Source organism: Poecilia mexicana, unplaced genomic scaffold (genome assembly GCF_051168715.1).
Source record: "Poecilia mexicana isolate PSO_F unplaced genomic scaffold, ASM5116871v1 scaffold_18, whole genome shotgun sequence".
Taxonomy (NCBI): Eukaryota; Metazoa; Chordata; class Actinopteri; order Cyprinodontiformes; family Poeciliidae; genus Poecilia; species Poecilia mexicana.
Genome location: NW_028263387.1, coordinates 6,001,058 through 6,140,441, shown reverse-complemented (window position 1 = coordinate 6,140,441; position 139,384 = coordinate 6,001,058). Strand labels below are relative to the sequence as shown.

Below are 139,384 nucleotides of genomic sequence, written 5' to 3'. Positions count from 1 at the left end.
AGGGGGTGCAGTGGAGTCAAATTGCAATTAAACTCTATTGGGCTCTTTAGAGGTTCACAAGTGTCACTCATAAAAAGTGTGGTGCAAATCGGATGATGCGTGTGTGAATAAGAGACGATCGTATGCATATGGCGAGGGACAGCCATTTGGCCACGCCCCCACGGGTCAGTAGAGTACATCATCAATGAGTTCATCATCAATAAGTTCATCATCATTTCATTTTATGTCAGTCAGGACAGGATGAAACCCATAAGAATTAGAGAGAAAAAGTAAGACATACAGTAGTAAAAACAGGTGACTTCCTGTCGGAAGTGGGCGGGGCTAATGTTATGTCATCAATCGACCACCTAACTGTCATTATTGCTGGTCTATAATGACACATAGAAAGTCTGATGCATCTGTGACCAGGCATTAGGAAGTTATTTCACATTCATGTTTCATGCTGTATATTCAAAGTTTGGGACTTAGCCACGCCCCCACGGGTCAGTAGAGTTCATCACGGCAGAGTTCATCATCATTTCATTTCATGTCAGTCTGCACAGGATGAAACCCATAAGAATTAGAGAGAAAAAGTAAGACATACAGTAGAAAAAACAGGTCACTTCCTGTCGGAAGTGGGCGGGGCAAGGGTGATGTCATCAATCGACCACATAACTGTGATGAGGGCTTATCTATAATGAGACATAGAAAGTCTGATGCAGCTCTGACCTTGCATTTGGAAGTTATTTCACATTCATGTTTCATGCTGTATAGTCAAAGTTTGGGACTTAGCCACGCCCCCACGGGTCAGTAGAGTTCATCACGGCAGAGTTCATCATCATTTCATTTCATGTCAGCCTGCACAGGATGATACCCATAAGAATTATAGAGAAAAAGTAAGACATACAGTAGAAAAAACAGGTGACTTCCTGTCGGAAGTGGGCGGGGTTAAGGTGATGTCATCAACTGACCATCTCAATGTGATGAGGGGTGGTCTGTAGTCAGATATAGGAAGTCTGATGCAGCTGTGACCTTCTATGTGGAAGTTATTGCATCTTGATGTTTCATGGCGAATAGTCAAAGTTTGGGACTTAGCCACGCCCACATGCTTTGACATAGAAAAATTCCTACGATAACTTTTCATCTTTAATGTCTCAAGTCTCTGCTGACTGAGTTTGAAGTCTCTATCTCAAAAGCTGCAGGAGGAGATAGATCAGATGCGATGTCTATGAAAAAGAGGAAATGGCTGATTTTGATCCAAAATGGCCGACTTCCTGTTGGGTTTGCACCATGGCTCCAAGAGACTTTTTTGTAGGTCCTGATATGATACACATGTGTACCAAGTTTCATAATTCTAGGTTAAAGCATGGCTTGGGGCTGATCATTTAAAAATTTCTAGGGGGCGCTGTAGAGAAATTAGGCCACGCCCATCAACGACTGTTATGGATTCCTGTTCGGGGATGGATAAGGATGCATCCTAGTGAGTTTGGTGCAGCTGGGCTGAACGATGTGGAATCTAGAGCCAAACGTATGGCGGCGGCGTTACCTCTGCTTCGCCGCGGTCCCACGGCCACGCCCTCTACAGAAGACTCTTGGCGCTTTAAAGCAAGTGAGACTAACATGTTATCTGTCATCCAACACAGAATCATGTTGATTAGGTGCAGTGAGCCAGAAAGGCAGCTTTCCATGGAAAAAAAAGCACTTCCTGTTCTGAGGGGGCGGGGCTTAGATGACGTCAGACTATGACAACATAGGATCGTAGGGGACCCTACCAGGATCACTCATGTCAAGTTTGGTGCAGCTGGCCTCAAAATTGTGGAATCCACAGCCAAACGTAAGGACACGGCGTTTAGGGTCACTTCGCCACGCCGCCACGCCCACCTGCTGGATTCAAATGAGTTTGGCTTGGAATCCTCAACACACCAACATGTTTTCTGTCTGTGGACACAGTTTCACCTCGATTAGGTCAAAGGGGTCAGATAGCGACCGTTCAGCGTAAAAAATGACACTTCCTGTTCTCAGGGGGCGTGGCCTAAGTGACGTCATCATTTGACCGTTGGGTATTGTAGAGCATCCCATGATGATCAATCACTGAAAGTTTGGTGCTTCTATGAGTTTTTTTCAAAGAGTTATAACAGTTTGATGTTTCATGGCGAATCGGTGACCTTTGACCCCCGGAAAGACCCCTTCAGCAAGCCCGAAAACGCAAACCTACGATAACTTTGGATCGGCCATGCCTTTTGAACGATCTGACCGAGTTTCAAGCCGATCGATCGAAATCCCTAGGTCAAGTTTGATCAAATGCGAACCCTGTAAACGCCCAAAATCGGGTCAAAATCTGAACTTTAATCCAAAATGGCCGACAATCTGTGATACTTGCACTATGACATTAATTGTAAATTCAGAGTGTTTTGGGGAGCTGTACAAGTGTACCAAGTTTCAAGTCTCTACGATAAAGTAAGTGAATAGGAAAGGGTCTTTTGAAAGTTGCTAGGTGGCGCCCTTGAGCCGTTTCTTTTGCGATTTTTTCAACGACCATAAAATACGAAATTTTTCACCGGGCTCTATGCCCCCGCCACGTTTGGTGAGTTTTTGAATATGATAAAGCCCCCAAAAAGCCCCCTAAAAAGGGTGGCAGAATCGTAATAATAATTAAAGCTCCGCGGAGCCTCAAGCGGCCCTCGCAGCCAAGCGCCGCTCAAGCCTATAGCCACCGCGGATGTTCCAGCACCGCCTCCCCTCAGCCCCCGCCTCCCCTCAGCACCACCTCCCCCCAGCCACTGCCTCCCCTCAGCACCATGTCACCCCAGCCACCGCCTACCCCCAGCCACCGCCTTGCTCTCACGGAGCTGCCAAACCCGCCCTGAAGATAGTCACCCTTTCATGTTCGACATTGCTCCCAGTCAATGCACAAAAATCTGGTGTAGATCAGCTGATATCGCAAGGAGACACAGGTGTTTGATTAACCTGGGTGCGCAGTAGAGTCAAATTGCAATTAAACTCTATTGGGCTCCTTAGAGGTTCACAAGTGTCACTCATAAAAAGTCTGGAGCAAATGGGATGATGCGTTTGTCAATAAGAGACGATCGTATGCATATGGCGAGGGACAGCCATTTTTGCCACACCCACAAGGGTCAGATGCCATTGACAGAGTTCATCTTCATGGCATTTTATGTCAGTCTGCACAGGATGAAACCCATATGACTTAGAGAGTAAAAGTCAGACATACAGTAGAAAAAACAGGTGACTTCCTGTCGGAAGTGGGCGGGGCTAAGGTGATGTCATCAATCGACCACCTAACTGTGATGAGGACTGGTCTATAATGAGACATAGAAAGTCTGATGCAGCTGTGACCTGGCATTAGGAAGTTATTTCACATTCATGTTTCATGGTGAATAGTCAAAGTTTGGGACTAAGCCACGCTTAGTCCCAAACTTAGCAGTAGGCATTTACAGAGTTCATCATCATCTCATTTTATGTCAGCCTGCACAGGGTTGGAATCCATGACACACCAACATTACTTAGAGAGTAAAAGTCAGACATACAGTAGAAAATAGAGGTGACTTCCTGTCGGAAGTGGGCGGGGCAAGGGTGATGTCATCAATCGACCACATAACTGTGATGAGGGCTTATCTATAATGAGACATAGAAAGTCTGATGAAGCTGTGACCTGGCATTTGGAAGTTATTTCACATTCATGTTTCATGGTGTATAGTCAAAGTTTGGGACTTAGCCACGCCCCCACGGGTCAGTAGAGTTCATCATGGGAGAGTTCATCATCATGTCATTTCATGTCAGCCTGCACAGGATGAAACCCATAAGAATTAGAGAGTAAAAGTAAGACATACAATTGAAGAAAGAGGTTACTTCCTGTCGGAAGTGGGCGGGGCTAGGGTGATGTCATCAATCGACCACCTAACTATGATGAAGGCTGGTCTATAATGAGACATAGAAAGTGTGATGCAGCTGTGACCTGGCATTTGGAAGTTATTTCACATTCATGTTTCATGCTGTATAGTCAAAGTTTGGGACTTAGCCACGCCCACATGCTTTGACATAGAAAAATTCCTACGATAACTTTTCATCTTTAATGTCTCAAGTCACTGCTGACTGAGTTTGAAGTCTCTATCTCAAAAGCTGCAGGAGGAGATAGATCAGATGCGATGTCTATGAAAAAGAGGAAATGGCTGATTTTGATCCAAAATGGCCGACTTCCTGTTGGGTTTGCACCATGGCTCCAAGAGACTTTTTTGTAGGTCCTGACATCATACACATGTGTACCAAGTTTCATAATTCTAGGTTAAAGCATGGCTTGGGGCTGATCATTTAAAAATTTCTAGGGGGCGCTGTAGAGAAATTAGGCCACGCCCATCAACGACTGTTATGGATTCCTGTTCGGGGATGGATAAGGATGCATCCTAGTGAGTTTGGTGCAGCTGGGCTGAACGATGTGGAATCTAGAGCCAAACGTATGGCGGCGGCGTTACCTCTGCTTCGCCGCGGTCCCACGGCCACGCCCTCTACAGAAGACTCTTGGCGCTTTAAAGCAAGTGACACTAACATGTTATCTGTCATCCAACACAGAATCATGTTGATTAGGTGCAGTGAGCCAGAAAGGCAGCTTTCCATGGAAAAAAAAGCACTTCCTGTTCTGAGGGGGCGGGGCTTAGATGACGTCAGACTATGACAACATAGGATCGTAGGGGACCCTACCAGGATCACTCATGTCAAGTTTGGTGCAGCTGGCCTCAAAATTGTGGAATCCACAGCCAAACGTAAGGACACGGCGTTTAGGGTCACTTCGCCACGCCGCCACGCCCACCTGCTGGATTCAAATGAGCTTGGCTTGGAATCCTCAACACACCAACATGTTTTCTGTCTGTGGACACAGTTTCACCTCGATTAGGTCAAAGGGGTCAGATAGCGACCGTTCAGCGTAAAAAATGACACTTCCTGTTCTCAGGGGGCGTGGCCTAAGTGACGTCATCATTTGACCGTTGGGTATTGTAGAGCATCCCATGATGATCAATCACTGAAAGTTTGGTGCTTCTATGAGTTTTTTTCAAAGAGTTATAACAGTTTGATGTTTCATGGCGAATCGGTGACCTTTGACCCCCGGAAAGACCCCTTCAGCAAGCCCGAAAACGCAAACCTACGATAACTTTGGATCGGCCATGCCTTATGAACGATCTGACCGAGTTTGAAGCCGATCGATCGAAATCCCTAGGACAAGTTCGATCAAATGCGAACCCTGCAAACGCCCAAAATCGGGTCAAAATCGGAACTTTAATCCAAAATGGCCGACAATCTGTGATACTTGCACTATGACATTAATTGTAAATTCTGAGTGTCTTGGGGAGCTCTACAAGTGTACCAAATTTCAAGTCTCTACTATAAAGTAAGTGAATAGGAAAGGGTCTTTCGAAAGTTGCTAGGTGGCGCCCTTGAGCCGTTTCTTGTGCGATTTTTGCAGGTACCTTAAAATACGTAAATTTTACACGGGCTCTATGCCCCCGCCAAGTTTGGTGAGTTTTTGAATATGATAAAGCCCCCAAAAAGCCAATTCATTTGGCTGAAGAACTATAATAATAAGAAACAGCAAGGTTTCAATAGGCTCTCGCAGCGCTTAGCTGCTCGGGCCTAATTAAAGCTCCGCGGAGCCTCAAGCGGCCCTCGCAGCCAAGCGCCGCTCAGGCCTAGCCACCGCGGATGTTCCAGCACCGCCTCCCCTCAGCACCACCTCCCCCAGCCACCGCCTCCCCTCAGCACCACCTGCCCCCAGCCACTGCCTCCCCTCAGCACCACCTGCCCCCACCCCACAGCCACCGCCTCCCCCCAGCCACCGCCTCACTCTCACGGAGCTGCCGAACCCACCCTTAAGATAGTCACTCTATCATGTTAGACATTGCTCCCAGAAAATGCACAAAAATCTGGTGCAGATCGGCTGATATCGCAATTAGACACAGCTGTTTGATTAACCTGGGTGCGCAGGAGAGTCAAGTAATATTATAATGCTATTGGGCTCTTTAGAGCTTCACCAGAGTTGATCACATAAAGTCTAGTGCAAATTAGATGAAGCATGTTAGATTTGTAGATGATTGTAGACATGGCAAGCATTGTTACTCGCTATGTAGCCACTCCCACATGGTTCCACCAGCAGCCAACATTCACAGAGGGCTTCACATGTCATTTTCTATCAGTTGGCACAGGATTTAATCCATTTGAATCAGAGTAAAAGTAAGACATGCAGCAGAGAAAAACAGGTGACTTCCTGTTGGAGGGGGGCGTGGTTTAGGTGAGGTCATCAATTGACCATGAGAATGCGATCATGGCTGGTCTATAATGAGACATGGAAAGTCTGATTCAGCTCTGAGCTGTCCTGGAGAAGTTATTGCATTCTAATGTTTCATGGCACAAAGCCAAAGTTGGACGCTTAGCCACGCCCACGTGGTTAGATGTACAAGAATTCTTTTGATCACTTTTCAGCTTTCATGTCTCACCTCTCTGCTCAGTGAGTTTTAAGTCTGCATCTCCAAAGCTGTATGAGTATTTTGACCTGATGCCATGTGTATGAAAAACAGGAAATTGCGGCTTTGATCCAAAATGGCCGACTTCCTCTTGGCTTTGGAGCCTGGTACCAGGAGACTTTTTTGTACATCCTGACAAGATACACATGTGTACCAAGTTTCATAATTCTGAGATAAAGCATGGCTTGGGGCTGATCATGTATTTGGTGAGTAGTGTCATTTCACAAAGCCAAAGTTTGACGCTTAGCCACGCCCACATGCTTTGATCTACGGGAATTCTGTTGATAACTTCTGACCTGTCATGTCTCACCTCTCTGCTCAGTGAGTTTGAAGTCTGTATCTCAAAAGGTGTGGGATTAGTTAAATCAGATGTGACGTCTATGAAAAACAGGAAATGGCGGCTTTGATCCAAAATGGCCGACTTCCTGTTGGGTTTGGACCATGGCTCCAAGAGACTTTTTTGTACATCCTGACAAGATACACATGTGCACGAAGTTTCATAATTCTAGGTTAAAGCATGGCTAGGGGCTGATCATTTTTGGTGAGTAGTTACATTTCACAAAGTCAAAGTTTAACGCTTAGCCACGCCCACATGCTTTGATCTACGAGAATTCTTTTGATAACTTTTGACCTTTAATGTCTCAAGTCTCTGCTGAGTGAGTTTGAAGTCTGTATCTCAAAAGGTGTGGGACTAGTTCAATCAGATGTGGCGTCTATGAAATAGAGGAAATTGCGGCTTTGATCCAAAATGGCCGACTTCCTGTTGGTTTTGGACCATGGCTCCAAGAGACTTTTTTGTACATCCCGACGAGGTACACATGTGTACCAAGTTTCATAATTCTAGGTTAAAGCATGGCTTGGGGCTGATCATTTAAAACATGCTAGGGGGCGCTGTTGAGACATTAGGCCACGCCCACCAAATATTGCGCTGGATTCCTGTCCGGGGTTGGACAAAGATCCATCCTAGTGAGTTTGGTGCAGCTAGACCCAAAATTGTGGAATTCAGAGCCCAAAGTATGGGCACTTTCTGACAGGTCACTTCGCCACGCTGCCACGCCCACCTGCTACAACCTAGCTGGATGGGGTTGGAATCCAATACACACCCACATGTCTACTGTCTCTGGACACAGTTTCATGTTGATTAGGTCAAAGGGGTCAGATAGCCACCAATCACAGTAAAACATGACACTTCCTGTTCTAAGGGGGCGTGGCTTATGGAATCTCAAAATTTCACTATACCATCTTGTAGAGCACTGAAAGATGATCAAACACAGAAAGTTTGGTGCCTCTCTGACTTTTTGTGTAGGAGATATAAAAGTTTTATTTTTCTTGGTGAGTCGGTGAACTTTGACCCCTGGTATCACCCCTTCAGGAAGGTCGAAAACGCAAACATTTGATAACTTTGGATCGGGCATGCCTTATGAACCAACAGACCAAGTTTGAAGCCGATCCATCAAAATCCCTAGGACTAGTTCGATCAAATGCGAACCCTGTAAACGACCAAAATGGGCTCAAATTCACAAGTTCAATCCAAAATGGCCGACTTCCTGTAATACTTGCACTATGACATTAATTGTAAATTCTGAGCATCTTGGGGAGTTCTACAAGTGTACCAAATTTCATGTCTCTACGATAAACTAAGTGAATAGGAAAGGGTCTTTTGAAAAATTCTAGGGGGCGCCGTTGAGCCATTTTTTTTGCGATTTTTGCGAGGACCTTAAAATACGTAAATTTTTCACAGGATCTATGGATCTGCCAATTTTGGTGAGTTTTCACATATGTTAAAGCCCCCAAAAAGCCAATTCATTTGACGGGAGAAAAATAAAAATAAAAAAAATTAAAGCTCCGCGGAGCCTCAAGCGGCCCTCGCAGCCAAGCGCCGCTCAAGCCTATAGCCACCGCGGATGTTCCAGCACCGCCTCCCGCCGGCCACCGCCGACGCTCGCGCGCCGTCCTCCATGCGATCCGCTTCGATGTCTTCGGCAGCGTTCACTGGCCATGCACCCAAAATCTGGAGCAGATTGGGCCATGTGGCAAGGAGATACAGCTGTTTGATTAACCTAGGGGGCGCAGTGGAGTCAAATTGCAATTAAACTGTATTGGGCTCCTCAGAGGTTCACAAGTTTCACTCATAAAAAGTTTGGTGCAAATAGGATGATGCGTTTGTGAATAAGAGACGATCGTATGCATATGGCGAGGGACAGCCATTTTGCCACTCCCCCACGGGTCTGTAGGCATTGACAGAGTTCATCATCATGTCATGTTATGTCAGTCTGCACAGGGTTGGAATCCATGACACACCAACATGTTTTAGAGTGTAAAAGTACGACATACAGTATAAAAAACAGGTGACTTCCTGTCGGAAGTGGGCGGGGCTAAGGTGATGTCATCAATCGACCACCTAACTGTGATGAGGGCTGGTCTATAATGAGACATAGAAAGTCTGATGCATCTGTGACCTGGCATTAGGAAGTAATTTCACATTCATGTTTCATGATGTATATTCAAAGTTTGGGACTTAGCCACGCCCCCACGGGTCAGTAGAGTTCATCACGGCAGAGTTCATCATCATTTCATTTCATGTCAGTCTGCACAGGATGAAACCCATAAGAATTAGAGAGAAAAAGTAAGACATACAGTAGAAAAAACAGGTCACTTCCTGTCGGAAGTGTGCGGGGCAAGGGTGATGTCATCAATCGACCACATAACTGTGATGAGGGCTTATCTATAATGAGACATAGAAAGTCTGATGCAGCTCTGACCTGGCATTTGGAAGTTATTTCACATTCATGTTTCATGGTGTATAGTCAAAGTTTGGGACTTAGCCACGCCCCCACGGGTCAGTCGAGTTCATCATGGGAGAGTTCATCATCATATCATGTCATGTCAGCCTACACCGGATGAAACCCATATGACTTAGAGCGTAAAAGTAAGACATACAATAGAAAAAACAGGTGACTTCCTGTCGGAAGTGGGCGGGGTTAAGGTGATGTCATCAACTGACCATCTCAATGTGATGAGGGGTGGTCTGTAGTCAGATATAGGAAGTTTGATGCAGCTGTGACCTTCTATGTGGAAGTTATTGCATCTTGATGTTTCATGGCGAATAGTCAAAGTTTGGGACTTAGCCACGCCCACATGCTTTGACATAGAAAAATTCCTACGATAACTTTTCATCTTTAATGTCTCAAGTCTCTGCTGACTGAGTTTGAAGTCTGTATCTCAAAAGCTGCAGGAGGAGATAGATCAGATGCGATGTCTATGAAAAAGAGGAAATGGCTGATTTTGATCCAAAATGGCCGACTTCCTGTTGGGTTTGCACCATGGCTCCAAGAGACTTTTTTGTAGGTCCTGACATGATACACATGTGTACCAAGTTTCATAATTCTAGGTTAAAGCATGGCTTGGGGCTGATCATTTAAAAATTTCTAGGGGGCGCTGTAGAGAAATTAGGCCACGCCCATCAACGACTGTTATGTATTCCTGTTCGGGGATGGATAAGGATGCATCCTAGTGAGTTTGGTGCAGCTGGGCTGAACGATGTGGAATCTAGAGCCAAACGTATGGCGGCGGCGTTACCTCTGCTTCGCCGCGGTCCCACGGCCACGCCCTCTACAGAAGACTCTTGGCGCTTTAAAGCAAGTGAGACTAACATGTTATCTGTCATCCAACACAGAATCATGTTGATTAGGTGCAGTGAGCCAGAAAGGCAGCTTTCCATGGAAAAAAAAGCACTTCCTGTTCTGAGGGGGCGGGGCTTAGATGACGTCAGACTATGACAACATAGGATCGTAGGGGACCCTACCAGGATCACTCATGTCAAGTTTGGTGCAGCTGGCCTCAAAATTGTGGAATCCACAGCCAAACGTAAGGACACGGCGTTTAGGGTCACTTCGCCACGCCGCCACGCCCACCTGCTGGATTCAAATGAGCTTGGCTTGGAATCCTCAACACACCAACATGTTTTCTGTCTGTGGACACAGTTTCACCTCGATTAGGTCAAAGGGGTCAGATAGCGACCGTTCAGCGTAAAAAATGACACTTCCTGTTCTCAGGGGGCGTGGCCTAAGTGACGTCATCATTTGACCGTTGGGTATTGTAGAGCATCCCATGATGATCAATCACTGAAAGTTTGGTGCTTCTATGAGTTTTTTTCAAAGAGTTATAACAGTTTGATGTTTCATGGCGAATCGGTGACCTTTGACCCCCGGAAAGACCCCTTCAGCAAGCCCGAAAACGCAAACCTACGATAACTTTGGATCGGCCATGCCTTATGAACGATCTGACCGAGTTTGAAGCCGATCGATCGAAATCCCTAGGACAAGTTCGATCAAATGCGAACCCTGCAAACGCCCAAAATCGGGTCAAAATCGGAATTTTAATCCAAAATGGCCGACAATCTGTGATACTTGCACTATGACATTAATTGTAAATTCTGAGTGTTTTGGGGAGCTGTACAAGTGTACCAAGTTTCAAGTCTCTACGATAAAGTAAGTGAATAGGAAAGGGTCCTTTGAAAGTTGCTAGGTGGCGCCCTTGAGCCGTTTCTTTAGCGATTTTTCTGGGGACCTTAAAATACGTAAATTTTACACGGGCTCTATGCCCCCGCCACGTTTGGTGAGTTTTTGAGTATGATAAAGCCCCCAAAAAGCCAATTCATTTGGCTGAAGAACTATAATAATAAGAAACAGCAAGGTTTCAATAGGCTCTCGCAGCGCTTAGCTGCTCGGGCCTAATTAAAGCTCCGCGGAGCCTCAAGCGGCCCTCGCAGCCAAGCGCCGCTCAAGCCTAGCCACCGCGGATGTTCCAGCACCGCCTCCCCCCAGCCACCGCCTCCCCTCAGCACCACCTCCCCCCAGCCACTGCCTCCCCTCAGCACCATGTCACCCCAGCCACCGCCTACCCCCAGCCACTTCCTTGCTCTCACGGAGCTGCCAAACCCGCCCTGAAGATAGTCACCCTGTCATGTTCGACATTGCTCCCAGACAATGCACAAAAATCTGGTGTAGATCAGCTAATATCGCAAGGAGACACAGGTGTTTGATTAACCTTGGTGCGCAGTGGAGTCAAATCGCAATTAAACTCTATTGGGCTCCTTAGAGGTTCACAAGTGTCACTCATACAATGTCTGGTGCAAATCGGATGATGCGTTTGTGAATACGAGACGAACGTATGCATATTACGAGGGACAGCCATTTTGCCACGCCCCCACGGGTCAGTAGAGTACATCATCAATGAGTTCATCATCAATAAGTTCATCATCATTTCATTTTATGTCAGTCAGGACAGGATGAAACCCATAAGAATTAGAGAGAAAAAGTAAGACATACAGTAGAAAAAACAGGTGACTTCCTGTCGGAAGTGGGCGGGGCTAATGTTATGTCATCAATCGACCACCTAACTGTCATGATGGCTGGTCTATAATGACACATAGAAAGTCTGATGCAGCTGTGACCTGGCATTAGGAAGTAATTTCACATTCATGTTTCATGATGTATATTCAAAGTTTGGGACTTAGCCACGCCCCCACGGGTCAGTAGAGTTCATCACGGCAGAGTTCATCATCATTTCATTTCATGTCAGCCTGCACAGGATGAAACCCATAAGAATTAGAGAGTAAAAGTAAGACATACAATTGAAGAAAGAGGTTAGTTCCTGTCGGAAGTGGGCGGGGCTAGGGTGATGTCATCAATCGACCACCTAACTATGATGAAGGCTGGTCTATAATGAGACATAGGAAGTCTGATGCAGCTGTGACCTTCTATGTGGAAGTTATTGCATCTTGATGTTTCATGGCGAATAGTCAAAGTTTGGGACTTAGCCACGCCCACATGCTTTGACATAGAAAAATTCCTACGATAACTTTTCATCTTTAATGTCTCAAGTCTCTGCTGACTGAGTTTGAAGTCTCTATCTCAAAAGCTGCAGGAGGAGATAGATCAGATGCGATGTCTATGAAAAAGAGGAAATGGCTGATTTTGATCCAAAATGGCCGACTTCCTGTTGGGTTTGCACCATGGCTCCAAGAGACTTTTTTGTAGGTCCTGATATGATACACATGTGTACCAAGTTTCATAATTCTAGGTTAAAGCATGGCTTGGGGCTGATCATTTAAAAATTTCTAGGGGGCGCTGTAGAGAAATTAGGCCACGCCCATCAACGACTGTTATGGATTCCTGTTCGGGGATGGATAAGGATGCATCCTAGTGAGTTTGGTGCAGCTGGGCTGAACGATGTGGAATCTAGAGCCAAACGTATGGCGGCGGCGTTACCTCTGCTTCGCCGCGGTCCCACGGCCACGCCCTCTACAGAAGACTCTTGGCGCTTTAAAGCAAGTGAGACTAACATGTTATCTGTCATCCAACACAGAATCATGTTGATTAGGTGCAGTGAGCCAGAAAGGCAGCTTTCCATGGAAAAAAAAGCACTTCCTGTTCTGAGGGGGCGGGGCTTAGATGACGTCAGACTATGACAACATAGGATCGTAGGGGACCCTACCAGGATCACTCATGTCAAGTTTGGTGCAGCTGGCCTCAAAATTGTGGAATCCACAGCCAAACGTAAGGACACGGCGTTTAGGGTCACTTCGCCACGCCGCCACGCCCACCTGCTGGATTCAAATGAGCTTGGCTTGGAATCCTCAACACACCAACATGTTTTCTGTCTGTGGACACAGTTTCACCTCGATTAGGTCAAAGGGGTCAGATAGCGACCGTTCAGCGTAAAAAATGACACTTCCTGTTCTCAGGGGGCGTGGCCTAAGTGACGTCATCATTTGACCGTTGGGTATTGTAGAGCATCCCATGATGATCAATCACTGAAAGTTTGGTGCTTCTATGAGTTTTTTTCAAAGAGTTATAACAGTTTGATGTTTCATGGCGAATCGGTGACCTTTGACCCCCGGAAAGACCCCTTCAGCAAGCCCGAAAACGCAAACCTACGATAACTTTGGATCGGCCATGCCTTTTGAACGATCTGACCGAGTTTCAAGCCGATCGATCGAAATCCCTAGGTCAAGTTCGATCAAATGCGAACCCTGTAAACGCCCAAAATCGGGTCAAAATCGGAACTTTAATCCAAAATGGCCGACAATCTGTGATACTTGCACTATGACATTAATTGTAAATTCAGAGTGTTTTGGGGAGCTGTACAAGTGTACCAAGTTTCAAGTCTCTACGATAAAGTAAGTGAATAGGAAAGGGTCTTTTGAAAGTTGCTAGGTGGCGCCCTTGAGCCGTTTCTTTTGCGATTTTTTCAACGACCATAAAATACGAAATTTTTCACCGGGCTCTATGCCCCCGCCACGTTTGGTGAGTTTTTGAATATGATAAAGCCCCCAAAAAGCCCCCTAAAAAGGGTGGCAGAATCGTAATAATAATTAAAGCTCCGCGGAGCCTCAAGCGGCCCTCGCAGCCAAGCGCCGCTCAAGCCTAGCCACCGCGGATGTTCCAGCACCGCCTCCCCCCAGCCACCGCCTCCCCTCAGCACCACCTCCCCCCAGCCACTGCCTCCCCTCAGCACCATGTCACCCCAGCCACCGCCTACCCCCAGCCACTTCCTTGCTCTCACGGAGCTGCCAAACCCGCCCTGAAGATAGTCACCCTGTCATGTTCGACATTGCTCCCAGACAATGCACAAAAATCTGGTGTAGATCAGCTAATATCGCAAGGAGACACAGGTGTTTGATTAACCTTGGTGCGCAGTGGAGTCAAATCGCAATTAAACTCTATTGGGCTCCTTAGAGGTTCACAAGTGTCACTCATACAATGTCTGGTGCAAATCGGATGATGCGTTTGTGAATACGAGACGAACGTATGCATATTACGAGGGACAGCCATTTTGCCACGCCCCCACGGGTCAGTAGAGTACATCATCAATGAGTTCATCATCAATAAGTTCATCATCATTTCATTTTATGTCAGTCAGGACAGGATGAAACCCATAAGAATTAGAGAGAAAAAGTAAGACATACAGTAGAAAAAACAGGTGACTTCCTGTCGGAAGTGGGCGGGGCTAATGTTATGTCATCAATCGACCACCTAACTGTCATGATGGCTGGTCCATAATGACACATAGAAAGTCTGATGCAGCTGTGACCTGGCATTAGGAAGTAATTTCACATTCATGTTTCATGATGTATATTCAAAGTTTGGGACTTAGCCACGCCCCCACGGGTCAGTAGAGTTCATCACGGCAGAGTTCATCATCATTTCATTTCATGTCAGCCTGCACAGGATGAAACCCATAAGAATTAGAGAGTAAAAGTAAGACATACAATTGAAGAAAGAGGTTAGTTCCTGTCGGAAGTGGGCGGGGCTAGGGTGATGTCATCAATCGACCACCTAACTATGATGAAGGCTGGTCTATAATGAGACATAGGAAGTCTGATGCAGCTGTGACCTTCTATGTGGAAGTTATTGCATCTTGATGTTTCATGGCGAATAGTCAAAGTTTGGGACTTAGCCACGCCCACATGCTTTGACATAGAAAAATTCCTACGATAACTTTTCATCTTTAATGTCTCAAGTCTCTGCTGACTGAGTTTGAAGTCTCTATCTCAAAAGCTGCAGGAGGAGATAGATCAGATGCGATGTCTATGAAAAAGAGGAAATGGCTGATTTTGATCCAAAATGGCCGACTTCCTGTTGGGTTTGCACCATGGCTCCAAGAGACTTTTTTGTAGGTCCTGACATGATACACATGTGTACCAAGTTTCATAATTCTAGGTTAAAGCATGGCTTGGGGCTGATCATTTAAAAATTTCTAGGGGGCGCTGTAGAGAAATTAGGCCACGCCCATCAACGACTGTTATGGATTCCTGTTCGGGGATGGATAAGGATGCATCCTAGTGAGTTTGGTGCAGCTGGGCTGAACCATGTGGAATCTAGAGCCAAACGTATGGCGGCGGCGTTACCTCTGCTTCGCCGCGGTCCCACGGCCACGCCCTCTACAGAAGACTCTTGGCGCTTTAAAGCAAGTGAGACTAACATGTTATCTGTCATCCAACACAGAATCATGTTGATTAGGTGCAGTGAGCCAGAAAGGCAGCTTTCCATGGAAAAAAAAGCACTTCCTGTTCTGAGGGGGCGGGGCTTAGATGACGTCAGACTATGACAACATAGGATCGTAGGGGACCCTACCAGGATCACTCATGTCAAGTTTGGTGCAGCTGGCCTCAAAATTGTGGAATCCACAGCCAAACGTAAGGACACGGCGTTTAGGGTCACTTCGCCAGGCCGCCACGCCCACCTGCTGGATTCAAATGAGCTTGGCTTGGAATCCTCAACACACCAACATGTTTTCTGTCTGTGGACACAGTTTCACCTCGATTAGGTCAAAGGGGTCAGATAGCGACCGTTCAGCGTAAAAAATGACACTTCCTGTTCTCAGGGGGCGTGGCCTAAGTGACGTCATCATTTGACCGTTGGGTATTGTAGAGCATCCCATGATGATCAATCACTGAAAGTTTGGTGCTTCTATGAGTTTTTTTCAAAGAGTTATAACAGTTTGATGTTTCATGGCGAATCGGTGACCTTTGACCCCCGGAAAGACCCCTTCAGCAAGCCCGAAAACGCAAACCTACGATAACTTTGGATCGGCCATGCCTTATGAACGATCTGACCGAGTTTCAAGCCGATCGATCGAAATCCCTAGGACAAGTTCGATCAAATGCGAACCCTGTGAACGGCCAAAATCGGGTCAAAATCGGAACTTCAATCCAAAATGGCCGACAATCTGTGATACTTGCACTATGACATTAATTGTAAATTCAGAGTGTTTTGGGGAGCTCTACAAGTGTACCAAATTTCAAGTCTCTACGATAAAGTAAGTGAATAGGAAAGGGTCTTTTGAAAGTTGCTAGGTGGCGCCCTTGAGCCGTTTCTTTTGCGATTTTTCCGAGGACCTTAAAATACGTAAATTTTCACCGGACTCTATGCCCCCGCCAAGTTTGGTGAGTTTTTGAATATGATAAAGCCCCCAAAAAGCCAATTCATTTGGCACAAGAACTATAATAATAATTAAAGCTCCGCGGAGCCTCAAGCGGCCCTCGCAGCCAAGCGCCGCTCAAGCCTATAGCCACCGCGGATGTTCCAGCACCGCCTCCCGCCGGCCACCGCCGACGCTCGCACGCCGTCCTCCATGCGATCCGCTTCGATGTCTTCGGCAGCGTTCACTGGCCATGCACCCAAAATCTGGAGCAGATTGGGCCATGTGGCAAGGAGATACAGCTGTTTGATTAACCTAGGGGGCGCAGTGGAGTCAAATTGCAATTAAACTGTATTGGGCTCCTCAGAGGTTCACAAGTTTCACTCATAAAAAGTCTGGTGCAAATAGGATGATTCGTTTGTGAATAAGAGACGATCGTATGCATATGGCGAGGGACAGCCATTTTGCCACTCCCCCACGGGTCTGTAGGCATTGACAGAGTTCATCATCATCTAATGTTATGTCAGTGTGCACAGGGTTGGAATCCATGACACACCAACATGTTTTAGAGTGTAAAAGTAAGACATACAGTATAAAAAACAGGTGACTTCCTGTCGGAAGTGGGCGGGGCTAAGGTGATGTCATCAATCGACCACCTAACTGTGATGAGGGGTGGTCTGTAGTCAGATATAGGAAGTCTGATGCAGCTGTGACCTTCTATGTGGAAGTTATTGCATCTTGATGTTTCATGGCGAATAGTCAAAGTTTGGGACTTAGCCACGCCCACATGCTTTGACATAGAAAAATTCCTACGATAACTTTTCATCTTTAATGTCTCAAGTCTCTGCTGACTGAGTTTGAAGTCTCTATCTCAAAAGCTGCAGGAGGAGATAGATCAGATGCGATGTCTATGAAAAAGAGGAAATGGCTGATTTTGATCCAAAATGGCCGACTTCCTGTTGGGTTTGCACCATGGCTCCAAGAGACTTTTTTGTAGGTCCTGACATGATACACATGTGTACCAAGTTTCATAATTGTAGGTTAAAGCATGGCTTGGGGCTGATCATTTAAAAATTTCTAGGGGGCGCTGTAGAGAAATTAGGCCACGCCCATCAACGACTGTTATGGATTCCTGTTCGGGGATGGATAAGGATGCATCCTAGTGAGTTTGGTGCAGCTGGGCTGAACGATGTGGAATCTAGAGCCAAACGTATGGCGGCGGCGTTACCTCTGCTTCGCCGCGGTCCCACGGCCACGCCCTCTACAGAAGACTGTTGGCGCTTTAAAGCAAGTGAGACTAACATGTTATCTGTCATCCAACACAGAATCATGTTGATTAGGTGCAGTGAGCCAGAAAGGCAGCTTTCCATGGAAAAAAAAGCACTTCCTGTTCTGAGGGGGCGGGGCTTAGATGACGTCAGACTATGACAACATAGGATCGTAGGGGACCCTACCAGGATCACTCATGTCAAGTTTGGTGCAGCTGGCCTCAAAATTGTGGAATCCACAGCCAAACGTAAGGACACGGCGTTTAGGGTCACTTCGCCACGCCGCCACGCCCACCTGCTGGATTCAAATGAGCTTGGCTTGGAATCCTCAACACACCAACATGTTTTCTGTCTGTGGACACAGTTTCACCTCGATTAGGTCAAAGGGGTCAGATAGCGACCGTTCAGCGTAAAAAATGACACTTCCTGTTCTCAGGGGGCGTGGCCTAAGTGACGTCATCATTTGACCGTTGGGTATTGTAGAGCATCCCATGATGATCAATCACTGAAAGTTTGGTGCTTCTATGAGTTTTTTTCAAAGAGTTATAACAGTTTGATGTTTCATGGCGAATCGGTGACCTTTGACCCCCGGAAAGACCCCTTCAGCAAGCCCGAAAACGCAAACCTACGATAACTTTGGATCGGCCATGCCTTTTGAACGATCTGACCGAGTTTCAAGCCGATCGATCGAAATCCCTAGGACAAGTTCGATCAAATGCGAACCCTGTAAACGCCCAAAATCGGGTCAAAATCGGAACTTTAATCCAAAATGGCCGACAATCTGTGATACTTGCACTATGACATTAATTGTAAATTCAGAGTGTTTTGGGGAGCTCTACAAGTGTACCAAGTTTCAAGTCTCTACGATAAAGTAAGTGAATAGGAAAGGGTCTTTTGAAAGTTGCTAGGTGGCGCCCTTGAGCCGTTTCTTTTGCGATTTTTGCAACCACCATAAAATACAAAATTTTTCACCGGGCTCTATGCCCCCGCCACGTTTGGTGAGTTTTTGAATATGATAAAGCCCCCAAAAAGCCCCCCAAAGAAGGTGGCAGAAAAATAATAATAATAAACAGCAAGGTTTCAATAGGCTCTCGCAGCGATAGCTGCTCGGGCCTAATTAAAGCTCCGCGGAGCCTCAAGCGGCCCTCGCAGCTAGCGCTGCTCCGGCCTATAGCCACCGCGGGGGTACCAGCACCGCCACCCGCCCGCCACCGCCGACGCTCGCGCGCCCTCATCCACGCTATCCGCTTTTACGGCTTCGGCAGAGCTCCCTGGCGATGAACCAAAAATCTGGAGCACATCGCGCCATGTAGAGAGGAGATACAGCTGTTTGATTAACCTAGGGGGCGCAGTGGAGTCAAATCACAATTAAACTCTATTGGGCTCCTTAGAGGTTCAAAAGTGTCACTCATACAATGTCTGGTGCAAATTGAATGATGCGTTTGTGAATACGAGACGAACGTATGCATATTACGAGGGACAGCCATTTTGCCACGCCCCCACTGGTCAGTAGAGTACATCATCAATGAGTTCATCATCAATAAGTTCATCATCATTTCATTTTATGTCAGTCTGCACAGGATTAAACCCATATGAATTAGACTGTAAGACATACATTTGAAAAAACATGTTACTTCCTTTCGGAAGTGGGCGGGGCAAAGGTGACGTCATCAATCGACCACCTAACTGTGATGAGGGCTTATCTATAATGAGACATAGAAAGTCTGATGCAGCTGTGACCTGGCATTTGGAAGTTATTTCACATTCATGTTTCATGGTGTATAGTCAAAGTTTGGGACTTAGCCACGCCCCCACGGGTCAGTCGAGTTCATCATGGGAGAGTTCATCATCATGTCATTTCATGTCAGCCTGCACAGGATGAAACCCATATGATTTAGAGAGTAAAAGTAAGACATACAATAGAAAAAACAGGTGACTTCCTGTCGGAAGTGGGCGGGGTTAAGGTGATGTCATCAACTGACCATCTCAATGTGATGAGGGGTGGTCTGTAGTCAGATATAGGAAGTCTGATGCAGCTGTGACCTTCTATGTGGAAGTTATTGCATCTTGATGTTTCATGGCGAATAGTCAAAGTTTGGGACTTAGCCACGCCCACATGCTTTGACATAGAAAAATTCCTACGATAACTTTTCATCTTTAATGTCTCAAGTCTCTGCTGACTGAGTTTGAAGTCTCTATCTCAAAAGCTGCAGGAGGAGATAGATCAGATGCGATGTCTATGAAAAAGAGGAAATGGCTGATTTTGATCCAAAATGGCCGACTTCCTGTTGGGTTTGCACCATGGCTCCAAGAGACTTTTTTGTAGGTCCTGACATGATACACATGTGTACCAAGTTTCATAATTCTAGGTTAAAGCATGGCTTGGGGCTGATCATTTAAAAATTTCTAGGGGGCGCTGTAGAGAAATTAGGCCACGCCCATCAACGACTGTTATGGATTCCTGTTCGGGGATGGATAAGGATGCATCCTAGTGAGTTTGGTGCAGCTGGGCTGAACGATGTGGAATCTAGAGCCAAACGTATGTCGGCGGCGTTACCTCTGCTTCGCCGCGGTCCCACGGCCACGCCCTCTACAGAAGACTCTTGGCGCTTTAAAGCAAGTGAGACTAACATGTTATCTGTCATCCAACACAGAATCATGTTGATTAGGTGCAGTGAGCCAGAAAGGCAGCTTTCCATGGAAAAAAAAGCACTTCCTGTTCTGAGGGGGCGGGGCTTAGATGACGTCAGACTATGACAACATAGGATCGTAGGGGACCCTACCAGGATCACTCATGTCAAGTTTGGTGCAGCTGGCCTCAAAATTGTGGAATTCACAGCCAAACGTAAGGACACGGCGTTTAGGGTCACTTCGCCACGCCGCCACGCCCACCTGCTGGATTCAAATGAGCTTGGCTTGGAATCCTCAACACACCAACATGTTTTCTGTCTGTGGACACAGTTTCACCTCGATTAGGTCAAAGGGGTCAGATAGCGACCGTTCAGCGTAAAAAATGACACTTCCTGTTCTCAGGGGGCGTGGCCTAAGTGACGTCATCATTTGACCGTTGGGTATTGTAGAGCATCCCATGATGATCAATCACTGAAAGTTTGGTGCTTCTATGAGTTTTTTTCAAAGAGTTATAACAGTTTGATGTTTCATGGCGAATCGGTGACCTTTGACCCCCGGAAAGACCCCTTCAGCAAGCCCGAAAACGCAAACCTACGATAACTTTGGATCGGCCATGCCTTTTGAACGATCTGACCGATTTTCAAGCCGATCGATCGAAATCCCTAGGAGGAGTTAGATCAAATGCGAACCCTGTAAACGGCCAAAATCGGGTCAAAATCGGAGGTTCAATCCAAAATGGCCGACATTCTGTGATACTTGCACTATGACATTAATTGTAAATTCAGAGTGTCTTGGGGAGCTCTACAAGTGTACCAAGTTTCAAGTCTGTACGATAAAGTAAGTGAATAGGAAAGGGTCTTTTGAAAGTTGCTAGGTGGCGCCCTTGAGCCGTTTCTTATAGGAAGTCTGATGCAGCTGTGACCTTCTATGTGGAAGTTATTGCATCTTGATGTTTCATGGCGAATAGTCAAAGTTTGGGACTTAGCCACGCCCACATGCTTTGACATAGAAAAATTCCTACGATAACTTTTCATCTTTAATGTCTCAAGTCTCTGCTGACTGAGTTTGAAGTCTCTATCTCAAAAGCTGCAGGAGGAGATAGATCAGATGCGATGTCTATGAAAAAGAGGAAATGGCTGATTTTGATCCAAAATGGCCGACTTCCTGTTGGGTTTGCACCATGGCTCCAAGAGACTTTTTTGTAGGTCCTGACATGATACACATGTGTACCAAGTTTCATAATTCTAGGTTAAAGCATGGCTTGGGGCTGATCATTTAAAAATTTCTAGGGGGCGCTGTAGAGAAATTAGGCCACGCCCATCAACGACTGTTATGGATTCCTGTTCGGGGATGGATAAGGATGCATCCTAGTGAGTTTGGTGCAGCTGGGCTGAACGATGTGGAATCTAGAGCCAAACGTATGTCGGCGGCGTTACCTCTGCTTCACCGCGGTCCCACGGCCACGCCCTCTACAGAAGACTCTTGGCGCTTTAAAGCAAGTGAGACTAACATGTTATCTGTCATCCAACACAGAATCATGTTGATTAGGTGCAGTGAGCCAGAAAGGCAGCTTTCCATGGAAAAAAAAGCACTTCCTGTTCTGAGGGGGCGGGGCTTAGATGACGTCAGACTATGACAACATAGGATCGTAGGGGACCCTACCAGGATCACTCATGTCAAGTTTGGTGCAGCTGGCCTCAAAATTGTGGAATTCACAGCCAAACGTAAGGACACGGCGTTTAGGGTCACTTCGCCACGCCGCCACGCCCACCTGCTGGATTCAAATGAGCTTGGCTTGGAATCCTCAACACACCAACATGTTTTCTGTCTGTGGACACAGTTTCACCTCGATTAGGTCAAAGGGGTCAGATAGCGACCGTTCAGCGTAAAAAATGACACTTCCTGTTCTCAGGGGGCGTGGCCTAAGTGACGTCATCATTTGACCGTTGGGTATTGTAGAGCATCCCATGATGATCAATCACTGAAAGTTTGGTGCTTCTATGAGTTTTTTTCAAAGAGTTATAACAGTTTGATGTTTCATGGCGAATCGGTGACCTTTGACCCCCGGAAAGACCCCTTCAGCAAGCCCGAAAACGCAAACCTACGATAACTTTGGATCGGCCATGCCTTTTGAACGATCTGACCGATTTTCAAGCCGATCGATCGAAATCCCTAGGAGGAGTTAGATCAAATGCGAACCCTGTAAACGGCCAAAATCGGGTCAAAATCGGAGGTTCAATCCAAAATGGCCGACATTCTGTGATACTTGCACTATGACATTAATTGTAAATTCAGAGTGTCTTGGGGAGCTCTACAAGTGTACCAAGTTTCAAGTCTGTACGATAAAGTAAGTGAATAGGAAAGGGTCTTTTGAAAGTTGCTAGGTGGCGCCCTTGAGCCGTTTCTGTTGCGATTTTTCCGGGGACCTTAAAATACGTAATTTTCACGCAGACCTGATGCGTCCGCCAAGTTTGGTGAGTTTTTGAATATGATAAAGCCCCCTAAAAGCCAATTTATTTGGCGGAAGCATAATAATAATAATAATTAAAGCTCCGCGGAGCCTCAAGCGGCCCTCGCAGCCAAGCGCCGCTCAAGCCTATAGCCACCGCGGATGTTCCAGCACCGCCACCCGCCGGCCACCGCCGACGCTCGCGCGCCGTCCTCCACGCGATCCGCTTTGATGCCTTCGGCAGCGTTCCCTGGCCATGCACCTAAAATCTGGAGCAGATTGGGCCATGTGGCAAGGAGATACAGCTCTTTGATTAACCTAGGGGGCGCAGTGGAGTCAAATTGCAATTAAACTGTATTGGCCTCCTCAGAGGTTCACAAGTGTCACTCATAAAAAGTCTGGTGCAAATAGGATGATGCGTTTGTGAATAAGAGACGATCGTATGCATATGGCGAGGGACAGCCATTTTGCCACTCCCCCACGGGTCTGTAGGCATTGACAGAGTTCATCATCATCTCATTTTATGTCAGTCTGCACAGGGTTGGAATCCATGACACACCAACATGTTTTAGAGTGTAAAAGTAAGACATACAGTAGAAAAAAAAATGACTTCCTGTCGGAAGTGGGCGGGGCTAAGGTGATGTCATCAATCGACCACCTAACTGTGATGAGGTCAGGTCTATAATGAGACATAGAAAGTCTGATGCAGCTGTGACCTGGCATTTGGAAATTATTTGACATTCATGATTTATGGCGAATAGTAAAAGTTTGGGACGATCCATATAGCGAGGGACAGCCATTTTTCCATGCCCCCACAGGTCAGTAGGCATTGACAGAGTTCATCTTCATGTCATTGTATGTCAGTCTGCAAAGGCTGAAACCCATATGAATTAGAGAGTAAAAGTCAGACATACAGTAGAAAAAACAGGTGACTTCCTGTCGGAAGTGGGCGGGGCTAAGGTGATGTCATCAATCGACCACCTAACTATGATGAAGGCTGGTCTATAATGAGACATAGAAAGTCTGATGCAGCTGTGACCTGTCATTTGGAAGTTATTTCACATTCATGTTTCATGCTGTATAGTCAAAGTTTGGGACTTAGCCACGCCCACATGCTTTGACATAGAAAAATTCCTACGATAACTTTTCATCTTTAATGTCTCAAGTCTCTGCTGACTGAGTTTGAAGTCTCTATCTCAAAAGCTGCAGGAGGAGATAGATCAGATGCGATGTCTATGAAAAAGAGGAAATGGCTGATTTTGATCCAAAATGGCCGACTTCCTGTTGGGTTTGCACCATGGCTCCAAGAGACTTTTTTGTAGGTCCTGACATGATACACATGTGTACCAAGTTTCATAATTCTAGGTTAAAGCATGGCTTGGGGCTGATCATTTAAAAATTTCTAGGGGGCGCTGTAGAGAAATTAGGCCACGCCCATCAACGACTGTTATGGATTCCTGTTCGGGGATGGATAAGGATGCATCCTAGTGAGTTTGGTGCAGCTGGGCTGAACGATGTGGAATCTAGAGCCAAACGTATGGCGGCGGCGTTACCTCTGCTTCGCCGCGGTCCCACGGCCACGCCCTCTACAGAAGACTCTTGGCGCTTTAAAGCAAGTGAGACTAACATGTTATCTGTCATCCAACACAGAATCATGTTGATTAGGTGCAGTGAGCCAGAAAGGCAGCTTTCCATGGAAAAAAAAGCACTTCCTGTTCTGAGGGGGCGGGGCTTAGATGACGTCAGACTATGACAACATAGGATCGTAGGGGACCCTACCAGGATCACTCATGTCAAGTTTGGTGCAGCTGGCCTCAAAATTGTGGAATCCACAGCCAAACGTAAGGACACGGCGTTTAGGGTCACTTCGCCACGCCGCCACGCCCACCTGCTGGATTCAAATGAGCTTGGCTTGGAATCCTCAACACACCAACATGTTTTCTGTCTGTGGACACAGTTTCACCTCGATTAGGTCAAAGGGGTCAGATAGCGACCGTTCAGCGTAAAAAATGACACTTCCTGTTCTCAGGGGGCGTGGCCTAAGTGACGTCATCATTTGACCGTTGGGTATTGTAGAGCATCCCATGATGATCAATCACTGAAAGTTTGGTGCTTCTATGAGTTTTTTTCAAAGAGTTATAACAGTTTGATGTTTCATGGCGAATCGGTGACCTTTGACCCCCGGAAAGACCCCTTCAGCAAGCCCGAAAACGCAAACCTACGATAACTTTGGATCGGCCATGCCTTTTGAACGATCTGACCGAGTTTCAAGCCGATCGATCGAAATCCCTAGGACAAGTTCGATCAAATGCGAACCCTGCAAACGCCCAAAATCGGGTCAAAATCGGAACTTCAATCCAAAATGGCCGACAATCTGTGATACTTGCACTATGACATTAATTGTAAATTCAGAGTGTCTTGGGGAGCTCTACAAGTGTACCAAGTTTCAAGTCTCTACGATAAAGTAAGTGAATAGGAAAGGGTCCTTTGAAAGTTGCTAGGTGGCGCCCTTGAGCCGTTTCTTTAGCGATTTTTGCAACCACCATAAAATACGAAATTTTTCACCGGGCTCTATGCCCCCGCCACGTTTGGTGAGTTTTTGAATATGATAAAGCCCCCAAAAAGCCCCCCAAAGTGGGTGGCAGAATAATAATAATTAAAGCTCCGCGGAGCCTCAAGCGGCCCTCGCAGCCAAGCGCCGCTCAAGCCTATAGCCACCGCGGATGTTCCAGCACCGCCTCCCGCCGGCCACCGCCGACGCTCGCGCGCCGTCCTCCATGCGATCCGCTTCGATGTCTTCGGCAGCGTTCACTGGCCATGCACCCAAAATCTGGAGCAGATTGGGCCATGTGGCAAGGAGATACAGCTGTTTGATTAACCTAGGGGGAGCAGTGGAGTCAAATTGCAATTAAACTGTATTGGGCTCCTCAGAGGTTCACAAGTTTCACTCATAAAAAGTCTGGTGCAAATAGGATGATGCGTTTGTGAATAAGAGACGATCGTATGCATATGGCGAGGGACAGCCATTTTGCCACTCCCCCACGGGTCTGTAGGCATTGACAGAGTTCATCATCATGTCATGTTATGTCAGTCTGCACAGGGTTGGAATCCATGACACACCAACATGTTTTAGAGTGTAAAAGTAAGACATACAGTATAAAAAACAGGTGACTTCCTGTCGGAAGTGGGCGGGGCTAATGTTATGTCATCAATCGACCACCTAACTGTCATGATGGCTGGTCTATAATGACACATAGAAAGTCTGATGCATCTGTGACCTGGCATTCGGAAGTAATTTCACATTCATGTTTCATGATGTATATTCAAAGTTTGGGACTTAGCCACGCCCCCACGGGTCAGTAGAGTTCATCATGGGAGAGTTCATCATCATATCATGTCATGTCAGCCTACACCGGATGAAACCCATATGACTTAGAGAGTAAAAGTAAGACATACAATAGAAAAAACAGGTGACTTCCTGTCGGAAGTGGGCGGGGTTAAGGTGATGTCATCAACTGACCATCTCAATTTGATGAGGGGTGGTCTGTAGTCAGATATAGGAAGTCTGATGCAGCTGTGACCTTCTATGTGGAAGTTATTGCATCTTGATGTTTCATGGCGAATAGTCAAAGTTTGGGACTTAACCACGCCCACATGCTTTGACATAGAAAAATTCCTACGATAACTTTTCATCTTTAATGTCTCAAGTCTCTGCTGACTGAGTTTGAAGTCTCTATCTCAAAAGCTGCAGGAGGAGATAGATCAGATGCGATGTCTATGAAAAAGAGGAAATGGCTGATTTTGATCCAAAATGGCCGACTTCCTGTTGGGTTTGCACCATGGCTCCAAGAGACTTTTTTGTAGGTCCTGACATGATACACATGTGTACCAAGTTTCATAATTCTAGGTTAAAGCATGGCTTGGGGCTGATCATTTAAAAATTTCTAGGGGGCGCTGTAGAGAAATTAGGCCACGCCCATCAACGACTGTTATGGATTCCTGTTCGGGGACGAATAAGGATGCATCCTAGTGAGTTTGGTGCAGCTGGGCTGAACGATGTGGAATCTAGAGCCAAACGTATGGCGGCGGCGTTACCTCTGCTTCGCCGCGGTCCCACGGCCACGCCCTCTACAGAAGACTCTTGGCGCTTTAAAGCAAGTGAGACTAACATGTTATCTGTCATCCAACACAGAATCATGTTGATTAGGTGCAGCGAGCCAGAAAGGCAGCTTTCCATGGAAAAAAAAGCACTTCCTGTTCTGAGGGGGCGGGGCTTAGATGACGTCAGACTATGACAACATAGGATCGTAGGGGACCCTACCAGGATCACTCATGTCAAGTTTGGTGCAGCTGGCCTCAAAATTGTGGAATCCACAGCCAAACGTAAGGACACGGCGTTTAGGGTCACTTCGCCACGCCGCCACGCCCACCTGCTGGATTCAAATGAGCTTGGCTTGGAATCCTCAACACACCAACATGTTTTCTGTCTGTGGACACAGTTTCACCTCGATTAGGTCAAAGGGGTCAGATAGCGACCGTTCAGCGTAAAAAATGACACTTCCTGTTCTCAGGGGGCGTGGCCTAAGTGACGTCATCATTTGACCGTTGGGTATTGTAGAGCATCCCATGATGATCAATCACTGAAAGTTTGGTGCTTCTATGAGTTTTTTTCAAAGAGTTATAACAGTTTGATGTTTCATGGCGAATCGGTGACCTTTGACCCCCGGAAAGACCCCTTCAGCAAGCCCGAAAACGCAAACCTACGATAACTTTGGATCGGCCATGCCTTATGAACGATCTGACCGAGTTTGAAGCCGATCGATCGAAATCCCTAGGACAAGTTCGATCAAATGCGAACCCTGTAAACGGCCAAAATCGGGTCAAAATCGGAACTTCAATCCAAAATGGCCGACAATCTGTGATACTTGCACTATGACATTAATTGTAAATTCAGAGTGTCTTGGGGAGCTCTACAAGTGTACCAAGTTTCAAGTCTGTACGATAAAGTAAGTGAATAGGAAAGGGTCTTTTGAAAGTTGCTAGGTGGCGCCCTTGAGCCGTTTCTTGTGCGATTTTTGCAGGGACCTTAAAATACGTAAATTTTACACGGGCTCTATGCCCCCGCCAAGTTTGGTGAGTTTTTGAATATGATAAAGCCCCCAAAAAGCCAATTCATTTGGCTGAAGAACTATAATAATAAGAAACAGCAAGGTTTCAATAGGCTCTCGCAGCGCTTAGCTGCTCGGGCCTAATAAGAAACAGTACGAACAGTACGAAAACAATAGGCTCTCGCAGCGCTTAGCTGCTCGGGCCTAATAAGAAACAGTACAGGAACAATAGGCTCTCGCAGCGCTTAGCTGCTCGGGCCTAATAAGAAACAGCAAGGTTTCAATAGGCTCTCGCAGCGCTTAGCTGCTCGGGCCTAACAAGCGCCGCTCAAGCCTATAGCCACCGTGGATGTTCCAGCACCGCCTCCCGCCGGCCACCGCCGACGCTCGCGCGCCGTCCTCCATGCGATCCGCTTCGATGTCTTCGGCAGCGTTCACTGGCCATGCACCCAAAATCTGGAGCAGATTGGGCCATGTGGCAAGGAGATACAGCTCTTTGATTAACCTAGGGGGCGCAGTGGAGTCAAATTGCAATTAAACTGTATTGGCCTCCTCAGAGGTTCACAAGTGTCACTCATAAAAAGTCTGGTGCAAATAGGATGATGCGTTTGTGAATAAGAGACGATCGTATGCATATGGCGAGGGACAGCCATTTTGCCACTCCCCCACGGGTCTGTAGGCATTGACAGAGTTCATCATCATCTCATTTTATGTCAGTCTGCACAGGGTTGGAATCCATGACACACCAACATGTTTTAGAGTGTAAAAGTAAGACATACAGTAGAAAAAAAAATGACTTCCTGTCGGAAGTGGGCGGGGCTAAGGTGATGTCATCAATCGACCACCTAACTGTGATGAGGTCAGGTCTATAATGAGACATAGAAAGTCTGATGCAGCTGTGACCTGGCATTTGGAAATTATTTGACATTCATGATTTATGGCGAATAGTAAAAGTTTGGGACGATCCATATAGCGAGGGACAGCCATTTTTCCATGCCCCCACAGGTCAGTAGGCATTGACAGAGTTCATCTTCATGTCATTGTATGTCAGTCTGCAAAGGCTGAAACCCATATGAATTAGAGAGTAAAAGTCAGACATACAGTAGAAAAAACAGGTGACTTCCTGTCGGAAGTGGGCGGGGCTAAGGTGATGTCATCAATCGACCACCTAACTATGATGAAGGCTGGTCTATAATGAGACATAGAAAGTCTGATGCAGCTGTGACCTGTCATTTGGAAGTTATTTCACATTCATGTTTCATGCTGTATAGTCAAAGTTTGGGACTTAGCCACGCCCACATGCTTTGACATAGAAAAATTCCTACGATAACTTTTCATCTTTAATGTCTCAAGTCTCTGCTGACTGAGTTTGAAGTCTCTATCTCAAAAGCTGCAGGAGGAGATAGATCAGATGCGATGTCTATGAAAAAGAGGAAATGGCTGATTTTGATCCAAAATGGCCGACTTCCTGTTGGGTTTGCACCATGGCTCCAAGAGACTTTTTTGTAGGTCCTGACATGATACACATGTGTACCAAGTTTCATAATTCTAGGTTAAAGCATGGCTTGGGGCTGATCATTTAAAAATTTCTAGGGGGCGCTGTAGAGAAATTAGGCCACGCCCATCAACGACTGTTATGGATTCCTGTTCGGGGATGGATAAGGATGCATCCTAGTGAGTTTGGTGCAGCTGGGCTGAACGATGTGGAATCTAGAGCCAAACGTATGGCGGCGGCGTTACCTCTGCTTCGCCGCGGTCCCACGGCCACGCCCTCTACAGAAGACTCTTGGCGCTTTAAAGCAAGTGAGACTAACATGTTATCTGTCATCCAACACAGAATCATGTTGATTAGGTGCAGTGAGCCAGAAAGGCAGCTTTCCATGGAAAAAAAAGCACTTCCTGTTCTGAGGGGGCGGGGCTTAGATGACGTCAGACTATGACAACATAGGATCGTAGGGGACCCTACCAGGATCACTCATGTCAAGTTTGGTGCAGCTGGCCTCAAAATTGTGGAATCCACAGCCAAACGTAAGGACACGGCGTTTAGGGTCACTTCGCCACGCCGCCACGCCCACCTGCTGGATTCAAATGAGCTTGGCTTGGAATCCTCAACACACCAACATGTTTTCTGTCTGTGGACACAGTTTCACCTCGATTAGGTCAAAGGGGTCAGATAGCGACCGTTCAGCGTAAAAAATGACACTTCCTGTTCTCAGGGGGCGTGGCCTAAGTGACGTCATCATTTGACCGTTGGGTATTGTAGAGCATCCCATGATGATCAATCACTGAAAGTTTGGTGCTTCTATGAGTTTTTTTCAAAGAGTTATAACAGTTTGATGTTTCATGGCGAATCGGTGACCTTTGACCCCCGGAAAGACCCCTTCAGCAAGCCCGAAAACGCAAACCTACGATAACTTTGGATCGGCCATGCCTTTTGAACGATCTGACCGAGTTTCAAGCCGATCGATCGAAATCCCTAGGACAAGTTCGATCAAATGCGAACCCTGCAAACGCCCAAAATCGGGTCAAAATCGGAACTTCAATCCAAAATGGCCGACAATCTGTGATACTTGCACTATGACATTAATTGTAAATTCAGAGTGTCTTGGGGAGCTCTACAAGTGTACCAAGTTTCAAGTCTCTACGATAAAGTAAGTGAATAGGAAAGGGTCCTTTGAAAGTTGCTAGGTGGCGCCCTTGAGCCGTTTCTTTAGCGATTTTTGCAACCACCATAAAATACGAAATTTTTCACCGGGCTCTATGCCCCCGCCACGTTTGGTGAGTTTTTGAATATGATAAAGCCCCCAAAAAGCCCCCCAAAGTGGGTGGCAGAATAATAATAATAAGAAACAGTACGAAAACAATAGGCTCTCGCAGCGCTTAGCTGCTCGGGCCTAATTAACAGCACGATTACAATAGGCCTTCGCAGCGCTTAGCTGCTCGGGCCTAATTAAAGCTCCGCGGAGCCTCAAGCGGCCCTCGCAGCCAAGCGCCGCTCAAGCCTATAGCCACCGCGGATGTTCCAGCACCGCCTCCCGCCGGCCACCGCCGACGCTCGCGCGCCGTCCTCCACGCGATCCGCTTCGATGTCTTCGGCAGCGTTCACTGGCCATGCACCCAAAATCTGGAGCAGATTGGGCCATGTGGCAAGGAGATACAGCTGTTTGATTAACCTAGGGGGCGCAGTGGAGTCAAATTGCAATTAAACTGTATTGGGCTCCTCAGAGGTTCACAAGTTTCACTCATAAAAAGTCTGGTGCAAATAGGATGATGCGTTTGTGAATAAGAGACGATCGTATGCATATGGCGAGGGACAGCCATTTTGCCAGTCCCCCACGGGTCTGTAGGCATTGACAGAGTTCATCATCATCTCATGTTATGTCAGTGTGCACAGGGTTGGAATCCATGACACACCAACATGGTTTAGAGTGTAAAAGTAAGACATACAGTATAAAAAACAGGTGACTTCCTGTCGGAAGTGGGCGGGGCTAAGGTGATGTCATCAATCGACCACCTAACTGTGATGAGGGCTGGTCTATAATGAGACATAGAAAGTCTGATGCAGCTGTGACCTGGCATTTGGAAGTTATTTCACATTCATGTTTCATGGTGTATAGTCAAAGTTTGGGACTTAGCCACGCCCCCACGGGTCAGTCGAGTTCATCATGGGAGAGTTCATCATTATATCATGTCATGTCAGCCTACACCGGATGAAACCCATATGACTTAGAGAGTAAAAGTAAGACATACAATAGAAAAAACAGGTGACTTCCTGTCGGAAGTGGGCGGGGTTAAGGTGATGTCATCAACTGACCATCTCAATGTGATGAGGGGTGGTCTGTAGTCAGATATAGGAAGTCTGATGCAGCTGTGACCTTCTATGTGGAAGTTATTGCATCTTGATGTTTCATGGCGAATAGTCAAAGTTTGGGACTTAGCCACGCCCACATGCTTTGACATAGAAAAATTCCTACGATAACTTTTCATCTTTAATGTCTCAAGTGTCTGCTGACTGAGTTTGAAGTCTCTATCTCAAAAGCTGCAGGAGGAGATAGATCAGATGCGATGTCTATGAAAAAGAGGAAATGGCTGATTTTGATCCAAAATGGCCGACTTCCTGTTGGGTTTGCACCATGGCTCCAAGAGACTTTTTTGTAGGTCCTGACATGATACACATGTGTACCAAGTTTCATAATTCTAGGTTAAAGCATGGCTTGGGGCTGATCATTTAAAAATTTCTAGGGGGCGCTGTAGAGAAATTAGGCCACGCCCATCAACGACTGTTATGGATTCCTGTTCGGGGATGGATAAGGATGCATCCTAGTGAGTTTGGTGCAGCTGGGCTGAACGATGTGGAATCTAGAGCCAAACGTATGGCGGCGGCGTTACCTCTGCTTCGCCGCGGTCCCACGGCCACGCCCTCTACAGAAGACTCTTGGCGCTTTAAAGCAAGTGAGACTAACATGTTATCTGTCATCCAACACAGAATCATGTTGATTAGGTGCAGTGAGCCAGAAAGGCAGCTTTCCATGGAAAAAAAAGCACTTCCTGTTCTGAGGGGGCGGGGCTTAGATGACGTCAGACTATGACAACATAGGATCGTAGGGGACCCTACCAGGATCACTCATGTCAAGTTTGGTGCAGCTGGCCTCAAAATTGTGGAATCCACAGCCAAACGTAAGGACACGGCGTTTAGGGTCACTTCGCCACGCCGCCACGCCCACCTGCTGGATTCAAATGAGCTTGGCTTGGAATCCTCAACACACCAACATGTTTTCTGTCTGTGGACACAGTTTCACCTCGATTAGGTCAAAGGGGTCAGATAGTGACCGTTCAGCGTAAAAAATGACACTTCCTGTTCTCAGGGGGCGTGGCCTAAGTGACGTCATCATTTGACCGTTGGGTATTGTAGAGCATCCCATGATGATCAATCACTGAAAGTTTGGTGCTTCTATGAGTTTTTTTCAAAGAGTTATAACAGTTTGATGTTTCATGGCGAATCGGTGACCTTTGACCCCCGGAAAGACCCCTTCAGCAAGCCCGAAAACGCAAACCTACGATAACTTTGGATCGGCCATGCCTTATGAACGATCTGACCGAGTTTCAAGCCGATCGATCGAAATCCCTAGGACAAGTTCGATCAAATGCGAACCCTGCAAACGCCCAAAATCGGGTCAAAATCGGAACTTTAATCCAAAATGGCCGACATTCTGTGATACTTGCACTATGACATTAATTGTAAATTCTGAGTGTCTTGGGGAGCTCTACAAGTGTACCAAATTTCAAGTCTCTACTATAAAGTAAGTGAATAGGAAAGGGTCTTTCGAAAGTTGCTAGGTGGCGCCCTTGAGCCGTTTCTTGTGCGATTTTTGCAGGTACCTTAAAATACGTAAATTTTACACGGGCTCTATGCCCCCGCCAAGTTTGGTGAGTTTTTGAATATGATAAAGCCCCCAAAAAGCCAATTCATTTGGCTGAAGAACTATAATAATAAGAAACAGCAAGGTTTCAATAGGCTCTCGCAGCGCTTAGCTGCTCGGGCCTAATAAACAGTACAGTTTCAATAGGCTCTCGCAGCGCTTAGCTGCTCGGGCCTAATAAGAAACAGTACAGGAACAATAGGCTCTCGCAGCGCTTAGCTGCTCGGGCCTAATAAGAAACAGTACAGGAACAATAGGCTCTCGCAGCGCTTAGCTGCTCGGGCCTAAAAACACAAAAGTATCACTGCAAAGAAAACTTTAGTCATTTTAGAGCACAGTAGCTATTAGTCTACATAGATAGATATTAAATCATTACATTTAAGGAACATAAGATATACAATGTTACAGAAACTATTGTCCAACTGAGAAGAATGGTGTTTTATATTCTGATTGATGCTAAATACAAGCAATTCTCAATTTTATCAATGTTCTTATATCCTTCAAAATGACTATGAAAGTTATCGTTGGAGAAAAGGCTAACTGCATGAACATTTATTGGTTTACCAAAATTTAAACAACGGAAATGCTGTTTTTAAGCTTCTTCTGGAGTCAAAATTGTTTTAGCAATTTCCAAACACACTTTTGTGTTTTAACATGTTTGGTCGTTTTCACAGATTTTTGCTGCTTTTTTTCCCATTACTTCAAAAACTATATTTACCTTTTTCACGTTGGAGCTTTTTGTTCATTACTCTTGCAGTCTTTTTTATCTTTTTGACTTTTTCAGGTGTGAGCCGTCTTCCACGGGACATTTCATACCGACCTTGTGTCATTTCGTAAATATATTTTGGCTGCTTTGGTAGTTGATAATTAAAAAAAAGTTTATTATAATAATCATGATAAAAAATGGGGTTATGTGACTGCAATAATTAATTTGGTTTGATATTTCTTGAGTCAACCAGTCCATACGGTATCAAACCCAATATCTTGCAAATAGGAAGTCTACATTTACAAATTAAATGGTCAAAAAAATACCATATCAGTTTAGTGATGCAGTTATATATTTTAGCTAACATAACTCCATTTTTCATGTCTTGCCTGTGTAGTTTTATGTACTTTTTTCATTTTATTTGGTTGCACTGAAATATTTGGAGGTGCGATCATCAAAATCATGTAAAAAAAACAATTCTAAATAAAAATAAAACAACCTCAAATTAAGAGGAAATCAATAAAACTACATAATCACCATTCTTAAGTCTGTTTTAAGAACTTGATCCCTTGCCACTTTGTTCCATTACTGTGCATGAATATGACCCTGAAGAAATTAAAAGCCATCTAACTCTAGAAACCTCAATATCACAGCAGGTCTGGTGCCCCATTCAAAGGCTGGTTGCTTTCGCTGAAAATGACCCTGCCTCTCCGCCGTGCAGGAATGGCCGCCACTGGGAACCTGTCTGAAGAGCAGGTCCACTGCTCCATCTGTCTGGACGTCTTCACCAACCCCGTGTCCATCCCCTGTGGGCACAACTTCTGCCAGACCTGCATCCTGGGATACTGGAAAACCAGCCCTCTGTATCAGTGTCCTATGTGCAAGAAGTCCTTCCACAAAAGGCCCGATATCAGCGTGAACACGGTGCTGAGGGAGATTGCAGAGCAGTTCAAGCAGATAAGAGTCAAGACCACTGACGTGAAGGGAAGTGGGGAAGACAGCACAGGTAAAACCAAGAAGTGGACAATGGAGAAGAAGGTGAAGGAGGACGAGGAGAGGCTTCTGGAGAAAGGTCAGATGCAGAACCTTATGGAGGAACTGAAACAAAAGCAAGAAGAGAAGAAAAAGAAGCAGGAAGTGAAGGAGAGTCAAGGCGAGGAGCTACCGCCATTAATCCCTCCAGTTTTGCCATCCAAAACCTCTCCTCCGCCGTCACCTCGAGACTCAGCTCAAGCTCTACCACGAGAAACATCACCTCCACCTTCACCTGAACCAACTTCCCCTGCACTTCCTCAAACTTCCCCAATATCCCTGACCCCTCCTCTACTGTGGGAGGAAGTCCTGTGCGATGTTTGTTTGGGGGAGGGCCGCCCCAAAGCCGTCAAATCCTGCCTCGTGTGCCTGACCTCTTACTGCGACGAGCACCTCAAGTCTCACTCTACCAGGTTCACCAAGCACAAGCTGATGGAACCGGTGGCCAACATGGAGGACAGGATGTGTCCCAAGCACGAGCGGCTGCTAGAGCTCTTCTGCAAGAAAGACCAGACCTGTGTGTGTGTCCTCTGCACAGAGACAGACCACAGGGCACATTACACCGTCCCAGTGGAGAGAGAATGGACTGAGAAGAAGGTGAGAAATGGCGACTGACACCCAAAAATATGTCTATGTGTCTATAGTCTGTACCTGCTTATCAGTCTATCACAAGCCTACACAAAGACACACAGGCAACAACTATGCAAACACACACGCACATACACTCATTGCTAACGATTATGTTTTTAGACTGTGGTAGGAAGCTGGAAGAACCTACTCATGCATGGGGAGAAGAAGCCTAAAGACCCTGTAGGCTGGGGTTAAAACCTACCATCGTCTTCCTGCAAGGTTACAATACATCAATCAAGTTTACACACAGTCAGTTGGGAAAACTAGTAAACATTACATTTCGCCAAGTGTCGTCATTACACATCAAAATGTTAACCGGTCTTTCACTCTGACCCTAGTTCTGGAGTAGTGTCTTTTTTTCTAAAACCTAACTTCTAAGATCCTTTTAGCCCTTCATTTTAGGTGCCCGCTGCTCTACAGCAGGGTACCAAACCAGACTGTTTATGATCATTTATACTCCATTGTATCAAAATTCTCCTGTGTGCTAAGGGGTCCCAAGTTGGAGAACTATTGGTAACAATACAGATAATGTTGCCATCTATCAATCTGAGAGAGATTATAGGGCCACTACCAAACTATTAAGTAGGTTACATTGGAGACATGAAATCCAGACCTTGAGAGCTACCATCCTGCAACTTTCAGATACATCCCTGCTCCAACATACCTCAATCAAACAGCTGAATTGCCTCAACAGCATTCACTCAAATCTGATAACGAGTCATTGACTTGATACAGGTTTGTTAGAGAAAAGGTGCACCTAATGGTGGTAGGGTGGTACATCTCAAGGACTGGACTTAAACAGGTAAAGTATTAGAAATAGCATTAATTCTACATCTGCCATCTACGTTTGTGGGAACTTGTGTCATGCAGGCGCTGCTGAAAAAGACAGAGATAGACGTCCAGCAGATGATCCAAGACAGAGTGAAGAAGGTGGAGGAGATCAAGCACTCTGTGGAGCTCAACAAGGCGAGTCACAGCAAAAGACATTCAACTGAACTCTTGTTAGCTTCAATCAAAGCTAAAGAGGTGTCTGACAGTATGATGCAATAGCCATCATACTGCCTATTATCATCATAATCATCATACTGCGTATTTAGTGTTTTCCAAATCTATACTGTTTCAATGATTTTATAGTTCATAGTGTGTTTTTACAAATATGCACACAACACTCTTTCATTGTTTGTGTTTGATTTGCACCTTAAGGTCAGCGCTCAGAGAGAGATTGAGGAGAGCATGCAGGTCTTCTCTGAGCTGGTGCGCTCCATCCAGAAGGCTCAGGCCGAGCTGGTTCTGGTCATCGAGGAGAAGCAGAGGCAGACGGAGAGGCGGGCCGAGGGCCTCATCGCCGAGCTGGAGCAGGAAATCTCGGAGCTCAAGACGCGACACACGGATTTGGAAAATGTGAACAGGACTGACCACATTCACTTCTTGAAGGCAAGGAACAGTTTACTGAAATGCAATTTTATTGTTTGTCATTCCTTCTGTTGTTATTGTGATTGTCCTGTAAAGGTCAATGCTGTCACATCCATTATAGCAAAAGAGGTAAACAACCTGCCTGGCCTTTTACGCTCAAAACAAATCAAGCCGCAATAGAATCTGTGATGTAACCCACGGTGGTGTGTGTCAGATATGCTCTCCTCTCTAGTCTTATCATATCACGGCCACAACAGATCAGATAAGCTCTTATGACATGTTGACCGGGAATCTGAATGAACAGGAAAGGTGAGCAGGTGAGCTGTCAGAATAAGTAGGCTGCAAGGCAAGTTAGTTAATCAGATGTTTTGCTGTGTATGTCCCACCCATTACAGCAAAATCCACAATTCCTCTAATTAATTCCAATTTGGTGGGAAACAATACAACATTCTGGGGTTTGTTTTAGCCATAATCAAACATTTTCCTTTAGAAAACTGTTAGAAAACCACTCTAAACCACCTGGGAGTGTAAAAATTTGATAAGTCTTAGTTCAGATTCAGAACAAACCAAATCATCATTGACCAAGTAAATTATATGGCTATTGTCTCTCACAATGTTTGTTTTTATGCCATATGAGGGATCATACATCATTTTCACCGCACCAGAGCAGGGTACCAAACCAGACTGTTTATGATCATTTATAAACCAGAAGGTTGGTTAATTAATGTCTTTGTGACTGATTCTTGTCTGTAGTAGCATATAATGCACTCCCATGCATTACTAGGGGGAGTTATGGAGTTCCTCAGGGCTCAGAATTTGGCGCAATTCTATTTAATCAATACAATCTTCCTTTTGGGCTAGGAGGAAATATATGTACTTTCAACACTTTGCTGATGACACTCATCTGTTCTAATAAATTAAGTCTGTAAATAGACAGAAGTTTCAAGATTGCCTTTAAGATCTCAGGTAAGAACTGAAATAAAGGTACAGAAAACAAATTGCAGAACTTTTGACAATCACACAGTTTTGAAAAATGATGGTGGTCCATAACGCTGCGCTTTGTTCTTTGTGTGCCTTGATTATTTAAAATTATTTAAAGACTTTGTCAAAATGAAGTGAAAAACACAATGAAATTTTTTTTTAAATATCTTAAATGTACATCAATTCATATTGGAAATGCTAATGCTTATATATGATGTCATTTTTCTGCAGAGTTTTCCAGCCTTAAGTGCGACCCCATCTGTTAAAGACTGGTCTGAAACCAGTGTTCCCACAGACACATGTGTTGGGATGATCAGGAGATCTGTGTCTAAACTGGAGAAGACATTAAGTGAAATGATTGACAAGCTGTCCGCAAATGGTAGGAAGTCTTACATTCTCCTTTAAACGAGTTTAGAAGAAAAGTAAAATCAAGACTGTGTTTAGCTAACAAAATTTTTTTTTGACTCTTACAGAGATTAAGAAAATTCTGAAATATTCAGGTAATTAGTAACTCTTTTTTCTATTGTTTAATATTTGTTATTTTGCATCTGGAACTACGGCATATTAGGGTCATTGTAGATAGAAAGTAAATTTCTGCCAAAAAATCCCCAAAATATTATAGTAAATAAACCTGGAAATTTCTGAGCTTAAATTGAAAATTTTCAATTTGAAATTTTACAATGGTTGAAAATGTTGACTTTTGAAAGTCAGAGATTTCTGAGTTTTTTCTACAACATTTCTGTGATTAATCTCAAAATTTGAGTGCTTTGGCAGAAATGTACTCTGTTCTGTAGTTGAGTCCTGTTTTGTGCCTGCAGTGGACATCACACTGGACCCAGACACAGCCAATCCATGGCTCCAGCTCTCTCAGGACAGGCACCAGGTGAGGCACCTGGGGGCCTGGCAGGAACTCCCAGACCACCCTGACCGCTTTGACACCGTGGTCATCGTACTAGGCAGAGATGGCTTCACTTCAGGCAGACACTACTGGGAGGTGCAGGTGGGAGACAAGGATGACTGGTACCTAGGCGTGGCCAAGTCTTCGGTCAAAAGAAAAGGTAGGATCTCGGTGAGCACAGCCCAGGGTTATTGGGCTCTGGCCATGAAGAAAGGCCAGGGCTATCGGGTTTCAACGTCGCCACCACTGCTGCTTTCACTCGACCAGAAGCCAAAGAAAGTAGGTGTGTACGTGGACTATGAGGAAGGACAAATCTCTTTTTACGACGTGAGAACACGGATCCATATTTACACTTTTGAGGATGCCTTCACAGAGAGGATCCTGCCGTTTTTTTACCTGTACTGCAGCGACAAAGCCTCCGACACAATGGCCATCTGTCCGGTGCAGGAGAAAAGCCTCATCTAGTAAAACTCAGGACAGACTTCATTATGTAAATGAAAATCCTGGTATAGACTGGATTTCTGACGCACACCTAATTTTACTAAAACTACAGTTTCATGTATAAATGCTGGGTGTAATACAAAGGGTTGGACATAAACGGTCAATTGGGGTGTATTGTGTAATGTGTTACGACAAACGTGACACACTGGTATGTCTCGTGTTTATGGCGAGAGGTGACATTTTTCTGTCTCCCAATCATCCCACTGTGTTGTGTGACGTGACTAGATCCAACCTAACTATGACATAACATTGTTCTATGGACTTAAAACTGAAGGGAGCCCAGGAATGGTGTGGTACGAGTCGCTTGTACGCACAGGCTCAAGTTGTATCACTCAAAGGAAATGATGCAAAAGTTACTTTCTAAAAGGCTTGTCAATTAATCAAAAGCTTGTTTGCAAGAGTTTATCGTGCTGTGCAAAATATTTGTGTACAAAGTTTGAAGAACACACACACATTTGCCACAACTTTATGTTATTACGTTGTTTTCAGAAACTGCTTAAGGAAAATAAAATTTTGAAAAATATATCTACCAGTCACTTTTTTAGATACACATGATCAGTTGTTTAACAGAACATGTCAAACCAGCCAATCACACAGATTTTGGGCATCTACATAGGGTGAAGAAATTGGACTCAAATCAAACTTTCAAACTTTGGCGCAGTTGTTGTTGCCAGACAGGTTGGTAGGAGTGTTTCAGAAACTACTGACATACTAGGACTGTTACTAAAACTACTTAAATAAAGTGTTTGCAAACAATGGTCTGAAGACAGAGGTTTGATTTCAGCTCCTAATAGAAAAGTGATAGCCTAAATAAGCACTTGCTACAACTAAGGCCGTCTTTGATTAACCTAAAGGCAGATAAGCCCCAGCAGCAGAAAACTACACTTGACGATGCTCCTGTAAGCTAGGAACAAACAGCTGAGGATGTAGTTCACACAGGCTAACCACAATGGGAAAGGAATAGAAAAGAACATTGACTTGCCCATTGACTAAATTTTAAGCTGCAATTTTCAAGTGGTAGTAGTTAACATGAAAGCACAGATTCATTTTATGAAAAGTTCAAACTGCTGATGGTGGAGTAAATGGTGTGGTGGCTGTTTTCTCAGCACACTCTGGTTCCATTAGTACCAGGTGAACATTTTTGAAGGGTAGCAGGATAATGGCTCATGTCATAAAACTCAAATCATCTCTGGTTTAGTGAACAGGATGAGGAGTTACTGATCCCTAATGACCCAATTCATTAGGGATTCGTATTATGGATGTACAGCCAACAGGTCTGCATCAATGATATGATCATGTAATTTTGGACTGAAACTCATTATTTCTAACTAGTGCAAAACCAAACTCCCCCTCCCCCTTTAAGTGGAAGGCGGCGGGTTTTTTCTACTCATGTGTCCTACTCATTCAAGTCAAAAGGTTTGCTGTGAAATGCAGGCATGTTACTACATGACACAGCTTGATGAACTGGATCTGGGGTTTAACACTTTCAATTTTCTGGTCAAAACATTTGCTTTAGCAGGAAGGAGATTAATTCCCAATCAGTATGGAGTTCCATAGAACCATTTGGAAAAAAAACAACAAAAAAAAACAGCTCAAATCAGCTAAATAAATTCTACATGCTGGAGTTTGTGAAGTGAAACTTACGTGTTCTGAGGTGATGCACTGATGTTACTAATGTCTGGCACAAACCATGGAAAAGCTTGAGTCAAACCTTATAATTGGTGTCAAATGAACGGGAAATAAGATGTACGTTCCAGATGATGCAATGATAGAATTTTATTTTTTACATGATCCCAGGCCTTGTGCTAAGCTAACAGGTGTCTGGAGATTATATTTTGTGAATTTTACCGTTTTTCCATTTGAATTCGATTCAGTTATTGCATGTGTACCATTAAAAGTAAAGTTCTGTCTTGACTTGTTTGGTCAACTTTAAAATCTGTAGGATAGATGTAAAACAATAAATGCTCTCCAGAATATTATCAGATTATTTTATTTGTATCTCAGGACTTAAGAAAAAAAAGGCAGCTTTAAGTTTTGTTTTGGAGAAATGACGACCTGGCCACACCCACTAAGTGCCAGAAGCTGGATCTGCTTCTCCGTTTCTTGCGGATCCATTTCCTTGGAAGAGGTGAAACCTGAAGGTATTCTATCATTGAACCTTACAAACTGCACATAAGATACTGTTAAAACTTGTGGAATTTATTGCAAAAGCGATACTCGGGTGAGTTACTACTCGATCAATTGATGAATTTCAGTTGCTTTTACGTAATTACCGACTGTGTTACAAAGCACTATAATTTGTTACTGGATTCATGTGGGTATGACTCACTGGGTGTGACAGAGTTGCTGTTTTTTCCCCCCCATCTCTGGGCACATTAGATTACAAACATGAAAATAATTTTTGGCATTCTTTCAGTTCTGGTATTGTTGCTGTGCTTAGGGGTGCCAGTCTGAATCTATAGAAGCCTACAATATTTCAAAGAAAGCTGTTTGAAGATGCAACTTATCTGTCACTGCTGATATTCACAGATGATAGTGGCCCTAAAATACTATGTAAGGTAATATTTTTAATTACCATTACTTTTATCAACTACATTCTAAATCATTTTATAAAATTTGTGAAAATTTAAAATCCCTAAATCTAGTACAGTCCTCGTTAATTTAGCCTCTTCCACACAATTTCAACCGATTTTCCTTCCAGTGTTTGAACAAAAAGCTCTCTGCATGACTCAACCCTCTTGTGTTGTAGACCTTGGTCAAACAAATTCAGTTTTTTTCCACCATCAGTTGTTAAACTGTATGATTCTACTTGATAACAGTAATCTTTACTACTGGCAACAATGCCAGACTTGACTTATGAAGAAGGAAGGACAGCGAAGGTGTCAATGGATAAAGAAAATATGCCAGATTTGCAGGTTGTGGACTTTGTGCCAATAAGAAGCATTTCAGTTGTATTTGGATTAGGTTTGAGGAGATTATGAGAGAACCCACTTTTAATATCTGGTAACCAGTCAAGAAGAGAAGAAGGGAAGTACATATGGACGGCAGGTAGAATTGGGTGTCATCTGTATAGCAGCGGAAATTGATACTATATTTTCTGAAAATACTGCCTAAAGTGTCAAGGTCCCCAGTCAGTCCCAACCTGATTTGGGATGGTTGGACTGGAAAGACTGGAGGACAGCATTTGTGAACAAGGTCCAAGTCCAAGGTAGGATAAGAACCAGGACAAAGCAGTGCTGTTTACACCAATCAATGAAATCATTTTATAATAAGAATAAGAATAAGAATAAAGAGAATCTGGTGAGATACTGTGTCAAAAGCTGCAGTTAGGTCAAAGAAGATGAGCATGGTTAGAAGCATGGTAAGGTCAGTGGGGACTAAGCCAGGTTTCTTAAGCATTGCCATTTTGGACAGTGCAGGAACAGAACCAAAGGTGAGACAAGAATGAATTATGTCAGTAATAAGAGGTAAGAGTGAGGCAAGACTTATTACCATTTGTTAAATATTAATATTAGAAGCTTTGACTTATAGATTGTTACTTTTTTAAGATTGGGTTAGCAGTCTTACAGGTAGTTTTTGCAACAGATGATAAAGTTTCTGACAAAGTGAACTACTAAAAAACTTTTTTGTTCTTTAACAGAGATTACACAATGTCAACACACAGCATCCTCACTTCACTACCAGAGGAACATTTCCGCTGTTCGCTCTGTCTGGACCTCTTCACTGAACCCGTCACCACACCATGCGGTCATAACTTCTGCAGGACCTGCCTCAGCCAACGATGGAGCGACGGCGACTGTTACCAGTGTCCAAAGTGTAACAAAAGATTCCCCGTGAAGCCAGAGTTCTCCACAAATGAAGTCATGGCGGAAATGTCGGTCCAATTAAAGAGACGGAAAATCGAGGCACTCGAAAGCGAAAACGCACCGTGGCAGGTCAAGTGCGACGTGTGTGCGGATTTGAGGCTCAAGGCGTCTAAGTCGTGCCTGGTGTGTCTGGCGTCGTACTGTGATGGACACCTGGAGCCTCACCGGAGGGTTCCCGCCCTGATGAGACACAAGCTGGTGGAGCCGCTGGAGAACCTGGAGGAGAGGGTTTGTGAGAAGCACGCCAGGATCCTGGAGTTTTTCTGCAGACGGGAACAAGTGTTTGTCTGTCTGCTGTGCTGTGAAGCAGAACATAGAGACCACGAGACGGTACCTGTTGAAGAGGAGGGGGCTCTGCAGAAAGTGAGACTTGGTCACATGGTGCACAGCTGTCCAAGTGTAAAAAGGAAATATCTGACTTAACCACATCTGCTTTCTTGTGATTGCTCATTTTAGGAAACCATTGATTCCCAACAAACAAAAATCAAACTCATGATTGATGAAAGAATGGAAAAGATAGAGGAATTTCAAAAAACCTCAGAAATGAGCAAAGTGAGTTTCTGCAAAAAAAAAAAAAAAAAATATATATATATATATAAGTATAGTAACAATAAATTTATCTTTATATAATAGGTAAAAGAAGACAACATAATTGAATGCGGTGAGAAGCTGTTCAGTAATCTGATGAGCAGAGTGAAAGAGATTCAAAGCACACTACTATCAAACATTGAGAGAGAATTGAGAAAATCCAAGGAAAATATTGAGGTGATGATTCAGGAGCTTGAAGAGGAGGTTGCAGCTCTGGAGATGAAACACTCTCAACTAGAGGAACTTTCACAAAATGAAGACAACCTTAGACTTCTACAGGTTAGTCAGTCAACAAAGTCCTACATCTTACAACTGACAATTCTTAAAGAATGTTTTTTATAGCCATAGTAATGCAGTTGATATCACTGTTACCTTGCTGAATGAAGGTCCTGGAATATAAATCTGACCTGCGGGTTTTCAATTTGGAGTTAGCATTTTGGAGTTCTTGTGCATACAAGGGCTCTCATCAGGTATTTTCTCCCAAAATTTGCAAACATGACTGTTAGGTTTGTTGGTCTCTCTAAAGTTTCCTTAATTGCGTGGTTGTTTGTCTTGTGTGTCTCTGTGTTGCCCTACGATGGACTGGCAACACGTCCAGGGTGTACCCTGCCTCTTACTCAATGACCACTGGAGATGGACAGTGTTCGCTGTGACCCTATAGTATAATTAGGTACAGACAGTTGATAGATTTGCTAAATCACTTTTGAATATTTCTTAGATTATTTGTTCAGTTCCAGATTACAATCCTTTTGGTTCATTTCAGTTTACTTATCTATACGACACCAAATGTCGTCTCAAGTCCCCACAAGAACACAGGTTGAAATCAATTCCATTGATCCAGCTTAGTAAATCAATTTTTCATTACTAGAAAACACCCATACAGCCAAATCCAATAAAAGAACGTAGTACAGTCTAATCCTCAATATAATACAAAATAAATACTATATAGAAGGGCTTACTGACATTCTGTGAATTCTTTATGTACAAATATCAAACACGCTCGTAGGTTTGACCAAACCGGAAGTTTTTTTCAAGTAGAGCCTTCCACAATGACTTAAGATGGTCATTCACTAACTATGGGCAACCAAAAGTCAGCAAGAGGCTCTTCTCCAAAAATGTGGAAGATGTGGTCATAAGACCTTGACATGTTTACTGGGCTTGAGAAAACATCACCACAAGTGTCAACAAAGTTATTTGTTTCAAACTTAGCTCCATTTTATTGCATCTTTCAATTACTCATGCCATGCATACTTTGTTTGGACATATGCATCTTTTCAGACATTGCAGACTCTGAACACCATGTCGAAAACCAAGGACTGGTCCAAGACCAAGGTTTACCCAGATCTGTATATTCACACAACGAGGACAGCCGTGGAATATCTTGTCAATGGTTTTCAAATAACACTAAGGACACTGACAAACATCGGTAAAATATATGCTGTGTACATTTAAGTTATTCTTTTCATTAGAAATAAGTTTTCGTAAACAGCTTTTTTGTTTTATCACTTTGTAGAATTGACCAAAATGAGAGAATACAAAGGTTAGATCATTTTCTTGTTATATTTACTCTTCAATGTAATGTTCAAAGTGATGATAAGTATTTGTTAATGAAGTCTGTCTTTTTTGTAGAATCAGTAACCTTTGATGAATCCACTGCTGGGGCTGGCCTTGTAATAACGGATTCTGGGAAACGTCTCAAGTACTCAAAAACCGCAAGGCCACCAACACCATCTTCCAAATCACAAAGGTTTTGTCTACCCATGGTTTTTGGTACGAATGGCTTCATCTCCGGTCGGCACTACTGGGAGGTTGAAGTGGGCCTGAGAAACGACTGGGATATCGGTGTAGCCCTGGAAACGGTTGATAGATCACAAAGTACTGTGAACAAAGACAGAGGATTCTATTTTTTAGGAAAGTCTGGTTTTGATTATGAAGTTCGCGACACAGCCTGTGAAGTTCTCCACCTCAGTCCCAGGCCAAGGCATGTGGGGGTGTATTTAGACTACGAGGCAGGTAGAGTGTCATTCTTTGACGTGACCCAGAAGTTGCATATTTATTCTTTCCTACAGGAGCATTTCACAGGGAAACTTTTCCCATATTTCTATCTGCACAGCGGCACAAAGAGGTCAGAGCCTTTGCTCCTACTTTCCATCCTTGATCCAGAACACTACCTTCGTCTCATTCGCTCTCTTGACCAAGCTAAAAAACCAGCTGAATAGAATCGATTGTAAGGTCAAACTCCAACTAGATCCATGAAATCCAGATGTCCTACAGAGTAAAATGACCACTGGTAAATACTGAAAGATTTTTACCTACAACCGTTCTCACTGTTTGGTTTCAGGGAAGGCATGTTAATGTAAAGTGTTGTATAGCTGGGGATTAGGTCATTTCGTATCAAACACGTTTGTAACTTCCTTGACAGTAAATATGTAATGAAACAAAAGGTTTTTCTAGGCCTAAGTAACGGTTGGTGGGAATTTAAAGATTTTACTGCCTGAGGAATGAAACTCGAGAACATTCAGAACTACAGAACGAGAACTTCTGCTCAGTCTTCAAGGCCACATTCACTTCAAGCAATAACCCTTGGCTGGATGTTGGCAAATCAAGCTAAAAATTTCGTTTTTTTTTTGTTTTGTTTTTTACCTGAAGCAAAAATCAACTTTGTACCAATGATCCTGCTACTTTGGAATGTGTTTGCCAATTTACATTATAAAGAGTAAACTAGATTTTTCTCTTGAATGTCTATAACATTAAGCATTCTTTGTAACAGTATCCTTTTAGCCTTTCATGTTTTGGGTTCTGGTCAGTTTTGTTTGTTTCGTATCCAAATTTTTTTTTTAGGTCTGGTACAGGATTTTTCATGAAAGATTTCAGACAGACTTGGATTGAGTTGCTATGGCGGGCCAGATTTGGCCTTCGGGCCTCAAGTTTAACACTTGTGTCTTAGAGGAAAGTAACCAGCCTGGCCTTTTTATGCAAAAACAAATTAACCTGCAATAAAATACAAGATGTTCCACACAGTGTACGTTAGATATCATCTCTTCCGCAATCCCATCACATCAAAGTTGCTAAATGGTGACCAGAAATCTGTCGAAGAAAGAAAGCTGTGAAAATCCTCAACCAAAAAGTGTATCAGTTAACTTGCTTTGCTCTACAATTGAAAATAGAGTGAAATTAACAATTCATCATATTGTACTACATCAAATTGGTAAAAAGACTACATTATATTTGTCTTATTGCGCATTTTTCTCTGCCACACGTTTTCCTTCCACCCAACTTTCTATTAAAACACTTGGATACAGCACCATGAAAGCAGTAAGCATTTTGCATTTTTTTTTTTACAATAAACATTTGTGGCTTACCTTTTCAATGAGTTTGTAGCATCTTTCATAACATAGCATTTCTGTATTAATCTATTTTTTGTACACAATATTCCAGTCTCCTTAAAACAGAATTTTGGGTACTCTGGCTTCTTCCAAAAGTCAAACAATGTACATGTACAAGATGTGAAGCCGATCTAAATAAAGCGGTGTCATTACAACACCTGTATCTCTCCTACTCATTCTAATACCAATGCCTGCTGGGAAATGAAGGCCTGCTTCATACAGTCCAGCCTGATAAGCTGGTTCTGGAAATGAACAATCTCAGCTCTTGGCTACAATAGGAAAGATAATGATATCTACACCAATGTAACTCAGAGGACAATGTTGCTAAGAATGCCAACAGTAACATAAAAAAAAACAACAAAAAAAAACGGAGCTTAAGTTATTCAAGCTAATGCTAAAAGCAGGCTTTAGGCTAACTGATCGTTCTGCATGTTTCCAGACCTTATCCAGTTTATTTTTAAGAGTCCTGGAAGAATTAGACTATTTTCCTTGTGGATGTTATTTATTTCTTGCATGTTTAGAATGAAATGTGCCATTTACTTGGATTTGCTTGTCAAAATTATGAAAGAGAACAACTAAAAACAAAACATATGCCAAAAATGCCCAGATAGCTCTTCTATTTTTTGAATTCAGAAATCAATAGTCTTAAGTTTCGTTTCAGTGAACTGATGTGACCAGGCCACACCCACTGTGCACCAGAAGTTGGCTCTGCGGCTCACTTTTTGGTAGATCTGCTTCCTTGGCAGAGATGAGCTCTAAAGTGTTTGTAGCTCCTTATTTGTAGCTTTCAAACTGCGTGGAAGAGTCTGTTGACACCCCTGGATTTTCACATTTACAGCTGAACTACATAGCTGAGGTGAGTTGTTATTCTAAATCAGTCATTTCATCTGCAGTGGCATTATTTCAGATGACAATAATCATTTTAATGTGCCAACACATTCATGTGAAGGTGACTCACTGGGCGTGTCTGGCATGGTGCTGTAGTTTGCCGTTTGGTAAAGTGACTGCAAACAACCACCCATCTCTCTCTTGGATCTATTCTTCTAAATAAAACCCACACTCAGCTTAAAACCCAATAAAATGTCGCTGGTTTCAGTTACAACCCTGGTAGTAACGACTATGCTTTATGAGAAATTAATGATGATTTTGCAAATTAAATGGAAATGTTTATTCATCAAATTTTCCTTCCAGACTTGTAATTTTTTTTTCTCATCATGATTTTGGAAACAAACCTTTTTTGTTCACATTTCCACACTATGAAGAATATTAAAATGAATCAATCCTCATTTTTCTGTGCCTTTTAAACTTAAAATCAGAAATAAAAGTGTGTGTGCGTGTGTGTGTGTTTTTTTTAAAATGATGTGTAGTAGATACTCAAGTTGTCTTTTCATCAGTGTGTATTTAACATTTGCGGCTCTAAATGCGTTTTATTTATCTGGACTGAAGGCAAAAACGTCTCTTGGGTTTGTAAATGCTGCAGATCCTTGCTATAGATATCAGCCACATCAGAAAAAGAGGTAATATTAGTCAGGCCTGTTCTGGTTTATTTATAAAAGTGATTCAGAGCCACCAGTTGTACAGCTGAAAAGCTTAAATCAAGATGCAGGCTTTTTTTTCTATTAATTTTTTTATCAAATTTTCTAGAGAGTGTAACATCAACACATGCCATTAATCCACTCCCCGCTTTAGGTTCCATCATTCACACAGCCCTGTTTAGTCTGCTTTAATTAAACTTCAGTTTGTTTGTCTAGAAAGTCCGGTTTGTTTAGGGAGGTGTAGATGGTAATTAGACTCCAATTTGGAACCAAAGAACCAAACTCTGGTGCGGTTCAAATGCATATGGGAATGCCATGAGGATCAGAGACCGCTCCAAAAGCAGGAAGTGGATTTCTATGTAAACAGAACCATAACAAATGCACAAGTCTAGTCATAGCAGGAGAAACGGCTGGTGTGTTTTTTTCACCAAAGACAAAATAGAAATCCTACAACTGTTAAATCTGATGCCACTCTACTGTTTTTTACTTAAGGAAGGAAGTTTCGCTCAGTGTCTTCAACAGAGGTTTTCGTGTTGTTTCCTTCAGTGGTTCTTGGTGCAGCGCCACCACAAGAGAGGAGCTGAACAGGTATACCAAAGGGTTTGGGTGGTTCGACATAGAGCAGAATTGAACGCGAACTGCACCACCTGAAAATGCAACATATGTTGGTATCAATTGAACAGAGTCTACCAGACTATCGAGTTTGAAAACAACCTAGGAAAACCTGTTAGTACAGGAAAAGTCATTAGTTTGAGATATTCTACAGCTCTTTTTTATTTCCTTCTACAAAGATGTCAACACACAGCATCCTCACTTCACTACCAGAGGAACATTTCCGCTGTTCGCTCTGTCTGGACCTCTTCACAGAACCCGTCACCACACCATGCGGTCATAACTTCTGCAGGACCTGCCTCAGCCAACGATGGAGCGACGGCGACTGTTACCAGTGTCCAAAGTGTAACAAAAGATTCCCCGTGAAGCCAGAGTTCTCCACAAATGAAGTCATGGCGGAAATGTCGGTCCAATTAAAGAGACGGAAAATCGAGGCACTCGAAAGCGAAAACGCACCGTGGCAGGTCAAGTGCGACGTGTGTGCAGATTTGAGGCTCAAGGCGTCCAAGTCGTGCCTGGTGTGTCTGGCGTCGTACTGCGACGGACACCTGGAGCCTCACCGGAGGGTTCCCGCCCTGATGAGACACAAGCTGGTGGAGCCGCTGGAGAACCTGGAGGAGAGGGTTTGTGAGAAGCACACCAGGATCCTGGAGTTTTTCTGCAGACGGGAACAAGCGCTTGTCTGTCTGCTGTGCTGTGAAGCAGAACATAGAGACCACGAGACGGTACCTGTTGAAGAGGAGGGGGCTCTGCAGAAAGTGAGACCTCAATCATTTGTACTTACAGTGCTTTGCAGATTTTTGTTGTCACTCCAAGATATGTCAGATCATTTTAACATCAAAGATAATTTGAGTACTTTAAAAAGTCTTGAAACAAGTTTAACCACTGAACATTTAATAGATGAAGTATTAGGGCCATACTAAGAAAATAAAAAAATAAAAATGAGAACTAATATGAGAATAAAATCGCTCAAGAATAAAGTTGAAAAATTATGAGATTGCAGCTGTAATAATACAGGAAAAATGTTGGACTAATACAAAATTAATGTTACAAAAATAGTTACACAGGAAAAACGTCAAAGAAGTACAAGAATAGTCGTGCAAGAATAAAGTTGAAATGATGAAAAAAAAAATTAGAACTAAGGAAAAAGTTGACATATTACACAAATAAAGATGAAATAATACAATAAAATTTAAATAATATGGGAAAAATTAATAAATATGAGAATCATGTCAAAATAATGAAAATAAAGTTATACAAGAAAAAAGTCAAAAATGAGAAGGAAGTCACAATGAGAAAAAAGTCACATCCAAGAATAAAGTTGTATGAGAAGAAATTCGAAATACGATAATAAAGTCAAAATAATGTAAAACAAAGTCATAGTATTACATGAAAAAAGTCAACATATTGAAAACGAAGACATATTTCAATAATAAAGTCAAAGTAATGCAACAAAGCTGTAGTGTTATGACTATTTTCTTATGTCAACTATTTTCATATGACTTTACTCTTGTAACTACATGACTATTCTCGTATGAGTTTATTCTGGGAATATTAGGACTTCTTGTAATTTTATGACTTTATTCTCATAATTAGAAAAGGTGACAAAAAAGAAAAAAGACAAGAACTCTGTAAGGGAGTAAAAACGCTCTCAGTGCTCAGGACTAGGCTTTACTGACAGCCATTAACTTTCTTTTAGGAAAACCTTGAATCCAAACGAGCAAAAATCAAACTCATGATCGAAGAAAGAACAAAAAAGATAGAGGAATTTACCTTGTCATCAGAAATGAGAAAAGTGAGTATCTTCATTATATTTATATTTACAGGATGGCTTAAAGTGACACTACATTTAACAATATTTGTGTATTTCGGATAGGTGAAAGCAGACAAACAAACGGAGGACGGTGAGAAGCTGTTCAGTAACCTGATGGGCAGAGTGCAAGAGATTCAAAGCAAACTGCAGTCAAACATTGAGAAAAAATTGAGAAAATCCAAGGAAAAAGTCCAGTTGATGATTGAGGAGCTAGAAGAGGAGGTGGCAGCTCTGCAGAGGAAACACTTGCAACTAGAGGAACTGTTACAAAGTGAAGACCACTTTCAACTTCTACAGGTTAGCCAGTCAACTAAGCTTCACATCATGTTGAAACAGGAACCTGGTCACGTTCTTTAAAAAAGCTTCACAGAATCAGTCGTGTCTCAACATTTTCAATATGTAAAGGCCTGCATGTGCCTTTACACATGCAGGCTTTGTGACACGACACATGAAGTTTAATTTAATCTAGAAAGTTGAAAAATTTTCAACTTTTGTCACTGTTGTCGCTGCTGCATCCTGTGTGTGTCGAGTCCATTACCCCTGAGGGGGGCAGGTGCAAAAAAGCTAGCTAGCTAGCTTGCTCACTATATACGGGAATATACTAGATTAAATTAAACTTCATGATAAAATCTAAGACCATTGATGAAACTTAAGGCCGACTTACATTTATTTTTAAGAATTTAAGACATTTTGATGCCTTAATTTTAGAAACATTAATTTAAGACTTTTTAAGGTTGGACGGACACCCATATTGGTTAAAAATGTAATATGCTTCATTCAAACTGTTTTAAAAAAAAAAAAAAAAAAAACATTGTACTCCTCTCACTGACTGAAAATGAGAATTGTACATGTTAGCTGGTAAACGTAAGTCTGATGACAAGCTAAAAACCAAAGAAACATTTGATCTACCTGCTCTAATGTTAGATTTGATAAAAACTCATCAGTTTCACTGAAGTCTGGAAATTGTGCAGAAATGCCAAAAAGCATAAACCGCCTGTTACTCTGTTCAGTCTTTGCAGACTCTGAACACCATGTCTGAAATGAAGGACTGGTCCAAGACCAAGGTCTACCCAGACGTCTGCATCCAAACTGTGAGGAGAGCCATGGATCACCTTATGACCAGTTTTCAAACCGAACTCAAAACGCTGACAACCATGGGTAATTATTCATATATTCATAAATTTCTCTTGGTAATGATTGACCCTGGCAATAACAATGTTCTTGTTATTTTCCTTTTATAGAACTGACCAGAATAAGACAATACAAAGGTCAGAATCTGTTTTCTGGTGGTTTTATTTACTTAAACCCATCTTCAAAAGATACTAACCCTTCCTGAACTTTGACTTTTTTATTTTTTTTTAGAATCTGTCACTTTTGATGACTCCACTGCCGGCCCTGGTCTTAGAGTATTAGAGTATGGGGAACGTCTAAAGTTCTCCAAAGAAGCCAGGTCACCATCTTATGAGTTAGAAAGGTTTGACTTACCCATGGTTTTTGGGAAGATTGGCTTCACCTCCGGTCGGCACTACTGGGAGGTCCAGGTGGGCCTGAGAAACAACTGGCATGTCGGTGTTGCCCTGGAAATGGTGGACAGATCAGATGAAGTAATCGTGAAAAAAGAAAATGGATTCTTTTCCATGGGAAAGTCTGGCTTTGACTACTATGTTCATTGCTCACCACAGAGAGTTCTTCATCTCAATACCAGGCCAAGGAACATGGGGATTTATCTGGACTACGAGGAAGGCCGGGTGTCCTTCTACGACCTTGATAAGAGATTCCACATTCACTCTTATGTAGGAGAAAGCTTCACAGGGAAGGTTTTCCCTTACTTCTACCTGTGGAGCAAATCAAAGAAATCTGAGGCGTTAGTTACTAATCCCTACTTGTCCTCATTCAGTCTTTCATGATCCAGCTAAAGGCTATCATAAGGTGAAACTAGATCGCTGAAAGCCAAAATATCTTCGTCATTCCTGCTGTTAAATTAACCTTCTAGTCCATTTTCTTTTCGTCCTACAATGATGTAACTTCAGCTGTTGCATTGACTTTTCAGCGGCTCCATCAGACGAGTAAAGGTAGAGTTCAAACATGTTGACAAATGTCCTAAAATGTAAATCTGCACCAATTATCTTTTTCTGCCTTTCTGTAAACTGGGAAAACATTTTATGCACAAATTGTAAATAGATCAACTAATAGCCTTTTCTCTGTTTGATTCTTGTGAACATAGCATCAAGCCTACACCCTGCTGGGAAGAAAACGGTACATTATTTTTTTTTTTATTCTGCTTGGGTCCTCCTACAATGTTAGGTGAACTCTAATGAAATTATGATTTATTCCTTGTAAGATATGTTTATCTAAAGTAGGGCTTCACAATTTTTGGAAAATATTTGATTTCAGCGCCATTAGTCATCAGTTTCAGGACACTTTTCTTTGTGTATCATTGCATTATGACCCCCCCCCCCCCCCCAAGCTATGAAAGGACATACAACTCGTTTGGACATTAGGGGGCAGTAGAGAAAATTTATCTGGCCAAATTATATCCTATTAAATATTGATTCCAAGTAGTCATTTATTATTGACTGGTATTGAGATTATCATTTCTGTACAGCTCTGATCTAAAACATTACATACAGGTAAAACATGTCACTGAATATCAATTATGTTTATAACACTCTTGATAAGAAACGTACAGAGATAAAAGTGCTTCTTTTTTGTTAATAAGATGCTTCTATAAAGACTTAAAAGCTGGTCTACTGACTTATGTCAGTTATGTTGGTGTGGAATTCAATGATTCTCAAACTTTAAGGTCAAATGTCCAAATGTGATTTCCAGATGAGGTCGAAGGTCTTGAACAGTGTGTGCTGTGAAAACACCTTTTATCAAACAATTTATAAGCAAAAGAAAAGTCAGTTTAGAGAGACTACAGTTTTGTGGTTTTAACTCATTTTATCTTTATTACTCTGGGAAAACGTTTACAATATTTTCATTTTGTCATTTTTTATTCATATAAAACTTCATTTTATAAGAAAAATATTTATGAAAACTCCCATCAAAGTGGAGATTTGAGAAAACTCAATTTTTGTGTTTGAGTATCAAGAAGGGAAAACAAAAAAATTGGTGTTCCACGCATCACAGTCTGCGACAAATTATGCGCCAATACATACACATACTTACTTTGACAGGATTCCTAAACGACTTCGTCTTGTATTTCATCAACTTTGTATTCTAATACTCATGTAAAAGTAGCTCAACTTCTCTGTCTGTCCATACTAATCCACACAAATTAAATACCTTCTGGCGCCATGCTTCCTAACAGGAAGTGGTATTGTATGGTGTTTTAGCTTTGCTCTACACTGCCCCACTGGGTTTGGCATATTTAAAACAGCGTTCAGGGTCGGATATGTGTGGGTTTATGTGGGTAAGAACTTTTCTCAAACAAATCCCATGTATAGTATGTTGTTTTTGTTGTTGTTGATGTTTTTTAACAATGTGGTGGAGATATTTGTTTTGATAAAGACCTGACTTTATGTGTACAGGGCTTGAGTCTTTTCCTGTTCAGTATTAGTTTTCCCACATTCATCTTGGCTTTGTGTATTTCTCTGTAGCCCTTACTGTTCATTTTTTTTCCCCTTTTTGTTTAAGCACATTTCTTTAGTACGTCCTCCCTTACGTATTCCCTCACCTGCTCTGCGCTCTGTTAATTGTACTCACTTTCTTTCACTTAATCACTGCTGCAGTCTACTGTTATACTGCTGCTGTCAGCCTGATTCCTGTGTGGTTTCCCTGAGTTCTGTAAGTTTATCAATTCATAGTTAAATTCTAGTGCCACCACGCGCCTACCTCTCCTGCTGGTATTTGGGTCCTCCTCAAAAGCCGCCAAATATGACAAGACGGATACACTGAAGCATTGATGTGGTTTTTATTTTATCCAACCTTGTATTTACTAGCCAAATCATTCCTTACCACAACATCTACTAAAAATGATCCTTGCTAGCTAGAGCTTTAGCGAACAAAATAACCAATTTATCTCCAATTTTGGTAAATGGAAAAAGTAAAAAAAAAAAAGTGGTACTTGTAGACTATGAAGAATATTCTCATAAAGTGACCCTGATAATAAAAAAATTCAAAAATCCTCTTTTAGCAGTGAAAATAATGTTTTCATAAGTACATTAATGAATATTGTATTTTCAGATTTTTACTTCTACTTTTGATTGATCAGATTTTAGATTCCTTGAGACAAAGGAGGGGAAATTCTTAGTTTTAGTGGTCCCAAATTTACTGAAGTCATATTTAGGCATGCTAATATTGAAGGAATTGTTGCTATTTCAGGAATAATCTTCAAAATGGGCAACGGAACAGTAAAGTGTCCCGGGGGCAGACGTGGGAGGAGAACGGGAGAAGTTGGAGACTCAGAGTAAAGACTCTCGCCACCACAACATCAACAAGCACAGAGTTTGTTTCTTTCCCATTGGCGAGTACGTATTAAATAATAAATTGTCTTGCCATACATCTAGAACGTTTTCGACATGACTTTGCTTCTCAGGCTCTGTGATGACGCCGAGACATTTCCCCCAGATGTCGCAATTCCCTGATGATTGTGACGTCGCTGTTACGTGATGACCAAGTCTGTTTATCTCCCGCCGGCGGCACGTGTAGCTCATCTCATCCACAGGAACCAATCACAACATGCATAGATTTTACTTAAAGACGTAGTCATTTTTCCACCGTAACGCTTCAGGCACAGAGTAGTCCTCCTCCCACTGCTGCGGGGCCGGACGGATCCTGTCTGTTCCTCATATTTCAGAGGTTAACAAAATAAATAAATAAATAAATAAATAAATAAATAAATAAATAAATAAATAAATAAATAAATAAAAAAGGGGGGAAAAAAAGAAGAAGACGACGAAAAAAGTAAAAAAACAAAACAAACAACATATAAATCTAGAAGACCTCTCGAGGCCGGCTTGTGAAGAGCAGTTTTATGGACGGGAATATGAGTTTAAGAGCATCCAGGAAATTACAGTTCTAAAACCCCGCCCTCTCTTTTCCCGCACAGAGGTGCGCCTATATCTATACAGGAACAACAAAACAAGAATACAGCAGATAAGAAGCAAACTTAACTCTGCTAAAGCTTCACAAAGGACAAGTTGGCAATACTTTTTAAAGAAGGGTATGTACTTTTAAATTATTATTTTTTTAGATTTCTTTCAGAGGTAAGTAATTATATTGTCAGAGGTAAGTAATTATATACGCTGTTATGACAGGTTTTGTGTTTTTAGTGACTTTTCAGTGGGTATGTTTCATTTTCACTTCTGATTTCTAAATCTATGGCCAGAAAATAGATTTTGCTCTAAATAAATGGCAGCAAGCAAGACAATCAGCATCTCATCTTGATTTATTATTATTATTATGACAGCCTTTTCATTTCTGATTTACTGAATGATGAGTCACATTTTTAATGTCATTAATGCTCTGACCTATCACAGTCAGGGATTAATAGTACTGGCATGAGAACTGATACTTGTGCCAAAATACACAAGTACACCTGCATTATTAGGACTCAACTTGATTACAGTGGGTAAATTAGAATAAAACTGGGATTTATGTAACTGAATATCTTCAATACTTTATTCTGTTTAATTCTGTTGGAATTAAATTCCTCAATATTTATGGTCCTGTTTGTCGTTTAAAGTGTGTTGAGGTAGCATTTGTCTCTTTGTTAATCAGTTGGGTTGAACCGAATTACCTTTGAGCCAAAACGGCGACACAAACGACAAACTGCAGTAAAACGGATCACATGACTCAACTTTGCCAAAGGTCAGCCCTTTGCTGCTGATGGCTTTTTAATAACTCATTTGAAGGTTAATTCAGAAAATGAAGTTTGACTGCATGTTTCCGGTCTCTTAAGTTTTCTTTGATTCTGATGACATGAGTTGATGGGAAATAAACAGAAAGGTAAACACAAAGAGTCGGATAATGATTAGGTTTCTGGATTGTTTTTGTTTTTCCATATCGTCTTGGCAATGCAGGATTGTACAGGCAGATGGATTTGATCAATTTGCAACTGGCAAACCAGAAAACCAATTGAACCGTAAAAGGTATAATCTTTTACAGACTTTAGAAAGGACATACATGGGCAGTATCCCAGAACCCCAATTTCCAGGGGAGGCCCAAAAGATTTGAGGTTTAAAATTTGTCAGACACCTTAGCATTATGTTGACTTTTGAACAAACTTTTATTGACGCCGCATCATCAATCACTCATCTCGCATCAATGCAGGTCAGGGTATCCATTTTCGTCCACTGTAGACATATGAATAAAACTAAACAATTAATTCCCCAGCTTGATGGATTTACAAGCAACCGACAAACAGGAAAACAATTCTGACTTGTAAACGGTATGATTACTTAACAGCTGAGTCAAAACCAAGACACGCAACATTTGTTGTTGTGTAAACCTTCCAGAAATCTCAGGTCTTCTGGTTCTGGTCTCCTCTGCAGCATTCAGCTTGTATGCATCACAAATCTAGAACAAACTTCTGGAAAACAACAAAACAGCCAAAACACTGAGTTCCTTTAAATCAAGGCTTGAAACCCACCTGTTTAGAGTTTCTTTTGATTAGTACTAAAAGCAATATTGACCAAGATACTTTATGTAACATTGCTTGATGATGGTATTTGACAAAATGTAACGTTTATTACTCATTTCATAATTCGTTACTGTATGGCAGGGGTGCCCAAAGTCGGTCCTCGAGGGCCGGCATCCTGCATGTTTTATTTCTCTCCTTGGTGGTAGTAACAACCTCCTCAGCAAGTCAATGTTCTCCTTAGGTCTTCTAATGAGCCATCATTTGATGCAGGTGTGTTAAACCAGGGAGAGAACTAAAACATACAGGATGCCGGCCCTCGAGGACCCACTTTGGACACCCCTGCTGTATGGAGTTTTTATGGTTTAAAGCACTTTGAAATGCCTTGTTGCTGAAATGTGCTACACAAAAAACTTGACTCCACTCCTACAAACTGTACCCAACATCCAGTTAAATGTGAATCCGTTTCGTACAGGTTGCATGCTGAGCCCGAACCTGATGTCAGCACCTGCTGACTGCTGCATCTGCCTGGATGAGTTCACCAGCCCAGCATCCCTCCCCTGCGGACACAGCTTCTGCCTGGAGTGCATAGGAGAGTATTGGAGGATCAGCGAGAGCTGCCAGTGCCCCCTCTGCATGGCGGTCTTCCCCAAACGGCCGCAGCTGAAGACTGAGCGAACTGAAAGCGAAGCCAAACCGCTCAAAGCGGGAGAGGTCCCGTGTGACGTCTGTCCGGCTCGTCGGGCCGCGGTCCGGTCCTGCCTGGTGTGCCTGGCCTCGTACTGCTCCGCTCATCTGGAGCCACATTATCAGAGGGAGGACCTCGGACGCCATCTGCTGGTCAGTGTGGCGAAGAACCTGGAGGACTCTGTGTGTCGGCTACATGGGAGAAAGTTGGAAAAGTTCTGCCGGAGTGACCGAACCTGCATTTGCGCCACCTGTGCCAAGACGGAGCACAGAGGCCACCATGTTGTTTCTATCAACAAGGAAGCTGCTAAGAACAAGGTAAAGAGGGATTTTTGTTTTTGTTGGAACAAAAATGGATTTTCTAACAAATTTTTTGTGAAATTTAACAAAGTTTGAACTATTTTTTTTTCACCTGAAAAATTGAACTAAACGCATTAAACTGAGATAACTAGCACCTCCTGAAGGTTTAGCATCATGTTGGCCAACCAGAAGATTTTCTAAGCTATTTAACCGTCAAGCAGCATAAATTGAAAAACACACACACACAAAAAACACACACACAAAAAACACACACACAAAAAAAACAAAAAACAAAACGGGTGATCCAACTTTTTAAAAAAAATGTTACAGGTAATCAAACGAATACATTTATTTGGTTAACTTAAGTTTATAAAGCAAGCCTGACAAATGTAATTTTTTATTTTTTAAAGTTGGAGTGTTTAAATATGTCAGCAATATTTTTTGTTATGTGAGTTTTGTGGCTTTCTGTGCATATTTTTTTATGATATATTGAAGAACCAATTCAACTTTTAACAAGTCTAATTGGTCTATTGCAAATGGCTCTTTGGTTCTACCACAGATGTTCTTGATAATTTTAAAATATTTGTGCACAAGCAACTATTTTTTTTTAGAATATAGAAAAAAATCCAGGCTTTAGCTGGTTTTTAGGGTTCTTTTGCATGAGATATTATATTAAATTTCCACATCAGAATAAGTATCCATAATATTATTTTCTCTTTATGTTGAAATCTAAGTGGGAATTTTTGTTGTTGTGAACATCATTTCCCACAGACATCACCATTCCATTGAAAGAAAAGAAAATGTATCAGAACTCCTTTTTGTAAAATGTTTTGTTTTTAAACCTAAAAACAAAAAAATGGTGGGATTTTTAAAAGTTGACCACAGCATTTCTAAAGTAGACACATTACAAATGTTGAAGTTGTCTTTTCACAAATGTTTTTACAAGAATTGTGGCTCTAAAAGAGTTTTATTTAGCTGAACAGAGGGCAAAAACAGCAGGAAAACACATGCATCCTATTATAATAGCAAACTGTAACTTCAGAAAAACGGCATCGTCTTTGATAAAATCGTCGTTCTCTCCGCAGACTAAACTGAAGCGCAGACGAATGAAGCTACAGCAAGAGATTCAAGAGAAGCTGAGTGTGGCTGAGGACGCGGAGCGGACCGCAGGCCTCCATGGAGGAGAACTTCCAGCAGAACTTTGGGCACAAACCAGGAAGCTGATCAAACAGCTGGAAGAGGAGATCAGCAGGCTGCAGGAGAGGAACGCGAAGCTGGAGCAGCTCTTACAGACCGAAGACAACCTCCACTTTCTGCAGGTCTGACATGTCGCCACAAGTCAACCCACTGAAAAGGAAAAAAATCTAAACGGTTGTTTGAGTTAATGGATCTTTTTGTTTCTCCACAGCGATTCCTACACTCCTGTTCATGAGTGGAACGACAAGATGCTCGACATCTGTGGACCAAAGCAATAAAATTGTGACATAATAAAAATATATATTTTGTTATATAAACATATGAGCTCTCAGAAATCTGTCTCCTCTTGTAATTTCTATGCACACCTTCACACTCTGACCAGACTTCTGCAGAAGGCCTTCATTAGTTATTTTATTTATTTAATTTGAACATGACAGAAGTATAAACACATGAACAAGGAATGCAAAAAACATATTTTGTATTACAATAATCTCAACAGGCTCAGCACATCATAACTGAGCTAAAATAATATTCTATAATGGGTATGATGTGTGTGAGATTGCCAGAACATACACAAATATTTTATAACCAGGAACTCTATATTTAGATGCTGCTCAATAACGTATACTGGAGTCGTTCTTCCCTTTGCAAAGTGATTATATACTGACTTTCGGTGCATGTTTTGGGTTTTCTCTTACCAACACTAGCAAGTCATCTTATCTAGTTTAGTGGTAGAGTTATCTCTTCTTGACAAAAGTTGTCAAAAAGTTGTGGATTCTTTTTGGACTTTGTTGTGTAACCCCTCCCCCCCCTGAAAAAAGCTATTTCATAGTATACAAATCTCCTTTATTCCTCTTTAAACAATGAAATATTTCCCTAAGGAAAATATTACTCTTCAGAGTTGCACTAAAAAACAAATTCAGTTTTTTCTATTTAGTCATATATTTACGCATAAATTGTGCTCTCCAAATAATCTCTCAATCAAAAGATCGGTATGCTTTTAGTCCTTAGTGGTTAATGTGTCACTTTCCACAACCAAAACTGTACAGCCCTCATGAACTCTTTGGTTTTCTGCGGAATGGGCTTCATAGTAACTGTAAACGTTACTACCTACCACCAGGCAACACCCAGCAACATGTAAATAAAAGACGATGACTCAGTTGTACACCTGCTTTCCGTTTCTAAATGAAGGAGGTGTCTGAATTGATCTATTATATAGAAATGAAACTTAGCACCAGTAGGAAGTCAGAAGGGAACAGGGCGGACACTGCTAACGGGAGCGGCTCAGCAACCTGAAGGTAAACCTCTGCTCTAGGTCTTCTACTTCTGCTTTTGTAAAGTTCTTGTGTTTAATCTTTTCTAACACTTGTTTTTGGAACATTTAGGAGTGTGGTTTATCTTATTTGAGACTTGTATATTGTTAATCTTTTCACGCTCAGGGCATGTAGTTCAAAATGAAATTCTCTTCTGTTTCACAAAGAATCAAGAGAGTTGTAGCATAAAAATCAGCTTTTTTGACTACTTCCTTTTTGTTCAGACTCTCAACAAGACAACTAGCCAAACCACCACACTCAGGGACCACACAGTTTACCTTTGGAATCTTTAAACAAAATAAATAAGTAAAAATAAATAAAAAAACAGAAATGTTTTACTGCTAAACACCATAACAAGGATCTAGCAACATTTTCCCTCCCTGGAAAAAATTGCAAAATCCCAGAAAGGTGAAAGGGTACTGTTTTCTCAATAATTGGGTGGAAGAGATTTGTTTTTTTTCTTTTTAAGAAAGTGAAGGAAAGTTATCTCAACAGGAATTGATACAATGTAGATAAGGTAGAGATAAACGTATGTGTCACCACTGCTTGCAAATCAGCTACTCATCTAGTTGATTTGGGTGAAATAATGGAATATAACTTTTTTTTTTTTTTTTTTTTTTTCAAAATCCAACTAAAAAGCCACAGAAAACCACTGGCACTTTATTTCAGTCAGCACATTAAGTACATGGCAGAAAAGAATTTTCCCACAAAGATATCTTAAAAACATTTTGAAACTGACCTATATGATATTTTGTTTCACAACAAGCAGTGCTTTGTTTAATCAGTGTTTTAGATACAACAAAACATTATGAAGTAACTTTGATGCGCAGTCCTGTGGGCCTCTTTTTTGAAATAAGATAAAGAGGTCTTTAAATAACCAGTTATTTCCAATTCATTATCAATTACATATTTATTCTTATTTTTAATTCGATGTTGCGTACTTGAACCGCATACAGATTTTTCCATTTTACCTAAATTGCAATATTACTCATTTACATTCCATTGTTTCTTACATTTACAAACCAAATTTAAAAAGAGCTGTTAGATACTTGAAACATCCTCCTATCCATTAGAGTCACCTTGGGAGCTCTCCAGCAGTCATGGATTTATATATATATATATATATATATATATATATATATATATATATATATATATAGATAGATAGATAGATAGATAGATAGATAGATAGATAGATAGATAGATAGATAGATAGATAGATAGATAGATAGATAGATAGATAGATAGATAGATAGATAGATAGATAGATATGTATATACACCCAGCCACATGTTGGCCATGCTGGTAAATCTGTGGTAGAACACCTTAAACATTTTGTAAATATTGCATAACCTACCTCAAAATTAGTCAATATATCAAGATTATTATTGGCCAACCTTCACAAACCAGATTTTCTAACCATTGAATGATGGCAAAATACTTCTAATATAATTGTTAGTATGAAAGACATCAGCCAATGCAAGTGTAATACATACTCTACCTTGACTGATCATTACTGATTATTGCAATGCTCTTTACTCTGAGTTACAAAAAAACATTTTAGAGGGTTGCAGACAGTTCTGAATGCAGCTGCTGGTGTTCTGACTAAAACCAAAACATATGCGCACATCCTTTCATTGGCTGCCTTGTTGGCTCGAGTAGACTTCAAGATCTTATCTTATCTCTCTGACCGTTTGCTCTCAGATCACAAGGCACTAGTCTTTTAAAAATCCCTCAAGTGAGAAGAAAAACTGTTGGCTAGCATGCCTTCTCCTTTCGTGCCCCATTTCTGTGCCTCGGGACATCAGGCAGGGAAGCTAGCTTAAAAATCTACTTGTTTAAGCCTGTCATAGTTTTAAACTCTACTTTCTGCCTTACTTTCTTGGTATTTTATCTGTTTTTAATTTGTGCTGGTCTATTTTTGTCTTATTTCCTTGTAACTGTTCATCACTTTGTATGAAAGTGCTTCAAAGTCATTATTAATGGTCCCACTCTATGTTACTGTTTGCAACATTCCAAAAGTAGAAATCCAACATTTTCTAACTGCGTAATCTTGTTTCGGTGTATTTTGGCAGACATGACCGCCACGGCCAAATCCGTCAAAGATGACTGCTTTCTGGAAAGACACCTAAAATGCCCCATCTGCATGGAAACATTTACCGATCCTGTGACCACATCTTGTGGTCACTCCTTCTGCATGAGGTGCTTGGAGCTCAGCATCGCCTCATTTCAAGTTGACTATGCTTGTCCTCTTTGCAAAAAGCATCTGAGGAAAGCTCCTAAGGTGAATAATGTCCTGAGAGACATTGTCCAAGAGGTGAAAAACACACTGAACCAGACGTTTACTGGGGCCGCCGGCGAGGTGCCCTGTGATGCCTGCACGGTGTCCAAGAAGAAGGCTGAAAAGTCCTGCCTTGTGTGTGTGGCTTCATTTTGTTCAACCCACTTGGAGAACCATTATTCAGCTAAAAGGCTGAAAGGCCACAAACTGGTGGAACCTGTGGAGAACCTGGACACTAGGGCCTGCCCCACTCATGGATGCCCGCTCGAGCTTTACTGCAGGAAGCGACAAACATGCGTTTGCGCTCGATGTTTGGATGGAGACCATGGGAAAGTTGTCTCTGCTGAAGAGGAATGGCAAGAGAAAAAGGTATAAACTTCTTGATTCAATTAAAGACATATGAGTGTTGAGTATAAGTTTTATGCAATATGCTGAACAAATACAAATTGTGTAGGTGAACAACAGTTGAGGTCAAAGTTACAGAGGGACATTGTCAAAGTTACAGAGGGACATTTTTCAAGCAATACGGAGAAGATGTTTGGCAAGATTTGCTCTTGTCTTCTACAGGGTCAAATCGAGAACACCAAAGCGCAGTTACAAGAGAGAATCATGACAAGGAAAGCAAAGATTGACGAGATCAATGAAGCTCTGAGGAGTTGTAAGGTACGAGTATAACAAAAGAAGTCAAACTGTAACCACTTGGTTGAAGTCTGAGATGCTGTCACAGAAAAAAAGGAAAAAGAAAAATTGCACACCCCCTGGGCAAATTCTGAAGTTTCAGGCCTGCTGAGCATTTACCCTGATAAATCAACGTAACAAAACTTCTTTACAGTTAATCAGTTGGAAAGTCCATCTATAACCACTGAAATAGTGTGATGACTATAAGCGAAATGCATCTACATGTTGAGCAGCAGAGTTGAGTACTTGGGCTACAACCATGCAAACCCTGAAAAATCTTCTTCTCCAATGCTAATCAACTTTTGTCTGAAATAGCTGGATGGTGTGGGGTGGCATTCACCTCCCTGGAAAAACCCTAAGCATTGGAGACAACCTAAACCACTGGCCATCAAGTATCAATGCTCAGCTTCAGAATTTGGGAGACAGGATGAAGGAATGGCCTGCCTCTTGTCCTGAACATAACTCCATTGAACACCTTTTGAATCTGCTTGGTAGTGGTTTTAATGCCTGTGACAAGTATCGGATCTGATGCTATCCTACAACAGTGTGTGGTCAAACTGGGGATCAGAATAAAGCTCAAGTGCCATGCTGTTGGGGTTGTTAAATTCCCAGTATGTTTTGGTGATTCAAACACCATTCACGCTTCAATAGGATTGGTAAAGAGAATTTGAGACACAACCCACACTCAATTCTCCTACTCAACTTTCTTAAACATGGCCCAATCTAAGAGGGGCCTGAACAGTCTGTGTCCTGTCTCCACAATTTCAAGCATACCGTATTGAGAAGATTGGTGCCTATGTGCTGGAGCAGATTTGCTCAACAAAAGGAATATCTAAAAACGGTATCCTAATTATACCATTAAATCCAGACTGCACTCGGCATCGTCCAGTCTTCAGTCATTTAGTGTGTCAGTGTCGCAAGAAAGATATTCAATCAAATTTTTGTGTAACATCATAAAAACAAGTACATTTTGGGAAAAAAGTAAAATTTTTAAAGCATAATTTTTTTTCATTTTTTAGGATGATGTTGGGAAAGAGTGGTGGGATATTGACGCTCTGTTCACAGCTGTGCTTGACGTTGTGAAGGCAGCTAAGGCAGAGGCGCTAAACCCACTTGAAGACAAGCTGCAGTTATTAAACAAGGAGTCAACAAACCTCAAAGATGAGTTGGAAGATGAAATCAACAAACTCGAGACAACAATCTCAAAGCTAGATGATATATCGGCACTTGAAGATCACATCCTGTTCCTACAGGTCAGAGGTAAATGCAAGCTTTACCTTAAAAGCTTGCATCCGTTTTCAAAATCCTCATCAAAAAAATGCATATAAATGATCATTTCTTCTTGATTGTGTAGAGATGTTATGATCATTAGTTTAACTCTGTTGTTTTTTAACCTGTTTTTCCAGATGTACCCATCTCTTTCAGTTCAGGATGTTATGAAAGACCGGAGGTACATTGAACTTGACACCACTCTGTCTTTTGGCTCCATGAGAGAAACCCCGACAACAATGATTGAAAATATTCAGCAGCAGCTGGAGAAGCTGGCCACCATTGGTAAGACCTGACTTTATAGTGATGAAACCCAAATTGTGGATAGAATGGATCAAAAACAAATGTTCTCTTCACAGAACTTGCGAGATTCACAAAGTTTGAAGGTACATTTCACTTTCTTCTCTCATACTCTGTCTCAAAAACAGTTGTTCTGTTTCTGAAAAATGCTTGTTCCTTCTCCTCCAACTTTGGGTGTCCAGTGGATGTGAGGCTGGACCCAGATACTGCACACCAGCGCCTGGTTGTCTCTGATGATCGCAGCAAAGTGAGAGACGAAGGAGAAAACCAGGAAGTGGCTGATTCTCCGAAGAGATATGATGTGCTTGGCAGCGTCCTGGGACTCAACACCTTGGCAACTGGGAAGTCCTACTGGGAGGTGGAGGTTGGCAGCACAAACGGGTGGGATCTAGGTGTAGCCAGGGGCAGCGCTAACCGCCGGGGACGACCAGCTTTAAACCCAGATAATGGCTACTGGGTTCTGGTACATTTTGAAGAGAGTGATGTACCCAAGCCATTTACAACATATGCAGTCATGACGGCTCCACCTGTTTCACTGTCTTTTAAAGACCAACCAAAGAAGGTTGGGGTGTTTGTGGACTATGAGGAAGGCATTGTGTCCTTCTACGATGTGATGGCCCGGTCTCACATCTACTCGTTCTCCAAGTGCTCATTCCAAGACGAGCTTCATCCGTTTTTCAGTCTGCACATGAAAAATGAGATCAACTTTGAGCCTTTGATTATTTCAAAAATAAACCATACAAAAATTAATTAGGAATGGAAGCAGTTGGTCTTCCATATTTGTTCAGTCAGAGTATTCAGACCTAATTTTGTGTGGAAGATGAAGAGTATTCAATGATTTGATGCATCACAGAAGTACATTTAAAAAGCTTAAAAAACAAGCTAGCACAAATTGTGTTTTTATCTATAGTAACTGTAATTTTACAAGAGAGAGTCGTCATTTGGAAACAATTTAAATCCAGGAAATTAGTTTGAAATGCTTAGTGTGAGTCTGTGTGTGAATGGATGAATGAGGGTTGCAATCTAGGCTCTAGAGCAGTGGTTCTTAACCTGGGTTCGATCAAACCCCAGGGGTTCGGCGGAGCCTCTGCCGTGGAGGTAAAGACACTTATATGAAGTCGTGATGATGCCCCGCTTTGCCATCACTTGCTGCAGAGGATCACGTTACATTGCTTAGCCAATCAGCGCTGCGGAGGAGCACTGATTGAAGGAGTTCCATTCTCAGCATGGATTTGAACTTGTGTCTTTAATTACTTCAGCAAAGCTCACAGTTTTTACCAAATTCTGTAGTCTAAATCAGAAGGGTTCGGTGAATGCGCGTATGAAACCGGGGGGTTCGGTACCTCAAAAAAGGTTAAGAACCACTGCTCTAGAGTCAGGGTATCTTTACTATCCCCAATTGGCAATTAGTTTTACGACATGGTGAGACTTTAAGGGTCAGTGAAACAAGGAAAGAACTATTATAAATGCAATCTTTCACTCTGCTATACTGTTGTTTGTCAGCTTGACAGATATTTGTCTGTATAATCATCATGAATGTTGATTTTCTTCGCTGCAATTTCATACCTTTGTTTACTTGTCATCTTGGTAGACAAAGCAACAAGAAGTTTGGTTATACTATCATTCATAAAACTTCTGAGTTTTTAATTCTTGGTATATTCTTTTCTGAAAGTTTGTGACATAAAAACATGGTTGAAAAAAATAAAAAAACATGTTGTGTTGTACCTGAAATTTTTCATTCAAGATGAAAGAAAAAAAACCCTGTTTTTTTAAAAAGTGCCCATCTGCATGAGACAAATTGCATGAGACATTCTTGAACTGCAGTTGGGGAGACACAAAATTATTCCCAGTACCGCAAATGGTCGCAAGGGCGCACTTCAGCTGAAATATAAGTTTAGAATTTTACTTCTAAGTAGCCTATAATTATTAGTATTATTCAATTCAACACTTTAAATATATTAAATATCAGTCAAAATCAGCAATAATGCCAACACGCCCAGCCATATGCAAATAAATTATGTTGCTGCGTACCAGCCTCCTTCCTTTACATAAAGGAGGTACCTGTTTGTACTTTTGATCAGAAATTAAACTTAACACAGGGAGGAAGTCCACAGAGAAGGACACACACACTCACTAGGTGTTAGTAGGCAAAGGAACCTGAAGGTAAATTTCTGCTCTAAATGCAATATTTTTCATCATAAACTTTTGATTTAAAGCAGAAAATTCTGCATGCTTTTATAACTCGATCTTATAATCAAACAATGGGAGTGACAAACACTCTGATTTTACAGTGTGTCACTTTCACCTGATCTGCTGAACGTTGCTGTATGTAAATGAACGTCACCATAGTTTGGGGCCACATAGAACAGTTCCAGTTAGCTTTACATGGTAACATTTTTGCAATCAGTTGTCTGTTTTCCAGCAATGTAGATATTGGGAGTGTGTTTATTTGTGGTATGCGTTTGTGTGTATTTTTTATTCTTTCAAAAATTAGACCAACACATAACTGAAACAATAAGAGGTCCCATAGAAAACATTCAAACAATAGCTTTTCTCCCCTCCCTTTTTCTCTTTTGGAACAGAAATGAAAGATGAAACTTTACAAACACTCTGAACTCTTTGGGTTTTCCAGTCAAACAGGCTTCATTTACACTGAGCAACAGAGACGACTTCAAAACATAAAACTTCCAGTGAAAAACCTCGGGGCAAATGAAGAGATTTGATCTGTTGCACAACATCCAACACGCCCCCGCCACATGCAAATAAATGATGTGGTTGCTCAGCTGCGTGCCAGCCTCCCTCCTGTGAATAAAGGAGGTGCCTGTGTGTACTTCTGATCAGAAATGAAACTTAACACAAAGAGGAAGTCCACAGGGAAGGACACAAACACTCACTAGGTGTTAGTAGGCAAAGGAACCTGTGAGCAGAGGGAGCGCTCCACAACCTGAAGGTAAATTTCTGCTCTAAATGCAATATTTTTCATCATAAACTTTTGATTTAAAGCAGAAAATTCTGCATGCTTTTGTAACTCAATCTTATGATCAAACAATGGGAGTGACAAACACTCTTTTAAAGTGTGTCACTGTAAAACCATAATGCATGAGAGCTTGAAGTGTGTTAGTTTACACAGTCAATTTCATCAGCTTGTAGGAAGTAATGGCAAATTGTAATACTTTTTTGCAATTTGTTGAAAATTAAGTAATTTGTCTCCTAAACAAAGTAAAAAAAAATGAATTGTGAATTCCAAATATAAAATAGAGTCCAGGAACAGTTCATTTTCTGAATTGTAACACCTGTGCATAACAACATGTCCTCTATGTGCTGACAGACAGTTGAGCATACATCACAAACTAAGTGCACAAAATATCATAAAAAGTTACACAACAGCACAGTCTGTCTATCAGTGACCTTTGAACCTCATTTGTTTACACTTACTGACAGTTCCACAGCTTTTCAGACCGCCGTCTGCTCAGTGCTTTCATGCAGCATGTTGGTAATTATTAATGATTTAAAAATATGAAAGCTTTAATAAAGGAGAAATTCAATGCAGTTTGTATAGTGTGTATACAGAAATGTACAGTCAGGCCTCCATACCTGCTCACACACAAACAGTCCTTCCATACAGCATGTTGGTAATTATTAATGATTAAAAATGAAACATTTAACAAAGGAGACATTAAATGCAGTTGATGTATAATTTGTTTACCGACATATACAGTTAATAAAATTCAATCAAATCTAACTGCATGTATCCCAATTCAATCTTAGTAAACATTAAAGACAAGTCAGTTTATTAATCAAACTGCTGAATAGAATAAAACGAAAAATTAGATTTACACACCAGTTGAATTTTTCTTCATTTTGTCACATTGTAAATTTAATTTTCGATACATTTTCTAACCCTAACCCAGTTTTCCACAGAGCTTTATTGAGGACACTGAAACATCTTGGAAGAAAACTTTCCCTGAACTTGGTGGTGGCAGTGTGATACTGTGGGAATGATTTTCTTCAGCAGCAACACATAAAACAGGACTGGAAGTTCCCTTTCCTGTATTATTATTACCACTCTAAACACACATCCAGAAATGCAATGACATTGTTAAATCCAAATATACTAATGTGTTAAAATGGTCTAGTCAAAGTCCAGAGTTAAACCTTGAGAGTGTGTGGCAAGTCTTAGAAATAAAGAAAAAAAGCTAGTGCATTAGCTGAAGTGTGCCCACCACTGTTGACCAATAAACTGGTTGTTGATGCAGTCTGTGTTGTCATTGTAACAGATTTTAACCGACTCGTTAAAAATGATCTTATGCTTAACCAAGACTTCAAGACCATTTTTATTTTGTGTAAGGTTTGAGAACCACCGTTCCAGACAACACTCAAATTCATTTAAGAAACTGTTACACCAACATACTGCTCTTGTGTCCCTCCTAACTTTAGTAGCTAATCTTTTCTGTAACTATCTCTCCTGAGATATTTTTTCATGAGCAAAAACAAAAGTGTAATTTAAAAACATTTTAAATGTTAGGAAGCTTTAATTTAACTGAGATGTTTTCTTTAACCAGACATGGCCGCCGTCTCTGTCCCAACCAGTGACGCCACGCTGGAGAAGAATCTAACCTGCTCCATCTGCATGGACATATTTACCGACCCGGTCACGACGCCATGTGGTCACTCTTTCTGCAGGAAGTGCCTAGAGCTCAGCATCTCCCCATATCGGGTGAACGACATGTGTCCGCTTTGCAAGAAACATCTCAGCAAACCTCCGGACGTTAACATTGTGCTAAGAGACATCACCACGCAGATGAAAAACACGATTAGCAACAGGAGTTCTGGGGCGCCGGGGGAGGTTACCTGCGACGTCTGCAGGGAGCCGAAGCAGAAGGCGGCCAAGTCCTGCCTTGTGTGTCTCGCCTCGTATTGCCCAGACCACTTGGAGAACCATTCGACTCCAAGGCTGAGGGGCCACAAGCTGGTGGAACCAGTGGAGAACTTGGATGAAAGGGCCTGCCTAGTCCACGGACGCCCGCTTGAGCTGTACAGCAGGAATAAGCAGAAGAGCATCTGTGTTCGATGTATGGAAGGAGGTCAGGATGAAGTCGTCTCCACAGAAGAGGAATGGCTCAAGAAGAAGGTGATCTAAACTTCCTGATTCATTATTTAGTAACGTTATACTTAAACCTTTCATTGTTTGCTAAAGAAAGTTTAAGAGACACAAGCTACTGTTGAACAGTAGCTAAGTTGTAGCAAATGTAGGTTGAAATGTTTAACTTATGCCTGCTTGTTGTATTTTACAGACTGAACTTGAGAACAACAAGAAAGACTTAGAAGACAGAATTGAAATAAGAAAGATGAAGATGGATGAGATAAAAGAAGCTCTAAAGGATTGCAAGGTAGGTAGAGGAGCCAACGTGTTTGATCCTGCACAGATCATCCAATCAGACGAGTCTGTCAACTAAAACTGAAGGACCAGCACCAAGGTCAAACCCGTTTGAGAAAAAATTACCAAAAATCTAGAGCTTGTTGGAGCAAGACTCTTCAATCAAGGATCTACTACTAACTTTCTCCACAGCTGAAATGTCAGACAGAATTTACCTTATTTTAGACTGTGTCACATTTAGTTAAGTTTACCACAAGAGGCATTTTAGCTGGTAAAAACAGCTTTTTATGATTTCTGAAAACAGAAATCATAAAAAGTCAACGTAATCAGATCTTGCATATTTCTTCTGCCATTTAATTAAAACTCGAATTGAGCTCAGGATAAAAGATAAAACCAAACTTTCTCAGTATGTTATGAATGGAACATACTGAGATTTAGCATTAGCCTAAATACTAAATAAAACATTTTGGCAAATTTTGTATTAGATGTAGACAAAGTAGGGTTTGTAGACAAACCCAGAGGTTTTCATAAAGGCCAAAGTTATTCATTTCGCTCAAAAAGTCAACGAATCCTCAGTGTTTGGACACAAGGTTCTGTCATGGTCTGCCCTCTGCACACCCACATTCAACCATGTTTTGGTTAAAACCACTTTTATCATTGGGCATACGTAGATTTTGCTATTGATCCCACGCAGCGTTTTATGAATGAGACCCCAGATACTTAGAAATTGCAATGCTGGAACATTATTTACTAAAAGCAACAAATGCCATAGAAAAGCACTGGAAGATAACAGTGAAAAAAGGTGAGTTAAAAGCAGCTTTTAAAATCGTTTTTCTCGTTTCCAGGACCTGATTGAAAACGAGTGGTGGGATATCGAAGCGGTTTTCACAGCGCTGATTGCCATTGTGGAGATGGCTCAGAAGAAAGCTCTCAAGCCACTAGAGAACAGAAGGGAGGTGATGGAAAAAGAAGCAAAAAACCTCAATGATAAGCTGGAAGACGAAATCAACAAAATTGAGAAAACGATCTCAGAACTAGACGACATCTCATCACTTGAAGATCACATACTTTTCTTACAGGTCAGAGGAAAATCACTTTAGCTTGTAAACTGGTTTCCAAAGTCATTACAATGATTTATGTTAAAAATCTGTCTTTTATTGTGTCTTTTCAGAGATACCCGTCTCTGTCAGATCAGGATGACATGACTGACTGGACTGATGTTAAACTTGACACCACCCTGTCTTTTGGCTCCATGAGAGAAACTACAACAACAATGGTCAAAAAAATTCAGCAGGAGCTGGAGAAGCTGGATGCTGTTGGTAAGAGTTGACTTTATGATGGGACAGTAATAAGAACAAAAATTGCTAGCATTGATGAAAAACTTGATTTTCTCTTCGCAGAAATCAAAAGACTTCCAACGTTTTCAGGTATGTATAACATGTTTGAGATTTTTTTCTCTAAAAGTATCTCGGAAATAATAACAATATCTGCGTTTCCATTGACTGTATAGTTGCATGATTTGACAATTGGAAAATAAATTTACTTAATGGAAACATGGTAATTTCAAAACAGTTTTGTGAAATTTGCTTATTTTGGAAAACTGCAATGGCATAACACAAGTCAAATCAATGACCAGAAGTTGCCACTGGCAAAAACCGTGAAGAAGATGTCAGGAAATAATTGGAGGAAGTTTTTAATGACTTATTGTGTGAAGAAACTTATTCATAATTGCGTTTCTTATTTAATAGAAAAACCACAGTTAAATTTTTGTTTTTACAGTTTTAAATATTAAATTTTTGTGCACATTTGTAATGGAAATGCAACTCCTGAGCTCATAACATTGGATCTCAACAGTGAACGTAAAGCTGGACCCAGACACCGCACACCAATGCCTCGTACTTTCACCTGATGGAAAGGAAGTACGAGATGGAGGAGAAAACCAGGAAGTCGCTGATTCACCGAAGAGATTTGACGTGTTGGGTAGCGTCCTGGGACTGAACAGCTTGACTTCTGAGAAGGCTTACTGGGAGGTGGAGGTCAACAACAAGACCGGATGGGATCTAGGTGTAGCCAGAGGCAGCGCCGACCGTAAAGGGAAACTGACGCTGAGTCCAGATAAGGGTTACTGGGTTCTGGTACATTATGAAGCGGAGAACTACGCCGCCATGACAGCACCACCCACCCGTGTTTCCCTTGAAGGGAAACCCGATAAGGTCGGGGTGTTTGTGGACTACGAGGAAGGTTTGGTCTCTTTTTACGATGTAACAGCGAAGTCTCACATCTACTCGTTCACTGAGTGTCCGTTCAAAGACGAGCTCCACCCGTATTTCAGCCCACATGTGAAACAGGAAGAGATGAACTCTGAGGCTCTGGTTATTTCTACTGGAAATTACTGTGAATCTGATGAAGAATGAAAGTGTTTGGCTTCCATTTATGTTTAACCATTCCAGTGGATGTTTGTGATTTCAAAACTTGGATTTGTTCAGCAGAACACCTGGGGGAAAATCATGATAAATTGCCACAATTTATGGGGACTTTTGTTTTTGTCAAATTAAGCAATGAATGTTTGCCTTTATACTTAAAACCACTTACGTGTTTCAAGTTTTCAATAAAACCGGCTAAGCTAGTAAAACTATTTTTAAATGAGGACACACATGCTAACTAGCCAGATGGTAACTAGCTTATGCTAAACCACGCCTACTTTCATCCTTTCCTACTCAACACAAACCATTGTTAGCTCTTGCATTTAAACCACTGGAAGTAATTGGATGTACTTGTGTTTTTTTGTAACTAAGCTTTTTTAATCTGAAAAATATTCAAAATAAAAATTCATAAAACTAACAGATTCAGTACAGCTTTATATAACATTTGCTGAAACTTGGTTGTGATATGCAAGTCATATGGTTCAAATGACAGATTGTAATCGCTGATAAATGTAAAATCACTCAAAGCAACTTCCTACATTTCGGTTTGATTTAAACCTTGTATTTTTACAGTAGAGGTGGGCGGCTCGCCCCAAAATATCGATAATATCGATACCAAGTCAGTATCGGAATCAGATCGACACTAGTGTGGTAAGATCGATACTTTAGTTTCAGATTCCCTTTTGAAATTAGTTTTTTTGTTCAATTTTGGTTTCTTTACTGTCTGATGATAAACAAAACTTAAATATTAAAATGTATCGATACTAATGAGATGCATTTCAGATGAAATATGTTCATGTTTTATTTTATTTTGTTATTAAAGAAGATAAGCAAGACTCTACCCAAAGTCTTGCCCCTGATACAAACTACTGCAGTGACTGATAGGCCAAACAAACAGAAGTAAAATTCAAAGAGATAAAAAAGAAGAAACACACAGCAGTACAGGTCCAGCTGACAGCAGAATTCCTGCAAATTCTGTTAAATTTTAGAAACACGGGCAATTCTCTGTCATATTCTAAGTGTGGCTTACCTTACAAAAAGCAAGAAAACAAAGTTGATGTTTTAGGCTGTGGTCTGAGGTGCATTTACCCAGATCAGTAGGAGTCATATGAATTCTCATTTATTAGTACATTTGCTCAGGAAATAAGGAAGAAATGTTTGGGGTTTTTAAAAAAATGTGTGCAGTCATTGGTCAGGTGTAACATATCCAAGCTGTCTAGCACTGTTTAAAAATGCAATGAAATCAGAAACAGTATGCTGAGGTGATTGTCAGAGGTGATTGTCAGTCACTTTGAAAAGCAGTTGTGTAAGTCTTACATCCAGATCTGATCAGTGTGCAGTACAACTAATATTTGATCCAAACTGACCAATGTTTTATGAAGACACAGTTTGGGATGAAATAAAATATGTTTAAAAAAAAAAAAAACTTTACAACGGTGCAGAGGCCTATGGCTATTTTCAGCTTTCTGTGCTAATCGTAGCACATAAAGATTTTTTCCCACTTATTTTGTGATTTTAATGGCTATTTCCATTAAAATTTAAACATAAGTGCAAGAAGTTAATTACCCAGCAGAACAAGTAAACAATCTCAAAGAAATGATGATTTTAAGGAATATTTCAAATCTTTAGCCTAGCATTTCTTTAGCCATGCTCATGATATTCCTTTTTTAAACTTTGATTATGTTTAATGCTGTCAACACCTACTTAAAATGAATGACTCAGGTATTTAAAAACAAAAAGTGTTATTAAAGTGACAAACTTGGATTGAACACTGTGATAAAGCTGTATAACTCAGTGAGAAATAAAAAGTGAAACCATGATGCTTTTTTGGTCAATATAGGTGTTTCACCTTCTTTTTGGGCTTGAACATGATAAAGGAAGCTTTACACCTAGTTTTAAAGTCAAACTGGTGTCACTATTAATCAGCACACACTCAGTAAACATGAACTCTCATTCTGGAGCCCATCAGTTCCTCCCACATAGTCTTATCTGTGGCTCAACATGCAACACGCCCCACCACGTGCAAACAGATAATTTTAGTATTTATTTTTGTACCGGCCTTGCTCTCTCAATAAAAGGCACCGGCTGGACTTTTGATCAGAAATGAGACCCACACACCAAGGAAGGAAGTCCAAAAGTTGCATCCAAAAGGTAAAAGTCTGTGGATCTGCAGTATTTACGTACATATCAGTCTGTTGTGTTTGCTTCTTGTAAGGATATGATTAACACTGATACTCTGTCCCACATTTTTAGCAGCGAGTGTTGATTTTACAGTGCAAGGCAGCATGTCAGTAGTTGGGCAATTATTTTCAATCATGAACTAGTAACCCTATGGTTGTTCTCTCTCCATCAAGGGCAATTCACACAACGGGTTTATCACCATGATGGGCTGTCATGAGGTTAAACTGTCACGAGGTTTAGGATTCTAGTTTAAGATACGTAGAATTGTTATTTTTAGGAAATGACTGTTTTGGATTTAAAAAGTGAATTTAGAAGTCTGATAAAAATTCACATGTACATAAACAACTCAACCTGCACAGAAAAGACGATCAAATCAAATGATTTGATAATGTAAAAGGAATTACAGTGAAACCTTAACTTAATACTTTAAGTGTGAGTACTCCTATTATTGTTAATTTCTCAAAATACATTTTGTGGCAAGGAAAGAAAAGCCAAGGTATTAATGTTCACTTTTGAACTTAGGCAACTCTTTTAGTAATTGCTTGTTGGATTCAGAAATCTAGTAAACGCTGCAACATTGCATGCAGGTGAAGTATGCAATTCTCCAAAACTCAGTGAATTATCAATTAAACAATTGTTTTCTGATGCAACTTTCTATTCGATTCCAAAAGATGAACAGACTTTATTTTAACTATGCAACCTTGTTTTAAACAGACATGGTGTCCACCTCTAAAGGACGGCTCTACCACAACACTTGTGATTCCTGGAGAACGACCCTAGAACGTTACATCTGGTCAGTTTAAACGTTGCACGTTTCTTGCCCAAAGAATTGAGAGAAAATCCCTAATGTCAATATTCTGCTGAAGATGTAGCTCAAAAGATGAAGAGCACAAAAAGCGTTGAGTATTCTACGGTTGGGGAAGTTGCTTGTGATATCTGCACCGAACCAAAGCTGAAGGCTGAGAAGTCCTGCCTGGTGTGTCTCACCTCATATTGTGCGCCCCACTTGGAGAATCATTATTCAGCTAAAAGATTGAAGGGCCACAAGCTGGTGGAACCAGTGAAGAATTTAGATGCAAGGGCCTGCCTGACTCATGGACACTCACTTGAGCTGTACAGCAGGAAGCAGCAGAAGTGCATCTGTGTTCGATGTATCGAAGGAGGTCAAGAGGAAGTTGTTTCGACAGAAGAGGAATGCCAAAAGAAGAAGGTCTTATCTGTTAAGCCTATCACCATTTCTTGAGTGAAAGGAAATGTTAAGCTTTGAAAATGTTTTCTCTCTGTACCTGTAGGCTGAACTTGAGTGGACCAAGACGACATTACAACAAAGAGTTATGATGAGAAAAACAAAGATGGTGGAGATCAACAAGGCTCTGAAGAGTTGCAAGGTACATGTGCCTCAAAACAGGCCAACGTTTGTGATCCTAGATGAGACACCCAATCACACCAGTTCATTAAAATATGCAATTACAGAGCCACTAGTTGTGTTTCCATTGATTTTAAAATTGTGCAAATTGGAATTAATTCTCTTAAGTGAAATACGCCAATTAAGAAAAACAAGTGTTTTTGCATTGTGCAAACTGTCATGGAAACACTTTTTTTGCACCATACAAGTCATGTGATCAACAACCGGATGTTACTACAGGCAGAAAATAAGAAGATGACAACAGGAAGTGGTATGAGGATGACGGTGTGGCATGTTTTTTAATGATTCGTCACGTCAAACTCATTAATGTGTGATTTTAAGTGCATCTCACAATGGAAACATCACAGTTGTTAAATTGTGTTTTTTCAACTTCAGCAGAATGTCACTGCATTTGGAATAGAAACGCAGTGACAGAAACAAACCTGGTGTGATACTTAGGTAATCTACAAACCAGTTTGCTCCATGTGCGTTTCAGCCTGAGAGCACCTTGTATGAAATGACACAAATGTTCAACTTGGACTCAGATTTATGACTTACTATCCAAAGCTCTGACTGCTTGAAACTATTTTTTGCTGCATCTTTAGAATCTTCAGGGTTTTCGAGTCGAGGTAGAATTGGCTTTTGTAATGAGTATTCGTCGTCAATACCACATATTGCAAAGTCATGACTGGTTATACTCATTTTCAGGAGCAGCTTGAGTGGTGGGACATTGAGGCAGTGTTCACTGCTGTGATTGCCATCGTGGAGGCAGCCAATGCAAAAGTAGTGAAACCGCTACAAGACAGGAGGCATGCGCTAGAAAAAGAAGCAAAAGAGCTGAAAGACGAATTGGAAGCTGAAATCAACAGACTTGAGACAACAATCGCTGAACTGGACAACATATCTGCACTTGAGGATCACATCCATTTCCTACAGGTCTAGTCTGGAAACCTTGCTTTTGAGTTAGTGTGGTCGACAACACAGTCATTTTCATCTGGACTGTTTCCTTTGTATGTTTTCTTCCAACTCTCTACAGAGGTATCCATCAATTTCCATCCAGGATGATATGAAAAACTGGACTGATGTAAAACTTGACACTTCACTGGCATTTGGTTCCGTGAGAGGAACCACAACAACTATGATTAAAGATATTCAGCAAGAGCTGGAGAAGCTGGTCACCACTGGTAAGAGGTGTCTTTTTGTTTGTGAAAGTGGAAATTGTTAGAGTACTGTTCAGTAAAACCTGTCCTCTTCTTTACAGAACTGAAGAGAATCCAAAAGTTCACAGGTGTGTTATATATCCAACTTAACGTTTCCCATAAAGCTATGGTTTACATCCTGAAATTATTTGTAATGTTTCAACAGTGGACATAAAGCTGGACCCAGAGACCGCACACCGACGTCTCGTACTTTCACCTGATGGAAAGGAAGTACGAGATGGAGGAGAAAACCAGGAAGTGGCTGATTCACCGAAGAGATTCGATGTGTTTGGTAGCATCCTGGGACTCAACAGCTTGACTTCTGAGAAGGCTTACTGGGAGGTGGAGGTCAACAACAAGACCGGATGGGATCTAGGCGTAGCCAGAGGCAGCGCCGACCGTAAAGGGAAACTGACGCTGAGCCCAGATAAGGGTTACTGGGTTCTGGTACATTATGAAGCGGAGAACTACGCCGCCATGACAGCACCACCCACCTGTCTTTTCCTTGAAGGAAAACCCATTAAGGTGGGGGTGTTTGTGGACTACAAGGAAGGTTTGGTCTCTTTTTATGATGCGACAACTCGGTCCCATATTTACTCTTTCACTGAGTGTTCATTCAGAGATGAGATCTACCCGTATTTCAGCCCTCACTATAAACAGGGTGAGATGAACTCTGAAGCTTTGATTATTTCTACCGGTCAACATTCAGAAATGGATAATGGACTCAATTCTTAGTTCAGCTTCAACTTCTTCACTTCACAACTTCCTGTAACATCACATTAACTCAGGTCAAGTCTGAATTATCAATATGGGCATTTTTAACAAAGGTAAGACCTGAATGCAACAATGTATGACCTTTCACTTCAACACAAGTACTTTTCCCTCATTTACTGGTAGAAATGTAAAATTGAAGTAAAGAACAAAAATTTAATTTATAATGCTAATTTCTTAATTTCCCCCATAACTTTTCATTAATCACTGTTTGCAGTGTATTCAGTCAACAATGGGTGGATGTAATGTTGTAGAAAAATAATGCAGAAATTTTTTAAATTATTTAAAAAATTATATATATATATATATATATATATATATATATATATATATATATATATATATATATATATATATATATATATATATATATATATAATCTTTGTATCTTTACATATTGTCATCTTCCTAAGATAATGGCCTACATCATTTAGGCCATTATTTTACAAATCTGAAGATAACATTTGATGGGGGTAAAAAGGACATTTAGTTTTTGTTTGAGGATTTTTTTTTAGCCTTTACACTTTTGCTACAACATATTAGCATAATCTTGGCTGTCAATTAAAAACAGTGGGTAAAAAAGTAACCACCTATTATTCAATACACATAATCTTAACCTAATATGTTTTGTAAAATCGCCTAAAATCGCAAATAAAGTTTGTTTCTTAAAAAAGAAAAAGACTTTTGACTTTTGTTTTAAGCTTACGAGTTTTCCCAGTATCTTTGAAAGTCTCATCATGTGGTTCTGGTGGCCCAGACAGATGGGGGACGGATGGCGGGTTTCGCTCATCTTAATGTTTAGGCAGAAGCGAAACTGAAAGCACAACAAGCCGTTAGGCAGCGTCACGTTAAGAAATAACGTTTTATTGTTCGAGCGGAAACAGCAAAGAGAGGAAGTTTGAGGTAAGAATTTTATAATATTTATGAAAATTGCGTCATTTTTGAAGCTGTTTAATGAACCCAGCATATGCAGACAGCAGGTTATCAGTCAAGCTTGACTGGAACTTTATCTTGCGGTTCAATTTTAACATTAACTGCGTTTGTGTGTACGTGCGTGTGTGCGTGTGTGTGTGTGTGTGTGTGTGTATGTAGAGTGTGTGTGGTGTGTGTGTGACTGTGTGTGTTTTACTCCAAGTTGATTAATACGCAGCATTATCTATATTTTTTAAATATTTGCTTATTAAAGCGTGAACCCGTTATCGACTATCAGGAGGACTTGTACAGGAAGTCAGTGTTTCTGCTTTGCAGACTTGTACAACAGAAATGTGGTCGTTGAAGGGATTTTCACTTAATTTTCCTCAAATAATTCACAAGCAATTTTTATGTGGGAAGAGGCAGATAATGGGATCATTAACTTTACATTTATAAATTGCCCTATAAAGGAATTGATGCTCTGTAAATCCAACTACCTCGGACTGGGCAGCCATTATGCTTTTCTTTGTTCTTCATTTCCCTTTTCTGCAACACTTATGGTGATCTCAGGTGCACGCTGTACAATTTCTTCTTCCTCTTTTTTTATTTTCACTTCAAACTCACTGGATCATGATGTGTGTTTACTACTGGTAGCACAATTGGTTTTTACTTAGTTCTCTTTATGTTGCCACCTGCTTTGGTAATATAGATGTGGTATATACACAGCTCATACTTTTCATGTTAGTCCAATATAGTTGACCAATATATCATGTCATTAGAATATACATATCAAGTTATTCATACAAATTCATCTATTTTGTATGAATGTGATCATTTTTATGGCAATCGGCAAATTGATATTACAATCTGTTTTGTTAGAACATAAAACATTGCACTATCAGAAATGCCATCAATTATAAATGTTAAAAAGGTTTGTCAAAGGACTCAAGAAGCCACATTAATTTAGGGCAATATTTGACCATCCCTGTCTTTTCTTAGTCTGGCCATTTCCTTCCTAATCAACGCCACTAGATTCTCACATCCCTTAAATGCTTTGTCTGGACTTTCTCCCATTGAAGTGGATTTCTCTGGTAGATTTTCTACTGAGCCAATCAGCGAACAGAAAGACAAGTAGTGAATGATGATGTTGATTTTCTGCAGTGTTTTAGAATTATAGCCTGCCTGTCATAGTTTTAGCAGTGGTAGCAGAGGAAGTAAATGAAACTTGGGCGACTGTGGGTAGAGTAGTCATCTTGCGATCGGAAGGTTGTAGGTTCGATTCCAGCTTCCTCCTGTCACGTGTCAATGTGCCCTTGGGCAAGGCACTTAGCCCCAAATTGTCTAACGATTTGTGTATCGGTGTATAAATGTATGAGGGTGAATGTGACTCTAGTGTAAAATGCTTTGAGTGGTCAAAAATGATTGGAAAAGTGCTATATAAGTTCAGTCCATTTACCATTTAACCCCTCATTCTGTGTTGGTCATGTCTCCAAATATTGAATTAACATTAACAGCTGCCTCGCTCAGCTCCTCAAATGTCTCTTCGTACATTACATTACAATTTCCGGTAAACTTCATAGCAACTGGAGCATTACATACATCATGGGTAAATGTTAACGATTGGTCCATCCATCCAGGAAGAAATTGTTTGTCAATAGCTGAGAGCCCAGACCCTCTGAATGAATCTAATAGCGTAGGAGAAGGCTTAACCAGGCTAGTAAACATACAAGCTGACAATAAAAGTTATAAAATTTTGACTTCAGAACTTGTTTTCAACAATATAATTTTCATGTTTGTATAATACACATCGCATCCACAAAGTATTTTATTTTTTGGATAAATTGAAAAGGGTTTGTTATTAAGTGATATTTGTAACAGAATTGTGATGTAATCCAACTTCACAACCAGAGGCTTGGGATTATTACACACAGGTGCTCATGACTGATTAATTAATGTCATGAATAAAAGCCAAAAACATATCTGTTCTTGTTTGAAGCTGTGGCGATTAGTAACAGCATGGGAATTTTGTCGTAATATGTCTCCTCAAGACCGATTGCAGAAATGAGCCTTCAGGTTTGCGACTGCTGTGGTTGGACCAAAGTGACGACCTATCACGGTCTGAGGGTCCACCAGGGCAGAATGGGCTGCACACCGAGGGGTGTGAGGATCGCAGAACCTCAGCAGCAGTACGCGTGGAACCTCGGAGGACAGACAAACGTTAACTTGGGTTACAAGCTGGAAGTCCGGAACACTGTCAAAATCGGTGGGCTGTCCAAATTGTGTCTCAAGATTGTTTTTGAACAGAGGGGTAACTCAAAAACTGATAAATGACTCTTGAAATTATGTCATGGACAGAAAGTTCAAATTATTATTCAGACATGAGCCTCCAGACGTGCCACTGCGGCTGGAAGAAAATGACGACTTATCACGGCTTGAGGACCCACCAAGGAATGATGGGCTGCACGCCGAAGGGGGTGAGGATTCCCAAGGAAGAGCAGAGTGCCTGGAGGGACCACTGGAAACCACAACTAGATAACAAAAAACTTCCTGTTTCAAAGAAAGCTAATACGAAGGAGGAGGTATACAAATGACGATTGAAACAGCAACAGTGTCAGTTTAGTGAGAAAAATCTCTAACTCCTAAATTAAACTTCTCCCGTTGACAGAATTCCCCAGAAATACCAAGGATGAGAAACTTCAGTAACCCCACCTCAGCAGCAAAGGTCAAAAAAGAGAACAAGTCAGGTATATGTCATGGTCCAATTTGGCCCACATAGCAATTAGCCAAATTCTTGTTTAATCTCAGCGTTTCCTTTTTCCTCGTCACTCCTGCATTTCCTGTAGCCTCTTCTCAAAAAGCAACAAGGTCAAAGTCCCGCCATCAGTTGGAGGAACGCTTCACACCTTTAAAGGTAAAGACGAAGCACTAAGCTTTGATTATTTAGCTGTCAAAGACACTTAAATTATTAAAGACAATTGATCACAGAGGTAAAAAAAATAACAAAACAGTAAAAGATTATTTACCCAATACCTTGTTGGCTTAGGAGTGCTTAACTTTTATTTGTCTGGGATGAAATAGTTGCTGGTTTTATTAATTATCTTGGTTATAATAAAGTATTGTCATAGGAAGTTGAAAATAAACCTATTATTAACTATTATTTAATCACCAGGATTTTATTTTTTGAATTGTGAGTCAAATACAACGTCTCAGACGTGATGAAAAGTGAGCAGAAGGCAGTTGAAGTAAGAGAGGGACATTTATACCAAGACAAACCCTTAAAGCTGAACGATTGTAACTTACAACTGTACAAGTAAGGCTTTTTGAAGGGATTTTGTCACCACTATGTACAAAAACAGGAACGTACACAAGCAGCTTTTTCTCTTCTAGTTGCTACTAGCTGCTAGTGGCTGAAGCTAAGTATAAAACATTAGCTGGACGCTTGTGCTCTTTTAAACAAACTGCCTTCTCTGTTTAAAAGGGTATCAGCTAATTTATTGATTTATTTCACCACCAGCATTGTATCTAATTACAACTAAACAATACCATGAAGTTTTGTGCTTTATTCTTCAAATTGTTTGGAGTGCTGAGTTACTGCCCAGTGGCGTACTGGGACAAAAAAACAAAAAAAACAAAATAATGTGTTGACCAGACAAGCCCGCCGAATTTATAACGCACGTATGCGTACATATTTATATTGGTTCTGCTCTGTCCTCTGTACTGCTGTAACAATGTAAATTTCCCTACTGCGGGATTAATAAAGGAATATCTTATCTTATCTTATCTTATCTTATATTTTCAGGCTTTTTAATGGGTTTGCCCTACTGTGCAAGTCTTAAACCACGTATCGTGAGTTAACAGGATTCAGTGAGCGTGGACACATAAAATACTTCCGAAAAGTGTTTGTTGTTAGCCAAAAAAAAAAAAAAACACATATGACTTACAGTTTAAGTTAAGGCGGAGGTGATAAAAGTTGTCATTACTGTTACAGTAACACATTTAAAAAAAAAACATTTTGTATGTTTTCTTTCTCCAGACTGATGAGGAGTACTGGAGCGCCGTCAGCTGCGATAACTATGTAACAGCAGCATCCAGAATCAAGGCGGAGCCCGTGTCACGTACGCCTCGAGCATTCTGCTCCATGATTTCGGAGAATAAAAAGGAAAATTAAGCTTGAAAGTAAAATCTAATTCTTCTTTCATCGTTTTATTTGCAGCTCTGGAAGTGTGTATTCCAAGATACCCAGATAACCGCATCTGGGATGTGAGGGATGAGTCCCCGCTTTATTTGCAAGTAAAGCTGGAAATTTTGCTATCCACTTTGATACAAATTCTTCAGTTACATTTTTTTTCTCTTTTTTTTTGGTTTTTACATATCTAAGACAAATTCTTCCTGTATTTCTCTTACATTTTGCAAAAGCCTAAAATGCACTGTTCTTACATTGGGAATATTTTTGTGAACATTTAAATAATTTCCAACCTTCTAGATGAACCATTGGCTCGGCGAAGTTCCAGCCGTCCAACCGGAGGATCGATACAGATCTTTTAGCGAACATCCAAGAACACCAACGCCTTCTCTCCAAGTCCCGGACGGAGAGAAGGATTCACTGTTACCATCATCGGGACAAGAAGCGCCAAGGTCTCAGCTGCTGAAAGAAATTCAAAACTGCTTAGAAAAATATAAAAAGAGGAGAGATGAAAAAATGGTGAACTCTGCTCGCGAGGTAAAACCATTTTTTTTTTTTCAATTTTATGTGTGTTACAATAATTTCATCCAAAACCATCAGCAAATAGGTCCAACTGCAAACTCTGTCTGTATGATCTAATTGTGCATATCTATGAGTCAGACTGTGGATGAATCATCAAGGATCTCAAACAACTCAGTAATAAAAGTTGAATCTGTGGAGAAGAACCACTCACGTATGTATAAAATGATTTGTACAACAGCAGAGTGGACCGAAGAGTCACGAAATTGAAACTAACTACCTGACTCTTTTTCTTCCAGGTCTTCCAACCCAACAACACCCACTCAAGAAACCCACGGAAACCAAAACAGCAGCTGCTGAGCAGGTAAACAATTACCTCCTTACCAACTCGTCTCTTCTCTTCTTTCAGTTTTGTATTATACACAGGTTTTCACTAACCAGATGTAGTTACACATCTACATGACAAGTGATTTATAAGTGGGTGTAGTAAAGCAACAGAAAACCCAACATTACCCAGATACCAGAACATGATTGAACGGGCAAGTTTCAATAATTTATGTGAAGCATTCTGTGAAAAAATGTGGCTTTCTGAAGATGATGGCATCAAGTTACAGTCTAGAATTTTCTTTTTTGGTCTAGGATGGTGTTAATTTCATTCAGAATAATGGCATAATTGTAAAGTTGACTGGAGATTGAAGCTGATTGGGAATTTAGAAAATGAAGCAAGAACCCCTCAAAAAAAAAAAAATCACATCATTAAAAAAAAAAAAGAGGTTGCACTCGCCCGTTCTCCTCCTCCCAAAAACAAGAAAAAAACGCATTTGACTGAAAGAGAAATTGAGCAATATTTTTATACTGATTTATGACTGAATCATTTGCAATGAAACTGCATTGATCCGTCTCTTTTTTAGAGAAATGAATCTGTCCGCAAATCCTCAACAACTCGACCTCCGGTTCCAGCTAAGAGGAAGAGCTTACTCTTACTCACTGGAACACCAGAGAAAGCTGAAGGAGCTTCAGCCAGCGCCGATGGAGAAATGAGGAAAGATGACAAGAAAGAAGAACTGGTGCAGGTTCAGTATTTGATGATTGATGTAACATCATCAGCATACTAAACAACCTTTGCTAGATTACTGTGCAATAAGGTTTGCAAAACTCCAAAGGACAGTTAGGATTTTTTTTTACTAATCCCATTCTACCTGTAGAAGTCAACACTCTGTGTCTTCGCTTTCATGCAACAGATTAATTTCCTGCTAAACCAACAGTCAAAGAGGAAAGTGAACTTTTTACATGTTAAAACTGCTCAAATCTCAAATACTTTATAGCTTTAAAAGAAAAGAGTAATGAACAAACAGCATTATGAACACCAAGGAACACTGTAGATACATCAGGGCTAAAGACGTAGAAAACTTTAAAACCATCTGTGCCTCCATCACTCTGTGATTGTTAGGATTTATCAACCAGTTGGCTAAATATAACATTAGCATGTAAAATCATAGTTCATAACATTTGAAATATGTTAACCAGCAATTATTGCACTCCAAAAAAATCCTTGTGGTATGAATATTGCACATACTGTTGTTGTATTCTGCCTCTATAGTACATGCTACACTTGTCAGAGTTTGATTTTATTTTTTTTTAATAATGTGCCTTGTGTTGGTCAGTCATAAAATCCCAATTAGAATGTTGAAGATCGTAAAATAAATTCACTGCAAACTACTAAACTGGGCTGGCAGTCAAATATGTTTAAATTAAATCAAGTCATGCGAAGTTTTTGAATGTTACCTTACATAATACATAGAATAAAAAACCTGTGAAATGAGTGGAGATGTATTCTCCCAATAAGATGGCAGAAATTCTCACTCCTCCACTCTGTTGTCAAGTAGGTTGGATTTTCTGCTATATACAGTTTTCGTGCATCTTCTTCACTGTTTTTCCCACATTTAACATCTTCTGTGTATCTTGTATGTGGCAGAATGTGAGACAAACAACAAAAGTCAGCTCAACAGTGGAGGAGAAAAACTCACGTATGTGGAAAGTGATCAGGCATTCAGCATCAAAACAAAGTCAGCGGCTTAGAAAATAAAATTCATTGTGACTCTCCTCTTTCACAGCTCCGCCCGACTCATTACGAAACCCCCCAGACACAAAAGCAACGTCTTCTGAGCAGGTGAGAAATAATCTTTAGCAAAGTCTTACTTTTTCTACACTTTTTCAACCCTTCATAACCATTTTTGTTTTTTTCTACCTAAGGGTGGGTCATACTGCTCAAAAATAAAATTACAGATTTATATGATAACAGATCCAGTTTCAATCCATTTTCAATCGAAAGTTCAATTAATTCACAAAATCCCTACCATTACTTCCATGCCACTTGTTGTCACAGTATTTATTTTCAGTGGCTTACTCTACATGTTTTCAGGTGAGCCGAGCAGCGCCCCCTGTGGTGCCACCGAAAAGGAACTTGCGTTCATTTCAAGTGAGGCAGCTGAGTGGGCGAAACATTACTAATGACTTGGAAAGAACCAACAGGGAAATGAAGGTACAGAGCTTTACACCTGGTAAAAATATAGGACAGTTTTCCACTGGAAATCTGTTAGGTTTGTGTTAAAGTTGTCTCCTCGACTCCAGGTCTCACCGTTCTACTTATTTCAGGTGAAAGAACTGGTGCGGATGTTTTCCGTCTCAGCAGCCCAGGAGAACACAGGAGGAACGAAAGAGGAACCCGCATCAGAACACCCACGAGTAGTATGTTTGTTTGTTTTTTCTTTACCATTTGAGTCTGGGTCTGTAAGTGCTGTGAGTCCATTAACTATAGAATGGCAAAAATTGAAATTCCAAAAATGAAGAATGCACATTTTTCGCTACGTTTTTGCACTGGGATCAGGTCGTTTTCCAACTGCATCAAAATTAGTGTATTTCACACAACTGTAATGGAAACATCACACAATCAACAGCCAGATGTTACTACTGGTGGAAATGACAAAGAAGATGACAGGAAGTGGTAGAGGATAAATGTTTTTCTCCACCAGACCTCTCTCAGCATCGCTCAGTTCACAAAAAATTGTGTATCATTCAAAAGTGTTGACTCCACAGCTCTTCCTTTCTGTAAAAATCACTGACTACAATTTCCCCAAAACGCTGAATACGTAGCTTCTCCCAAGTAAGTGGGGCTTGTCTCGACAATGCCTGAATAAGATGCTGACGTCTCCTCTGATGGCTGAATTATGAATACGGCTCATGTAACTTTATTGTGTGAATAAGCTTATTCATGTCTGATTTTAATTCCATTATTTAATGGAAATGCCGCAGTTGCAAGATTGTGTTTTTTACCACATTTGCTGAACATTTGTGCTCATTTGTAATGAATTATACTCGGCGGCATTGAATCTTTCAGGTGAAGATTCTCACTCAAAGACATTCTGCCATGCCGGCTCGGGAAACTAGAGTCCAACCAAAGGTGGAAGACAGGAAGGAGAAGGTGAATACACCATGCTTCTGTGAGCTTATATGAGTTATGGCATTATGTTATTATCCATATTAATGCCTCTTTGGGGGGGATTTTAATTTTAATGGCATGTACCAATTTTGAATATCAACTTTATTTTCACTTTTTTTTTTTTTCTGTTTGCGTAATGTTGATTTGATGGAATGTGCTTGATAAAACTAGAGCTCATAAGTTATCAGTTGTCAGTAAAATGTTCAATTCTGAGCCCTAAAAAAAGATACTAGGACATGCCTGACTTGGACTCAATCCAACATGGCTGCCAAAAGTTGTGCTCTTCGTGTACCTAGTCATGTTTATGACTGCGCACGATAAGATAGTACTGCATTATTTCCGTGGGAACTTCAGGTATCCTACGGCATCTGTAAGTGTTACGCATATCACATTACACATTGTAAAAAGATAAAGAGAGACAGTGTGATAACCAGAGTATACACAAGTACAAGATAAGTGGCTATATAGTATAAAACTGATTACATGGTATGAAGGTGTCTAAGGACTGAATGCATAACAGTGCGTTGCTATTCTAAGTTTTCTGAACATGTTTTCCAAAGTAAGCAATTATCTTTCAACTAAACAAGCAATAACAATAATAATAATGTCAGTTATCTAATTCTATAAATTTTTTCTTTACAAAATGACATATGATCAATTTTATATTTAAATAGTAGCCTAAAAGTTTTAATATGAAAGTAAGAAAGTCTTTTGAAAATCAAAACTTCTAGAATAATAGCTAAAAAAATTCAAACTGTTTTACGATACAACTTTGACGTACGATGTGGTAGCTTCATGTTAGAGGAACTGGTGCACTACACAAGACAAATAACATCATGATGAAAGAACATTATTTGGGAATATTAAAGCAACATCTTTAAACATCAGTCAGAACGTTAAAGTTTGCTACAAATGTGTCTCCTAAAGGGGCAATTAGCCCTGATTCAAGTCCTCTACGTAATACCCACCTGTAGGTCTGATATCAAAAATAATTTACCACAATAAATGTTTTATTTTATTTATCACAGCGTGCAACAGGCGTAAAACCTGACATAACTCCAACAGCAGCAGAAGTGCCACAGAAGGAGGATCCATCATCGTGTAAGTATCTCTCCTCAGAATGATTTCTGATTGCTCTAGAAATTGAAGTTAGCTAGCGTCCTCTTTCTGTTCTCTGCAGTGTGTGAAGCAGCAAAGCCTGACGTTCCCACCAACATGAAGGTACGACGGGTTCCTTGCTGAGTGTCTTGTAAAGGGAAACAAACTTCCACGTTGATATTTTTCTTTTCATGGAATGCATTCCAGGTGAAGGAACTGGCTCAGATGTTTTCGACGCAGGAAGCGGCGGCCGGGCCGAAGGAGAAACGTGGCCTAGAACACAGACCATTACAGGTGCTTCATTTAAAGCTGTATCCGCTACCAGATGAGAGAGAGATTTGTTACTTTGTTCTTTTAGTTGAATAATGATTTTCCTGCTTCTACTTGCTACTGCATTGTAGGTAGATTTGGTACCTTTTACTCCATTTTTGTTGTTGCTGTACCTACTGAGAAGTTCAATGTCTTACAGGTAAAACAGTTGGCTCAAAGATTTTTACAAGCCACATCCACGGATGCAATAGGTCAGAAGAAGGAGAATGATGACAGAGTACAACGAGCACAGGTACCTGTATTTTTCTTATTTTCTGATCTCAGTCTATAAATTTAATAGTAAGATGCATTAACTTCTTTGCTTCTGTGTAAAATTTGCAAATTTTTTATATCAATTTGTAACTTCTGTGGTCTAGAGGTGAATCTTTATCAGCTTCCTCATTTAAATTACTGACTTTGCAAATAATTAAGATGCTTATAGATATGAAGAAAGAAAACTAATGTGTTAATAGCTGAGCAATTTTTTTATGATAAAGTACTTTTGCCAACTTTGAAAACGTTTAACACATTTAGCTTCCCTAAATTCATTTCTACAGTCAAATTTAAACAAGAAACATATGAGAACAAAAATAAAAGGATAGACAGTAGAGAATGAGATATAAACATAAATATATCTTAAATCAAATGTTCACCAAACTTGTAATTTAAAATGATATTAGTGCTCATGAGTTGTAGTCTTTCATTGGCATATTTAATTTGAACTGGTATTTAGCGTGTTAGCATTGTCTTCCGCTAAATACTGTGTTGGTGTAGTGGTTTATCACTAGCGGAAATACTGTTCATGATTAGCACTTTAGCATTAGCTGAAGTAATGTTTGATTAGTGCTTTAGCATTAGCTGAAGTAATGTTTGATTAGTGCTTTAGCATTAGCTGAAGTAATGTTTGATTAGTGCTTTAGCATTAGCTGAAGTAATGTTTGATTAGTGCTTTAGCATTAGCTGATGTTTATGAACAGATAAGCCAGCAGACAGGTCAGGGAGAAAGCTGTGAAGAAGTTTAAAGAATAATTACATTATAAAACAATATACCAACCTTTAAACATTTTACATAGATACCAAAATGGCTTCTAACTCAGGGTCACTGAATATTAATGCAGAGTTGAAACATTTTAATGAAAATATTGTCTTGTGGCATTAGTGGCCTTTACGGAGTTAAGACAAGGTGTGTACACACATGCAGAGGTCCAGCGTCACAGAAACATGGTTTTTCAGCACGTGTGCCGCTTTGAAAAATGTAATAGTGAATATTATAATATTGAAGTCTTATCTTGGTGGAGCCGACACCCTGAGGCCCTGAGCTCTTCTTGTTGCAACAGTTGAAGCTGCTGGTTAACAACTGGGCCAGCTGGTGTCTGGGTGTGTAAAACCACAACAGGAAAGGTTGAGCTATAAAAAATAAAAACTGGTTTCCATGGAAGTCGTCAAACAATATGCACTTCCTGGAGTGTTTAGTTTCCTTGAAACAGAAACCATGTGTTGCGTTTTTCTACATTCAACTCGTTTGCTGAAGAGACTCGCCCTCTGATTGGGCTCATCTTAAACATGGTGGTTCCATACAGATCATCTGATTATCAGTAACTTCATTTTTAATGGAAGATTTTTTTTATTTGTTACATAAATAATGTTTTATACCGAGGCTTAATTTGGTCTAATCTGTGTTTTCCAGCAGAAGTTACCAGACTCAACATGTACCCCTTCTGAAATGAAAACTGCAGCAGTAAAGCCCACCATGCATCAGGAACACAGACCCTGTATGTAAACCTCTGCTAAATAATCCCAGATCTTCAAAAATGCTGTTACTCTCAGGTCTATCACGATGACTTTCTGATTTTTGGCTACAGCAGATGAATCGTCTCAGGTCGCAGGTTTGTCCACTAGGTCAAAGGTGAGACATCACTTCAGCCTACTCTAACCGCACTTTAGACTCTGGTGCCATATTTTTCCGTCTATCCTGCGTGTTGCTAGGTTTATGGTGCCATCAGAAGGACTTATTGCTTTATGTGTTTCAGGTGAAGGACCTGGCTCGGATGTTTTCAACTAAGACCATGTAGGGAGAAGTTGTCCAACTAAAAGAGAGAAACAAAATTAAAAGTCTCCAAGTATTACTGTAAAAAGTTTTGAAGTAGAGAATTAAGCATTTCCAAGAGTATCTCTCCAAGTAAGCATCCCATATCAACTATTTTTAAAATGTATACACAGAGGCTAACTTTTGGTACAACAACCTCATAGTTTTGGACAGAATGGAAATCTTTGAGAAAGGAGAGAAACTGTTATAGTAGCTTGAGCATTTAATAGACAATCAGGTTCTATTCTAGTAAAAATGGAAAATAATTTGACTGCTACAAGTAAGAGTGTTAGTTTGCGACCAAAGATCAGACTGAAACCAGCAGCTTTAGAGCACTCAACTTGCTTCTTTATCTCCAGCTTCACACACCTCAGTCCATTTTACAGCATGTCATGCAGTCAAACAAGAGGAGGGAGAAACTCCCTGTCATCTGAACCACCTGGCTTTTAAGGGATTGGCTCCCACCAGGACTAATTAAAGGGGTGGAGACGTTTACATTTCCAGAAAGAAAGAACATATGTATTAAACTATATTCCTAAAAAAAATGTTTACAAAGTGATAAGAACAGAAGAATCAAATCATTATTAAAAAAAAATCCATATCCAAATGTAAAAAGACTCATCAAGAAAACTACATGAAAGCATTCTTTTCATGTTTCTGTATAGATGATTGCTCAATGCTAACAGCCTGCGGTTGGTTTTGCATTGTTTTGCATTAGCTAAAAATCTTTTGAAAGGTAAAAACAACAATCAAGTATCGTTCGCTCTTGTTTCATAATAGAGTGGATGAAAAGAGAGGAAAATAAAACTGAATTTGCAAAAGGAGTGCAGGGTTTCCCCCCACGCTTAGCAACGCGGCGGGTTTTAAAGTCTTACTTCTCCAAAGGATCATAATTCCTCACAGTAAGTTGATGTAAATATCCATACACGTCAGCCTGTGTCCAGTTTGAGTGAAAGGAGGCGCGCGCGATCCCACTGAGGTAAAGCAGCGGCAGCGGGTGAGGCAAAGCGCAGAGGCGCCAGCTGTGTGGTTAGACCGCACGTTGTCGGGTTTAAATGCATAAACTATAAACCTATATTTTATAAACCTATCCTTTAGGAATAAATCTGCTCTGCTAGTGAAATGCTAAGAGCAAAAGAGATGCTAGCAGCCCGGCTTTAAAAAAAATAAAAAATAAAAAATTTATTTTTATTTTCCTAGATATAAATAAATATCTAGGATTTAGCTAGTGAAACATGGCGGGCCGCCAGGCTTATAATACACTGGGGGAAACCCTGGAGTGAAATCTGGTAAATATCTATCAAGCAGCATGGTGGCTACTATTACGACACCTCAACCATCCCTTTCTGGTTGACTCATTTCAGAATTGACAAATATGACAACACTCAAAACAAAAAACAACAACAAAAAAAATGCATTGTGGTGCTAGGCTAAGCTAACATTAGCACGCTTACACTGTGCTTTGATATTCCTTGTTGATGGTTTGGCTAACAGCATACTTTACTGTGGTCCTTGTTCAATGGATACCGACAAAGATTACTAAAAATGTTCTGTCTCGTAAATTTAAAAGTCTCCTTTGAACATCGTAAAATTGAATGAAGAGTGTTTCAGCTGCTTTCTGTGATCAAGGTACAGCATGTGTTCACAGACACGTTGTAACAAATGTTTAATTGAAAACAGTGCAGAGATCATCGCTGTGTAGGTATTTGACAGCTTCCCAACTCCCCTGCTGGTTTGAATGGGAGTTAATGCAACTTCTGATGCTTTTAATTGAGTAAAATAAGCAAACAAATGGGTTGTGTGGGTTTTAGGTACTTATACAGAGGCTCAACAGAGATTAGGAGCTGAGAGGCGTCAGCGTGTACACACATGCAGGAATGATCTGACTTTGGGAGTTGAACCAAAACACTGACACTCAGGTTGAGCTGCTTCCTGTTCCAACTGAGAGAGGGAGTTGCTAGGAACCAGATGGGTTATTGTCTGGGCATATCAGACCGCCAAAAGAATGCTTAGGTAACCAACAACAACAAGAGCAGCTTTCTATGTAATTTGTCGTTCTGCAGTGCAAACATGCACCAGCCGGAGTTCTTGGGTTTCTATTTCCTTTGAAAGAGAAACCATACAGAGTGGGAGTGGTGTGGTTTGTTTTTTTTTTCATTCTTAGGTCAAGTTGTTTACTTGGTGTTACAGAAGAGTTTTACTGATGATCAGTGGGCTGCTTCACAAAACCAGGAAGATGGTTGAAGTTGAATGTCCTGGCTCAATTAAGCCTCGATTCAGTTTCACAAGAGTGGTAGCGGATTAGTTACTATGGCGATTTCAACATTATCATGGTCACCTGCACCATTATCAGTTTTATAATTATCCATGTAGGCATTGTTAAGGTTCGACTGCGTTTCTGAAGACGGTTGTTGTTCTAAGTATATTGGAAATTACCATTTTAAATTAAAATAATGTTTACGACTTCAAATAACTTTAGTTTTGCACACAATCAAAAAAAATGCACAGTTTAAGTCACACAATGTTTAAAACATTTAAAAATCTTTACAACTCAATGTGTCTTTGGAGTCTTTGCACCAACTGTTAAACAGGAAATTGTCCCTCCAAAATAAAAAGCATCCTAACTCAAACAAGAAGTTAGCGATTGTTAAAACTATTTAAGAAATAAGCACCAAAAGTTTTTTTAGTTTTTTTTTTTTAGTTTTTGACCAAAGGAGAAGCCTTTCAGAACATTAGGGTGAATGCTGAACAACATTACTTTCTATGAATGTTTAGAACATTTCGACTGTTAAAACTTTTTTTCTCACAGTGTTGAAGGTTATATGTCTTACTAAAGGTATTCCAGTTCCTAGAGCTGCTCCATGTTTTGTCACATTATAAAAATGTTACTTGTTTGCTTCCCGTTGTTTCTTTGCAGTTTTCCCATTGTGTTTTCTACCAGAAACATAACCTGACTTCCTGTTGCTGCACTTTTTAAGGCTTTAAGATCACATGTATGTTCTTATACATGACAGATAAAAAAGGTTTTATATTAAAGTTTGTAAAACTAACTCTTGTCCAGTGTTTTTATTTTAGTAGTTGATGTATCTTTAGTTACTTTTTACCTCATAGGGGCTTGAAGATATATTTGTGCTCAATGTTTAAATGGCTTCTTTGTATCCTTTCAGTGGCAACTCCTGAAAAATATGATATTACTGAAAACATTTTTCCCAAGAAGGGGCCGTGACCCTTTTCTCCCTTTTTAATACAATTTTATTATAATAATACAATACAAATTGTAATACAGTGGTGTATTACAATTTAATACACCACTGTATCCTTCAGTCTGAATAAAAATTGTTTCAAAACCACATTTTGTATTTATTCCTCAGGTTATCTTCGGTAGTTTAATTGATCATCTGAAGAACAGCCAATGTTATTAGGGCTGTTGAAGATAGAGAAAATTGGAGTAAAGTTCTGCAGAAAAAACTCGATGTTTTTAGAAAAAACAAGGCCGTTTTTAGATTTATCTCAGAAATATTCTAGAAAAACACATGGACATTTCTGAGTTTCAAAAGTCAGAAATGGTCCCCCAAAAATCGATTTTGGACATTTTCTGAGTTTCAAAAATCTCAAACTGGAAATTTCACATGCACGATGAGGTCAAGGCGACTGTCACCTCACTGTCATATGAAATGAGAGGTTCCTAAATGAACGTAAGCAAAATGAATCCATGTAACACTTCCTGAACATAAAAATCTCTAAAACTGAGAATTTTCAGACATTTTTGGTTTGAGGCAAATATTTTGTTAAAGTGTTCATAGTTGAAGCAGTGATAAATCGTGATTAATACCAGCACCGCTTTTTTTTTTTAGCAAAAGTATGTGGAATGCATTTAGTCAAGCGGCTAAAACCTTAACAACATCCGAACAGCCTTGTAAAAACAACAGATGCTGCCTATACCTTTCTGATATTTCCGGCTCTCTTTTGGCTGAAATGAAACCGAAAGCTTTCAGCAGTCAAAGCAGGAGAGGAGAGGCAGAGAGAGGAGGACTGACCATCAGATCAGACGGAGGCGCAGCGACGTGAGGCAGCGTCAGGTACGTGTCTGCACTTCCAACTGGCTTTCACTGAAGTCTGTCAGAGTGAACAAAATGTAAGTTAGTCGTTTAGCATTATGCTGGTCAAACTTTAAGAATACTTTCCAGGCAGCGAAGAGTAAAAATAAAATAACTACAAAAATCGCAAATGTTTAAATGATGATAACATCCTGCGTAGTAGTAAAGGAAAAGTTTCAGCAGTGTTGTCATGCTTTCAGAGGGAAGAAAAGAAATATGACTGCAAAAGAAGAAAAAAGAAGCGGGGTAAAATGTGTCTTTGTTCTTAGGTGGAAAACAAAACTCCAATTTAGCAAGTGAGGCGTGTCTGCAGCTTGGGAAACGTCAGTAGCACAGTTTCTGCTTTCCGACTTAAACAAATCAGATGCAGAAAACAGAAACAATAAATCTCTGTGGCCGTTTCAAAGTCCAGCCAGGGTGTGATTATGTGCTTCGTGTTAACTGGACTGACCGTTTCGGCTATCGAGTCTCTGTTTATTTAATGTTTCTTTTATTCCCCCAAGTTATAACTTTGCAGGACTCTCCGTGGAAGGAAAATTGTACATCATTTTCAAAACATTTCACACACTAAAATCTGAAAAGTGCGGCGTGCAGACGCATGCACCTGTTACTGTTAAATAATAAACTGTATCACGACGATTTTGGAAGGAAATGGGCCACCAATGACAGCCCACATGAAATGAAAACATCCGTGGCAAAATGTGAATGAATCAGCGCCCTCATCTGGACAGAGCCGGCATGTTCAGTGAAATGTATCCAGCAGTTGGGTGGCCTATTTATTTATCTGGCTATGCAAACACCTGTGTGGTTCAGGCCCTTGATAAACATGGAGCAGCTGAAAGCGGTTTATCTTTTCATAATGATGATCCAGTTCATTATGCAAGCTCAAATATTAGCCATGAGAAAATGTTCTACATGTGTTCCTTTGAAATGTTTTGTAAAGTTGTGATCCGGGTTACCCAACATACGAAAAATTTCAGTTTGTATCTTTATAATAATAATAATAATAATAATAATAATAATAATAATAATAATAATAATAATACAAAATTCTATTAATGAATTATTTGTAGATGTAAATAAATTCATTTATATTTGATAAGCAAATTTCAAAGTGCTACAAAGTAAAAGATACAGATTTGTCTGATTCTACACTCTACTTCACCTCAATGATCTTTATAAGGTTTAGTATACTCATACATTGTCTTTTAGTATTTCTTTAAAGTAGTTTTTTATTCTTACAGTTTGTGTTTAAATGAGCACTATCTGCAACAAGTTTTAGTCTAAGGCTCCGAGCTGTACAACACAATCAGTACCACCAGAGGGAGACAAATCACGCGTTTTTATATGGAGGGTGAGAGGCAGCAAAAAGCAAAATTAAATAAATATACCTTAAAATACATATGTGTAAATCTCCTATTAATCTCCCATTAATGTCAAGTGCATCATAAAATTAATTACATCAATAAATAATTAAATGTTATGAAATTATGAAATATGCAAATAATTAAATGTTCCATGAAATAATTCAGTTACAAAAGAATGAATTGAAATAATAAAATGCTCTTTTAAAGAAAATTATATTTAATAATATATTTACTCATTGTTCTTTAACAGGAACTTCAGGAAAGACGATCCACAGACCCAACAGAGAAGGTAAATAATGGTTCGGTGCAGCTGGTCTCACAAGTGACTGAAAAGAACTGATGTTATTTCTGTTTCACTCAGGCTAGACCTCAGATCACACCCTGTCAGACATGAGTCTCCAGGTTTGCCACTGCGGCTGGTCCAAATGTACCACCTACCAGGGCCTGAGAACTCACCAGGGGAAAATGGGATGCACCCCGAAGGGAATGCACATCCCGGAGAACAAACTAGTTAGCTACTTTCCACGAAGTTATATCCAACCAAGACTAATCACTTCAGTCGATATCTTCAAGACTCCTATGAAGTTTGGTGAGCGTTTTATTTTAGAGCTGAAACAGTTCTTCATGTTCAACTTGTTCAATAATCTGTTACTATTTCCATAATTTAGCAATGATCATTTTATCTGCTTAAGCTTGCACAGGCACACTTTTTGTACTTGATTGTGGTAATTTTTGGAAGTTTTAAATGAAGACCAATAGTTCCTCAGAAGAACATATATATTTTTTAAAATGTTGTAGTGTAACAACCACAGCCCAGCAAAAGATTGGGGTTTTGGCTTGGAGGGCTTTGAAATAAAAGTTTTGGAACTTACTAAAATAGTCAAAGCACAGGAGTAACGCTTGTCAGCAGTTATAAAAAGGGTTTGACTGCTGTATTGTCAATAAAGATTTATTCATTGATTATTGAGGTTGGAAATTATTTTTAACATTGAATTTCATTTTTATTTGAAAAGCATGTAAATATATTTCGATTTGTCAAAACCCAAACTTTATTTTACTATTTCTATTAACTTTTATTTCCTGTCCATTAAGAAACAAATTTGTGGTTGAATGAAAATATTAAATCCACATGCCTAGAGCTGGGATATGGATAATTTTGGGTTTAACTGCAACTAATCTGTGTTTATAGTAAAATTAACACACTTTGTGTTTTGCAAAAATCAAAGATATGTCTGTTTCGCCAAGAAAAACTCATCCCAGTTTTTGGTATTCTAGATCTTAAAGAAGAACGAAGAAACAAGGCCAGACTTTTGGTTAGGTGTAGAATCAGATTATCATTTCAGAGTCATCATTTTCAATAGTTTTCTACTGCTAATACATTATCAACCATCATTGCGTACCTCGTCAGGGGAATGGAACTCTATTGGAACATGACAGCTTAACTCGACCTGCCAAAATGTAAAAGAAAATTAGATAGGCAACGTGTGAAGAAAATCCCCATGGCTCAAAAGTCCACTGCTCTGTTTTGAGACGAGACTTCATGCACATAAAATGATCCATCATATTCCTTTGATCTTATTGTGTCTCAACCAAAAGAAACAGATTTGGCACACAGCTACGATGTCAATCAGGACAGTCGGTACTTAGCTTGCTATTAGATAATGGGGAACAAACTGTCTCCATCGGGTCCTGAAGTGTGTCAGAAATTTTGGGGGTGCTGTCCTGGACACTTTTAACATTTCATGTCAACAAATCAACTAATCATTGTCCACGTCCAAAAGTTATTTTCTGCTGTATCTTCTCAAGGTCTGAGGAAATTTGCAAAATCTTGATTTGTTTGCTGAAAAGATTTTCATTAACTAACGCTTTGTTTATTAAAAGAGATTATTATTTTTGTTGTGTCTCGATAAGACTCTTCAGGATTTGAGGAGCTGCAGGTTTGCCACTGTGGCTGGTCCAAAGTAACCACTTACCATGGACTGAGAACTCACCAGGGGATGATGGGATGCACACCAAAAGGACTAAGGATCCCAGAGAGTAACCAGAACTTCCGGAGCAACATGTTGGAGCAACCTTATCAAATGGACAACTGGTCAATTCTGAACACTCCAGTAAAGGAGGAGGTATAATTAAATCCAGATACTATTGACACACAAACATGTGAATGAATTCAACCAATCATTGACTGGTAAATGTGGGAGTTAAGAAGCTAAAACATATTTTACTTCTCTCTGACAGAAACTGTTCATATCTCCAAACCTCCCCACCCAACTGAATTATGGGCTCACTCAAAAACTAACACAGGACATGAACCAACGAGGTAGAGGACTGGCACGATCATAATGTCACCAGATGGAAAATGAAATAAGCTGCTTTAATTAATACTGGCCAACGGTCTTTCTCCTCCTACAGTGGTCAAAACTGAGCAGGATTCTCAACAAATGGTTCCAACCTTGAATACTACCACAATTCCATTTGGCTCCCAGGTACAGGAAGTTTTCAGTTTAAGTGTTTTGGATTTTCTGGGTGAAACTGTGTCCTTAAAAATGTATTCTGAATACTTTTTTTTCAGCAGACAGAGACAGATGCATCATCACTGTCAACAGATCTGATGAGCTCTCCATCATCACGCATCCTGCTAACAGAGTCCGACTCATCAAGTAAGTTTCATAAACACCATGTTAAATATGTTTAGCGACATTTGGTGTGAGTAATGTTTGTCCTTTGTAGTTTTTCAGACTCCACAACCTTTCCGTCATGGTTTTCTATCCTCGGACAACGCCTGCAGAAGGCTTGACTTTTCTTCTGCTTGTCTTATGGTACAGTAACTTTCCTATGAAGTTAAGAGTAATGTTTGAAGTCATAATGATTCTGAATGTGGTGTACTTCTCCTAAAATATAATGACCAACAAAACCATCAAAACATAAAATACCTTTGCATTCAAATTTTAAAGCTGTTTCTTTGACATGATGCCTTCTAACCATAAAATAACCTAAGCCTACTGAGGTAATGGCCCTTATTTTGGGTCCTAATATAGAATGACCCAAAATCTACGCCGTATTACCACCACTAGATGGTGCTGTCCTTCACCCATTTGTAGCTCAATCCTGACCACAATGAAGGGGAAGAAAAAGGACGGAAGGTTTGCTGACATTTTTTGCAAATAAAAATAGAAAAATGTGTTTTATTTGGTCCCATGAAACTCAGAACAGCTGGACTTTTGCACCAGATTATATTTAAGGTGTCCGAATAATATGAGTGAATAGAAGGTAAGGTAAGGCAATTTTATTTATATAGCACATTTTCAGCAACAAGGCAATTCAAAGTGCTTTATTAAATTAAAAGGAAATACAAACAAAAATAACAAATCATAGGAAAGACAAAAAGAAGAAAGATAACTAAATCCTTTTATGGGTTAAAAGTAATATAAACTAAGCAGTGATGTTCCTGTTAAGGATTTCTGGATTCTAAGTTCATAGTTATTCTAATTCTAATTCTGATTCCATTTCTGGGCTGTATAATATTGAACTAAATAGTGCGTACTCCACAATTTCTAATATTGCTGATAAACTAAAATAATCATTTTCTGGGTTAAATAGTGAGTACTCCACCGTTTCTAACAAACTAAAACAAAAAAGAGGAAAGGACACATTAGGGCAAATGGCAACATTCAGACAAAACAATGGGCAAAACAGAGACATGAGTGAAGGTGGTGACGTTAAAGGGCCATGAAACCAGGTGGCTGAGGCTCCTGGCAAGTCCGATAGAGGTGTTGTTATCGAGGAACGTCCTTGGGAGCGTTCAGCTCCACAGCTCCATGGAAACAGGAGGGGGTGAGGTGGGAAAGAGCGTTATGTTTACATATCTTCAAGGAGATTGGAAATATGGAGCCCTTCCAAGGCGACATGGGAAAGCCAATTCAGAAACAGAATCTCTTAGGTTGGGAAAATTATAAATTTCAATCTTCCCTTAAGTCTCTCCGATACATCTCAGTTCCCAATTATCCAAATTAGTTTGGTTGTTCCACTGAACCGAAACTAGCAGCTTCTCCAAGATCGATTCCAACTCGTTAGTGAGTTTTAGAGTCCTCATCTGTGTCCACACCAACAGTCTGAGTGTTTGCTAGATCGGCCAAGTCCGTCACAAATTTGCTGATAATCCAGGAATCCACAAGCTCCAAACAGCAGAGATCCTGTTATCATGAATAAATCCAGGATGAATCCCGCCGGGTGTGTCCCCGCAGGACAAGAGGGCTCTCCTGTGCCCAGACTTCTCTTCGAAAATTTGATCAATTGCATCGAGAGATCAGTTGACCAGATCCATAATTTGTAGATTTGGATGATGTGCAAAGAAAGGCTCCAAAAATATAGAAAAAGACAGGACAAAAACAGAGCAAGCAGGGCAGACAAGGGCAGGGAGGGAGCAGAGGAAAAAAGCGTCCACCTTCACCGAGAGCAAGAGAGAAAATGGCACAGCAGCCATCAAGGAAACGCAGTGTTTTACAAACACAGTGAAAATTATTATAAGAAATGTGACAGACATTACATTACATCTGAAAGACGGAAAAAAATGTGCACTTCTAGAAAGTAAAAGTTAAAACTTCGCCTCTAGATTTTCATAAAGTGTGTTGATGTAAAGGTCGACAGAGCTGGTCACATCTGTAAACCTCTGAATTTTTACTTACAATATGGGCTATTGTTTTTTTGTTTTTTTTACTGTAATTCTGTCCTTTCAATAATCAATAAACATCAGATTTTTTATTTTAAATTGTTTTATGTTGTTTTAATTGTTTTATGTTGGCCTTTTTTCCCTTCTACAGGCAGACTCAGACTCAGAAATTGAAACAAACACACATAAGGATGCAGTTACTGTAAAGAAGACAGAAAGAGGAGCTGAAAGGCTGCTGCAGGTAAAACATTTTTACTATGATATCTGTGACCCAAGCTTTCGTTTCCAGATTTTACTTAGTTGGAATTTTAAAGCAATTTTGGTCACAGTAAGATCAGCTCTCGATGAGATACATCAAGTCCCTCTAAATAAGACAACATGTCCATGGTGCCCAGAGGTGCCAGAATATATTTTTCTTAAAACTGTAGATTTTACTTAAAAGATGGAATTCATATTTAGCATGCAAATTGTAGATGAAATAGGAATATTTGTACTCATTTTGGTTACAATTAGCAGGAAATGACTGCAGAAAATTTCACAAATGTGTTTAGTGCAAACTGCTTTGTAAAGCAGGAGCAAACCCATTTCACATGGTAGAGTAGTTTGCACTGCTTTGTGAATCTCCCCCGTTTCTATCATACTAAGCCCTTAATAAATTTCTACATCCTACTTTCACCTTCTGTCAAGGCACAGCAAGACAGGATGAAGGTCCTGTTACAGCAGAAAATTCACATCCGAGAGCAGAAGATGACTGAAGTCAGATCAGCCGTGAAAAGCTGCAAGGTGAGCTGCAGACGCTGCCGCCATGTTGGTCCTGATTTTGGATTTATCAGATATACCTACTGGATATTCCCATCCCTGTTTTCAGGGCAGTTTGGATGATGAATGGATGCAGATACACAGCGTCTTCTCAGAGGTGATGAAAGTTGTGGAAGACGCTCGGAAGAAAGCTCTCGAGCCAATCGAGAAGAGGTCAGCCATGTTGATCTCAGTAACAGTTTTAAAACATCCTTATAAATGCTTTACAAAGTTTCCCATTGTGACGTGTAAGTGGACATATCTAACAACACATGCTACGATGCTGGAGCTTTATTTTCCTAAGCCATCGTGTCTTCCTTTGCCACTGAAATGCGTACAAACTAACGATATGGGGATTTGATTAAATGTTGTGCATACTTGAAATGACAGCGAGTTAATGGAGTTTTACTCAAACTAAAAGCCTTGTGTGTTCTGTTCTTAGGAGGCGAAAGGTAAAAAGAGACGAACAGAATCTCCTGCAGAAGCTGCAAGGAGAAATTGATAGACTCAGAGACTCCATTGATAAACTGGACAGAAGCCAAGACTTGCAGGTGAGGGGTCCCTCCACCTTCACGCCCTTTTTTAAATATAATTTTAGCAAAACAAGAAAAAAAGTTTCTGTTTCTTTAACTCTCCTCCTTCTTTACTCCCTCCTTTGCAACACACAGGCCTTTCCACCTTCAAACCTGGATGGCTCCAAGGAGATTAAAGATCTAAAAGTCGACACTTCCTTCTCCTTTGGTACCCTGAAAGCAACAACATCTACCATGATGAAAGACATCCAGTGGCGTCTGGAAAACCTCTCTTCCCTCGGTAAATCTTTGTTTTTCTAAAATGACGCCATTTTGGTCGTCAGTCCAAGCAAGTCTACCAGAGTATCAGGTGTAAAAACAGCATTTGTTACATTTCCAACTGGTGCGGTTCTCTTTCACACCGCATTGTGTCAAACCAATCGAACCCTTTGAAAAACCTGCTAAATTACACACTGCTCCAAGAACTACTGAAGGAAATTACATGAAAACCTCTGAAGAAGACACTGGACGCAATTTCCTTTTTCACGAAATGCAAACAAAAATGGACCTGATTTTAGTGGTTGTAGGATTTCTCTTTTGCTGTTTGGAAAAAACCACTAGCACGATACTTCCGCGTTTCTATTGGCTGTAACTAGAATGCCTTGTGCTATCATCCGCTTAGCACTCATATGTGCATTGGAACCACGTCAGACTTTGTTTTCTTGGTTAGCAGCAGCGTTTGATTACACATTCACACCTCTCTAAACAAACTGGACATTTGCTTAGAGAGGTGTGAACCAAACTTATTTGCCGGAGTTCGGTTTCATTATAGCTCACTAAACAGAGCTGATCTGAATAAACCCACAATATGTTTTTTCTTTTTTGTTGTTGTTGTTTTACCCACATTTTGTTCCTTTTCCACAGAGCTCAAACGGATTACAACCTTCGCAGGTGTGTATACCCAAAACGTATATGTAAATTGTAACATACTCTGCTTCAATAATGTACTTTTGGATTTCTTCTGTTTTTGCTCTTGTCTCAATTAAAAATTTATTGTTGAGCATCAAACAAAGACGAACATAGCAAATGCAATTTTCATGAAAATGCTTGCTCAGTGGTGGGCACTGCTGACAAGAAGTTAGCTGTGCTAACACTGAAACACTATTCATATACATTAGCTCCACTAACATCCTATGATAACGTGGGAAGTAGCTGAAACTAATCCTAAAGCACTAAATTTAGTCATGTTGATATCCACCATCTATCAACGACACAACATATGCCATTTTCAAAGTTAGAAAGATGCTAAATCACATTTTTCTAATGTGCTAATTTTTCAGAAGTATGCACATTTACAAGAAGAAAAAGATTATCTAAGGCAACCTGACCCAGTGTGGAAATTTAATGGCTATATCATAAGCTACACGTGATTTGGTGAAGAGAAAATCAGAGAAAAGTGAAAACCAAATTCAGGCCTCATTCCCTGCCCTACGTGTGTTTTCTTCGTTCTGTATCTATTATTCAGACTCCATCAGTTTTTCAGTCATATTCCCTTCACGTCTTTGGCACATTGAGCTAATCAGCTCAACTTTAAAGCGTTCAAGTACTAAGCATGTTCTGTTATTTCTCAGTCTGTTCCCATTGCTCTTGTTGCCAATCTAGTCGTTTCTTGACCCCCCTTTACCTTTACAATCTTTTCATCATGCTTCTCCCATCCTTGTCTTATTTTGGTTCTTAAACACATCGTGACTCTTGTCAAACCCTTAATTCTCCCACTGTTTTCTGTCTGACCACAGTGGATGTAAAGCTGGACTCAGCCACGGCCCACCATTGCCTCGTCCTGTCCAACGACGGTAAGAGAGTGAGAGACGGAGGAGAGAAGCCAAAAGCTCCTGACGATCCGGAGAGGTTCGACACCTTTGGCAGCGTCCTCGGGATCAATCGCCTGAACCGCGGCAGGGCGTACTGGGAAGTAGAGGTGAAAAACAAAAGTGGCTGGGATCTAGGTGTGGCACGGCGGAGCGCAAACCGCAAAGGGCTGCTCAAGGTCAACACAGACAACGGTTATTGGGTGGCCGTGCATTTCAAAGACAGGAAGTACGCAGCCCTGACGGTTCCCCCCACAAGCCTCCCGCTGAGCGAGAAACCCCAAAAAGTCGGAGTGTTCGTTGACTATGAGGAAGGCGTCGTGTCGTTTTATGATGTGATGAACAAGTCGCACATGTTCTCGTTCACCGAGTGTCTGTTCAATGACGACATTTTACCTTATTTCAGTCCGCATCCGAAAATGAATGATACAAATGTTGATCCACTGATTATATCTGTTGTCTAAAAGCATGCCATTATCTTGAGTTGTAGATATTCTCACCATAAAAACCTTTCGAAAAATACCACATAATAATCACTGGTGTCACACATGTGGTAACAATTTTAATATATTCTTTATTTTTTTAAAGTTGATCTACAAGTCTATTTTTTCAAATAAATATCCATGACATCCTGTTTCACCAGATTGTAAAAATCATGTTATGCTCAGTGGCTCAGCCACTCTTCAAAATTTGAAACATGCAATTCAAGTAAGGCAGATGTGTGTTGATCTTTATATGTCAGGAAACGGCTACAAGAACGTAATTACTGACCGAACATCTCTGTAGTCAAACCAGACTGGAACAATTTTAAAACCCCCAACTGTGGCAAACAAGGTTCAACAAAGACTAGGTGAAGGTCGATTACTGGCATCAAGTCAACATTTCCCCTTCTGTAATTATTATATAAGGCGAAATGTAAGATTGAATTCCTTTGAAAGTGCCAGACTGACTTAAGTTTTCTCTGGTTGCTTAAAGCACCTACTAAACAACTTACACAACTAGTAGATGGCTACTAAACATTTCTCTCCAAGATACAATCAAGACCCATTTTCTTGGATTCAAATATGTCCACTCATCAAAAACGGTTAGTAATGGTGAGGAAGGTGAAGTAGCACCTTGTAAAAGTTAAAGTTGGAAATAAAAAATAAAAAAAACTACAGATGAAATAGGAATATTACAAAAAATATTACAAAAAAACACTGCCAGATAATCCAGAAATGGACAAGCATTTATGTCTTATTTTGTGTGCAAACAGTAAAAAAAAAAAAAATGAAATAAAGAAAAAAAACTTCTGTGCCTCATTTATGTTCCTCATATATGAACATGTTGCATATAAGCAATATCAAATGAATATATTTTAATACAGCATTTATTTTTTATATAGATTTTTTAAAATGCAGCATTAAAAATATTAATGATTGGGGCGGGGTTTATTTATAAAGACATAAGCGCACATCAACCAACCAATCACGTCAATGATGAACTCTGATGTCATTGTTTTTCAGTCAATGACTGAGAATCCACGTGGATCTGCTGAAGCGCCTTTGCATTATGCTAGGCTATTTGTATGCTAAGTAGAGTCGTTAACAACTCCCGCCCGCCCGCACCTCCACTCTCCCCTCCTGGGATTCCGCATTCGACAGATTTTGACTCTCGTGAGTTGTGAGACAGTGAAAATGTAGACTGTCGATTGCTGTCGACAGTTTGCGAACGCAGCTCAGGAGCTGCGTTCGCGTCAGAATACAGAGTCAAAAATCCCACTTTTTGTCTTGTGAGACTAGCTACCTAAGCAGATAGCTAAGCTAATTAGCCAGCTGATATTATCTTGTTTAATGCCCTTGTAATCTCTAACTTTAGAAAAAGCAGAACACCAAAGAGGCATTTTGCGTTGAGAAACCCAACTATGAGAGGGACAGCTGGCTACTTATTTTAACAGACCTTTGTTGTTTGTTTTTTTCCAAAACTGACACTTCATTATTGCCAAAAACATTTCAACAGCAACTTAAGAAATATGCAACATCTTAACTTGAATACTTGAAACAATATGAATGTATGAATGTCTTAATCTGATTTTTGTTTTTTTAAAGATGAAGACTATACTTGGGAATTGTTTCTTGTAATCTTATTTAAGGTTGTGGAATATGACTGTGATGTAGATAAAAGGGAAAACAATATAAATGCACTGTTTGTATTTTAAAATCAATTAAAAATGCTTTGCTTTGTTACTTTTTTTGATTGCCTATGTTGCAGAATATTATTCAATTCACTTTTTCCTTGTTTTTCCTACAATTTTGGTCACCCATTCGTTGATAACATGTTGGGTTTTGGCTTTCTGTTGATCAGATATAATGGTGGATGTGACAATAAAACTTCATTGCTCAAAGAAATGCAAATTCAGCAAAAACAAAAAAAGTAAGTTTTTCTTCAACTGTAAAATTGTTATAATAAAAGAGAAGGTATATTTTGGATGATTTTTTAATTTAAATAAATAATGTAATTAATCTGTTTAGTGAAACTTTCATTGACTATTATTCAGGTCTAATAAATATAAATCACAAAAAAACAAGAAGTACATACATTTAAAAAAAACAAACAAAGAACTGACAAACAACCTGTAAGAAAGGCTTACAGTATTCAATTATGCCGCATAAACTAATATTTATGCTAGGGTCTTTGTGTTTGTGTGTAACTGAGTTTTAACTTTAAATGACTTGATTCTCCTGCTTGGCTCTGTATATTTCTGAGGTATTTTTGGCTTCAAAACGCCGTGTTTGATAACGTTTGATAATTAAAACTTCTCAATGTTTGACATTGTCTAGCAAAATGTTTTTACGTCAGGCTACATAGCTGCTACATCGATGAGCTGCTCTATGCTGTAGTTGGGGATATGTTGCTTGCTGCTGAGCATAATCATTTTGTGGTTAAAACAAACATTATTTTTCTAAGTTTTATGAAACTTCTGTTAAAATCATTTGAAGGCTCAGAATCAGTCCAGTACCGGTACCGGTCCACATTCTCAGGGGAGAAAGACTCACCTGGTGTAAATTAAATTTTTAGCTATTGGAGTTACGCTTAAGAGAAATTTATTTATTCAAAGAATGTCTTGAATATGTGTGTAGGGCTGCACCGATTGCAGGTTTCTGGCCGATCCCTGGTTACCGATCTTTAAAAAGCCTGACCTGCCCATTTTGATTTTGGCTGATATAAAAAAAATTTGTGTCTGAAATATCGCAAGAAAGTCACTGTTGGCAACAGTGGAGTGAATATTGTTAACTGTAAATGTTCAGACCTGACCTGGTGGGTCAGTCAAAGCTCTTACTGTAGAGCAGAAAAGGACAGAGGATGATTTATAAACCTTTGCTGAGGAAGATAAGATTAGGGAATAAGATGGGCTTCACGTGTAAATCACAATCCCCCAAAATTAAGGAAATCGGCGCCCAGAAATCAACTGGTCAATAAGTCAGTTGGCCAATAAATGTATCCTATGTTATACATGTATATAATGTAAACAGCACTGCCAACAATTATTGCATCTCTATGCAGGTGTGTGAATGATTTAATGATCGGGCTGCTGATTACAGCCAGTCCACATTGTTAGCAGAACTAGAGGGCTCCAAAACCACATTTCGCTTAGGGCCCCATGTAGGCTTGGGCCGGCCCTGCCTATATTAATAGCTTGAATATACTTTGTAACATATTTCCCAAACTTTAACAGCCAGTAGAGGAACTTGTGTTTTCTCACACAACTGACGCTTGTTGCCACATTGTTGCCACATTGTTTCCCAACACCACATACACAACAGCCAGTTGAACAACTCTTTTATCACGTCTTGTGTGTGTGTGACACACACAAGACGTGTCTTAAAGTGTTTCCTATAAGTGCAACTTCTGTAAATTGGTTCACTGCGATGTGTGTGGTTCCACCCAAGCAGAACTAGAAAGGAGAAGCAATATTTGCACGTTTCTGGACGAGGACTCCACTTTAAGACGGCACAGATTCATTCACAGAGAAGGTGAGCAGCACCTCGTTACACCCAACAAATGTTTTGAGTTTAAACACGAAGTAGAACGTGTGTTTTAACTTACTGTATTATAGATGGTCAGCATACTTGTTATATGGTTTACTGAAGTTTTAGTAACATAAAATAAAGTTTCAAAATGTACCTCAAAAACTAACTGGTGTAAGGGACTGTTAAAGTCCCCCAAACACAAATTTTAGATACCTTTTCCCACTTTACATGAAGAATTAGTTATTGTAAAATCCAACAAAGGCAATGTATAGACTAAATTAAATGATGTTTTCGTGTACAGTGACAAGTCCCAGTCAAGTTTTCATAAAAGCTTTCAGGTTCCATCTATCTATTGACTCATATGACAAAAAAAGTGAAATTAGTCAAGCAGAGGGCAACAGTGGAAGGGAAAGACATTTCAATTATGATTTACAAGCTATTTAAATAACCCTTAATACTTTGTAGATGTATTTTTATGTTTTTATTTTTCATAAATTTATAATCAACTGATCCTAGCAGGTGTGTGAAAGATCTAATTCATACACCTGCTAATATATATATATATATATATATATATATATATATATATATATATATATATATATATATATATATATATATATATATATATATCATATATATATATATATATATATATATATATATATATATATATGATAAAATCCACTAATACAGTCCTTCTAACATTTATGATTTTCATTAACCTGACTGTGAAGCTGAAGTTCCTGGCCGTGACGAAGTGACCTCTTGACCTCTTGACCTCTCTGTCTGGTGTCTTTGACATGCTGTGTGACAGAGTCCAAAGAAAAGACACACTATGTGTGATACGTGTCTCACGCTGGAACCCGGATGTATGGAGACAGAGAGCTGAGTGTGGACGAAACTGGAAACAAATAAGGTTCAACATGGAAACAGAACAGGTTCATGCAAATATGAGGAGCTCTGAGAGTATGGATTTCATATAAGTCTCTTCCCTCTCTTTTACTTCTACGTTACAGGGGATTTTTCTCTGGTTTAAATATTCAAATGTTGAAATATTCAAATCGATCATTTCTTTAGTCGCCTGTGTTGGCCAAACATCGTCATTTGACTGGAAGCAGTCGACAAGAAAACAACCAACTCAGTGAAAAAGAACTAGATGTAAGTTTCAGCTCAATACTTTGTCTCTCTGCTCTCCCAGAGTCAAATAGACTCTCTGGTTTCTGGTACATTACACACACTCATCAGTGTAGTACTGTTACTTCTGTCACAAAGAAACTTAGCAAACTCTTCAAAATTCAAAAAGTTGTGTGTTGTTGGAATTTGCCTAATTGAATGATAAAATGTGATGTAAGTTTCTGAGTTCTCAAAGGTTTTCTCAATTGTTGACTGTCCGGTGTTCTTTTTATGACTTTTAATTGGGTTTTTATGCTGTAAAGCACTTCGAACTGCCTTGTTCTCTGCAAATAAATGTGATTGATTGATTGATTGATTGATTGATTGATTGATTGATTGATTGATTGATTGATTGATTGATTGATTGATTGATTGATAACACAGGAACATGTTTCATGTTTCAGGTCAGTGTTAAGTCATCATCTGTCAGCTCTATCAGTTTCACTAAATTAGTGAGAATAAGACCTGGACTGAAGCTCAGCAGTACTGCAGAGAGAAACACACTGACCTGGTCACAGTGACTAACATGAAGGACATGAAGAGACTCATCAACATCTCAGCTAGACCATCTGGGCAAACTCCTCCTCGGCCTTGTTTTATAGATGTAGAGGTTTGGCTCTTCTGCTGCAGCAATAGATGATTTTAAAAATGATGTAGCTTCATGTTATTAAAGCTAAAGTTTAATCAGTAATACTTTTATAACAAATTTATGTCGGATCATGATTTCTTGGTTGTCAAGTTGTCATAACAGTCATTTTGAATAACGTCGACTTTGTATTAAAAGTGTCATGATTACCGAATGACGCTTTATGACAACAGTCACAAATATTCATGAGGACTTACTCATGTTCATGACAGGTATTATGTCATTTTTATCACAGTGTCACGACAGTCTTACTCAGTCGTACGTAAAGCGCTTTCGGAGTTGTGAGATTGTTAAAGACAGATTTGAAGAGTTTTGTAAAAACATGTTGTATCAAAGGCAACAGCACTTCAACGGTGGGAGGAGACCCCAGCCGTGTGATTGGAAAGATGGACAATATCAGCAACCCTTGACAGAGAACAGACCTCCTGCTACTGATGTCCAGAGAGAGAGATCCAAAGACATGGCTCTGTTTTGGAAATGAAGAGAACGAGAACCAAAAGCTGGCCTGCACCCAAAGAGAACTGGAGGACACAAAAATTGAGCTAAAGAGGCAGAAAAAACTCAAGGAGATGTACATCAACCAGATCAAAGAGATGAAGAAAGAACTATTGGCAGTGGAGGAGCTTCGATCCAAATCCGAAGCCGACTTTCAGCTGGTCCATGGAGACAAAATCAAGCAGGACCAAAATCTCCTTGAAAACTTTAGCGGAGAAGGACAATCTGCAAGAGAAAATGTCCTGCCTGCTGGAAACAAATAAACTTCTGCACAGTGAGCTGGAGCAGTTTAAGGTTTCATACCAAGAACCAAAGTGGAGGTATGAAACAGATGTTTCTGCACTGAGATATCAAGTCGAAGGTTGTCATCATTAGATGACTCGTGAGAAAGAAGCTCATCTGGAAAGAGCAAAGAAAGGCCTTGAGCTTATTGATGCACTCAGAGCAGAAAATGACTGAGTCAGAGAATGGCAGAAGGGTTTTATTTCCTAATACAACATCTCCAAGGTGCTCTGGATCAGGCAACAATTTCTTACCAGGAACTGAAAATTAAATATGAAGGAGATTTTTCTGCTCTAAAACAACAAGCAGAAATATTTAAGCAGAACGTAGATAAGAATATGGAGGCTTATTCAGAGAAAATGTTGAGTGACCAGAAGATTATTTTGGTCACCAATGTGGAAGTCAGCAGAAAAAGACGAAAATGTAATTTGAGTCTTGATTTATTCTCAATGTTTTCCTACCAAAACCAAAAATGGAATGAAGGACAACCATTGGTGTCTTCATACCTTACCTTCCCCCCTTCACAATAAAAGCGTACATTCGGGTGTGAAATATTGTATCCGCCACAACGTCACAGTTATTGAATAGACAATAGACATTTGTCGAGTATCAGTGTCGTTCATGTCGGACTTGGACGTTAAGTCACATTTAAATCGGATACCCAAGTGCCCTGGGTCACATTAGAAAATAATCCGAACTGTGTTGTTCAGACTGTCATGAAAAGATGGGATACAGGTCGCATTACGACGTCAAAAAAATCTGAATTGGGTCGCTTCTGGCGTAAGTCTGAGCAGGTGGAGAAGTTTTGAGTACGAGCAATATAGGTTTTGAGAAGAAAGACACGAAGTCCTGCTTTCAGACTGAAAATGTGCGCTCTTAGATTATGGCAGAAAATTTTCCCCATAAACCACGATTTGTTCATAAATGTAAAAATGTGTAATTTTAGAGTTTTAGTATTATTTTACCAATTTATCAATTGATTTTATTTTATTTTTTTCTTACTTCAGAGAAGATGAACGCTGTTCTTGTGATTACTGTCCTTGGCCTGGTTGTTGGTGTGAATCCAGCCCTCGGCCTTTCTCCATGTCAGAGGACAGCTTCCAACAACGCATTCAACAGATTTGTTCGCAAACACGTCCTACAGGCTGCATTTGACACTAATTCAAAGACTCGATGGGAAAAGTGAGTTATACAGAAATAAATCCAACCATTCAGATGGGGAATCAATTACTGTACATACAATGTAAAGTCTATTTGCTTTGATGTTTCCTCCTACAGTCCAAAAACATGACTGTCAGGTTAATTGGTTTCTCTAAAACTGTCCCTAGGTGTGAGTGTGTGTGTGTGTGTGGTTGTTTGTCCTGTCTGTCTCTGTGTTGCCCTGCGACAGACTGGCGACCTGTCCAGGGTGACCCCGCCTCTGTCCCAGAACATTAGCTGGAGATCGGCACCAGCAACCCTCCCGACCCCACTAAGGGACAAGGGTGTAAAGAAAATGGATGGATGAAGCTGATTAGAAATCAGGTCTTTTAACATAAACTATATTGGACACAGCTGCTTTAACACGCATTCTGTATTGGCTGCACACTTGCTACCAGTATGTCAGTACTTCTCTGATTTGTGAATTAGTCAACAGTTTGATTAATTAGCAGCAGCAAAAAGGGGAGTAATTTATAACACCTATCCGTTTAAATAAATGGAGGCATTAAAAGTGTAAAACATTTCCGAACATTTTGTTCAATGTTTAACATTCACTGAACATTCATCAGGTTAAATGAGCTAACATTTAACCTGATGATCTTCCAAATCAATCAATTTCAAACACCAGATTGTGATTGTTTTTTCTTTCTCCTCAGCTACTTGAGGAATTTAAATCTCTGTGACAGACCCAGGCAGTCCTTTGTGAGCCGCAGAGACCAACAACATTTTGTGGGGATCTGCAACGGCAACGGGAAGCGTCAGAACGGCAATCTGTGCACCAGCACCCGCTCAGTTCAGCTGTACGATCTCAGAGTCCGTCAGACTCTTCAAGGTTGCATCGTCACTAATTTAAGACACGTACGTCGATACGTGACGGTCGCTTGTGACAAAGTCGACAACATCTGCCTTCCTGTTCACTTCGACAGCAGCCAAACCAACAGACCGAGCCGCAGAGCTGAAATCTGCAACGCCGAAACTTAATGTGTCCTTGTTACGGTACTTTGTCTTTGATTGGTCTCAAGCCTTTGATTCACCTATTTGTGGTCTTTGGTTTGGTTTGCCTTTTTAGCTGTGAAAGAAAGTGCATTATTTCTTGTATTTCAATACCTGTTGTGCTCATTTTGTCCTTCATGGAGTTTTTTCAAGACTACTTCAAGGAGTTCCTTGTTAAAAAAAAAACCCAAAACAAAAAAAGAAAACACTTTCAGAGCTGTGCTGCAATTGTTTCCTCAGCTTTTTAATCAGAGCTAATAAAATCTATGATGTATTTCTTTTGTCAGTCATGTTTTCTCAGAACCGTTGTAGTTTTTATTGTTCTGTTTTAGCTTACGGTTTTAGTTTTCCTGGTGACATTGTGCGCTCAGCAGAACCATTAACCATTTCATTTTTAAGTAAAACAATGTGTCATCAGCCTTTTCTAATTCCATCAAAGTCCATGATACAATATTCTATTTCAAGTTTCAAATATTCACTTTGTGTATAAAGTTTCTAACACAACTTGACATGATGATACCCATTTGTTCAGATTGAAACACGGTCAAAGCCATGTTATTTCACCATAGCACCAGAGTTAAAGGGGCAGTGTTATAGTGTTATGTTTTCCAGACACATATATAGTTACAAAAATGTTGTATGTCAAATAGCTTGACTTTGTAATTTATAGCCTTGAAATTGGGCCTCTGTCTCTTTAAGAAACTCCTGCTCTCTCTGAAAATTGCACTTAAAAGTCTCATTGCCTCCAGCAGTGACTGAAAAGATTATTTACCATATATTTATTGACCTTCATTACCTTTGATATGAGTTTAGAGTTTTTTCACCTAGTGGAAAAACTCCCTTGTAAACACTTTGTAATTTTGGAGTTTTGGTTTAGCTCACATTAGAATCTGATTTGATGAACTAAAAGTGCAGCAGTTGGCATCTACCGCACATGAAATATGAAATGTTATCTCCTTCGATTACTTTTTGAATCTTTTGAAGAGCTTTGTATGATTTAACCTCTTCCGCTTCCTCTTTGTCTCGTCAATAAAACTGATGCATACTTGCAGCAGAGCACATTTATTAAGGAGACAGGCGGTCATATTCAATAAATTTGACTACTGACATGTTCATTTCTCAGTTCACCAGGCGAAACACATTATACTGATTAAGTACATTACTTTTCTGAAGCCTCGATCTCTATTACTTAAAATGTATAGTTTATGAAAACACTAAATATCAAAATATTTACACCAGACAAATAAAAAAAATCAATAAAAACTAAAAACGGAGGACTGAAGTCAAACTGATACGCTTCAATTGGGCATTCAGTTGGTTGTGAAAATTATTGTTGCTTTGAACAAAAATCGTAACAGTTGGACAAATTCCGTGTTTAGACCTCTAAAAAGCCAGCTCATCGTTTTTCTGTGACAATAACAATTTAAACAATAAAAACAACGACACAGTCTTATTTCACGTCTTTTATTACCAGTGCAGGACACTCAGTGAATCTCATTGAGTTGTCATTTTTTTGTTGCTACAGTCGATCTAAAATATTTTATTTCGGCTTTTTAATAAATGTTGGGAAATTCGACATCCATAAAACAGAAGGATTGAGATTCTTCTGTGTGTTCTGGCGTTTCTTTGCTTACATTTGATAGACCAAGTTGCCACTGAATGTGGTGTGGTAATTGGATCCCCAAACAGTTGAGTTTGATACCAGTTTGAGATAGACCTGGTCCCCCTGCTGCAACTCCAGGAACACGGCGTTCCCTCCGTTGTCAGCGAGGTCATTGGGGTGCGATGGGAAATCGTGGGTCATGGCGACTACCTCGTCATTCTTGTAGAGACTCAGCATTGTTCTATGTTCCTGTTCGTCATGATAGAAGAAGCTGAAGAAGTAAATACCTGCGACAGGTGCAGCGAAAATCCCTGCACAAAACACTTTGGTTCAGTAACACTGACAATAAGCACATCCATGGAGTTTAGCCGTAATGGCAGAGTGGATGATAAAAATGCGAGTGCGGCTCTACTTACCCGTAACCTTGTTGTAGAAATTACCCACATTTGTTAGAACAGTTTTGTAGATTAAGGTTGTGTCGGTATCAAAAGGTCCAACGGTTTCTGATTCTCCAACTACGGCGCTGAACGTCACTTTGGTCAAGTCTAGGCGGATAAATATTAAAAACAAATAAGATAAAATAAAACATTGCTTTATTTGTTCTCTTTGCCAGTTTCCTCACCAGACATTTACCTTTCTTCTTCAGCTCGAGGACTTGCTGTTCGAGCTCCGTCAGCTTCTCTCTCATGGCTGACAGGGTCAGGTCTGAGCCTTCCTGGGCCAAAGTGAAGCCGCAGAACGCCACCAGCAGCAAAACGCTGACCTTCATTTTGATCGTGTGTAGCTCGTGTTTCCAAATCTGATCCTTATATGGTCCTCACTCTCAGTAGAGGAGTTCAGCTGTTAATTTATAACAACAACTAAATAAAACAGAGCTCCGTCATTTGTTTACTGTTACAGTTATGATGCAAGGATCAAAAAAATGTTCTGGTTGTGAAAACAGGTCATATTCCTTGATTTCCTGAGTTGCGACTTTGCCATCACTACAAGCTGAAATATCACTCCGAAAGCAGTTTGGGACTTAATGGGTTATTTCATAATGATAAATTGTATGTATAACCGTGTAGCTGACCTGCTGTATGCATATCAAAGGCTCCATGTATCAAATCGACAGACTTTGCATCTAAACCAGGCGACCCAGGTTAAATGCTCTAATCCACTGGCTCCCTGACTGTAGCTCAGAGAATGAACTTAAAATACTTCTGTTAGTTTATAAATCGTTGAACGGTTTAACACCACAATACATTAACGACCTGTTGTTGTATCAACCTTCCAGACCACTCAGGTCTTCTGGTTCTGGTTCTGGTTCTGCTCTGCATCCCCAGAACCAGAACCAAACATGAAGAAGCAGCACTCAGCTTCCAGAAAACTGAAGCGTTCCTTTAAAGCTGCGGAATGTAACTTTTATAAAGAATATGCTTTTTTTATTGTTTTTTATACTTATTAATTAAAACTATCACAATGTCGTGACAGTTTAATGAGACAGATAAGCTGTGGAAAAAATCGAGCTCCTCCTGGAGCTGTTATGACCATCTGAAGAAATAAAGAGCTGCCGATTCGTCCCCACCAAAAACAACCAATCCAAACAAGGAGGCGGGTCTTATCGTTGTCAATCAATCTCATGTACTCGTTGCTCAGTGTGCTAATGGTGAAGAAACAACTTAACGTTACAGGAAAACCTTTTATCCTCCGTCATGCTAACTAGTTTTAGCATGCATAATGCTAATGTTAGCTGCAGCGTAGCAGCGACCAAGGGGGAGGGTGAAAGGGTGATTGACAGCCCTAAGACCCGCCTCCAGACTTTGATTGGTTGTTTCTAGTTAGCACTGAGAAAAGGCAGAGGAGATCGATGTTTTTCACAGATTATCCGTCTCATACCGCTCTGCCATGTCAGAATGACAGCTTCAACAAATTATTATTTTTTTTTAAAGTTACATAGTGCAGCTAAAAACTGTTTGATTAATAATAACTGGAACATGGATTAATTTTAGTCTTTTGTCTTTTCTGTCTTGCTGTGATGATGATTTTTCAGGATTTTGATGATGACGTAAGAAAATATATTTGTCGCCTCTTTTTTTAATATCATTTAAAGCACTTTAAATTGCTTTGTTGCTGAACTGTGCTACATAAATAAAATTGCCATGCCTTGGAGACTATATATGCACACACAACTATTGTGCAGGTAATCTATGTGCAGAACTACACTGTAAAAAGAAATTTTGTAAAATATATGGTGAAAAATTGTGAAATACCAACAGTTACAGACTGTAGCATCTGCAGCATTATACTGCCACAGAAAATGAATGGAATTACATAAACTTCATGTAATATTTATGGAAGAAATATAGAGAACACAGAAATTTCTTGTGAAAATCTTGTAAAATTCATTAAAAAAAATTTGTATTACCAGCAGTTAAGTACCCTCAGATTAATGGTACTAATTGACCAAGATTACAAATATTGCTGATATTTATATCAATTATGTAAAACCGTAAACCAGGCTGCAAACGCAGTTTTTACAAAGAATAGGATGCTGGTGTGATATTTTGGTTTCTTAATAATCAATTTATTTATAATACCTTCTATATATCAAATTTAATCTCAAATGAAAGACAGGAATCGAATTAGTGATGCACCGATTGCAGGGCGAACTCCTGCAGCTGACGCCATTTTGAGAGTACTTTATTAAATGACGCATGTGGGATTATATATAATTTTATGCTAACCATTAACATAGTAGCCAAATACATAGTAGGTGTAGGACAGCAAGGCATGAGACGGTTTTTCATGATGCCATTGTGTTAACAGTAGGGTTTTCAGTTAATGCAGTTACTGTTGTTTGTCATGTCAACACAGAGTTCTCCAGTTTGTATTTCTGCTTGATGCTGCAGCATCACCAGCAACAGCTGTTGCTTATTATTTTTAACTCTGCAATCCTGCAGTTGAGCAGAGGCTCTGGGCTCCCTGAACTCCACAGTATTGTCAGTCTAAGTGCACAAATCCACACACATTACACTGAATGTAATGTGTGTGGCCCACAACAACAGACGTTTTTCTTTTTTACAGTGTATTTTTTGCAGTCTCATTTAAAGCTACACAAATGTTTTGCCTGATTTTACTCCAGGTTCCCAGCAGGGGAGAGTCTGCGGTACGCTGCAATACGCGCATTAAGCCAACAGCATAAAAATCTGTTAGTGTGAGAGGGGTGAAGGCTGCAGCTGTTGAAACCTCAGTTGCAACCACAAACAAACGTTTGATTTTTTTACTTTTTTTTTTTTTATCTGGATAGTTTGAACAGGTCACTGACCAACTCACCCTTTCCCCCACATGCTGTTCAGAGTCAATGAAAAAAAGAGAGGTTGAGACCTGGCAGCAGCCGTAAACTGATTTTTTTTTTTTATGTTTGAAGAAGGAGGATCTCACTAAAAGAGCAGAGCTACAAAGGAATAATTTAAATCAAATATCTATGGATGAGAATTCTCAGGTCAAGAATCTGTGATCATCCTTGAAAAATTATGTCAACTTAAATCAGTAAGGCTTTGAGTTCATTCGCCTTTCAAGTCTTAATCTCAGGTGAAATGGAGATGCTCTACAAAGTATTTACTAGAGGATGTTTTGTAATGTCACTAAATGTGAAACAGCTCAAGTCTGTGAATGCCTTTTCAAGCTACCACATAGATGATGTATAAAACTTTTACATTCACAAGGAATAGCAGGCATATATTTGATTAAAACTCAGGACAACTGCATCATCAGTTTACAACAGGCTATAAGGTCCCAAGAGCACTTTGGAAAGGTCATCAGTGGTTTTTGCTGCATTCCCGTAAGCCCTCTGGTAGAGTCAAGGTCGAGGAAACAGAACAGTAAATAGAAACTTTTTGACAGTATCAATAGTTTTGCAGGTTTTTGTTGACTTGGTCTTCATTACATTCCATGTATTTATCAATCAGCTGTTAATTTTTAACAATCTGTATTAATCATTTAATCTGATCATACAGCTGCTGACAGGAAATGTAATTAGGGCATACGCTGTACAACCTTCGAGCCACGTGTGTCTACTGACTTCTTCTCTTCAAGTCAAAGAAATCTCACTTAAATGTGTGAGTTGGTGGAAGATAAACTTATACTTGCAGGTTATGTTAATAATTGTCATATTTCCAAGAGCTGAGCAAACTGGTGTTCATTTAGGTCAGCACTTCAAGAAACATGAAAGACTTTTATAGTTGGAGAGAGAACTTGGAAGCAAAGTCAGTATCAGTACTACAATATGTACAAGACATTTGAGAGTATAGAAGTTATGTTACTTTCTCAAACCCAAGGTTCATCAAATAAACACTTAACACTTTAATTTGAGTATGAAAATATGTATAATATTTTAAAGTGTCGAGGATGGATTAAAGTGACTCATACAGCAACGATGGGTCATATATTATAATTCTATCCTAAAAACAATGGACTATTTTTAACGGTGGAAGGACACTGTGTGGCGTGACGTATTTAATGGCCAGATGGAGGCGGAAGACTGTTGCCAACTCAGCCACTTTATTTTCTTATTGGAGACTTTCGCGACAGCATGTGAACCTGAAGAATCTAAGTCAATGGGAGAAAGCCGTTGGGTGTGCGCCGAGAAAGGACACACAGAGCTCATTTGATGTTTGAGGAAACGCAAGTTATTTCCCCATGGTTCTCAGTTACAGGTGTTGCCTTGTCTGCAAAAAGATGTGATTGGATATGTAACCAGTTAGTTTTCTTTGATTTTCTTAGTTATTAATTTGCTTGTACTACAAGTTTAAATATCCCTCAGGAGACACTCAGCATGCGCATCATGTGGAGAGGTTACAGTCCAAAATGTGATTGTCCTGGGTTCGATTCCTGGTCTCAGGCCATTTGTTGCATGCAGTGAAAAACTGGTAACACTTTATTTGACAGGGTGTGCATAAGATTGATATGACACTGTGATAAACATGACATAACATCGGTTAGGAACATGAAGGAGTCTTTATGAATGTCTGACTGTTGTCATGAAGTGTCATTCACAACTGAAAATTTGCTCTAAAAGTTGCATTGAAAGTCCATTAACAGTGCCAGCTTTGAATTATTTTGTAAATAATGATACTATAATGCAAAGTTGTGCACTTTTAATTGACTTTTAAAACAACTTTTAGAGCAACTTTGCATTAAAAGTGTCATTATTTACCGTATGACACTTCATGACAACAGTCATAAACATTCATAAAGACTTCATGTTCATAACAGATGTTATGTCATGTTTATGACAGCATCATGTCAGTCTTATGCTCAACCCGTCAAATAAACTGTTACCGAAAATGATTAAATTTTGTCTGGTATGGCTTTGAATATATTACTGAAAGTTCAAAGGTCAACCAGCCCCCCATGTTACCCAAATCTAAAAAAATTGGTGTCAAACATACTTTGTTTGTTTCTGCACAAAGTATGTTTGTGCAGAAACATACTTTGAGCAGCTATCATCCCACAATTGAGTAACTTGGTCAAACACAGAAGTAAATCAGATAAATGACCTTTAGTGGAACATTTCCTGTAAAAAGAAGGGAAAAAAAAGAGTTTCAGGAACAAGCATGGTTGTATGTTTAGAGGTTTATCTAAAATTAATTGAATATGAAGTAAAACTTTTCTGAGTTATTTCAAAAACTAAAACTCATAGTTTTAACACACAGAGGGAAATATTTAATGTCTTTAATTATTTAAATTTTGATTATTATGTCTTACAGATAATGAAAACCCAGAATTCAATGAGTAAAAAAACTTAATTTAATATAAAATCAATGGGAAATTTTAAGTAGAAATGTTGGACTTTTGAATAGTTTTGTTACTACAGACACTCTTTACTGGAGCTCTTCAACGTTAGTTTTCAAGGACCAACATCCTGGAACTTCTGCTTGTGTACATTAGAGAAGTTGTTTGTTTTTTTATTCTAAACCGTTTAACTATTATTCTGTAATATCACACCTCACTACACCGGTATTCATAAAACAATACTTGACAGAGATAAAAAGCTGCCTGGTTATTAATGTTCTGACGGTGTCAAACTTGGTAATATTGATCAAAATGACTGACTTTGTTACCTTTGACACTTCAATAGTTAATCATAGCAAAATCAAGCCTATTGTTACACAGAAATAGTTTTATATTTATGAATCCTTTTGAAATTGGGGGTGTGGTGTCATAACTTTATCCTTCTGTCTAATTCAAACTATGCAAAAATATTTTAATTATTGATTTAGATAAAACATTTTATTCATTATGATTGTTACTTTGCATGATATTTTCATGTGCATCTCCGTATACGCTTTATCTATCTATGAAAACTTTATGAAAACTTTCAACACCACAACAGTACTGAAAAAGCAAACAGAGCGAACACATTTTGTCTCTGCAGTTAACCATTAACAAGATATCCTGAAGCTTTATAAAAACACCAAACAGCATCCAGTCAGTCAGAGAACTAGAGGCAGCATTAGAGAACCAGGATGACTTTCACACTGTGGTTGTTACTGTGTTTCTGTGGTGTAACTTTGGCCCAGGAGGTTTTACCTCACATGTTTTACCAAACAGAAGGTGCTACTGGAGCTGGGACATGCTTTACTGATATGTCTAAATTTCTCAAAGAGATTGGGGCTATAAAAGAGAAACAAGAAGCCATGGAAACGAGGCAGAAGGAGACTGAAAACCAGGTTCTAGAACTGAAGAAGAAAGGTAAAGTCTGCTTTTGGACATTTTAAAGACATATATTACAAAATAAATGGAAAAGTTTACAGATATTGTCTTATATTTTTATTTAGAAGCATCCAACATAGTATTTAGTGCTACAACAGATGGCAGTGAATCTTTTGGACCCTTCAGCACAGCCACAACCATAGTCTACAGCAGAGTAATAATCAATGTGGGCAATGCCTACAATCAGCACACAGGTGAGTTATTACATTATTTAAATTATATATTTCTAGATTAGAATACCTGTAGTATCAGAGTCACTAGAGTAGGGGTTTAACTCTCCTCCTGCAGACCTAACTAAAGGTCAGAGGGGTGAAGAGACATTAGGGGACAGCTACAGATTCAGAAACCTACTGTTGCAATTCTCCCTCCTCCTCTTTCAAGTAATACATACACGTGTCACCTTTTTGCAATTTTGATTTCAAAGAGGCAAGATTTTATGACACCATATTACTGCCAAAATTAAGACTATAGAACACCCCTCTGCAGGAGGCTAAATTCGTTCTGAAGCTAGCTACTGGTCAAACTATTAACAGGAGGGCACCGATAACTGAACGGCTGCCACTGTCAAATGAGAAGGAGATTCTGCTAACTTTGAAGAGGCTAGTGACTAGCATGCCTAGGCTGGTCACTCAATAGTTTTCTTACTTCCTCTTCTGTCCATTAGCAGAGAAAAGCTAACATTAGCACTGGGTAGGCTAACTTGACTATGTTGGTCACCTGAGACTTGCACTTCTTACTTTAAAGAAAATGTTATCAAGAAAAATAGTTGGCATATTATATCTGTTATCATTATTAATTACATGCATTGACATCTGTTCTTTTGACAGTTTACTGTAATACATGACATCAAGCATAAACATGCTGTATAGTACGCAGCTGAGGAAGCTGGCTTCCGTTTCAGCAGATGGCTTCAATTTGCGACACCAATTATGCAAGATGTCACTCTGTGTTACAGTAAACTGTCTCAAGAACATATCAATGCATGCAATGTATGACGCTTAGAGATATATTACCAACTATTTTTTAAGAAAAAGAACAAGTAATGGGTGACCAGCCTATGCTAGTTGCCAGCCTAACGCTAGCCAATCCAGTGGATGAACAGCCTAGGCCAATGCAAATGAGTAACCTCTTTATATAAAAAGACTGAATCATGTTTTGTAATATTTATTCAACCTAAATCTTGTTTTTCCCAGGTATCTTTGCTGCACCAGTTCCAGGCATATACTACTTCACCTTCTTTTATCATGCTGTAGGATCACAAATTGTGAATCTAGTCCTTTGGAAGAACAACGAGCAAGTTGTGACCGCCTATGACCACAAAACATCACAAGATGGGGCTGATAATGGAGGCAATGCAGCTTTCCTGCAACTGCAGCAAGGAGATCAAGTGTACATGAGGATGGGTGCGAACAGTCATGTCTGGCAGAACGCTCGCACCACCACTTTCAGTGGTGTTCTTCTGCGTCCGCTCTGAAATAAACTGTTTTGCTACTATACACCCTTAACATATAAGCTTTTTGAGAAATTTCTTGTTTCCAAACAAAATTTACTATATTAATATTCATCTTTGAACAATTTCTGCAATAAACCACTCTGATTTTCAGTCGCAGTTCTGATATTTTAAAAGTATGGTTGAGACAATAAAAGAATGCATACAACATTTTTTATTAGAAGAATATGTAAATGGATCTGATTGTGGTTTTCTATCTTGGTGTTGCATTTTTAAGGCTTCTGTGCTTAAGATCAGGAAAAAAAGATGGTCTAAATCAATATAAATTTCATTTTTTTAATGCATTTTAACAAACAAAACCAGTCTTTAGGAGTCAGAAGTATTTGTAATTTAAAAAATTCTGAAGAACACATCTGTTTGGAATTCATTAAAGTCAAGTTTATTTGATGAACAATACAATGGTGTTCTTGCATGTGCATTCACAATGTCGAATTTTGATTTAATCATCCAGAAGGAGGCGCTGTTGATAAAGAAGAAAGTTCATGGCTTCCTGCTGAACTTGCTGTTCTGATCTCTAACATCTAAAATTCTGTATTTTGCAAAGAGGAAACTGAAAATATAAAAACACACCAAAAAAACATGAAGCTCAGCTTTTCCCACTAATCGCAGACGATCTCCGTCATTCCACTAAACTTTACAATTCAGAGTCAAGAACTAAGCTTGTGTTTCCCTGTCCAGTCCAACAGAACCAAATGTTCACAGTCGCTTCGTTATCCTCAAACTTTTCCACAGTCTAATAATATTTGCATAGATACAAAAAACTCTTAGCAACCTACTTTAAGTTTTGTTGACATTGTATGAATATGTAACTTACTGTGTAGTCTTCTCTCCCCCCCCCCTCCAAAATAGCAACTCCTTTTACGTAGCTTCATTATATATTTTCCTTAGAAATGACTGGCTTATGCTTTTTGAAATGATACTTTTAAGTCTCCAGGAACATTATAGTTTTCTATATGTGTAATTGTGGACTTCAGTCTGTTAATAAAGTTGGAGTTGGATTAAATATAATTTTATTTAAAGTCATGGTAGGAAACATCAACAGTAAATTGACCAAAGCATTAAGTGGTGTGAGGTGCTGATCACTTTATGTACAGCGCATTCTCACATGCACCTGTGAGTGACTTGCATGTGGCGCCTGCCTTCCTCCAGAGCTCCCTAGACGAGATGGAGGACTTTTTTCTCTCTTTTGCGTTCCCTCGCAACAATGAACTGATTAGTTCATGCGGCATAATTTAATGCTGCAAGCCTTTCTTATGGTGGCGGTCATACTTTCTGCTTTAATATAAGGTTATGTAAAAGAAAATGTCCATGTATGTTAATATCTTGTTGTGAAATATCTGGAAGTTTTATATATTTTTCTTTAGGATAGAAATGCACCACAGATCTATGATATAAACAGAAACTTTCCACAAGTAGGAAAGAAAGAAATAATGCATCCAAACTATTTGGACTGTTTCTGAGTTATCATGGAGTAATAAAATCATCTGACAGTTTTGATTGCCATCTCAACCTTACACAAACAGACACACATGCAGTGTATAAATTGATTTCAATCAGTTTTTTTTTTTTTTTTTTTGCACCAAAGAGTTAAGAATAAACACGATTTCTCTGAGGCTCTTTAATGTGTACATATTTGAAATTTGAAATTGACATTTGGGACTGTATACAAAATAGACCAGCAAATATTGCAGAAGGTATATTGCGAGGGAACACAAAAGAAACATTTTTCCCAAAGCTCCCTGGGGGCTCCGTCCCTTCCTGATCAGATTGTTTGTCTTTTTCTTGTCTACTATATGTTGTGTTCCCCACAGAGGGCCACATAATATTGATACAGCTCATCATCTCAGTCCAACGCTCCAAAGAACTGTTGTAAACAGCATCATAGAGAAGCATGGTGGTTATGACGTGCTGAAGAGGGACTGTTAGAAAGGCTAGGAGATTGTCAGTCAGGCAGGTGTTGTCAGAAGTGTCTCACCTGGTTCTAAGTGGAAAAGAACCAGGTAGTTGCTCTGTGGTCCTTCTTTCGGATGAAAATAAAGTTTTCTGATGTTTATTCCAGCTGAAATTTGAACCTTTCTGTTGTGATGCCAAAGGAATCAAGAGTCGGTTCAATGACCGTGATGTTGCTGTACATGTTTGACCGAAGCCCCATAGAGAATCTACAGTGTTCTGTCTGGAGCAGGGGTCCTCAAGTTCAGGGATTCAGGTCTGGTTTTCTGAAACTTTTAAATGTCTCCCTGGTTCAACACATCTGAATTCAATGGCTGAATTACCTCCTCACTAAAAAGTCAAGTTCTCCAGAGTCCTGCTGATGAACTCATTATTTGAAGACCCTCGTGAGAGGAGGATGAGAGAAACCAGACCCAACAATACAGATGTGCTGAAGGCCAACATCTAATACTTCACTGGCCTGAATCTTTTGCACATTTTTTAAGAACTTACATATACATAAATCCTCAAAGTAAACAAAACTATAATAAATAAAGGTATGCGCATCAATATTATAGAATAAATGACAGACAATGGATAAATGGATTAAACAGAAACTTTCCAGAAGTAGGAAAGAAAGCTTAGCACTAACATTGATTTACAAGTGATATTTCAACACCCAAAAGCACTGAAAAGGCAACAACACATTTTTAAATGACAGATTTTCACTTGTAAAATAATGATTAAAAAGCTTAAATGCTACACGTATTGCATTTTGTTACAATGAGTAGCGATATTTCAACACTCCAAAAGTACTGAAAAGGCAAATAGAGCAAACGCAACATGTTAATCATTAATCCTGAAGCTTCATAAAAAGAGCATCAAGTTGGATGGAGCATTAGAGGCAGCATTAGAGAACCAGGATGAATTTCACACTGTGGTTGTTACTGAGCTTCTGTGGTTTAACTTTGGGCCAGGAAGGTTTACCTGAAACAGAAGTCACTACTGAAACCGGGTCATGCTTTCCTGATAAATTCGCCAAAGAGTTTGGAGCCATGAAAGCTAAACTAGAATCTGTGGAAACCAATCTGAAAGAGACTAAAAGCCAGGTTCTGGTGCTTAAACAGAAAGGTGAAGCCTTGGAAACAAAGCTGAATGACTCCGAAAGACATGTTGTGGTGCTTGAAGAGAAAGGAAAAACCTTGGAAGCAAAGCTGAAAGAGACTGAAAGCCACGTCCTGGTGCTTAAACAGAAAGGTAAAACTTTTTATTATTATTATTTTTAATGTTTTAGCAGTTTCACTGAGGGTTGTGAAACTGATCAAACCATTTTTGATTTACATTTTATCTAGAAGCATTGAAGGTGGTTTTCAGTGCTGGTATACTTGGGAATGCAGCCATTGGACCCTTTAGCACACCCACAACCTTAATCTATACAAGAGTAATAACAAATGTGGGCAACGCCTACAACCAGAACACAGGTAAGTTGAGTTGTTATTTTCAATAAAAACTAGATTTAGTTTGCTGTTCTAAGTATTACGTCTAAAAGAGATTAATCATTTCTGTGTTTTAAGGAGCATTTCATGGTTTCCCCCAGAAAACTTGCTAACCCCTGTGGTCGGGGGGCCGACGCGGTTCAATGTGTTTTTGTTTTAAAAGAAGTTAAGCAGGCAGAAAATGTAAAATCTGGGTAATTATATGTTACAGGAAAACATTGCTAGTGACACGATATTTAAACCCACAACTAGTCTTAAAAACAACAAATCAAAAAATACAGTTAAATGTATATTAATTATTTACACTTCTGTTTAACCCAAATTAAGTCAGCAGCTCCATCAGGCTTCCCAGGGCTTCAGGGGCCCATAAATGCTAATATTTGAACACAGACCACAGATATATATGTATATCTGTATATATATATATATATATATATATATATATATATATATATATATATATATATATATATATATATATATATATATATATATATATATATATATATATATATATATGCATTTATTTACTGAGATGATCAATGCTGCTAAATTTGATTTAATGTCTTCAACATACATACATTAAAAGATTTAAATTGGTTAACATTTAAATGTAAGATTTTAAGGAGCTAGCAAGTTGTAAAACTTCAAAGAACATTCTTCACAGATTGATGTTTGTTTCTATAGCAACAATCTGATGCTATGAGTTTAAACTACTCCCCCATCCCCCCAGATTAAATCTGACACAGAAGCTGTTAGAGGTGCTGATGGTTTTAGCAGCAAGATGGGCCCCTAAGTCAAATTCTGCTCAAGGCCCCATACAGCCTTGGACCGGCCCTGCATGATGAGTTAAATCCGCTGCACTGCGCAGAGATGCGCAACAAACGGGAAATTTAATTCAATGCTGCTAATGTAGCTTTAGTAGCTCTTGCATTTCGTGTCTGTTGAGTTTTTAAATAAGCATCACAAAAACTATTTTGGTTGGTCAAGTTTGTGGGATGAGTTTTTCAGATCTCCGTGCGCATTAACTCTGTCTGACTAAGTGGACAAAGCATTTGATATGGTTTGACGCATCATGTAACCGGAAAAATAATATTAAAAATAATAATATAATATAAAACCATGAGCGACTATGAGGAGAGCATGAAAGCTCCTCACCGGCCGACCAACTGGAAGTGGAACTATACAGGGAGGACAGAGCCACAGGCTGGGCAGCCTGTTGAAGGAGAGGGCCCACTTTCTCCGTCTGTAATCAGACGGTAAGACGAATTGAAACTCTTCCTCCCTCCCAGCCCCCCCAAGGCCTGGGCCAGGAGGCAGCTACCCCCCTTTCCCCCTTGTAGCTCCGTCCCTGACGCATATAATTCTTTGTTTACAAAGATAAATAATTCTCACCGCTCCCTTAACCCGCACCTCTGAAAGCACAACTACTAGTTATTGCTGCGGTTCACATTGAGCTGCGGAACCAGAGCTAAGACGGTGGGTTTTACCTTGATGTAGAGTTCTCCAAAGAATCATAATATTCTGTCTCTCTTTCTATTCACCACCTACTGCGGTCTTTAAACACTGTTCCAAACTGTGCCGTCTGCAAAAGTACTCAGATGACACGGCTATCATGGGGCGTGTGGAAGGGGGACAGGAGGTGAAGTTCAGGACATTGGTGGATAATTTTGTGACATGGTGCGGAGAAAACCAACTTCTACTTAATGTAAACAAGACCAAGGAAATGGTTGTCAGTTTCTGCAACAAGAACATACATTTGCTCCCAATCTCCATCTCTGGGGCAGATATGGAGCAGGTTCAATCACCTTTCAGGTTCAATTGGTGTTACATCAGACATGAAGCTACAGTGGACTACCAACACTGATGGGCTCTGCAAAAAGCCCATGAGCAGACTCTGTTTTTTATATGGAAGCTCAGATCTTTCAACATCTGCAGTAGGATGCTCTTCATGTTCTATCAGTCATCAGTGGCTAGTTCCATCTTCAATCCAGTGGTGTGCTGGGGGTGCTGCAATGAAGGTGAAACAGACTTAACAAACTGATAGAAAGGCTGAGTCAGTTGTAGGGATCGAGCTGGCTCCACTGGAAGAGGTGATGAGAGACAGAAGGCTGAAGAAGATCAGAGCTATCTGGGGTAGCCCAGCCCCTTCCATCCCCTCTACAGCCTGGTGGACAGCCTGAGGAGCAGCCATGGCCAAAGATTACTGCAGCCCAGATGAGCTAAAGAACGCTACATCAAGTCTTTTCTGCCCGAGGCTATCAGACTGTATAATTCATACATAGTCTCTAGAGCTGTGTGTTTTAAATTTTAATTATATTTAATGTACTGGGCAATATGTATGTCTATGTGACTATCATTATATACTCATTGTTTATTATTGTTATTGTGTGCAATGCTGGGACAAACTAAATTTGCCCCCTTTAGGGGATCAATAAAGTATTATTATTATATTATTATTATTATTAGTAGTAGTAGTAGTACTAGTAGTATTCCTCACAGGGGGTTGATGTAAATATCCATACAAGTCAGCCTGTGTCAAGCTTGAGTGAAAGGAGGTGCACGCGATCCTCCCTGAGGTAACTTCAGAGCTAAAGCAGCGGCAGCGCGCGATGCAACGCACAGAGGCACCAGTGGTGTGATTGGCCCACTCTCCCGGCTTTAAATGCATCAACATTAAACTTATCTTTTAGGAATAAATTTGCTCCACCAGTGAAATGCTCAGAGCAACAAATGTAATGTTGCTCTGAGCAACCAGATTAAAAAAAAAAATAAAAAAAAAAATGGATTATTAATTTTTCTAATAACAAAAACAAGCAACACTTGGCCTGGCAGGTGGGCTAGTAAGTCATGGATGGCCGCCAGGTTTATTAGACACTGGAGGAAACCCTGCATTTATCTTTAGGTTTTCAGTTCAGTTTTTCATATCCATGTAAACACGGTGCGGTTTACAACATGAGGACTGAAATTAATTACAGCGGCTCTATAAAACTTTGAATGTCACCCGTGCATTTGACTTAGAATCGGCTTTGTCCTTTTGTTCTGTTATTTCTTTACAATAAAACTATTGTTCTATAGAGTGACATAGATCAATAATATCACTACATATAAGATACGTCTAAATATAAGATTTATGTATGTTGTGATATATATTCTTGTCATGATATGAAATAGTCCATATTACGACAGTATTTCAGGAAATGAAAGGCAGTACATAACATAAGACTAGGAGTTTAATTTATGTTTCACTAGCAAGGACCACACCACAAAGATATAGGTTTAAAGATTTATTGATGAAGGGATCAAGGGATGAGGGAATGAAAGGATGAATGATTATGACTTTGTTATCTGTGGAGAATGCTGGAGGGCTTGGGAGGTGAAGACTCAGTGTGGGGGTATGGTCTTTGGGAAACGGTTCTTCTCATTTTTTTCCCAAGCCCACATAAGACACTGCAGACGAAACCTGCAGCAAATTGAAGCAAACCATGGTTATGAATGAAGAGGGATGAGATGAAAAAGGTAGAGGGTAAGGGAGGGTGGGGTTAACGAAACCTAACAGACTGAGATGAATGGGTGAGCAGAGTATAAACAGGGTGAGTGGAAAATGAGAGGTGTGGTTTGGGCGTGGCCTGCTCCCAAACATAAGTCAACACATCAACTTCATTTGTGGAACATGCGTCAATATTATTGAGTTTTTGACAAGGCAACAGAATTTATTTGACTCAATGTTTCCACAGGTATCTTTGTTGCACCTGTTAGAGGCATGTACTACTTCTCCTTCTTCTTTCATGCTGGTGGAAGACATATAGTGCGTCTGTTCCTCATGAAGAACAGTGAGCGTATTCTGGAGTGCTCTGATCACAAGACACTGAATGATGGGGCTGATAACGGAGGCAATGCTGCCTTCGTGGAGCTGCAGCAGAGAGACCAGGTCTACGTCCAGCTGCAGCCAAACACACATGTTTTTGGAGGTAGCTACACAACTACTTTCAGTGGTTTTCTTCTGCATCAAGTCTGAAAAAACATTGATGTGACCATTTGAATGGCTTAAAACTACTGACCAGACACTGACCATGGTTAGTGTTTTTCAGTTTGATTCGCTAATCCGTTGTAGATTATAATTAAATTAAAATGATCCATCCAGCAAAACTTACTTCCACATTACATGAATGTCTGTGACATACATGTCATTGACATGAATGTCAGCGAATTGACAGAAAAGAGTTTTGCTAACTAAAGCATCAGAGGTACAAATGGAAAAAGAAAGTATACACACATGCAACAAGTTATTCAGAAAAGCATAAAAAAAATTAATTGATGCAATTCCAGATTTGTCCAGAATTTTACAATTATAAATATAAATCTCTGAGGGGACATTATGGTTTGTATGGTGTGTTTTAATCTGTGTATAAATGGCAAAATGGATTTAATAAACCTTGAATTGATCTGAACAGAATTTACAGTCATAGTCAATATATGAAAATATTCATTTCAATGAGGATCCTTGTCAGATTAAAGTTATGTTTTAAAAATTGAAAACCTTTAAGCCTTTAATACTTATCTTTTCAACAAGACAACATTTCAGTATAAACATGTTTTTCATTGGTTTGATGTAATATTCTAATTGTAAATTCAATGTTTTCATTAACTCTACATGGGAAATCATAATTAAGAGAAATAAAGTCTTTCAAACATCCATCTGTGTGTAACTAGTTCATATAATGGGTTTCATTTAGTAATAAAGTTCCTGATTAAACAGCCTAATAAGTTTTTGCATAGCTAACAAAAACTCTTAACCTACTTTAATGTTTTTTGACATCATCTGTATGTGTACTGTTATTCCCCCCTCCCCCCAATTAGCAACTCCTTTTATGTAGCTTCATTATATTTTTAGAAATGACTGACCTTTGCTTTTTTTCTAATTATATTTTTAACTATAAGTGAACATTAAAGTTTTCAAGATGTGTAACAATGGAGTTCAGTCTGTCAATAACATTTGAATTATTGACAAATGATTCAAATGTTTTCAATAATTTTAATGAAAGTGCTGCGGTAGAAAACATCAACAATAAAATGTCCAAAGCATTAAGTGGTGTGAGATGCTGTCAGTTTATGTACAGCCCATTCTCACATGTAGCGCCTGCCTTCCTGATCAGATTGTTTGTCTTTTTCTTGTCTACTATATGTTGTGTTCCCCACAGAGGGCCACATAATATCACTACAGCTCATCATCTCAGTCCAACGCTCTAAAGAACTGTTGTAAACGGCATCATAGAGAAGCATGGTGGTTATGACGTGCTGAAGAGGGACTGTTGGAAAGGCTAGGAGATTGTCAGTCAGGCAGGCGTCGTCAGAAGTGTCTCACCTGGTTCTAAGTGGAAAAGAACCAGGTAGTTGCTCTGTGGTCCTTCTTTCAGATGAAAATAAAGTTTTCTGATGTTTGTTCCAGCTGAAATTTGAACCTTTCTGTTGTGATGCCAAAGGAATCAAGAGTCGGTTCAATGACCGTGATGTTGCTGTAGCCCCATAGAGAATCTACAGTGTTCTGTCTGGAGCAGGGGTCCTCAAGTTCAGGGATTCAGGGCTGGTTTTCTTAAACTTTTAAATGTCTCCCTGGTTCAACACATCTGAATTCAATGGCTGAATTACCTCCTCACTAAAAAGTCAAGTTCTCCAGAGTCCTGCTGATGAACTCATTATTTGAAGACCCTCGTGAGAGGAGGATGAGAGAAACCAGACCCAACAATACAGATGTGCTGAAGGCCAACATCTAATACTTCACTGGCCTGAATCTTTTGCACATTTTTTAAGAACTTACATATACATAAATCCTCAAAGTAAACAAAACTATAATAAATAAAGGTATGTGCATCAATATTATAGAATAAATGACATAGACAATGAATGACGTCAGGATTATGACCTGCAACAGTGTCTGTTTAGACCAAAATTACCAGTTAGTTTTTCATGGGGGCAAATTACAGTCATAGTCAATAAATGAAAATATTCATTACAATTTAATCTGACTCCTTGTCAGATTAAAATTATGTTTTGAAAATCTTTAAGCCTTAACTAACATTTTTTTTTAAAGATTTTCTTAGCTGTAGTGGCCTTCACTTGGCAGGGAAGCAGGCAATGAGAGATGGGGAAAGGCACACAGCAAAAGCTGGGTATTGAACCCGCAACATCCAAGTCGAGGAAAAGGGCGCTCAACCCCTGCGCCACCACGGCACACCCAATACTTAACTTTTTAATAATGCAAAAATAAAAATAATGCCTCTCACCATGCTGTCTTTAACCTAAACTCCTGGCCTAAGCTTCTTTGTTTTGAACAATTTGGCAAAAGATTTTACAATGAGAGCAGAGGGTCACAGAAAGCACTTTAATGGCAACATCACCAACTGTGTGAGGCTGAGGAACATCGAGCATGATACCAGCCAAAGTCACCTTAAGAATATATTTGTGAGGATTATGGTTTTCTAGTATAGGTTGTTTAATTCGGTCCTCTTGTGTCATATTTTACCGTTTATTAGTTTCTGCGGTGTCACGTCTTACTTTGATTGTACCCAGCTGTGTCGAGTTCCCTTATTATTCCTGTGTGTATTTGAACTCCCCTGTTGTGCTCTGTGTTTACTGGGTCCTTGACAGTCATTTGAGTTTATTTTGAGTCTCAGACTTTTGTTCTCTGTGTTCTACCTATGTTGTAGTTTACTTCTCAAACTGATCACAGTTTGAGAAGTAAACTTCCTCATCCTGGAGCCTAGTTGTGCAGCTCCTCTCCAACGGTACAAATCATGACCATTTTAAACAGAAATGTGGAACTTCTGAAAAGTATTATTTCCATGGACACTCTATATCAAGTGTCTTCAACGCCAGTCTTCAAGGATCGGTATCTTGGAACTTCTAGTTGAGAATTTGTTTGTTTTTCTTCTGTATGTTTTGCTAATAATCTATTGTTCTATAATAACACACATCACTAAGCCGGTATTCATAAAACAATACCTGAGAGATTAAAACCTGCTTGGCTATTAATTTCCTGATAATCAGGCGCTGTCAAATATTGATCAAAATGATTGACTTTGTCAATGATTACCTTTGAAACATTTTAATATTTAATCATAGGAAAATCAAACATAGTTGTATAACAGACAAGAACAGCTTTATCTTTATAAACCCTTTACTGTATTCTTTAAGTTACATTCAGGATTTTACTATTAATTGAAGCATACAATTTTCTTCATTATGATTATGGGCATTTCTATGTCGACTAACTATGAAAGCTTAGTACTAACACTGATTTACAAGCGATATTTCAACTCCTCAAAAGCACTGAAAATGCAAACAGAGCAAACGCAACATGTTAACTATTAATCCTGAAGAATCATAGAAACAGCATCAAGTTGGATGGAGCATTAGAGGCAGCATTCGAGAACCAGGATGAATTTCACACTGTGGTTGTTACTGAGCTTCTGTGGTTTAACTTTGGGCCAGGAAGGTTTACCTGAAACAGAAGTCACTACTGAAACCGGGTCATGCTTTCCTGATATGTGTAAGTTCCTCAAAGAGTTTGGAGCCATGAAAATTAAACTGGAAGCTGTGGAAACCAATCTGAAAGAGACTGAAAGCCAGGTTCTGGTGCTTAAACTGAAAGGTGAAGCCTTGGAAACAAAGCTGAATGACTCCGAAAGACATGTTGTGGTGCTTAAAGAGAAAGGTAAGTATTTTTTTTTAATTATTATTCTGGTTTAGCAGTTTCACTGATGTTTATGAAACTGATCAAACCATTTTTCATTTATATTTTATTTAGAAGCATTGAAGGTGGTTTTCAGTGCCGGTATACTTGGGGATGCAGCCATTGGACCCTTTAGCACACCAACAACCTTAATCTACAGAAGAGTAATAACGAATTTGGGCAACGCCTACAACCAGAACACAGGTAAGTCGATTTGTTCTTTTCAATAAAAACTACATTTTAAGTATTGTTGCTGTTTTAAGTATTAAGTCTGAAAAGGCATTAAGCATTTCTGTGTTTTTAAGGAGCATTTATTAATAGTCTTATTGTTCATGTCCATGTTAAGCCACGAGGACTGAAGTTAATAAAAGCGGCTCTTTAACACTTTGAATGTCGACCCTGTAAGTGACTTAGATTCGCCTTTATCCTGTTGTTCACTGCTATTCTTTACAATAAAACTATTGATCTGTAGAGTGAAACAGATCAATAGTATCATTAAATATAAGATGTATGATACAAATGTATTGCTCCACTAAAATGTATTTATCTAATTTGTGACAGTGAAGTTACATGTCACTTAAATAGAATAGAAAAAAAAGCAAACAATTATATTTTGTCAGGATTTTTGAGAATAGCTCAAAATCTACTAAAATGTGGCATATCGTGATTTGAAAAAGTCCATATCATGATACATGATGTTTTTCCATATCACCCAGCACTATTTCAGTATGTAATATAAAATTAGGAGTGTAATTTATGTTTTTGGAACATGCTTCAATATAAAATCTGAGTTTTTCACAAGGCAACAGAATTTATTTGACTCATTGTTTCCACAGGTATCTTTGTTGCGCCTGTTAGAGGCATGTACTACTTCTCCTTCTTCTATCATGCTGGTGGAGGACATAAAGTGCGTCTGCTCCTCATGAAGAACAATGAGCATGTTCTGGAGAGCTCTGATCAGAAGACACTGAATGATGGGGCTGATAACGGAGGCAATGCTGCCTTCGTGGAACTGCAGCAGGGAGACCAGGTCTACGTCCAGCTGCATCCAGAAACACATGTTTTTGGAGGTAGCCACACAACTACTTTCAGTGGTTTTCTTCTACATCAAGTCTGAAAAAACATTGATGTGATCATTTGAATGGCTTAAAACTACTGACCAGACACTGACCATGGTTTGTGTTTTTCAGTTTGATTCGCTAATCCGTTGTAGATTATAATTAAATTGAAATGATCCATCCAGCAAAACTTTCTTCCACATTACATGAACGTTACTCTGAGACATCAGCGTCTCTGCAGGAAAGAGTTTTGCTAACAAAAGCATAAAAGGTATAAATGGAAAAAGAAAATGTATGTTGATGCAACAAGTCCTTCAGAAAAGCATAAAAATGTTTGAATTGATGCAGTTCCAGATGTTTCTTAATTTTACAATTATAAATGTAAATCTCTGAGGGGGCATTATGGTTTCCATGGTTTGTTTTAATCTGTGTATAAATGAATTTAAGTCTGTCAATAAAGCTTGAATTGATCTGAACAGAAATGACAATTGTAGTCAATAAAAATTTTACTTTTCCTGTGATTTTTATTTATTGATGGAAAAGCTTTACCAAACCAACCTGAACCAACTGGAATATGAATAGGTGAACCTTTAGATCCATGCCAGGTTCTACCCACCTTGATGTCATTAGTTGTCAATCATCACTTTCTTTAACCGCCAATGACATTTACATCACTGTTGATAATTAGGTACTTATGTTCCTCCATACAAATATCTCAGTGCCAGTGGGGGAATACATGCGAGTTTGTGTTTGGTTTCTACAAAGATAAATAAACCGGCAATGACTTTTTAAATCCAGAAGATGTCACTGCAAGTGACACAGTTACAACACAGATTCGAGACAGTTTGGGAAATGTGTCACACACCCAATAAGGCCCATCATCATTCCTAGGCATTTAAAAAAACAAAGGTCAAGTACCGACAATATTACTCACTTCCAATGAACACACACAGCTGAGACGGCCTAGTAAACAATGTCTGAACTACACAATGTTGAGAACTATGTATCAATGGGGTCCAACAGCCACCTAGTGGCGGAGAATAAAAACTACATACAAAACACTTTGTTTAAAGAAAACTAAATTATAACGCTGAAAGCAAATATTTAATAGTCTTCTGTACTCTTGTAATTCCACAGAAGTTATTTTCTCAAAGGCCCTACGGATCATGTAGATATTGGTTTAGAAATTTTGGACAGACCTTTGTAAACCTTTTGGTCAGCAGAGGTTTTCTGCTTGTCGATCTGAGACCATTTTAAATGTTGGCTTAATAAAGTCAGCCCAGCACAGCTTTAGATGTAGTTCAAAGTTCCCTTGTGACATCCTGTACCTTTTTCAGTGAGATGATGATAACAGAGTCAATTGTTTTTTGTACCAGTTGCAGACAACAATAGTTTTCATTGCAGCAGTTAAAATGTTGTGATAATACTGACATAACTTTATTTGATTTAAGTCTGAGATTGATTCTGATTGGATTCTCTGTTTGTGTCACTTATTATTGCACTTCCAAAGTATTTTGTTTGAAGAGAAGGGGGATGTAACATCTAGCACACGCAGACATGTGTGCTGATATATGTGACGTTGCAGTTGTACATTTGTTGTTCTGCAGTCAAAAGCGAAAATAGAGATGGATGCACAACATCATCTCTCTGAATTATTGAGTTTATCAGCTACAATGCGCCACAAGCGATTACATTATCTATAACCTGGTTCTGTTTGTCTTATCAGGACTACTGTTTATAACAAATCCCAACTGACCTCAATAGAAGAGAAACAAGGAAAGATGACAAGTAGAAGAATATGTATCTTAGTGGTGTTGACTACAGCATGGATTCTCAGGAAACGACTTATCTACAGATGAACAAAGATATGGGAGAGCCAAGATCAAAGCAGCACAATAGAAAATAGAAACACTTTGATACCTTCAGCTATAAGCTGAGCTTGGTTGACCAGCTGTTAATTTTTAACTGTTTATTTTGGCCATTTAATCTGGTCATTCAGCTGATTGGTTCAGTGGAAGTGTCATAAGGAAGAATCATTGTGTTTTTGTTGAAAGTGATTCTAACTGACTCTGTTGGAGCAGCAGATTTGAGGTCAATGTCATTTCAGATCAAAAACTGACTGCAACAAATACACAAACACAGATACATAAAAATCTAAAACAAGCAAAGAAAACAAACAAACTAACAAAAAAAATCCTAACTTTTAGGGAAGCCTAGTATTTAAATTTAAAACCAGTGTGATGGTTTGTGACCTTAAACAGGCCATTCATGCTTAAAAAACTCCAATGTGTTGGATTTCTACCTATTTTGTAAAGAATAACTGGCTAAAAATCTTCAACAGTAATGTAAATGTCATTGCCAGTTAAAGGTTGCATTTGTTAGCAACTATTGCTGCCAAGGTGGGCATAACCTGGTATGGGTCTAAGGTTCACTTAGTCTCTAGTAGGTTCAGGTTGGTTTGGTTAAACTCTTCCCTGAATAAAAATCACCTGAAAAGTAAGTAAGTTGTAGTCTTTCATTTAAAGATTTATTCAATAAATTTTAAATTTTATTGAAATGTCTGTTTATTTCAGAATTTAAACACTTAATGAAATACATAATATAGACTAGTTACACACAGATGGTCTGAAAGTCTTTATTTCTGTTGTGATTTTCTTCTTACAGTTACTGAAAACATTTAAACACATTTATTTGACATCTATTTGACAAAATGCAGTATTTATTGCATTTTTCATAATTGCGATGTTTTTACAAAATAATGCTCTTTGTATTGTCTTGTTGCTGAAAATATTCCATACAAATAAACTTGACTTGAGGATTCTTGAGCAACTGTAACTGTTGAACTTTTATTTTTTGATGTAGGAGGGAAATGCATGAACCTTGTGGACTGACAGAATCTTGGGCAAAGGCAGACATGCAGGAAGAAAGACTCTAGTCTAAGAAAAAGCAGAGGATGCTTCTCAACCTAAATGAGTAATTTTAAGGTCCCAAATATTTGTAAACAATTCTATAAATTGTGCATCCACACGACTTGATGCACAACAACTCAAAATGTTGAAGTGGATATGCCAGGCCACTCAGTGCCAAAGTAACGAAATCAAAGAACAACATAAAAATCACCAAACAACATCGGATGGCATTATGCTTATTAATATGCTTATGAATGAGAGTGAGATGCATGTGGGATGGTAACCAAAATCTATGCCAAAAGTTCTTATTTTAAGAACAGTAAAATACTATTTATAGCAGTAAAAGCAATAAACAGTTTTTGCAGCGCAAATGTTGTCTGATTTCTGAATGACACACTGGTTGATATAACAGAGAAAATACTCCCATTAACAGCTGAT

At 40.0% G+C, this 139,384-nt stretch overlaps 13 protein-coding genes and 2 long non-coding RNA genes across 22 annotated transcripts in view; 12 read left to right on the top strand and 3 right to left on the bottom strand.

Annotated features, from left to right (window-relative positions):
• The first annotated feature begins 34,451 nt into the window (after positions 1-34,451).
• Positions 34,452-40,226, top strand: LOC106916927 (E3 ubiquitin-protein ligase TRIM39). Its single transcript, XM_014985544.2, has 6 exons — positions 34,452-35,644; positions 36,548-36,643; positions 36,881-37,111; positions 38,303-38,450; positions 38,545-38,571; positions 38,890-40,226. Exons 1-6 carry the CDS (start codon positions 34,712-34,714, stop codon positions 39,432-39,434), a joined length of 1,980 nt encoding a protein of 659 aa, XP_014841030.1. The 5' UTR covers positions 34,452-34,711; the 3' UTR covers positions 39,435-40,226.
• A 1,354-nt stretch (positions 40,227-41,580) lies between these two features.
• Positions 41,581-47,294, top strand: LOC106916928 (E3 ubiquitin-protein ligase TRIM17-like). The gene is made up of 7 exons (XM_014985545.2): positions 41,581-41,691; positions 43,111-43,699; positions 43,793-43,888; positions 43,970-44,203; positions 45,203-45,350; positions 45,438-45,464; positions 45,554-47,294. Exons 2-7 carry the CDS (start codon positions 43,121-43,123, stop codon positions 46,141-46,143), a joined length of 1,674 nt encoding a protein of 557 aa, XP_014841031.2. The 5' UTR covers positions 41,581-41,691; positions 43,111-43,120; the 3' UTR covers positions 46,144-47,294.
• Positions 47,295-47,386: 92 nt separating this feature from the next.
• LOC148153964 (E3 ubiquitin-protein ligase TRIM17-like) lies at positions 47,387-53,839 on the top strand. 2 transcript variants are annotated; one of them, XM_088015385.1, is made up of 7 exons: positions 47,387-48,166; positions 49,637-50,215; positions 51,157-51,252; positions 51,334-51,567; positions 52,281-52,428; positions 52,512-52,538; positions 52,633-53,839. In XM_088015385.1, exons 2-7 carry the CDS (start codon positions 49,637-49,639, stop codon positions 53,175-53,177), a joined length of 1,629 nt encoding a protein of 542 aa, XP_087871511.1. In that variant the 5' UTR covers positions 47,387-48,166; the 3' UTR covers positions 53,178-53,839. The 2 variants fall into 2 exon arrangements, with proteins under 2 accessions (XP_087871511.1, XP_087871512.1); XM_088015386.1 differs by lacking the exon at positions 47,387-48,166 and having other exon boundaries at positions 48,662-50,215.
• LOC148153963 (uncharacterized) lies at positions 49,980-55,851 on the bottom strand. The gene is made up of 4 exons (XR_015766036.1): positions 54,442-55,851; positions 52,948-53,105; positions 52,756-52,847; positions 49,980-50,068 (listed from the first exon to the last, which is right to left on the bottom strand). It is a non-coding gene; the product is annotated as an uncharacterized LOC148153963 (long non-coding RNA).
• A 471-nt stretch (positions 55,852-56,322) lies between these two features.
• Positions 56,323-60,372, top strand: LOC148153962 (E3 ubiquitin-protein ligase TRIM47-like). 2 transcript variants are annotated; one of them, XM_088015387.1, is made up of 4 exons: positions 56,323-56,437; positions 58,329-58,858; positions 59,926-60,159; positions 60,249-60,372. In XM_088015387.1, the coding sequence occupies exons 2-4, from the start codon at positions 58,334-58,336 to the stop codon at positions 60,270-60,272; spliced, it is 783 nt and encodes a 260-aa protein (XP_087871513.1). In that variant the 5' UTR covers positions 56,323-56,437; positions 58,329-58,333; the 3' UTR covers positions 60,273-60,372. The 2 variants fall into 2 exon arrangements, with proteins under 2 accessions (XP_087871513.1, XP_087871514.1); XM_088015388.1 differs by lacking the exon at positions 56,323-56,437 and adding an exon at positions 58,111-58,200.
• Positions 60,373-60,443: 71 nt separating this feature from the next.
• On the top strand, positions 60,444-67,602 carry LOC106916912 (E3 ubiquitin-protein ligase TRIM38-like). The gene is made up of 7 exons (XM_088015384.1): positions 60,444-61,335; positions 63,426-64,000; positions 64,199-64,294; positions 65,329-65,562; positions 65,716-65,863; positions 65,938-65,964; positions 66,061-67,602. Exons 2-7 carry the CDS (start codon positions 63,428-63,430, stop codon positions 66,630-66,632), a joined length of 1,650 nt encoding a protein of 549 aa, XP_087871510.1. The 5' UTR covers positions 60,444-61,335; positions 63,426-63,427; the 3' UTR covers positions 66,633-67,602.
• Positions 67,603-68,719: 1,117 nt separating this feature from the next.
• LOC106916929 (E3 ubiquitin-protein ligase TRIM21-like) lies at positions 68,720-74,096 on the top strand. The gene is made up of 7 exons (XM_014985546.2): positions 68,720-68,828; positions 70,441-71,009; positions 71,173-71,268; positions 72,101-72,334; positions 72,427-72,574; positions 72,656-72,682; positions 73,110-74,096. Exons 2-7 carry the CDS (start codon positions 70,443-70,445, stop codon positions 73,667-73,669), a joined length of 1,632 nt encoding a protein of 543 aa, XP_014841032.1. The 5' UTR covers positions 68,720-68,828; positions 70,441-70,442; the 3' UTR covers positions 73,670-74,096.
• A 1,598-nt stretch (positions 74,097-75,694) lies between these two features.
• LOC106916930 (pyrin-like) lies at positions 75,695-79,913 on the top strand. Of its 3 annotated transcripts, XM_014985548.2 has the most exons (8): positions 75,695-75,829; positions 76,574-76,652; positions 76,726-77,069; positions 77,152-77,247; positions 77,973-78,200; positions 78,301-78,448; positions 78,526-78,552; positions 78,630-79,913. In XM_014985548.2, the coding sequence occupies exons 3-8, from the start codon at positions 76,740-76,742 to the stop codon at positions 79,196-79,198; spliced, it is 1,398 nt and encodes a 465-aa protein (XP_014841034.2). In that variant the 5' UTR covers positions 75,695-75,829; positions 76,574-76,652; positions 76,726-76,739; the 3' UTR covers positions 79,199-79,913. The 3 variants fall into 3 exon arrangements, with proteins under 3 accessions (XP_014841034.2, XP_087872327.1, XP_014841033.2); XM_088016201.1 differs by lacking the exon at positions 76,726-77,069; XM_014985547.2 differs by having other exon boundaries at positions 76,574-77,069.
• Positions 79,914-80,013: 100 nt separating this feature from the next.
• Positions 80,014-94,890, top strand: LOC106916926 (uncharacterized). 2 transcript variants are annotated; one of them, XM_014985542.2, is made up of 23 exons: positions 80,014-80,137; positions 82,195-82,409; positions 82,502-82,725; positions 82,812-82,890; positions 82,990-83,057; positions 84,180-84,261; positions 84,360-84,436; positions 84,630-84,866; positions 84,990-85,062; positions 85,148-85,212; positions 85,760-85,921; positions 86,824-86,875; positions 86,963-87,018; positions 87,271-87,390; positions 87,504-87,596; positions 88,246-88,329; positions 89,376-89,448; positions 89,528-89,568; positions 89,653-89,739; positions 89,915-90,007; positions 91,445-91,526; positions 91,617-91,660; positions 91,785-94,890. In XM_014985542.2, exons 2-23 carry the CDS (start codon positions 82,208-82,210, stop codon positions 91,824-91,826), a joined length of 2,136 nt encoding a protein of 711 aa, XP_014841028.2. In that variant the 5' UTR covers positions 80,014-80,137; positions 82,195-82,207; the 3' UTR covers positions 91,827-94,890. The 2 variants fall into 2 exon arrangements, with proteins under 2 accessions (XP_014841028.2, XP_014841027.2); XM_014985541.2 differs by having other exon boundaries at positions 91,442-91,526.
• Positions 94,891-95,739: 849 nt separating this feature from the next.
• Positions 95,740-107,960, top strand: LOC106916923 (uncharacterized). 2 transcript variants are annotated; one of them, XM_014985538.2, is made up of 15 exons: positions 95,740-95,919; positions 97,555-97,593; positions 97,666-97,893; positions 99,216-99,427; positions 99,543-99,624; positions 99,717-99,790; positions 99,880-99,964; positions 100,035-100,123; positions 102,125-102,214; positions 102,661-102,756; positions 102,842-102,945; positions 103,214-103,322; positions 103,440-103,584; positions 104,208-104,234; positions 105,080-107,960. In XM_014985538.2, exons 3-15 carry the CDS (start codon positions 97,695-97,697, stop codon positions 105,613-105,615), a joined length of 1,848 nt encoding a protein of 615 aa, XP_014841024.2. In that variant the 5' UTR covers positions 95,740-95,919; positions 97,555-97,593; positions 97,666-97,694; the 3' UTR covers positions 105,616-107,960. The 2 variants fall into 2 exon arrangements, with proteins under 2 accessions (XP_014841024.2, XP_014841022.2); XM_014985536.2 differs by having other exon boundaries at positions 95,742-95,919; positions 99,877-99,964.
• Positions 107,961-108,696: 736 nt separating this feature from the next.
• LOC148153961 (uncharacterized) lies at positions 108,697-114,225 on the top strand. 2 transcript variants are annotated; one of them, XR_015766171.1, is made up of 4 exons: positions 108,697-109,164; positions 110,181-110,322; positions 112,768-112,942; positions 113,617-114,225. It is a non-coding gene; the product is annotated as an uncharacterized LOC148153961 (long non-coding RNA). The 2 variants fall into 2 exon arrangements; XR_015766172.1 differs by lacking the exon at positions 110,181-110,322 and having other exon boundaries at positions 108,952-109,164.
• A 1,178-nt stretch (positions 114,226-115,403) lies between these two features.
• LOC106916925 (complement C1q tumor necrosis factor-related protein 3-like) lies at positions 115,404-116,340 on the bottom strand. The gene is made up of 3 exons (XM_014985539.2): positions 116,190-116,340; positions 115,973-116,101; positions 115,404-115,867 (listed from the first exon to the last, which is right to left on the bottom strand). The coding sequence occupies exons 1-3, from the start codon at positions 116,323-116,325 to the stop codon at positions 115,584-115,586; spliced, it is 549 nt and encodes a 182-aa protein (XP_014841025.2). The 5' UTR covers positions 116,326-116,340; the 3' UTR covers positions 115,404-115,583.
• Positions 116,341-122,030: 5,690 nt separating this feature from the next.
• LOC106916922 (cerebellin-1-like) lies at positions 122,031-124,221 on the top strand. Its single transcript, XM_014985535.2, has 3 exons — positions 122,031-122,291; positions 122,378-122,506; positions 123,506-124,221. The coding sequence occupies exons 1-3, from the start codon at positions 122,066-122,068 to the stop codon at positions 123,784-123,786; spliced, it is 636 nt and encodes a 211-aa protein (XP_014841021.2). The 5' UTR covers positions 122,031-122,065; the 3' UTR covers positions 123,787-124,221.
• Positions 124,222-126,626: 2,405 nt separating this feature from the next.
• LOC106916911 (cerebellin-1-like) lies at positions 126,627-131,943 on the top strand. The gene is made up of 3 exons (XM_088015515.1): positions 126,627-127,008; positions 127,104-127,232; positions 130,985-131,943. The coding sequence occupies exons 1-3, from the start codon at positions 126,675-126,677 to the stop codon at positions 131,263-131,265; spliced, it is 744 nt and encodes a 247-aa protein (XP_087871641.1). The 5' UTR covers positions 126,627-126,674; the 3' UTR covers positions 131,266-131,943.
• A 6,715-nt stretch (positions 131,944-138,658) lies between these two features.
• Positions 138,659-139,384, bottom strand: part of LOC106916914 (complement C1q-like protein 3) — a 2,415-nt gene continuing 1,689 nt past the window's right edge. Inside the window, exon 3 of the mRNA XM_014985525.2 lies at positions 138,659-139,384. This exon is cut by the window's right edge and continues 1,193 nt beyond it. The gene's annotated coding sequence lies outside the window, so the exon portion shown is untranslated.

Coding starts and splice junctions, on each gene's coding strand:
- LOC106916922 (XM_014985535.2), top strand. CDS start 122,066: ATGACTTTCACACTGTGGTTGTTACTGTGTTTCTGTGGTGTAACTTTG. Junction 122,292..122,377: donor TCTAGAACTGAAGAAGAAAG/GTAAAGTCTGCT, acceptor ATTTTTATTTAG/AAGCATCCAACATAGTATTT. Junction 122,507..123,505: donor TGCCTACAATCAGCACACAG/GTGAGTTATTAC, acceptor TGTTTTTCCCAG/GTATCTTTGCTGCACCAGTT.
- LOC106916927 (XM_014985544.2), top strand. CDS start 34,712: ATGACCCTGCCTCTCCGCCGTGCAGGAATGGCCGCCACTGGGAACCTG. Junction 38,451..38,544: donor TGACAAGCTGTCCGCAAATG/GTAGGAAGTCTT, acceptor TGACTCTTACAG/AGATTAAGAAAATTCTGAAA. Junction 38,572..38,889: donor GAAAATTCTGAAATATTCAG/GTAATTAGTAAC, acceptor TTGTGCCTGCAG/TGGACATCACACTGGACCCA.
- LOC106916923 (XM_014985536.2), top strand. CDS start 97,695: ATGAGTCTCCAGGTTTGCCACTGCGGCTGGTCCAAATGTACCACCTAC. Junction 99,965..100,034: donor AACAGAGTCCGACTCATCAA/GTAAGTTTCATA, acceptor TGTCCTTTGTAG/TTTTTCAGACTCCACAACCT. Junction 102,946..103,213: donor CTCGAGCCAATCGAGAAGAG/GTCAGCCATGTT, acceptor TTCTGTTCTTAG/GAGGCGAAAGGTAAAAAGAG.
- LOC106916912 (XM_088015384.1), top strand. CDS start 63,428: ATGACCGCCACGGCCAAATCCGTCAAAGATGACTGCTTTCTGGAAAGA. Junction 64,001..64,198: donor AGGAATGGCAAGAGAAAAAG/GTATAAACTTCT, acceptor TGTCTTCTACAG/GGTCAAATCGAGAACACCAA. Junction 65,965..66,060: donor GAGATTCACAAAGTTTGAAG/GTACATTTCACT, acceptor TTGGGTGTCCAG/TGGATGTGAGGCTGGACCCA.
- LOC106916911 (XM_088015515.1), top strand. CDS start 126,675: ATGAATTTCACACTGTGGTTGTTACTGAGCTTCTGTGGTTTAACTTTG. Junction 127,009..127,103: donor CCTGGTGCTTAAACAGAAAG/GTAAAACTTTTT, acceptor CATTTTATCTAG/AAGCATTGAAGGTGGTTTTC. Junction 127,233..130,984: donor CGCCTACAACCAGAACACAG/GTAAGTTGAGTT, acceptor ATGTTTCCACAG/GTATCTTTGTTGCACCTGTT.
- LOC148153962 (XM_088015387.1), top strand. CDS start 58,334: ATGCTGAGCCCGAACCTGATGTCAGCACCTGCTGACTGCTGCATCTGC. Junction 58,859..59,925: donor AGGAAGCTGCTAAGAACAAG/GTAAAGAGGGAT, acceptor TTCTCTCCGCAG/ACTAAACTGAAGCGCAGACG. Junction 60,160..60,248: donor ACAACCTCCACTTTCTGCAG/GTCTGACATGTC, acceptor GTTTCTCCACAG/CGATTCCTACACTCCTGTTC.
- LOC106916926 (XM_014985541.2), top strand. CDS start 82,208: ATGAGCCTTCAGGTTTGCGACTGCTGTGGTTGGACCAAAGTGACGACC. Junction 84,867..84,989: donor TGGTGAACTCTGCTCGCGAG/GTAAAACCATTT, acceptor TCTATGAGTCAG/ACTGTGGATGAATCATCAAG. Junction 91,527..91,616: donor GCATCAGGAACACAGACCCT/GTATGTAAACCT, acceptor TTTTGGCTACAG/CAGATGAATCGTCTCAGGTC.
- LOC106916930 (XM_014985548.2), top strand. CDS start 76,740: ATGAAGAGCACAAAAAGCGTTGAGTATTCTACGGTTGGGGAAGTTGCT. Junction 77,070..77,151: donor AGGAATGCCAAAAGAAGAAG/GTCTTATCTGTT, acceptor CTGTACCTGTAG/GCTGAACTTGAGTGGACCAA. Junction 78,553..78,629: donor GAGAATCCAAAAGTTCACAG/GTGTGTTATATA, acceptor ATGTTTCAACAG/TGGACATAAAGCTGGACCCA.
- LOC106916928 (XM_014985545.2), top strand. CDS start 43,121: ATGTCAACACACAGCATCCTCACTTCACTACCAGAGGAACATTTCCGC. Junction 43,700..43,792: donor AGGAGGGGGCTCTGCAGAAA/GTGAGACTTGGT, acceptor TGCTCATTTTAG/GAAACCATTGATTCCCAACA. Junction 43,889..43,969: donor AAACCTCAGAAATGAGCAAA/GTGAGTTTCTGC, acceptor TTTATATAATAG/GTAAAAGAAGACAACATAAT.
- LOC106916925 (XM_014985539.2), bottom strand. CDS start 116,325: ATGAAGGTCAGCGTTTTGCTGCTGGTGGCGTTCTGCGGCTTCACTTTG. Junction 116,102..116,189: donor CCTCGAGCTGAAGAAGAAAG/GTAAATGTCTGG, acceptor TTATCCGCCTAG/ACTTGACCAAAGTGACGTTC. Junction 115,868..115,972: donor TTTCTACAACAAGGTTACGG/GTAAGTAGAGCC, acceptor TGTTTTGTGCAG/GGATTTTCGCTGCACCTGTC.
- LOC106916929 (XM_014985546.2), top strand. CDS start 70,443: ATGGCCGCCGTCTCTGTCCCAACCAGTGACGCCACGCTGGAGAAGAAT. Junction 72,575..72,655: donor GGAGAAGCTGGATGCTGTTG/GTAAGAGTTGAC, acceptor TTCTCTTCGCAG/AAATCAAAAGACTTCCAACG. Junction 72,683..73,109: donor AAGACTTCCAACGTTTTCAG/GTATGTATAACA, acceptor GGATCTCAACAG/TGAACGTAAAGCTGGACCCA.
- LOC148153964 (XM_088015385.1), top strand. CDS start 49,637: ATGTCAACACACAGCATCCTCACTTCACTACCAGAGGAACATTTCCGC. Junction 51,568..52,280: donor ACCACTTTCAACTTCTACAG/GTTAGCCAGTCA, acceptor TACTCTGTTCAG/TCTTTGCAGACTCTGAACAC. Junction 52,429..52,511: donor CAAAACGCTGACAACCATGG/GTAATTATTCAT, acceptor TTCCTTTTATAG/AACTGACCAGAATAAGACAA.